The sequence below is a fragment of the Dendropsophus ebraccatus genome, chromosome 8 (genome assembly GCF_027789765.1).
Source record: "Dendropsophus ebraccatus isolate aDenEbr1 chromosome 8, aDenEbr1.pat, whole genome shotgun sequence".
Taxonomy (NCBI): domain Eukaryota; kingdom Metazoa; phylum Chordata; class Amphibia; order Anura; family Hylidae; genus Dendropsophus; species Dendropsophus ebraccatus.
This window is the reverse complement of record NC_091461.1, coordinates 142214-286392: the sequence shown is the minus strand read 5'-3', so window position 1 is coordinate 286392 and position 144179 is coordinate 142214. Positions and strand designations below refer to the sequence as shown.

General features: G+C 46.8%; 2 protein-coding genes across 4 annotated transcripts; both read left to right on the top strand.

Moving 5' to 3' along the window:
- The first annotated feature begins 5944 nt into the window (after window positions 1-5944).
- Window positions 5945-14082, top strand: LOC138798924 (oocyte zinc finger protein XlCOF22-like). The gene is made up of 2 exons (XM_069979545.1): window positions 5945-5984; window positions 11099-14082. The coding sequence occupies exon 2, from the start codon at window positions 11185-11187 to the stop codon at window positions 13192-13194; it is 2010 nt and encodes a 669-aa protein (XP_069835646.1). The 5' UTR covers window positions 5945-5984; window positions 11099-11184; the 3' UTR covers window positions 13195-14082.
- A 68355-nt stretch (window positions 14083-82437) lies between these two features.
- LOC138798925 (gastrula zinc finger protein XlCGF57.1-like) lies at window positions 82438-130515 on the top strand. 3 transcript variants are annotated; one of them, XM_069979547.1, is made up of 9 exons: window positions 82438-82519; window positions 91300-91396; window positions 91912-92091; window positions 121502-121553; window positions 125885-125982; window positions 126067-126181; window positions 127029-127117; window positions 127450-127567; window positions 129113-130515. In XM_069979547.1, exons 2-9 carry the CDS (start codon window positions 91319-91321, stop codon window positions 130261-130263), a joined length of 1881 nt encoding a protein of 626 aa, XP_069835648.1. In that variant the 5' UTR covers window positions 82438-82519; window positions 91300-91318; the 3' UTR covers window positions 130264-130515. The 3 variants fall into 3 exon arrangements, with proteins under 3 accessions (XP_069835648.1, XP_069835647.1, XP_069835649.1); XM_069979546.1 differs by having other exon boundaries at window positions 82449-82519; window positions 91259-91396; XM_069979548.1 differs by lacking the exons at window positions 82438-82519; window positions 91300-91396 and adding an exon at window positions 114365-114468 and having other exon boundaries at window positions 92015-92091.
- The last annotated feature ends 13664 nt before the right edge of the window (window positions 130516-144179 follow it).

Genomic DNA, 144179 nt, shown 5'->3' with positions numbered 1-144179 from the left:
CATCTATACTATATATATACTGTACATTATATCATTATTACACTACACTCATCTATACTATATACACTGTACATTATACCATTATTACACTACACCCATCTATACTATATATACTGTACATTATATCATTATTATACTACACTGATCTATACTATATATATACTGTACATTATATCATTATTACACTACACTCATCTATACTATATATATATACTGTACATTATACCATTATTACACTACACCCATCTATACTATATATATACTGTACATTATACCATTATTACACTACACCCATCTATACTATATATATACTGTACATTATATCATTATTACACTACACTCATCTATACTATATATATATACTGTACATTATATCCTTATTACACTACACTCATCTATACTATATATATATACTGTACATTATATCATTATTACACTACACCCATCTATACTATATATATACTGTACATTATATCATTATTACACTACACTCATCTTTACTATATATATACTGTACATTATACCATTATTACACTACACTGATCTATAGTCTAAATGTTATAGGGGGAAGAAGGGAAAGGGGGGACATGATGGAAACCTTTATATATGTTACAGGAGGAAGAAGGGAAAGGGAGGACATGATGGAAACCTTTATATATGTTACTGGAGGAAGAAGGGAAAGGGGGAGGACATGATGGAAACCTTTATATATGTTACAGGAGGAAGAAGGGAAAGGGAGGACATGATGGAAACCTTTATATATGTTACAGGAGGAAGAAGGGAAAGGCGGAAACATGATGGAAACCTTTATATATGTTACAGGAGGAAGAAGGGAAAGGGGGGACATGATGGAAACCTTTATATATGTTACAGGAGGAAGAAGGGAAAGGGAGGACATGATGGAAACCTTTATATATGTTATAGGAGGGAAGAAGGGAAAGGGGGGACATGATGGAAACCTTTATATATGTTACAGGAGGAAGAAGGGAAAGGGGGGACATGATGGAAACCTTTATATATGTTACAGGAGGAAGAAGGGAAAGGTAGGATATGATGGAAACCTTTATATATGTTACTGGAGGAAGAAGGGAAAGGGGGGGCATGATGGAAACCTTTATATATGTTACTGGAGGAAGAAGGGAAAGGAAGGACATGATGGAAACCTTTATATATGTTACTGGAGGAAGAAGGGAAAGGGGGGGCATGATGGAAACCTTTATATATGTTACAGGAGGAAGAAGGGAAATGGGGGACATGATGGAAACCTTTATATATGTTACTGGAGGAAGAAGGGAAAGGAGAGACATGATGGAAACCTTTATATATGTTACAGGAGGAAGAAGGGAAAGGGGGGGGACATGATGGAAACCTGTATATATTTTACAGGAGGAAGAAGGGAAAGGGAGGACATGATGGAAACCTTTATATATGTTACAGGAGGAAGAAGGGAAAGGGAGGACATGATGGAAACCTGTATATATGTTACAGGAGGAAGAAGGGAAAGGGAGGACATGATGGAAACCTGTATATATGTTACAGGAGGAAGAAGGGAAAGGCGGGAACATGATGGAAACCTTTATATATGTTACATGAGGAAGAAGGGAAAGGGGGGACATGATGGAAACCTTTATATATGTTACAGGAGGAAGAAGGGAAAGGGAAGGACATGATGGAAACCTTTATATATGTTACAGGGGGAAGAAGGGAAAGGGGGGACATGATGGAAACCTTTATATATGTTACAGGAGGAAGAAGGGAAAGGTAGGATATGATGGAAACCTTTATATATGTTACTGGAGGAAGAAGGGAAAGGGGGGGCATGATGGAAACCTTTATATATGTTACTGGAGGAAGAAGGGAAAGGAGGGACATGATGGAAACCTTTATATATGTTACAGGAGGAAGAAGGGAAAGGGTGGACATGATGGAAACCTTTATATATGTTATAGGAGGAAGAAGGGAAAGGGGGGACATGATGGAAACCTTTATATATGTTACAGGAGGAAGAAGGGAAAGGGAGGACATGATGGAAACCTTTATATATGTTACAGGAGGAAGAAGGGAAAGGGGGGACATGATGGAAACCTTTATATATGTTACAGGAGGAAGAAGGGAAAGGGAGGACATTATGGAAACCTTTATATATGTTACAGGAGGAAGAAGGGAAAGGGGGGACATGATGGAAACCTTTATATATGTTACTGGAGGAAGAAGGGAAAGGGGGGGCATGATGGAAACCTTTATATATGTTACAGGAGGAAGAAGGGAAAGGAGGGACATGATGGTAACCTCTATATATGTTACAGGAGGAAGAAGGGAAAGGGGGGACATGATGGAAACCTTTATATATGTTACTGGAGGAAGAAGGGAAAGGAGGGACATGATGGAAACCTGTATATATTTTACAGGAGGAAGAAGGGAAAGGGAGGACATGATGGAAACCTTTATATATGTTACAGGAGGAAGAAGGGAAAGGGAGGACATGATGGAAACCTGTATATATGTTACAGGAGGAAGAAGGGAAAGGGAGGACATGATGGAAACCTGTATATATGTTACAGGAGGAAGAAGGGAAAGGCGGGAACATGATGGAAACCTTTATATATGTTACATGAGGAAGAAGGGAAAGGGAGGACATGATGGAAATTTTTATATATATTTTACAGGAGGAAGAAGGGAAAGGGGAGACATGATGGAAACCTTTATATATGTTACAGGAGGAAGAAGGGAAAGGGAGGACATGATGGAAACCTTTATATATGTTACAGGAGGAAGAAGGGAAAGGGGGGGGGGACATGATGGAAACCTTTATATATGTTACTGGAGGAAGAAGGGAAAGGGGGGAGGGACATGATGGAAACCTTTATATATGTTACAGGAGGAAGAAGGGAAATGAAGGACGTGATGGAAACCTTTATATATGTTACAGGAGGAAGAAGGGAAAGGAGGACATGGTGGAAACCTTTATATATTTTACAGGAGGAAGAAGCGAAAGGGGGGACATGATGGAAACCTTTATATATGTTACAGGAGGAAGAAGGGAAAGGGGGGGGACATGATGGAAACCTTTATATATGTTACTGGAGGAAGAAGGGAAATGAATGACGTGATGGAAACCTTTATATATGTTACAGGAGGAAGAAGGGAAAGGGAAGGACATTGTGGAAACCTTTATATATGTTACAGGAGGAAGAAGCGAAAGGGGGGACATGATGGAAACCTTTATATATGTTACAGGAGGAAGAAGGGAAAGGGGGGGGACATGATGGAAACCTTTATATATGTTACAGGAGGAAGAAGGGAAAGGAAGGACATGATGGAAACCTTTATATATGTTACAGGAGGAAGAAGGGAAAGGGAAGGACATGATGGAAACCTTTACATATGTTACAGGAGGAAGAAGGGAAAGGGAGGACATGATGGAAACCTGTATATATGTTACAGGAGGAAGAAGGGAAAGGGAGGACATGATGGAAACCTTTATATATGTTACAGGAGGAAGAAGGGAAAGGAGGGACATGATGGAAACCTTTATATATGTTACAGGAGGAAGAAGGGAAAGGGGGGGCATGATGGAAACCTTTATATATGTTACAGGAGGAAGAAGGGAAAGGGAGGACATGATGGAAACCTTTATATATATAACAGGGGGAAGAAGGGAAAGGGAGGACATGATGGAAACCTTTATATATGTTACTGGAGGAAGAAGGGAAAGGGAGGACATGATGGAAACCTTTATACATGTTACAGGAGGAAAAAGGGAAAGGGAGGACATGATGGAAACCTTTATATATGTTACAGGAGGAAGAAGGGAAAGGGAGGACATGATGGAAACCTTTATATATGTTACAGGAGGAAGAAGGGAAAGGGGGGACATGATGGAAACCTTTATATATGTTACAGGAGGAAGAAGGGAAAGGTAGGATATGATGGAAACCTTTATATATGTTACAGGAGGAAGAAGGGAAAGGGAGGACATGATGGAAACCTTTATATATGTTACAGGAGGAAGAAGGGAAAGGGGGGACATGATGGAAACCTTTATATATGTTACAGGAGGAAGAAGGGAAAGGGAGGACATGATGGAAACCTTTATATATGTTACAGGAGGGAAGAAGGGAAAGGGAGGACATGATGGAAACCTTTATATATGTTACAGGAGGAAGAAGGGAAAGGGGGACATGATGGAAACCTTTATATATGTTACAGGAGGAAGAAGGGAAAGGGGGGGGGGACATGATGGAAACCTTTATATATGTTACAGGAGGAAGAAGGGAAAGGGGGGGGGGACATGATGGAAACCTTTATATATGTTACAGGAGGAAGAAGGGAAAGGAGGACATGTTGGAAACCTTTATATATGTTACAGGAGGGAAGAAGGGAAAGGGGGGGGGACATGATGGAAACCTTTATATATGTTACAGGAGGAAGAAGGGAAAGGGAGGACATGATGGAAACCTTTATATATGTTACAGGAGGAAGAAGGGAAAGGGAGCACATGGTGGAAACCTTTATATATGTTACAGGAGGGAAGAAGGGAAAGGGGGGGGGGGGGACATGATGGAAACCTTTATATATGTTACAGGAGGAAGAAGGGAAAGGGAGGACATGATGGAAACCTTTATATATGTTACAGGAGGAAGAAGGGAAAGGGAGGACATGATGGAAACCTTTATATATGTTACAGGAGGAAGAAGGGAAATGGTGGACATGATGGAAACCTTTATATACGTTACAGGAGGAAGAAGGGAAAGGGGGGACATGATGGAAACCTTTATATATGTTACAGGAGGAAGAAGGAAAAGGGGGGACATGATGGAAACCTTTATATATGTTATAGGAGGAAGAAGGGAAAGGGGGACATGATGGAAACCTTTATATATGTTACAGGAGGAAGAAGGGAAAGGGAGGACATGATGGAAACCTTTATATATGTTACAGGAGGAAGAAGGGAAATGGTGGACATGATGGAAACCTTTATATATGTTACAGGAGGAAGAAGGGAAAGGGGGACATGATGGAAACCTTTATATATGTTACAGGAGGAAGAAGGGAAAGGGGGACATGATGGAAACCTTTATATATGTTACAGGAGGAAGAAGGGAAAGGGAATACATGATGGAAACCTTTATATATGTTACAGGAGGAAGAAGGGAAAGGGGGACATGATGGAAACCTTTATATATGTTACAGGAGGAAGAAGGGAAAGGGAGGACATGATGGAAACCTTTATATATGTTACAGGAGGAAGAAGGGAAAGGGAGGACATGATGGAAACCTTTATATATGTTACAGGAGGAAGAAGGGAAAGGGGGGACATGATGGAAACCTGTATATATGTTACAGGAGGAAGAAGGGAAAGGGAGGACATGATGGAAATTTTTATATATATTTTACAGGAGGAAGAAGGGAAAGGGGAGACATGATGGAAACCTTTATATATGTTACAGGAGGAAGAAGGGAAAGGGAGGACATGATGGAAACCTTTATATATGTTACAGGAGGAAGAAGGGAAAGGGAGGACATGATGGAAACCTTTATATATGTTATAGGAGGAAGAAGGGAAAGGGGGACATGATGGAAACCTCTATATATGTTACAGGAGGAAGAAGGGAAAGGAGTTACATGATGGAAACCTTTATATTTGTTTCCAGGGGGGAAGAAGGGAAAAGAGGAGGCTGGGGTGATGTGCTACCACCCTGATGTATGGATATAGGAGAGGATGTTCTTCCACCCTAATAAGATGTTATCTCTTCTGTATGTTGCAGGATGAAGATGAGGAGCGGCTACGGGGGTCTGGTAATGTTTTCCGTCATATTGAGGTTTCTCTCTGCGTCCAGAAGGATGCAGACCTGGCTGTAATCATAGCACAGTTACCAGATGTCTCCATCCATCGTGAGTCCTGACCACAGCCGCAGCTGCTGCACATGGCGACCTCGGAGTTGAGGCCATGATGGAGACCAAGCAGCTTGTGACATCATCAGGTGAGGCTCCAGGCTCTTCAGCATAGATGCATCCACAGCCTCATCATCTCCGCAGTCGGCACCTTGCACACGCTCTGCCATTTCAGAAGTTGTGGTGGGATAGTGAAGAAGTAGGGATTAGGGATTTGGGTGGTTGCAGTGTAAGGCCCCCTGCACAGTCAGCAAAGCCATGGCTTGTCACCCGGGGGCCGCCCACAATCACACATATAATAGAACTGCCTGTCAGATTGGTTTTTGTAGTCTCTGGTCTCATGCATGGACTGTGGAATCCTGACTCAAGAGCTCTGGCCTATAGAATAGAACGGGCCCAGCACTGCACACTGGATGCTGCCCATATTCCGAAGGGTTTCTTCTATCATGTCATGCAATAGAGGTAAAGATGATGCGGCACACGTCCAGTACTTGCTAGTGGTTGTTTATTGTTCACATGCTCGTGGATACAAACAAGAAATAGGCTACGATCGCTCGCGCTCTCACCGCGCTTCCTCCTGGCCCATACGTCATCCACTACACCCACCCCCTCTATATATGTGAGTGCAGTTAAAGGGACAGTATAGTTATTTACAACAACTATATACAAACACCATAAATAGTGATGATATAAAAACAATGATAATGCAAACATTAGGATATAGTAGAAAAAGCAATTACACTAAACATTACATCATAAAGTGCCGTCATAGAGTCCATTCATAATATTGCTTGTAAATCTGTACGGTCATTAAGACCCAGCGGCCCAAGGCTCCTGTGCGTAGGATGAATAAAGCATGTTTATCTCCACCTGTTTTAGGATTATTAACCCACAATAAACCCATAAATTTCATATGTGATACATCACCCTGATGTTTTTCTCGGAAGTGTTGAATCAATTTGGAACATCCCTTCCCCGTTCTGATTGAACGCAGATGTTCTGAAAAACGTTTAAATAAAGGTCTAATCGTTTTACCTATGTAAAAAATTTACAGTTACAGGTGATAGTATACACAACATAGAGTGTTCTGCATGTTATAAAAATATCATGACCACCCAAACGGACCCATTGGGTATTATTCATGTAGCTACAATAACGGCAGCTACCACATTTGTGGTTACCTTTCGGGAGGTCACGATTAAGCCAAGTACTGGGATTACTGTCTACTGTTACACGTCCGTGAACTAATTCATCCCTAAGGTTAGTACATCTTATAAAAGCCACTATAGGACGTTCACCTGTAACACCTTCCAAGAGTTCATCATCACATAAAACATGCCAACATCATTAAGACAGCGATTAATAAGAACTGGCATGTTTTATGTGATGATGAACTCTTGGAAGGTGTTACAGGTGAACGTCCTATAGTGGCTTTTATAAGATGTACTAACCTTAGGGATGAATTAGTTCACGGACGTGTAACAGTAGACAGTAATCCCAGTACTTGGCTTAATCGTGACCTCCCAAAAGGTAACCACAAATGTGGTAGCTGCAGTTATTGTAGCTACATGAATAATACCCAATGGGTCCGTTTGGGTGGTCATGATATTTTTATAACATGCAGAACACTATGTTGTGTATACTATCACCTGTAACTGTAAATTTTTTTACATAGGTAAAACGATTAGACCTTTATTTAAACGTTTTTCAGAACATCTGCGTTCAATCAGAACGGGGAAGGGATGTTCCAAATTGATTCAACACTTCCGAGAAAAACATCAGGGTGATGTATCACATATGAAATTTATGGGTTTATTGCGGGTTAATAATCCTAAAACAGGTGGAGATAAACAGGCTTTATTCATCCTACGCACAGGAGCCTTGGGGCCGCTGGGTCTTAATGACCGTACAGATTTACAAGCAATATTATGAATGGACTCTATGACGGCACTTTATGATGTAATGTTTAGTGTAATAGCTTTTTCTACTATATCCTAATGTTTGCATTATCATTGTTTTTATATCATCACTATTTATGGTGTTTGTATATAGTTGTTGTAAATAACTATACTGTCCCTTTAACTGCACTCACATATATAGAGGGGGTGGGTGTAGTGGATGACGTATGGGCCAGGAGGAAGCGCGGTGAGAGCGCGAGCGATCGTAGCCTATTTCTTGTTTGTATCCACGAGCATGTGAACAATAAACAACCACTAGCAAGTACTGGACGTGTGCCGCATCATCTTTACCTCTATTGCATGACATTCAGAGACTTTTTCTGAGCTTGCTGAGCACCGTCTATATGTGTCCGGTGGCAGGATTTAGCCAACCAGCTAACCCCCGAGTTGATTAAGCCGTGTTCGGGCAGGTGCGGAGGTACGTCTCATTGGAGTTTTCTTCTATCATGTTTGACAATGTCCAGATCCTGACTAAAAGGTATGCTGACATATACTGCAGCGTACTCACCGTGGCCACATTGACTTTACCATTGCACTTAGTGGACAAAATGTAAGTGAATTTGATCAGTCTTTCTCCAATGTTATCCTTTTTTAGCGGTACTTTAGAAACATAGGGGGACATTTGTTAAGTCCGTTTTTTTTTTGTCTCAGTCCCTGCAGTACCGATGCTCCTGGATTTATGTAGAGGCGCAGTGCCAGTGTGCACACGTCCTGAAGCTCAGAGCTGACTTAGGTTTGTTTAGCTTTTTTTCAAAGGAAAAATGTTAAATTTAGCAGGAGCTTTGGCCGTGCCACCTGTTCTGCCCCCTCTCCACCCCCACCCCCACCCCGCCCCTCTGGCTTATCGGCCATAGAGGAAATTTATTCACAAAAGAGGCATGTGCCAATAGATTTATTTGCATCTGGCTCCTCTGACGTGCACAATACATAACTTCAGGTACTTCTAAGTCTATGTTCTCACGCAGGCGCAATACCATCAACTAACGCCGCTACGGCAACGTTTTCCTGCATGCGCAGGATTTTCAAAAAAGCTTGGGAACCTGACCTTAGAACGAGGCCTGGATAGAATTATTCCAAGGCTCGCACCGCAGGTCCCCCGTTTACCAACAGACTGTGACGTGGAGATGTCTGTTCTCTTCTCTTCACCTATCACGCATTGACACATCCCGGATAGGTCACTTTCACATACCCAGCCCCGGGAGTATCATATAAAACCTAGTTGGTTAATCCTCCCCCCAGACTATCACTTTGAAAAAGTCAGCAGCCGCTAACGAAACATGTCAGAGAGAGCATGGGATTTTTAGATCATTTGTGGTAGACTCAGCGAGAGGGGGCTGTGTGCGGGGAGCAACTCGGAACATATACTTTAGCTTGCCCTAATTCTTGCTACCCCATCAGGCTATTTTACTGGCACTGCAGCCTTGAGTGCTAGCCTACACCACGAGCATCAATGCATCGGCAACAGCCGTATGCTCTGGCAACCAAACCCTCCCCCTCTCCTTCTGATGTCTTTTTAAGTACAGCAGCAGACTCGGATATCCTTTCCAAAGCTCTATTAGACTTCTCACCGTACCGTCCCTGGGGGTATGCGGTTCGCACCCCCCTGGAGGCACGAGTGTTGATTCTACTGGGGCCACATTACAGGAGCTTATCCGGTTGGACTCCCTTGTATGACCAGTATACTAGGTAAGTGATAACACCACTGCCCTCTGACGGAGTCGTGACCTCTAACTCTCACCTGAGAGTACCCCTGCTGTCTTACTACAAGTGTTTTAACAATTACACATACACATTGGGTGAAAACAAAGATTTTAACTTAATACTCAAATAAAAGTTACGTTTTAATTACCACTGGGGAACCAGGTATTTTCTAGCTTGCTAGATAATTGATCCAAAAATGCAACTTTCAGCACTTCATAAATGTCCCCCATGGTCTACTATGCAAAAGTAGAACAAAAGTATAAGTATATGGACTGAGCGTAGTCACGAGTAGACCAATGTGTTTGAGCCATTAAACTCAATTGTTCCAGTGCAAGTACATGGCAGTATCTGTCAACCAATGTCTCATTGTAAAGCTTGGAAAGACAGACGGCGCTCCGGGTGGAATGGTGGTGCTGGTGAAAGGAACAAGTCCCAATAGCAGAACAGAGGGTAGGTCCCGGCACTCACCGATAGATGCTTGAATGGTTTATTGTAAAATTCACTTATCCAGTGGAACAGACACAGGACGTGTTTTTAAACCATTCAAGCATCTATTGATGAGGGCCGGGATCTATCATTGTAAAGCTTGAACATGTAAAGCCTTAAGGCCCTATTCCACCAACAGATCTGACGACAGATTATCTGCCAAAGTTTTGAAGCTAAACCCAGGAATGCATTTGAAAAGAGAAATCCAGTCTTTCCTTTGTGACCTGTTCTCTGTTTATAGTCTGTTCCTGGGTTTGGCTTCAATCCTTTGGCAGATAATCTGTCGTCAGATCTGTTGGTGGAATAGGGCCTTTAAGGTGTTTGAAATGAAGGTCAAGGTCATAGTTGTTTGCTTAAAGGGACGTCTTTTCTGGGACAGGGAAGAAATCAAGTCATAGGAGTAGCGGAAGCGAGAATGCAAAATGGATGTTGAGATTGGGCTGGCGTGTGAATATTGAGGAGAAATTGTACAAACATGTTGGAAAGGCGTCCGCCCATCAGAGTGCTACAATGAAAGCCAAAGATCTCTGCATTACAACCCATTCTGTATAAGAAGGGAACACGGCTGATCGCTATGAGCAGGAATCCAATACATTGGTCAGAGGTCCACCGAATCGGGAAACAGCGTGCTGCTCCGAAATTGTGGATTTCATTTGCACTTGGCTGACACTGAAGGAAAAGCATCAGAACATAAGGAAGGAAATTCCTATCTGCTCCATTGAGTCCACAGAGAAGCTCATAGACTACAGAGTAAGTCTGTGTGTTCAGAGTACTCTCAGCGATAGAGAAGAAGCACCAATATGCTCAATAAGCAATGAGAGCAGAATCTCCTCAGGACGCTAGCAACAAACTAACGGAACTTTCTAACCCTCTGATAAATCACGGAAATAATAATGTTTTGTCTCTGGAGGTCAGTCACAGACTGTTAATAAAGTTGTGTCACACAATGAAGCTTCTTCTGTAGTATAAGCCAACAAGATGTACACATTGGAATTTAGATGTAGGTGAATGAAGAGAGTAACCTTGCCAAGTACTTACCTTCTATTTCTTTCTGACAGGTCTATGAAAGGTTATCACTCATCTGGAAGACGCCATAAAAATCCTAGGAGGCCCGTTAGACTGAAGTTTGGTTGAGAAAACAAAAATGAGCAAGTATTTGATGGAAGAGTCAGCATCAAAAGAACAAGAAAAAGGCCTGAATATTATTGTATATAGTAATCAGATAGAACATAAGAGACTGGAGTCAGTAGAAGAAAAAAGACCATCAGAAATTGACTGTCATGGAAACCCAGATCGGGAGCAGAAGAGCTCATGTAAGGACGTTGCTAGAGGATCAGTCTTACAAGATGGAGGAAGCCATGCAGCCAAGGATCATACCCAGCAGTATCCATCAGGTGTTAAGGAAGAACTAGTCTCCTATGATACCGAACCCAGAATGTATACGTCCCCAGATTGTATACAATATCTGTCTCCACGTATTAAAGAAGAACCTGCTTTACAGGATGGAGAAAACCTTTGTACTCTCTCACATCATACAAAACTAGATCTGTCCTCTAACATTAAGGAAGAATCCGCTTTTTATGAAGGAAAAAACCTTGCAGACCAAAACAGTCAGAAGACAACAGATACTAGACAGCATTCCGTCCCTTATATAAAGAAAGAATCCTTCTCATATGATGGAGGACACCTGGCGGACCCCAATGCCTGGACAAGCACAGATCATACACACCCAGTTACTGGGGTTAAGGAGGAACCATCCTCGTGTAGAGGAAATGTCATAGACCCCAACATGTGGATACTGATAGATCCCACACACTATCGCTCTACAGGGAGAAAGGAGGGATTAGGTAGTAAGACATCTGCAGATCATACATTACAGTACCCTCCTAGTGGACTCAAGGAGGAACCAGCATCCTCCGAGGATAAAGACCTTGCAGATGTGCTTATCCATAGACACGTAGATCATATTAAAGAGCCAATGAACTTCTGTGATGAAGGGAAATTTACAGACAACAGTATTAATTCTTTTACAATTACCGGGGAGTATATTGAAGGACTTGATGTAATCGATGAGAAGAATAAGCCCCCAGAAGTGACCTCTGCGTCTCCGTCCCACGAGACATTAAGGACCACATATACCTGCCCTGTATGTAAGAGGGCTTTTAATAACCACGGTAACCTCGTGAGACATCGGGAGACACACAAAGGAAAGAAAATGACCTGTACAGAGTGTGGGGCCGACTTTTGTAATAAAACTGATCTATCGGCCCACATACGAACACACAAAATTAGCAGAAGTTTATACTGCTTGGAGTGTGACAAGATGTTTACCAGCAATTCTCATCTTATCATCCACGAGAGAATTCACACAGGGGAGAAGCCATTCCCTTGTCCAGAATGTGGGAAATGTTTTTCCAATAAGTCCAATCTGGCAGAACACATGAGAGTCCACACAGGATCGAAACAGTTCTGTTGCACCTTTTGCGGAAAATCATATGCCCGGAAAGACAACCTTGTCAGCCACCAGCGAATTCACCAAGGAGAAGGGACGTTCACCTGCTCTAAATGTGGTCGCTGCTTTGTGGACGAGCACAAATTTATCCGACATCAGAAATTCCACACACTAGACAGACCCTTCTCTTGCAGCCTTTGCGGGAAGCGTTTCACCCATAAGGCTCTGCTCCTACGGCATGAACGGACGCACATAGATATGAAACCATCTGTGTGTTCAGACTGTGGGAAGTGTTTCCTGAAACAAGGTGAACTGGTGAAGCATCAGAGATTGCACACAGGAGAGAAGCCCTTTGCTTGTGTGGAATGTGGAAAGTGTTTCAGCACAGGGTCAGGTCTTATAAACCACAGGAAGATACACACCAGCGAAAAACCTTTTGCTTGTTCTGAATGTGGTAATAGATTTAAGCAGAAGAACAACCTTGTCAGGCACCGGAGAGTCCACACTGTGCAGAAACCTTATACCTGTGAAGAGTGTGGGAAAGGATTCACGACCAAGTCAAACTTTAACGTACATCAGAGGATCCACACAGTGAGGCGGCAGCTCTCCTGCCCCAAATGTGGTAAACATTTCCCGTATAAAAGCAAACTAAAGGAACACCTAGAAAGTCACGAGAGAAGCAATGAGCCCCAGACAACATGAGACTGGAAGGATTCTCTCTTGGCGTGTGGCCAGTGTCGCTCTGCCTGATCCTTCTACAAGAATTCATCAGACCTTAGGTGTCATTCTTTGGCTTTGTTCACACAACGTCCAAATAAGGAAACAGGCATCCTCTTTTTGTTTTAACCCCTTAATGGGATACTCCGTTGAAAATCTTTTTCCCAGTAATTGAAACACATTACAAAGTTATATAACTATAATATGCTTCAATCACCTATCTGCCCCCCTTAATCCCCAACCAGGAAGTGAAGTAAACTCCTTCTTACCTAATGACTGTTGACCCCAGGCTTTTCTGTGGCAGCCATTTTGTGACAATGACATCATCAAGAGGGAGGCGGGTCTAAACCCTGTTAGGCCAGCCTCTCAGATGGCTTAAGTTGCTCAGCTCTGATTGGCTGAGCAAGCTGTAAGCCATCTAACAGTTTTACAGAGTCAGTTAGACATCACAGGAGACAAAGTGCATCATGGGAAACCCCAAACCAGGAAGCGAAGAAAAAAAATGAAGACACCAACTGGAGCTTCAGGGACCTGAAAACAGCGGGAAATTCTAACAGAGACAGACTCCGGAGGGATAGTAAGTGGGAAAATTATGTTTAGAACTGATTTTTTTTTAATTTTTTTATCAGCACTGGAGTTGTCCTTCAAGGACCAGGCCTATTTCCATTTTTGTACTTTTTTTCCTCTTTGTGCTTAAAAGGCCATAGCAGTTGCATTTTTTCACCTAGAGACCCACATGAGCCCCTATTTTTTGCGCCACTAATTATACTTTGCAATGACATGCTAAATTTTTGCATAAAGTACAGTATGCTGCCAAACCAGAAAAAAATTATGTGTGTGGTGAAATTGAAAATAAAATGCAATTTAAAATTTTTTTTTTTTTTTTTTTTTTTTTGGGGGGGGGTTTACTCTGTTCGCCGTGGGGTAAAACCGACTTGTTAGACATGTTCCTCAAGACGGTACGATTACAATGATATGTAACTTGTGTAACTTTTATTTGGATGCCTTTAAAAAATTAAAACTTTTTTTTTTTTTAAAAATTGTTCCTTAAAATTGCTCTATGACCATGCTTATAACCAGGGCTGTGGAGTCGGTAAGCCGCAGCTCCGACTCCGACTCCTGGATTTTTTCAGGACCGACTACGTTTCCTGCTCCTTCATAAATGGCCAGTCCTATACCAGGGCAGTTATTATTGCACTGGGGTACAGGAGATTGGGCTCAGCAGCTTCTCCCTAATGTCCTACATGATCCTGGGGCGACTTCTGAGGGAATAAAGGAATACTGTATATACAGCAGCTTCTCCTGTGTATGCAGTGGGTGCAGCCAGTCTCCAGCCTCCATGTCCTGAACTACTCACAACTAGACTAGATGGAGCTCACAATCTTCTATGTTTCTAACTAAATACACACACACACACACAGCTGCATCCATAGCACACACACACACACACACAGCTGCATCCATAGCACACACACACACACACACAGCTGCATCCATAGCACACACACACACACACACAGCTGCAGCCATAGCACACTGAAGAAAAACCCCACACTGAGGACAGAGGTTACAGCTGCACTACTTATGTCTCCTCCTCCTCCTCTATATTACACAGGATATCTCCATATTACACTGCTGCTCATATACAGTCATCCAGCATCCAGGGAGAGACCAGCACAGATCTCCCCCCACACAATGGACTCTTCCAGCACAGATCTCCCCCCACACAATGGACTCTTCCAGCACAGATCTCCCCCCACACAATGGACTCTTCCAGCACAGATCTCCCCCCACACAATGGACTCTTCCAGCACAGATCTCCCCCCACACAATGGACTCTTCCAGCACAGATCTCCCCCCACACAATGGACTCTTCCAGCACAGATCTCCCCCCACACAATGGACTCTTCCAGCTCAGAAACCAACTGCCAAATAGTGACCGACCACATCTCCCCGACCACCCTTATGTAATAGGGCCAGTGTCCTATTACCGATGTATTCCCCGACCACCCTTATGTAATAGGGCCAGTTTCCTATTACCGATGTATTCCCCGACCACCCTTATGTAATTGGGCCAGTGTCCTATTACCGATGTATTCCCCGACCACCCTTATGTAATTGGGCCAGTGTCCTATTACCGATATATCCCCCGACCACCCTTATGTAATAGGGCCAGTGTCCTATTACCGATATATTCCCCGACCACCTTTATGTAATAGGGCCAGTGTCCTATTACTGATATATTCCCCGACCACCCTTATGTAATAGGGCCAGTGTCCTATTACTGATATATTCCCCGACCACCCTTATGTAATAGGGCCAGTGTCCTATTACCGATGTATCCCCCGACCACCCTTATGTAATAGGGCCATTGTCCTATTACCGATATATTCCCCGACCACCCTTTTGTAATAGGGCCAGTGTCCTATTACCGATGTATTCCCCGACCACCCTTATGTAATTGGGCCAGTGTCCTATTACCGATATATCCCCCGACCACCCTTATGTAATAGGGCCAGTGTCCTATTACTGATATATTCCCCGACCACCTTTATGTAATAGGGCCAGTGTCCTATTACTGATATATTCCCCGACCACCCTTATGTAATAGGGCCAGTGTCCTATTACTGATATATTCCCCGACCACCCTTATGTAATAGGGCCAGTGTCCTATTACTGATATATCCCCCGACCACCCTTATGTAATAGGGCCAGTGTCCTATTACTGATATATTCCCCGACCACCCTTATGTAATAGGGCCAGTGTCCTATTACTGATATATTCCCGACCACCCTTATGTAATAGGGCCATTGTCCTATTACTGATATATTCCCTAACCACCCTTTTGTAATAGGGCCAGTGTGCTATTACTGATGTATTCCCCGACCACCCTTATGTAATAGGGCCAGTGTGATATTACTGATGTATTCACCGACCACCCTTATGTAATTGGGCCAGTGTCCTATTACTGATATATTCCCCGACCACCCTCCATGTAATAGGGCCAGTGTCCTATTACTGATATATTCCCCGACCACCTCTATGTAATAGGGCCAGTGTCCTATTACTGATATATTCCCCGACCACCCTTATGTAATAGGGCCAGTGTCCTATTACTGATATATCACCCGACCACCCTTATGTAATTGGGCCAGTGTCCTATTACTGATATATTCCCCGACCACCCTCCATGTAATAGGGCCAGTGTCCTATTACTGATATATTCCCCGACCACCTCTATGTAATAGGGCCAGTGTCCTATTACTGATATATTCCCCGACCACCCTTATGTAATAGGGCCAGTGTCCTATTACTGATATATTCCCCGACCACCCTTATGTAATAGGGCCAGTGTCCTATTACTGATATATCCCCCGACCACCCTTATGTAATAGGGCCAGTGTCCTATTACTGATATATTCCCCGACCACCCTTATGTAATAGGGCCAGTGTCCTATTACTGATATATTCCCCGACCACCCTTATGTAATAGGGCCAGTGTCCTATTACCGATGTATCCCCCGACCACCCTTATGTAATAGGGCCATTGTCCTATTACCGATATATTCCCCGACCACCCTTTTGTAATAGGGCCAGTGTCCTATTACCGATGTATTCCCCGACCACCCTTATGTAATAGGGCCAGTGTCCTATTACTGATATATTCCCCGACCACCCTTATGTAATAGGGCCAGTGTCCTATTACCGATGTATTCCCCGACCACCCTTATGTAATAGGGCCAGTGTCCTATTACTGATATATCCCCCGACCACCCTTATGTAATTGGGCCAGTGTCCTATTACCGATATATCCCCCGACCACCCTTATGTAATAGGGCCAGTGTCCTATTACCGATATATTCCCCGACCACCCTTATGTAATAGGGCCAGTGTCCTATTACTGATATATTCCCCGACCACCTTTATGTAATAGGGCCAGTGTCCTATTACTGATATATTCCCCGACCACCCTTATGTAATAGGGCCAGTGTCCTATTACTGATATATTCCCCGACCACCCTTATGTAATAGGGCCAGTGTCCTATTACTGATATATCCCCCGACCACCCTTATGTAATAGGGCCAGTGTCCTATTACTGATATATTCCCTGACCACCCTTTTGTAATAGGGCCAGTGTGCTATTACTGATGTATTCCCCGACCACCCTTATGTAATAGGGCCAGTGTGATATTACTGATGTATTCACCGACCACCCTTATGTAATTGGGCCAGTGTCCTATTACTGATATATTCCCCGACCACCCTCCATGTAATAGGGCCAGTGTCCTATTACTGATATATTCCCCGACCACCTCTATGTAATAGGGCCAGTGTCCTATTACTGATATATTCCCCGACCACCCTTATGTAATAGGGCCAGTGTCCTATTACTGATATATTCCCCGACCACCCTTATGTAATAGGGCCAGTGTCCTATTACTGATATATTCCCCGACCACCCTTATGTAATAGGGCCAGTGTCCTATTACTGATATATTCCCTGACCACCCTTTTGTAATAGGGCCAGTGTGCTATTACTGATGTATTCCCCGACCACCCTTATGTAATAGGGCCAGTGTGATATTACTGATGTATTCACCGACCACCCTTATGTAATTGGGCCAGTGTCCTATTACTGATATATTCCCCGACCACCCTCCATGTAATAGGGCCAGTGTCCTATTACTGATATATTCCCCGACCACCTCTATGTAATAGGGCCAGTGTCCTATTACTGATATATTCCCCGACCACCTTTATGTAATAGGGCCAGTGTCCTATTACCAGGGCCGCCATCAGGAATTTCGGGGCCCCATACAACCAAAGTGTCTGGGCCCCCCACATTAATAAAAAAAAAAAATAGTGTGTTGGCCCCACGCCTTGCTGGGAGGTATAATTTGGTTCAGATCAATTCTAGAGAACTGGCTCATATTCCCCATTTTCCCCAGTGGCTTAAAATGTAACCTCTGTTATACCGTTATAAAATTGTAGAAACTAAATGTGAACAAGGTGCAATTCAAATAGACACTTACTTGTATAGCTGCCTCTTGTGCTCTGTATGCAGTGCATTATACTCACCCCTGCAACATACAATTTATAGCGTGTCTACAAGCCCAGCGGGGCTCATTATGATGGAGACTAAAACTTATACAAGAGTGGGGTAGGGGTTCCCCTGTATTCAGAATGCTGTTGAGTACTAGGCAATGCCCCGTTTGGGGTTATTGAATTTCGAGGGTCTGGGGGGCTGTTTGATTTGTATATGTTCACCAATATCCCCCCCCCCCCCCGGTATGCTCACTAACATAGAATATGTTGATAAGGCTAATATAATGAGGCTGTTCCATGTTAGTGAGCATATACAAATCACCCCCCCCCCTAGGCAGACTAGTTTAGCTCACCCAAGCCAGTGATAGCGAATACATGGCGGTGAGAACGCTTTCTAGGAGATCCTGTTTGTGCAGCAGAGGTGTCTTTATCCTGCTCTGCATAGACCCTCGAAATTCAATAATCCCAGACGGGGCATTGCCTAGTACTCACCAGCATTCTGAATACAGGGGAACCCCTACCCCACTCTTGTATAAGTTTTAGTCTCCATCATAATGAGCCCCGCTGGGCTTGTAGACGCGCTATAAATTGTACGTTGCAGGGGTGAATATAATGCACTGCATACAGAGCACAAGAGACAGCTATACAAGTAAGTGTCTATTTGAATTGCACCTTGTTCACATTTAATTTCTACAATTCTATAACTGTATAACAGAGGTTACATTTTAAGCCACTGGGGAAAATGGGATATATGAGCCAGTTCTCTAGAATTGATCTCACACACAGACACCAGCACACATGTATACAGACACCAGCACACATGTATACAGACACCAGCACACATGTATACACACATACAGACACCAGCACACATGTATACAGACACCAGCACACATGTATACAGACACCAGCACACATGTATACACACATACAGACACCAGCACACATGTATACAGACACCAGCACATGTATACACACATACAGACACCAGCACACATGTATACAGACATACAGACACCAGCACACATGTATACAGACATACAGACACCAGCACACCAGGGCACGATGAAGTTTGAACTTCTGCAACCTGGAGAAATCACCTGATATCACCTGCAGTCCTATGTAACACCACATAACACAGTGGTATCTCTGAGTACAGATAATGTAGTAGATTTCACCTGCAGTCCTATGTAACAGCACAGATAACACAGTGATATCTCAGAGTATAGATCATGTAGTAGATGTCACCTGCAGTCCTATGTAACACCACAGATAACACAGTGATATCCCTCTGAGTACAGATAATGTAGATGTCACCTGCAGTCCTATGTAACACCACAGATAACACAGTGATATCCCTCTGAGTACAGATAATGTAGTAGCTGTCACCTCGGGGCGCCCCTACTAAATGATGTTCTACAAAATAAGAAAAGTGTCATACAGTGACTCACAGGTGATGTCTTCTTTGATCTGAGGCCTCACTTTCCCTTTTCCTCTCCATCTGGCCCAGACCTCCATGATGAGTCCTTCCAGATACGTTTCATCCCCTTAGAACCTGCGAGACAAACAATTTAGGCTCCGCACATTTCTAGCAACTTCCTTTCCTTTCTCCCCCCTGTAGGCTCCCATAGTAACTGCACTGTGTGGGATGCCCCCTGTATGTAGGATCCCCCGCTGTGCCCCCTGTATGTAGGATCCCCTGCTGTGCCCCCTGTATGTAGGATCCCCTGCTGTGCCCCCATGAGCTAATAATGCCCCTAGAGGTACCCCCATGAGCTAATAATGCCCCCAGAGGTGCCCCCATGAGCTAATAATGCCCCTAGAGGTGCCCCCATGAGCTAATAATGCCCCTAGAAGTGGCCCCCATGAACTAATAATGCCCCCAGAGGTACCCCCATGCACTAATAATGCCCCAGAGACGCCCCCATGAACTAATAATGCCCCCAGAGGTGCCCCCATATACTAATAATGCCCCCAGAGGTGCTCCCATATACTAATAATGCCCCCAGAGATGCCCCCATGAGTTAATAATGCCCCCCAGAGGTGCCCCCCATATACTAATAATGCCCCCAGAGGTACCCCCATATACTAATAATGCCCCCAGAGGTTCCCCCCATGAGCTAATGGTGCCCCCATACACTACTAATGCCCCCATACACTAATAATGCCCCCAGAGGTGCCCCCCATACACTAATAATGCCCCCAGAGGTGCCCCCATATACTAATAATGCCCCCAGAGGTGCCCCCATATACTAATAATGCCCCCAGAGGTGCCCCCCATATACTAATAATGCCCCCAGAGGTGCCCCCCATATACTAATAATGCCCCCAGAGGGGCCCCCATATACTAATGCCCCCAGAGGTGCCCCCATACATTAATAATGCCCCCAGAGGTGCCCCCATATACTAATAATGTCCCCAGAGGTGCCCCCATATACTAATACTGCCCCCAGAGGTGCCCCCATATACTAATAATGCCCCCAGAGGTGCCCCCATACACTAATAATGCCCCCAGAGGTGCCCCCATACACTAATAATGCCCCAGAGGTGCCCCCATATGCTAATAATGCCCCCAGAGGTGCCCCCATACACTAATAATGCCCCCAGAGGTGCCCCCATACACTAATAATGCCCCCAGAGGTGCCCCCATACACTAATAATGCCCCCAGAGGTGCCCCCCATATACTAATAATGCCCCCAGAGGTGCCCCCATATACTAATAATGCCCCCAGAGGTGCCCCCCATATACTAATAATGCCCCCAGAGGTGCCCCCATATACTAATAATGCCCCCAGAGGTGCCCCCCATATACTAATAATGCCCCCAGAGGTGCCCCCCATATACTAATAATGCCCCCAGAGGTGCCCCCATATACTAATGCCCCCAGAGGTGCCCCCATACATTAATAATGCCCCCAGAGGTGCCCCCATATACTAATAATGTCCCCAGAGGTGCCCCCATATACTAATAATGCCCCCAGAGGTGCCCCCATATACTAATGCCCCCCAGAGGTGCCCCCATATACTAATACTGCCCCCAGAGGTGCCCCCATATACTAATAATGCCCCCAGAGGTGCCCCCATACACTAATAATGCCCCCAGAGGTGCCCCCCATATACTAATAATGCCCCCAGAGTTGCCCCCATACACTAATAATGCCCCCAGAGGTGCCCCCATACACTAATAATGCCCCCAGAGGTGCCCCCATACACTAATAATGCCCCCAGAGGTGCCCCCATGAACTAATAATGCCCCCAGAGGTGCCCCTAAAAAAAACAAAACATCCTACTCACCTAATCCGCGCTGTGCAGGCAGCAGCTCTTCCTCCTCCTCCTCTTCTGGCTCCATCTTGCGAGCCGCAGGGACGGGACTTCCGGCAGACGTGATGACGTCACATCATCACGCCTGCCGGAGGGGCACATGACCACGGCCCGGCCTCCCATAGGCTGCTGGTATGAAGTGCCGGCAGCCTATGGGAGAGAATACAGGAGGAGGACGCTGACAGGTCCTTCTCCTGTATTCTGATCGCTTCAATGTTCCGCCCGCTCAATGTGCGGGCGGAACATCAAAGCGATCAATGCATCCGGAGAAGCTGCGCGGCCGCAGCTTCTCAGGATGCTCAGAGACAAGGGGCAAGGGGGGCCGTGCGGACCACTTGTACTGCCCTATCGGCGGCCCTGCCTATTACTGATGTATTCCCCGACCACCCTTATGTAATTGGGCCAGTGTCCTATTACTGATATATTCCCCGACCACCTCTATGTAATAGGGCCAGTGTCCTATTACTGATATATTCCCTGACCACCCTTATGTAATAGGGCCAGTGTCCTATTACTGATATATTCCCCGACCACCCTTATGTAATTGGGCCAGTGTCCTATTACTGATATATTCCCCGACCACCTCTATGTAATAGGGCCAGTGTCCTATTACTGATATATTCCCTGACCACCCTTATGTAATAGGGCCAGTGTCCTATTACTGATATATTCCCCGACCACCCTTATGTAATTGGGCCAGTGTCCTATTACTGATATATTCCCCGACCACCTCTATGTAATAGGGCCAGTGTCCTATTACTGATATATTCCCTGACCACCCTTATGTAATAGGGCCAGTGTCCTATTACTGATATATATCCCCGACCACCCTTATGTAATAGGGCCAGTGTCCTATTACTGATATATCCCCCGACCACCCTTATAGGGCCAGTGTCCTATTACTGATATATCCCCCGACCACCCTTATGTAATAGGGCCAGTGTCCTATTACTGATATATTCCCCGACCACCTTTATGTAATAGGGCCAGTGTCCTATTACTGATATATTCCCGACCACCCATATGTAATAGGGCCAGTGTCCTATTACTGATATATTCCCCGACCACCCTTATGTAATTGGGCCAGTGTCCTTTTACTGATATATTCCCCGACCACCCTTATGTAATTGGGCCAGTGTCCTATTACTGATATATTCCCCGACCACCTTTATGTAATAGGGCCAGTGTCCTATTACTGATGTATTCCCCGACCACCCTTATGTAATAGGGCCAGTGTCCTATTACTGATATATTCCCCGACCACCCTTATGTAATAGGGCCAGTGTCCTATTACTGATATATTCCCGACCACCCTTATGTAATAGGGCCATTGTCCTATTACTGATATATTCCCCGACCACCCTTTTGTAATAGGGCCAGTGTGCTATTACTGATGTATTCCCCGACCACCCTTATGTAATAGGGCCAGTGCTGTATTACTGATATATTCCCCGACCACCCTTATGTAATAGGGCCAGTGTCCTATTACTGATATATTCCCGACCACCCTTATGTAATAGGGCCATTGTCCTATTACTGATGTATTCCCCGACCACCCTTATGTAATTGGGCCAGTGTCCTATTACTGATATATTCCCCGACCACCTCTATGTAATAGGGCTAGTGTCCTATTACTGATATATTCCCCGACCACCCTTATGTAATAGGGCTAGTGTCCTATTACTGATATATATCCCCCGACCACCCTTATGTAGTAGGGCCAGTGTCCTATTACTGATATATTCCCGACCACCCTTATGTAATAGGGCCATTGTCCTATTACTGATATATATCCCCCGACCACCCTTATGTAATAGGGCCATTGTCCTATTACTGATATATCCCCCGACCACCCTTATGTAATAGGGCCAGTGTCCTATTACTGATATATTCCCCGACCACCCTTATGTAATAGGGCCAGTGTCCTATTACTGATATATTCCCCGACCACCCTTATGTAATTGGGCCAGTGTCCTATTACTGATATATTCCCCGACCACCCTTATGTAATAGGGCCAGTGTCCTATTACTGATATATCCCCCGACCACCCTTATGTAATAGGACCAGTGTCCTATTACTGATATATTCCCCGACCACCTCTATGTAATAGGGCCAGTGTCCTATTACTGATATATTCCCCGACCACCTCTATGTAATAGGGCCAGTGTCCTATTACTGATATATCCCCCGACCACCCTTATGTAATAGGGCCAGTGTCCTATTACTGATATATTCCCCGACCACCCTTATGTAATAGGGCCAGTGTCCTATTACTGATATATTCCCCGACCACCCTTATGTAATTGGGCCAGTGTCCTATTACTGATATATTCCCCGACCACCTCTATGTAATAGGGCCAGTGTCCTATTACTGATATATTCCCCGACCACCCTTATGTAATAGGGCCAGTGTCCTATTACTGATATATTCCCCGACCACCCTTATGTAATTGGGCCAGTGTCCTATTACTGATATATTCCCCGACCACCTCTATGTAATAGGGCCAGTGTCCTATTACTGATATATTCCCCGACCACCCTTATGTAATAGGGCCAGTGTCCTATTACTGATATATCCCCCGACCACCCTTATGTAATAGGGCCAGTGTCCTATTACTGATATATTCCCCGACCACCCTTATGTAATAGGGCCAGTGTCCTATTACTGATATATTCCCCGACCACCTCTATGTAATAGGGCCAGTGTCCTATTACTGATATATTCCCCGACCACCTCTATGTAATAGGGCCAGTGTCCTATTAGAATGTTGCTCATGATATATATAGATGAGCAAAACTCATAAAATTCTTTTCAAAACTGAATTCTAAATTGTTCTAAGATTTTTTTTAAAGCTGGAGTCGGTACATTTTTTCGGACTCAGACTCCAGCCAAAACTAGCTCTGACTCCACGAATCCGCATCCGTGCTTATAACACTTTTTTTTTTGTCTATGGGGCTGGTTGAGGTGTAATTTTTTGCGCAATGATCTGTTCTTTCTATCGGTACCTTGTTTGCTATATGCGACTTTTTGATCACTTTTAATTTTTCTGGATTTTAGTTCAAACATTTTTATTTGTCATCATAGTCAAATACGGAGTAAGGAAATCTTAGCTGACGGAAAGTTGTTACACACCATTAGTAGCCGACATTGCATCAAGTACAAGATGACAACAGATTTTTTCATTTTACATTCGTTATACAATGAACTTAACGGCCTAACAACAAACTAATAGGCCAACGTGGCCTGTAACACCTAAAATATGCCTCACTTAGATGGGCCATGATCCATGCCTGTTTTTGCAGCTTGCCAAGTACTGAGCTGGTCCATTTATGCCATGCTTTTGTGTGTTTATCGACGGAATGATTGTAAGCTGCTAAAGATTGTTCCATACGATGAACAGAAGCAAAAGCGCGTATAAGTTCCGTTTTCCCTGGGTATTGAGTGGTCTTCCAGTATCTCCCAATAGCAACTCTGGCTGCAGCGTACACATTGTAGATAATGGTCCTTTCAGTTATCGGCTTATCATCCAACCTGACATTTAATAATGCCATAGTGGGGGCAGAAATAAAGGGGTATAGCAGGACATCGGTGAGAATGGTATCTACCAATGCCCATAAGGGGCGGATCAATAGACATTCCCAAAATATATGTAATAAAGTTCCTGCGTGCAAATTGCAACGTCAGAAGATACTAGAGGTAGTAAGAAACAGTTTGGCTAATTTAGAGGGGGTATAATACCACCTGTAAACTAGCTTTCTGGCTGACTCCAAATGATTGACACTTCTAGAGAGATTAACCGGCATAGAAAAGGAGGCCCTCCATTGTTCCAACGAGATTTGGATATGTAAATCTTGTTCCCATTGGGTCAGGCAGGGCAGGTCGGACTCTAATAAATGGTCACATATTTGTGCATAGGCTTTGGAGATTCCTTTGGCTCTTTTACTGGAATTAAAGTACAGTTCATATACCGACCTAGGTGACATATGGGTTTCATGAATGCCCAACAAAAAGTGTCAGAGTTGTAAGTATTTAAAAAAGTCAGAATTAGGAACCTTTTAGACATATCCCCAAAGGACATTAAGATTCCTTTCTTCCAAATGTCACCAATTGTTCCTATACCTTTCTCCTTCCAAGAAGTCAGTTCTAGAGTGGGTACAATCTGCATAATTACTGGTAGTGGGAGCGCAGAGGGTTGCATTGGTAGAATGGTTGTAAGTATTACTACCTTATTTCAGACTTGTGTACTAGCTTTTACCGTAAGACTATAGGGGGGTGTAATTGGCCGTTTTAAAGACAAGGATTAGAGTTGGGCCACCGGGGACATAGAAGACAATGCCCGTTCAATCTGTGACCAGTGAGAAGTGTCATTTGGGTCAAACCATTGTCTCGTCTGATCCAGTATTGTGGCGTAGTAGTAGTAGCTCACATTGGGGGCCCCAAGACCACCTTTTGCCACTGGTAGATACAAGGTTCTATTACCCACTCATGTTCTACGGTGACTCCACATAAATTTAGTCAGCTGCGATTGCAATTTGCACAAGTAAGAAACCGGGACAGGGATGGGTAGGTTCCTAAACAAGTACAAAATCTTAGGCATAACCATCATCTTTATAGAAGAAATACGACCAACCCATGACACATCTGCTCTCCGGTAGTCAGCAAGTTCTTTTGATACGTTATCTAACAGTGGTGGGTAGTTCAGGGCGTACAAATTTAAGGACGGGAAGCCCAACTTAATTCCTAAATAGGGTAGGCCTCTCTCGGCCCATGGGTAGGGAAAGGTAGTGGATAAGAAGGACACTTCTTTAGCCAGTAGCCCCAAATTTAATATTTGTGATTTAGTAATGTTTACCTTATAATAAGATACTTGGCTGAATCTATCTATTATTGTTATAATCGCAGGTAGGGAAACTTTAGGTTGCGTTAAGGCTATTAATACATCGTCAGCAAACAGACCGATAAAATGCTTCTTGTTCCCCACCTGTATTCCTTTTACTTCCCCGGAGGATCTAACTAGCTGTGCAAAGGGTTCCATGACCAACACAAAGATAAGGGGCGACAGGGGGCGTCCCTGCCGTGTCCAATTTAATATATCAAAGGTTTTAGATGTGAATCCAGAGGTAAAGACTGCAGCAGAGGGGTGGGAATATAACGCCATAATGGCTCGTAGAGCTGGGCCCACTATGCTAAAATTTACAAGGACCGCCTCCAGATATCCCCAATGTACACGGTCGAATGCCTTCTCCGCGTCCAACGAGAGGAGCAGAGAAAGCATTCGACGGCGCTCCACCCAGTCCATCAGCCCTATGAATCGTCTAGTGCCATCCACGGAGCCCCTGCCCCTGACGAATCCCACCTGGTCATGTTCAACAAGAAGGGGGAGAACAAGAGATAGGCAAGAAGCAAGAATAGAAGATTAATTCTCGAGATCTGTGTTTAGTAGTCAAATAGGGCGGAAATTGCCTGTTCTGTCCGGTGGTTTGCCCGGTTTGGGAACAACAACCACTGTAGCTTTAAGCATCTCTGGAGGAATGACACCAATGTGTTGTATAGTCAGGAAAGAACGAAGAAGAAAAGGAGACAGTAAAGAGGAGAAGACCTTATAGTAGTCATTGGACAAACCATCAGGGCCTGGTGTTTTGTGAGTCTTAAGCACTTCCGATTGCGGTCGAGACCTCCAAAAGCGTAAACGGGGCAGATAGCTGGTCCAATTGAGAAGGCGATACTGCTGGTAGGTGAATAGATTCTAGAAAGGAAGTAATAGAGTTAGTAGAGGGCTGGGCAGTCTGTGTATCATCTCTTTAAGTTATATAGTTCAGAATAAAATTTTGCTATTTCGTCTGCTATGGGTTGTGGATTAACTAGCTTCTCACCAGATTTGCTGATCTAGATTTTAGCTGAGAGGCTAAAAGGGCTCCCGCCTTGTTTGCCTGTGAATAATATTTAACCTTTAGGCGATGTAAGGTTAATTCATATTTATAAGCACCCAAAGAGTGCAGTTGCTGCTGTAAATCTCTTAGCATACAGTCTTTATGTGGACAGTAGGATTGTTTAAGTTGACCACTGAGCAAAGCAATGGTAGCCAGTAAGTGCAATCTCCGGGAGCCTCATTCCTTATTGGCCTTAGCAGCAGCGCTTATGAATAGCCCCCTTGAGTATGCTTTATGAGCACATCATATTGTGGTAGCGGAAACATCACCTTTATCGTTAATATGGAAGTATTCAGAGAGGGAGGAGCGGATAGTTTCTTGTTGTGTTGGAGAGTAAAGAACAGACTGACTCAACCTCCACGGAACTGCTGGGGGAGAAGGAAAAGATTTAGGAACAGAAAGGTATATAGGAGTGTGATCCGACCAGGTAAGAATCCCTATGGAAGAGGAGGCAATCCGAGGAAAAAGGGGCCTATCAATTAGAAACATGTCTATTCTAGTGAACACTTTGTGGGAATACGAGAAAAATGTAAAATCTCTTTCTGTTGTATGTTGTAGCCTCCATACATCTAGCAGGTCCTCTTTTTGAAGCCAATGATACAGATCCGATGGGCCAGTAGCAGGTGTAGCAGTAGTGGAGGCTTGGATGGGCCACAATGTTTTGTTAAAATCTCCTCCTATAATCAATGAGCTGACTCTATATGATGGCAGGACAGATAACATTTTGGACAGGAACTTAGCCTGTCCCGTATTTGGGGTGTATACGGATACTAGGGTGTATGCAATATTATTGAGCAAACAATCGGGGTCTGCGTAAGAGGAGATCAGTGTGAAAGCTACTGTATCCCGAATAATTATGGCTACCCCTCTCTTTTTTTGACAGGGCCGGTGCTACAAAAATATGGGGGTATCGTTTATGTCTAAGGCGAACAGAGTCCACGTCATTTAAGTGAGTTTCCTGAATGTAAAGAATATCCGCCTTAGAACGTGTAGCTTCATTCCATAATTGGGATCACTTAAATGGGCTGTTTAAACCCTTGACATTAAGTGAGACAAACTGGAGAACCATGGTAAGGGTAACCTGAGGACCAATGTGACACGCATGGCAGTAACAAAGTGTATAGCTTAGGCAATGCAGTATAGTTCACAGTGATCAAAATATGTGAGGGCAAGCAAAAACAAAGTAAACAAAACAACAAAAAACCATAATGGCCTAAAACAAAGTCCCTTGGAGGGGTGGAACAGACACATCGCTTTTGGGGAAGAAAGGGTTACTACAGTAACCGCAGTAGCCTGCTCTTAGGCTGGTAACAGGAACAATCCAACACTGTCACAAGACAGTCCTTCAATATTACCTGGTCAGGGTCCCAGACTAATTATGGCTCAAGATAACCAGACCTTTTACTATATAACTCGTATCTGAGAACTGAAAATACTTTTTTTTTTTTCCCCTTAACATGTAACAATTTAAACTTCAAGGAGTCGAATCCAGCACATACAACCCAGATCCGTTACACAAGGATTGCCTGTAGAGCTTTCTGCTTCTTAGGGGACACCATCGCCCACTGTTTCTTCATCACGCGGGGGGAGCCCGGGGGAACAGAGGCTTTAACCGCAGCAATATCTTCCGGTGAAATCTGCCATTCTTGTAGCCACTGGAGGGTCTGGTAGCAATGTATTTTCGGCCATTCCACGAAATGATCAACTTAACAGGGAATCTCTTTTCTCTGAGGATTCTTGTGAGAACTGCAAATTTCCTCCGTTTAGCCAGTGTCACCGCCGATAGATCAGGGTATAGCTGGACATCTTTAAAGCGCCCCGGCAAATCATTGGCTCCCCGTGCAGCATACATAAGTTTATCTTTGAAATGATAAAAATGGAGGTGAGCTATTACATCCCTTGGAGCACTTGAGGGGAGGGATTTGGGCTTGGGTATGCGGTGCGCCCGATCAATGGTTAAATCGAGCTGCGAGACATCTGGCAGCAGGGCCACAAATAGATCAGTTAAAAAGTCATTTAGCTGGTCTGGTTTAACGGTTTCGGGGATTCCTCAGAACCGCACATTGTTAGGCCTCGACCTGTCCTCGAGGTTCTTTTTGCATGCTGAGAAGGGCAACCTGAATGTCATGTTGTATTGAGGCTCTTAAATCAAACAGCAGCAATCTAAGAGCTGAGAGTCACGGGTTGCTCACCTTCCTCCTTTGATGCTGCAGGTTGCGCACTAGGAAATTTCCACATCAGGGGCTTAGGGACCCTGCCGCCATCCGCCATTTTGCCTCCATTACTTCCCTGCGCAGCGGTCTTTTCCCGCCTTGTCGTGCCGTCTTCGGGTTCAGGGGAGCTGGAATAAGCCGCACCGCGGGAGCTGTCATCTTCCGAGGTGGGCTCCGGTTCCTGGTCATCTCTGCCATGTTGGTGCCGCGTTGTGGTAAAGAACTCGGTGAGTTTCCCAGATTCCGACTTCTTTTTTTCGTTTTCCCCATGGTCCGGGTGCCTCCAGGAATGGCATGGACCCGATTAGGGTAAATCAGAGTTCAGTTGGTAGCCGATTTGAGCAGTTAACCAGGCTAAGTGCACGGAGCTGTGCTGTTACAAGTCTGCCTCCATGTGCTGCAGGCCGCGCCCCCCCCCCCCAATTATTCTGGATTTAATGCGATCAAAAATGTGCAATTTTGCATATTCGATTTCTTTGCGCTTGCGCTGTTTACCATGTGAGATCAGGAATATGATAATTTAATAGTTCGGGCGATTATGCATGCGGCGATACCAAATATGTAGATTTGTTTATTTAAAAAAAAAAATGGCAAAAGGGGGGTGATTTAAACTTATTAGGGGAGGGGATTTTTTTTTATTAATAATTTTTTTTTTTTATTACACACTTACTAGAAGTCCCCCTGGGGTTAGGGTCATTCCCCCTGGGGGACTTCTAGTATTACTACACTGATCTCTTATTGAGATCTACGCAGTATAGATATACTGCATAGATCCATGAGATCTGTGATCTAATAGATTGCAGAGCCAGGATCAGCGCCATTACCGTGCAGACCCCCGTCCGGCTCACATGCAGGAACCGCTCCTCCCCGATCACAATGCACGGTGGGAGGGGAGGGTTCTCCCTCTTCTTGGTATAAAGTGTTAGTGGCCGCCACATAGCGCTGGGTGACACAGGACTGTCTTCTCTGATGACAATAAAAAAACTTTGTTTAGGCAAATGCTTTATATTTCTTTAACTTTATGAGAAGATGCAATATAACAACTGGAACGCTCTGTCTGATCCCGCCAGCACAAACCATTCCGACTATCGATTTTCACTTTAACAACCTTAATGACTTCAATAAAAAAATCTTCTGAAGAAAGAAATGAATGTTCCGGATCTTGTCTGGCGGTCTGCCTTTTGTCATGAATTGTCCTATCATTGTGCCATGAAGTTCCCCATTTATTCCAGATGTTTCATGTGGTTTCCTAATGATTGCTCTACGAACAATGCAGGGACATTATTATACGTATATGGGACATTATTATATGTATATGGGACAATGCAGGGACATTATTATACGTATATAGGACAATGCAGGGACATTATACGTATATGGGACAATGCAGGGACATTATTATACGTATATGGGACATTATTATACGTATATGGGACAATGCAGGGGACATTATTATACGTATATGGGACATTATTATATGTATATGGGACAATGCAGGGACATTATACGTATATGGGACAATGCAGGGGACATTATTATACGTATATAGGACATTATTATACGTATATGGGACAATGCAGGGACATTATTATACGTATATGGGACAATGCAGGGGACATTATTATACGTATATGGGACAATGCAGGGGACATTATTATACGTATATGGGACAATGCAGGGACATTATATGTATATGGGACAATGCAGGGGACATTATTATACGTATATGGGACATTATTATATGTATATGGGACAATGCAGGGACATTATTATACGTGTATAGGACATTATTATATGTATATGGGACAATGCAGGGACATTATTATACGTATATAGGACATTATTATATGTATATGGGACAATGCAGGGACATTATACATATATGGGACATTATTATATGTATATGGGACAATGCAGGGACATTATTATACGTATATGGGACAATGCAGGGACATTATATGTATATGGGACAATGCAGGGGACATTATTATACGTATATGGGACAATGCAGGGACATTATTATACGTGTATAGGACATTATTATATGTATATGGGACAATGCAGGGACATTATTATACGTATATGGGACAATGCAGGGGACATTATTATACGTATATGGGACAATGCAGGGGACATTATTATATGTATATGGGACAATGCAGGGGACATTATTATACGTATATGGGACAATGCAGGGGACATTATTATACGTATATGGGACAATGCAGGGACATTATATGTATATGGGACAATGCAGGGGACATTATTATACGTATATGGGACAATGCAGGGGACATTATTATACGTATATGGGACAATGCAGGGACATTATGATACGTATATGGGACAATGCAGGGACATTATTATACGTATATGGGACAATGCAGGGGACATTATTATACGTATATGGGACAATGCAGGGACATTATTATACGTATATGGGACAATGCAAAGGACATTATTATACGTATATGGGACAATGCAGGGACATTATACGTATATAGGACAATGCAGGGACATTATATGTATATGGGACAATGCAGAGGACATTATTATACGTATATGGGACAATGCAGGGACATTATACGTATATAGGACAATGCAGGGACATTATACGTATATAGGACAATGCAGGGACATTATTATACGTATATAGGACATTATTATACGTATATGGGACAATGCAGGGACATTATACGTATATAGGACAATGCAGGGACATTATACGTATATAGGACAATGCAGGGACATTATTATACGTATATAGGACATTATTATACGTATATGGGACAATGCAGGGACATTATACGTATATAGGACAATGCAGGGACATTATACGTATATAGGACAATGCAGGGACATTATTATACGTATATAGGACATTATTATATGTATATGGGACAATGCAGGGACATTATACATATATGGGACATTATTATACGTATATAGGACAATGCAGGGACATTATTATACGTATATAGGACATTATTATATGTATATGGGACAATGCAGGGACATTATACATATATGGGACATTATTATACGTATATGGGACAATGCAGGGACATTATATGTATATGGGACAATGCAGGGACATTATTATACGTATATGGGACAATGCAGGGACATTATATGTATATGGGACAATGCAGGGGACATTATTATACGTATATGGGACAATGCAGGGACATTATTATACGTATATGGGACAATGCAGGGACATTATATGTATATGGGACAATGCAGGGGACATTATTATACGTATATGGGACAATGCAGGGGACATTATTATACGTATATGGGACAATGCAGGGACATTATTATACGTATATGGGACAATGCAGGGGACATTATTATACGTATTTGGGACAATGCAGGGACATTATACGTATATAGGACAATGCAGGGACATTATACGTATATAGGACAATGCAGGGACATTATATGTATATGGGACAATGCAGGGACATTATTATACGTATATGGGACAATGCAGGGACATTATATGTATATGGGACAATGCAGGGGACATTATTATACGTATATGGGACAATGCAGGGACATTATACGTATATAGGACAATGCAGGGACATTATATGTATATGGGACAATGCAGGGACATTATACGTATATGGGACAATGTAGGGACATTATTATACGTATATGGGACAATGCAGGGACATTATATGTATATGGGACAATGCAGGGGACATTATTATACGTATATGGGACAATGCAGGGGACATTATTATACGTATATGGGACAATGCAGGGGACATTATTATACGTATATGGGACAATGCAGGGGACATTATTATACGTATATGGGACAATGCAGGGACATTATACGTATATAGGACAATGCAGGGACATTATATGTATATGGGACAATGCAGGGACATTATACGTATATGGGACAATGTAGGGACATTATTATACGTATATGGGACAATGCAGGGACATTATATGTATATGGGACAATGCAGGGGACATTATATGTATATGGGACAATGCAGGGGACATTATTATACGTATATGGGACAATGCAGGGGACATTATTATACGTATATGGGACAATGCAGGGGACATTATTATACGTATATGGGACAATGCAGGGACATTATACGTATATAGGACAATGCAGGGACATTATTATACGTATATGGGGGACAATGCAGGGACATTATTATACGTATATGGGACAATGCAGGGGACATTATTATACGTATATGGGACAATGCAGGGGACATTATTATACGTATATGGGACAATGCAGGGACATTATTATACGTATATGGGAGTGTAACCGGATGGGGTCATTTCAGAAAATTAAAGTGTCTTATTGATGTAATGAGAAGGAATGTATTATTTTAATGTCTTGTGTATATATATATATATATATATATATATATATATATATATTCGTATGGCTATGTGTGTAGAAGTCATTGTAGTTGTGTGTGTGTATGTATACTGTCACACCTATGTCAGCTGTCCGGCCATATACCTGCACAATAGTGTGGACATTGGAGGATACAGTTGTTTGTTGCTATTGTTCTATGGCTGACAGAACCTTGTAGCTGTAATTGTAAAACTGGGTCCCCATTGTGCTTGGTAAATATGTACAAGGCCGGGGAGACATCAGATAACTTCCATCCATGGTGATCAGTGGTCTACACAGACATAGAAGCACATCACCCCCCACCCAAACTTACTATACAGGTCGGGGGGATGTAGCTTCTAGTCAGTCCCAGCTGGGACCATGGATGGAAGGTGCCCAGCACCCTGGAGGTCATCGAGGGAAATGGGCGTATGCTTTTGATAATAGTCGGAGAAGGCTATAACCACACAGATTTATAGAAAAATAAGGGATTTAATACAAAGAACAATACTTAGCTGCAGTTACAGATGGGACAGATGCATAGTTGTTTTATCCACAATGAGATGGGGAGCCCCATTGTACATTATACACTAATATACACCCATCTCGCTCGATGACCTCCAGGGTGCTGGGCACCTTCCATCCATGGTCCCAGCTGGGACTGACTAGAAGCTACATACCCCCGACCTGTATAGTAAGTTTGGGTGGGGGGTGATGGGCTTCTATGTCTGTGTAGACCACTGATCACCATGGATGGAAGTTATCTGATGTCTCCCCGGCCTTGTACATATTTACCAAGCACAATGGGGACCCAGTCTCACAACTACAACTACAAGGTTCTGTCAGCCATAGAACAATAGCAACAAACAACTGTATCCTCCAATGTCCACACTATTGTGCAGGTATATGGCCGGACAGCTGACATAGGTGTGACAGTATACATACACACACACAACTACAATGACTTCTACACACATAGCCATACGAATATATATATATATATATATATATATATATATATATACACACACACACAAGACATTAAAATAATACATTCCTTCTCATTACATCAATAAGACACTTTAATTTTCTGAAATGATACCATCTGGTTACATGGGACAATGCAGGGACATTATTATACGTATATAGGACAATGCAGAGGACATTATTATACGTATATGGGACAATGCAGGGACATTATTATACGTATATAGGACAATGCAGAGGACATTATTATACGTATATGGGACAATGCAGGGACATTATACGTATATAGGACAATGCAGGGACATTATTATACGTATATGGGACAATGCAGGGGACATTATTATATGTATATGGGACAATGCAGGGGACATTATTATACGTATATGGGACAATGCAGGGACATTATTATACGTATATAGGACAATGCAGGGACATTATTATACGTATATGGGACAATGCAGGGGACATTATTATATGTATATGGGACAATGCAGGGGACATTATTATACGTATATAGGACAATGCAGGGGACATTATTATACGTATATGGGACAATGCAGGGGACATTATTATATGTATATGGGACAATGCAGGGGACATTATTATACGTATATGGGACAATGCAGGGACATTATTATACGTATATGGGACAATGCAGGGACATTATTATACGTATATGGGACAATGCAGGGACATTATTATACGTATATGGGACAATACAGGGGACATTATACGTATATGGGACAATGCAGGGGACATTATTATACGTATATGGGAAAATGCAGAGGACATTATTATACGTATATGGGACAATGTCACATTATTATATGTATATGGGACAATGCAGGGACATTATTATACGTTTTTTGGGACAATGCAGAGGACATTATTATACGTATATGGGACAATGCAGGGACATTATTATACGTATATGGGACAATGTCACATTATTATATGTATATGGGACAATGCAGGGACATTATTATACGTTTTTTGGGACAATGCAGAGGACATTATTATACGTATATGGGACAATGCAGGGACATTATTATACGTATATGGGACAATGCAGGGACATTATTATACGTATATGGGACAATGCAGGGACATTATTATACGTATATGGGACAATGCAGGGACATTATTATACGTTTTTTGGGACAATGCAGAGGACATTATTATACGTATATGGGACAATGCAGGGGACATTATTATACGTATATGGGACAATGCAGGGACATTATTATACGTATATGGGACAATGCAGGGACATTATTATACGTATATGGGACAATGCAGGGACATTATTATACGTTTTTTGGGACAATGCAGAGGACATTATTATACGTATATGGGACAATGCAGGGACATTATTATACGTATATGGGACAATGCAGGGACATTATATGTATATGGGACAATGCAGGGACATTATTATACGTATATGGGACAATGCAGGGACATTATTATATGTATATGGGACAATGCAGGGGACATTATTATACATATATGGGACAATGTAGGGACATTATTATACGTTTTTTGGGACAATGCAGGGACATTATTATACGTATATGGGACAATGCAGGGACATTATTATACGTATATGGGACAATGCAGGGACATTATTATACGTTTTTTGGGACAATGCAGAGGACATTATTATACGTATATGGGACAATGCAGGGACATTATTATACGTATATGGGACAATGCAGGGACATTATTATACATATATGGGACAATATATCTTTTTTTTTCAAATTTAGGATTTTTTTTTTTTCAGAGACAAAAGAAAATATACAACGCAAATAGGAACACGGGACTGAAAGTCCCTATAAGGGGAGAGGGGAATACAGGAGAACGTATACATGCACACAGTGCAGTAGCGCAAATGCAAATATAAGATGGTAACATAGATCCAGAGATAAGGATAATACTAATATACGGAAGGCTCCAAGAAAATGGGGCCAAGGTGTTGGTCGAACTCAGCGAAACACAGCACAAGAAGCAATGTACTACCACGTGTGAACTAAATTTCAAAAGGAGTGATAGAGAACAAGAAGAAAAAGGGGGAAAGAAAGCAAAAGACAAGACAAGACAACAAAGGGGAGTCGGATGACGGCTGTCCCTGACGGCTGAGGGGGAGGGACATACGTTCTAGAAATGTAAATATAAGCGATCAATCCTAGGAAGTAGCTGCTCTGTAGGAATCGGAGTCCTGGAATACGAGCCTTTGGCCCCATGTGGCAGTGTATCTTTTCACCGCTGCCGGGGCAACGGCGATGAGATTTTCCATATGATGCGTTTGGGCTATCTCTGCAAACCAGTCATCAATGGTTGGGGGGTCAGTGGATTTCCATTTCCGGGGGATAACAGTTTTAGCGCCATGGAGCAAATGGCGTGCCAATGACTTTGTATGTTCAATCTGTTTTTATTGAAGGGTTCACAGACAGCAGATATGGGACATTCCAAAATACAGTACAGAGAATAAGGAGAAGGACCAACCAGGATGGTCTAATCAGAAAAGTGCAAGTAATATGACAAAAGATACCATCCATCCAGAAGCTATCTCATAGAATATTGAACCCAAAGTTTTTGTAAAGATATAAAACATAAACAAGGCAATATATAAACTCTCGTCTGACAGATAACATGGCATATGCTGGCGCTCCACTGGCGCACCATTACAAGTGTAGGCCAAAGAAACAAGAAGAGTAGAAAAGACAACACACGCTAGGTGGGGAAGGGAGGGCAGGTGGAGAAAGGGGAAAAGAGAAACAAACAAACAAAAAAAAAAAACAAAAAAAAAACCTCCGCTCAGTTTCCAGAACCACCGACGCAATCCAGGAATCTCTCGGAGTCCATGAACGTCCGCCAAGGCAAACAAATCAGGTCAAACTTATCCGACCGATCATGCGCCTCAGCCACTATTTCCTCCATACGACCAATTTCTCTCAACTCTGTCGCCCATTCGGCCAGAGAAGGTATTACTGGAGTTTTCCAGTGTCTAGGTATCACCATACGTGCAGCGGTCAACATGTGCCTTAGAATCCCTTTCTTGATCAAGACTAAGAGAACCCGGGATCAATGATAGAAGGGTGACTTGTGGGGTGTTAGTAATTTTTTTACCTGAGTAGATCTCATACACCCTCAACACTTTCCCCCAGAATTCCTGTATGGCAGGGCATTCCCACCATATATGAAGCATGGACCCTGCAGCGGCTTCACACCGCCAACATATGTCTGACGCCGAGGCGTACATTTGATGAAGTCTTACGGGACAATACCAGCGAGCTAAGATTTTATAGTTTTTCTCTTTACCCTTTGATGCCAAAGATAAACAGTGGGTCAAAGTGCATATTTTTAGTTGCGAGCTTTCATCAAATGTAATCCCCAGATCCTCTTCCCACTTTGTGAAGAACAGCGGTGGATCCCCATTGCATTTTTGAAGCAGGAACTGATATAGCACTGATAAAGAATGTGGGACACCAGTGTTCAACAAGAACAGATCGTCAAACTCAGTGGTTTCTGAAGAATACGCTGACTCGGAGAATAAGGATCTGAAGAATGATTGCACCTGCTCCAACTCCAACCAGGAAAGATTAACCCCAGGGTTCCCGGCCCCCAAAGAGGCTAGGTCAGGTATAGAACCATTGACTACCACATCTCTAAGGCGAGGCAATGCCTCAGAGGACCAGAGTAAAAGTCTAGGCGCCGAGAAGCCAGGGGCGAATGCCGGATTGCGGAGAAGCGGAGTCATAGGGCCTGGTCTGAAGGAGATGCAATGTTTGGAAACCCAGATATCCCAAATATGAAGGGTGTGAGACACTAGCAAAGGCCATTCAGAAAAGGCAGATAATCTATCGGTGGGGGACAACCAGGGGGCCAGTCTAAGATCAATCGGAGCCAACGCCTGCTCCAACTTGACCCATCGTTTGATCATGTCACTCTTAGACCAATCTAACACCCTTACTAAAGTCGCAGCAGCATGATAGATTTTCAGATCAGGTAATCCAGTCCCACCTCTGTTTCTGTGTTTAGTAAGCGTGGAAAATCTGATCCGCGTCCGACATGAATTCCATACAAATTTGGATATGGCTCGTTGCAGAGTTCTAAAAAAACCGGGAGACACACTAATAGGGACCATCTGGAACAGGTAGAGAAGTTTTGGCAATATGTCCATCTTTATGACATGTATGCGCCCAAACCATGAGGTCGGCTTATGCATATAGTGTTGCAGCTCAGACAGGATACGTTGTTGCATGGGTAAATAATTTAGTGAATAAAGACTGTGCAGCTCTGACGGGACCTGAATACCCAAATAGGTAATACTTTCTGACTGCCATCGGAATGAAAAAGCATGTTGCAATGCGGCAGCTTCCGCGGATGGCAATGAGATATTTAAGACTTCCGACTTGGACATGTTCACTTTAAAGTTACTCAGTGAGCCAAATCTATCGAATTCTTTCAAAACCGATGGCAGTGAGACTAGTGGGGAAGAGATATAGAGCAGTAAATCATCTGCGTACAACGCTAATTTGTGATGATCCCTACTCACCCTGAGTCCCATCACATCCGGATTCTTCCTTAATGCTATGGCCAGGTGTTCCATGGTGAGGATATATAATAGGGGAGACAAGGGACACCCCTGACGGGTGCCATTGTGGATGGGAAAGGAGTCAGAAAGAATCCCGTTTACTCTCACCCGTGCGGACGGAAGAGAATAAAGCGCCATGACTATCAATAAAACCAGAGCCCAGGCCAACCTGCGCCAGAGAGGCTCTAAGGAACCTCCAATGTACCCTATCAAAAGCCTTCTCGGCGTCAACCGATACTAGGCACATTGGAAGCCCCCCACGCCCAGCATAGGAAATTAAGCCAATGGTGCGCAGGGTATTGTCCCTCGCCTCCCTGCCTTGCACAAATCCAACTTGATCCCCATGAATGAGCACAGGCATGAGACGGCCTAAACGGACTGCCAAGACCTTTGAATAGATTTTCAGGTCACAATTAATGAGCGATATGGGACGATAATTCCCACAAAGTTTGGGATCCTTATTGGGTTAGGGCAAGACTACAATGTGAGCCTCTAAGGCTTGTTTCGGAAAGGGACAAGTGGGAGACACCGCATTGAAACACCTGGTCATAAAAGGCAAAAGAAGGGGTTTAAATAATTTATAAAATGCTACCGTAAAGCCGTCTGGCCCAGGACTTTTACCCCCTTTCAAAGATTGAATGATTGAGTCGACTTCAGTCTCCGTGAAGTTAGAGTCCATTGCGCCTACGCATTCAGGATCCACCCTGGGCAGAGCAGTATCAGTCATGTACTCCGATAATTTGGCATCCAAGGCAGGCAGAGGTAAATCCTCGTACCGACCTTTAATGGTGTAGAGAGAGGAAAAGTAGGATTTAAATTGATCTGCAATCTGCCCCGGATGGAACACCTCACCACGTACAGGCGACTGGATAGAGGGGATGTAAGTGGAAGCAGATTTAGGATGTAGCAAGCGCGCCAGCGCACGACCACACTTATTAGCATGCTCGTATTGAAAACTACGCAGCCTCTCCTTCTGCCACAACGTCTTATGCAACAGTAAATCACGTAACTTTTCTCTAGTAGTTGTAAGCGCCAGCAAATTCTCATCCGAGCCCACCCGTTTGTGCAAGGCTGACAGCTCCTCAAGTCGCTTTAGCAATTTTTGGATTTGAGACCCATATTCTCGCTTCAGCCTGGCCCCTTGCTTGATGAGTTCCCCCCTGATTACACACTTCAAAGCTTCCGACTGGAACGGCAATGGTGTGGGATCGTGACTATGGGAGTCCAAGAACTGTTTAATTGTTTGTTGTATAGCAGACTTACAGGCCACATCCCTTAACAGCGACTCATTGAGCCGCCACGTCCACTCTTTCGGGACCAGGCCAGGGAGCGCCAGCGTGAGAAAAATGGGGGAATGATCCGACCAAATTGCCGTTCCAATAGTCGCCGAAGGGTGAAACAGTAAGGCCGAATGCGGAATAAAAAACATGTCCACTCGGCCATACGAGCCATGGGCAGCCGAGAAATGGGTGAAATCCTTATCTCTAGGATGCAGTAACCACCACACATCAACCAACCTATAAGAGCGTAAGGCAGACTGGATCATGGCAACAGAGGATCTAGCAACTGAGGACCGACCCGTGGAGGTATCTGTAACCGGTTGCTTTTGATAATAGTCGGAGAAGGCTATAACCACACAGATTTATAGAAAAATAAGGTATTTAATACAAAGAACAATACTTAGCTGCAGTTACAGATGGGACAGATGCATAGTTGTTTTATCCACAATGAGATGGGGAGCCCCATTGTACATTATACACTAATATACACCCATTTCCCTCGATGACCACCAGGGTGCTGGGCACCTTCCATCCATGGTCCCAGCTGGGACTGACTAGAAGCTACATACCCCGACCTGTATAGTAAGTTTGGGTGGGGGGGATGTGCTTCTATGTCTATGTAGACCACTGATGACCATGGATGGAAGTTATCTGATGTATATCCCGGCCTTGTACATATTTACCAAGCACAATGGGGACCCAGTCTTACAATTACAGCTATAAGGTTCTTTCAGCCATACAACAATAGCAACAAACAACTGTATCCTCCAATGTTTACACTATTGTGAAGGTATATGGCTGGACAGTTGACATAGGTGTGACAGTATACATACATACACACACACACACAACTACAATGACTTCTACACACATAGCCATATGAAATATATATATATATATATATATATATATATATATATATATATATATATATATATATACACACACACAAGACATTAAAATAATACATTCCTTCTCATTACATCAATAAGACACTTTAATTTTCTGAAATGACCCCATCCGGTTACACTCCACCCCTTGTCTTATTGATGTGATGTAAGGAAGTTACAAAACATTATTTGTGACGCCATTTACACGTTCTTCTGATATCATCCTCATTTAACCATGTGATTGCTCACTTCCTATTTTCTCTTACATTGGTCGGTTGCTACAAACAGAAACTGGTGCGGTCACAGCTGAGGCTTAAAACCAAAAAAGAAAAATCAAATGTCCAGTAATACAAAATACAATATCCATTCTGGTGGGAATTTTCTTTCTTCTGATCTTCTTAGACCCCAATCTCAGGTGCAGGGAAGCAAGGGGATTATTGTGCGCTCGCCACAGGGGCCTATTGCTCAGGTAACGTCACTACTTCCATGGTTGGCCAAAGGACAGACCCTCAGTAGGCATCTGCCCCCACTCTTTACATGTTGAGAAGTCTGTCTCATTCACCCCTCCCCCTATGTATCTCTGGTGATGGATCAGGGGGTTGCAGGTATGGCTGGAGGTGCAGACTGTAGAGCCCCTTTAGCAGTGTTGTTCCAGGTACATGGTCTTCCTTCACTCGTGCATCATCTTGGCACCTTGAAGACACTGTAGATCTCTGGATGTCAGCTCTTCAGGCTCTCTGCACTTGCTGAGTTTTAAGAGGGGTCAATATCCAAATAGAAATGAATCAACAAATCCACAGCAGATAGGAAACATGGTGGCTTTAGACTCAGTCACATGAGAACAGAAGGTCATTTGCGAAGTCTCTGTAAACTCTGTATAAAGTCCTGTATATTTTCTTGGTGGTCACTCATTCCTTCATCAAATGGAGAACTTAAAAATATAAAAATCCAAATGTCTTTCTTAGGGAAAAAAAAACAACAAATCCAATCTCTGCCCAGGAAAGTGTTTCTTTAGAAGGACAAGGACATGTAACAATGGCGATCTACCTAATCCCATTACCAACATGGTTATCGTCAAACAACATTCTTAAGTTTCAAGCATACAAACTAAACATATAGTATATGACTTCAGTCTATTGGATGAATAAACAAATCAAGAGTATACACACATATCCTTTAATATGCATCCCATGTAAAGCAAACCCATCATCCTGTATTGGAGATATATATATACACACATACATATATAGCTATATCCAATGCAGGCATTTTCTCACTAATGGTTACCCATACATATTTGCATTTTCCCAACACAATTCACCCACCCTTATTGTTTTCTTTGTAAACAATCTTGAACGTTCTGAACTCATTCAGTTTATTACTTCAATATTGATTAATTTTTATCCCAAAACCAATTTCAGTGAAATATATTCAATTCAGCATTCAGATACCCCACTTATATAGCACCAAGTAGGCATCTGAAGACAATTCAGACTTCTCAATCTTATTTCCCTCTCAGGGTTTCGGTCTTTAGGAGGGACAAAGGGCGGCTGGTATTTCCAAACATAAGGGGCTGTCACTCTCCCTTTCTTATCCCACCTTTCTATGTCATTTGTCACCACCCCCTTAGTCCAGGGCTTTGTACTGTCATACTTCAGGTCAGTCGTCTGTAACCCTGGGACCATAAAAGCCTACTAACCTTCTTGGGGTATCACAAGACAGACAAAACATATAACAATACAGACATGTACAAACATAAAACACACATGGGCCCATTCATTCATAACATACAATTCACACAAAAGAAATGTTAAAAATAAAACAAAACAAGGAGCTCCTTTAACCCCTTAACGACATCGGGCGTAAACTTACGCCCTGGCGCCATGGTACTTAGCGCATCAGGGCGTAAATTTACGCCCGATGTTTCCCCGATCGCTGCGTGTTCACACACAGCGGTCAGGGAAGATGGCCTGCTATAAATCATAGCAGGCCATCATAGCTTCTCGGCACGGGGGGTGGTTAACACCCCCCGTGCTTACGATCGCTGCTATAGGCTGATCAATTCAGATCAGCCAATAGCGGCGATCGGAACCTTTCCGGGTCATCGGTGACCCGATGACCCGGAAAAAAATGGCGGTCGGTGCTGTCCGAGGACGGCACCGACCGCCATTACTGTAAAAAGTAATGTTGATCGCCGTGCCACCGGCCCGATCGCCGTGAACGGCCGGCCGGCCGTTCACGGCGATCGGGCAGGTGGCACGGCGATCAGAGTCCCACAAAATAGTAAATACCTGCCCTGGACCCCTCAGCTAGGTAGCCGAGGGGTCCAGAGCAGGTATTTGTACATTACTCACCTGTCCCGGGCTCCTGATCGGCGTCTTCCGGGTTCGCGGCGTCCTCCGTCATTCCGTTCGGTCTTCGGGTCTTTTCCGGCGGTCCTCGTCGTCTTCTTTCGGCTATTTTCGGCTCCAGCCTCGTCATTTTCCGGATTTTGCGCTCTGCTGCCCCCTAGCGGCTGATATGTGTAATACACTTATCAGCAGCTACAGGGATATTCAGAATATAAAAAAAAATTATTTTTTTTTCCCAAATTTTTTTTTTTTCTATTTTCCGCACCCTATCGCCGCTGAGTGTTGATCAGCATCGCACGAAAGTGCGCTGCTAATCAGCAACTCCTCCTTTTTGGCGTAGGGTGTTTTTTTTTCTATATTCTACTGCCACGGTCTGCTTATAAGTGCCGCACATAAGTGCGACATTTATCAGCAACTCCTTTGTTGGCGTAGGTTTTTTTTTTATACTTACTGTAAAAAAACACGTAAAAAACACTACATTACACCACACTACATTGAATAAAGTTTGACACTACACCACTACATACCCCATATACCAATCCCCGTATAAAGATGGCCCCCAGGGTGTTTTCGGTGTCAGAGGGATACGTTATTATTACCTCCGACACCGAAACAGCCAGTGAGGATGAATGGGGGGATCCTTCTTTCCTCCATTCATCCTCATCATCCAGTGACGTGTCTGGGAGTAGCGTAGCGTACGCTGCCCCCCAGACACGTCTTTTCCGCCAGTACCATCCCAATAAGAGATGACGGTATGGTGTGAAATTCTACACACTCTGTGACAGTACCTCTGGGTACACTTACAGATTTCGGGTACGTGCAAACTGCGGAATGGTGAAGGATAACCCTTTGTGCATTCCGCAGCTGGCACCCGCCGGCGGACTGATGCGGGCGCATGTCTCCACCCGTGTCATAGACTCCATGTTATGCACAGGCGGATTCCATCGTCCATCCAAAGAATGAACACGTTGGACGGAGAGCGGAATCCGCCCGTGCATAGAATGGAGTCTATGACACGTGTGGAGACGTGCGCCTGCATCAGTCCGCCGGTGGGTGCCAGCTGTGGAATGCACGAAGGGTTATCTGTCGCGATTCCGCAGTGTGCACGTACCCTTAGAGTGTATGTAGGAAGGGACACCCGAATCCAGCCCCCAGATGCCCCCTTCCCCCCCATCCTCGGAGTTAGTGGGGAGATCGTCCGGGAACTGATCTTCCCACTGCTGGATAAAGGTTACCACCTGTACGGGGATAACTTTTATACCAGCACCCCCCTCTTCCAGTCCCTCGCTGCCCTGTAGCTTGCGGCACGATCCGAAAATATCAGAAGTAGTAATAGCGCCCTAATATTTAGCAGCCATGGAGCGGACCCAGCGCTTCTGGATATGAAGGACCCCGTATCGCACCAGGACAACATTTTCCAGGTGACGTCCCCCACACTGGAAAACAGGAGACCCCAGAAGAAGTGCAGAGTGTGGCGTAACAGGGGGATCAGGAAGGACGCCATTTTCCAGTGTGACACCTGTCCTGATCCCCCCCGTCCTCTGCATACTGGATCGCTCCAAGGCGCACCACACGTCACTGGGGTTCTACATTATCTAAATTCCGTCCCTTATTCCTATTTCAGGGGTCACGTTGGTCCGGGGATTATTCTGATCGCCATTATGGAGTCGGGAAGGAATTTTTCCCCTGTGATGAGGCTACTGTCGTCTGCCTTACGAGGGTTTTTTTTTGCCTTCCTCTGGATCAACACAGGTTGAATTTGATGGACACCTGTCATTTCCAACCGTATAAAATAATAATTGGCCTAATACCCCCAAATAAGTTAGAATTGTCCCTTTTCCCAGCTAACCAGGTATGGCCGCCATTCCCATTAGAGGATGCCATGATGCAATTACAAAGCCTCTGTGCGGCCAGGACAGTAGAAACCCCCCACAAGTGACCTCATTCTGGAAACTACACCCCATAAGGAATCTAAGAAGGGGGGCAGCGGGGATATGGCCCCCTGGTGACGGCCACATTTGGGACGTGAAAATGAAAAAAATTGTATTTTTTATTTTCTCGGCACATGTTCTACGTAAGTGCCCGTCACCAGTGGGGTCCATATGCTCACTGCACCCCTTGTTAGATTCCTTATGGGGTGTAGTTTCCAGAATTGGGTCACTTGTGGGGGTTTCTACTGTCCTGGCAGCACAGGAGCTTTGTAATTGCGACATGGCCTCCATCCTCCATTCCAGCCTCTAAATGGCGCTCTGTCCCTTTGGTGACTTGCCCTGTGCCCATATGGCACATTATGCCCACATGTGGGGTATTTTCGTAATCAGGGGAAACTACCCTACACGTTTTGTGTTCATTTTCTTTTTTAACCCCTTGTGGAAATGGAAAAAAATCAAGGCTAGACCAACATTTAGTGTAATTTTTGTAAAATTTTTACTCTAAATTATTAATCTTGTCATGTTTTTTCATTTTCACAAGGGGTTAAAAGATAAAAAAAAAACATTTAATGTGTAGAGCAATTTCCCCTGAGTACGGAAATACCCCACATGTGGACATAAAGCGCCATGCGGGTGCAGGGTAAGCCTCCGAAGGGAAGAAGCGCCATTTGGTTTTTGAAGGCTGGATTTGGATGGAATGGATTTCGAGGGGCCATGTTGCATTCAAAAGGCCCCTGTGTTGCCAAGACAGTTGAAACCCCCCACAAGTGACCCCATTATGGAAACTGCACCCCTCAAGGAATGTAACAAGGGGTGTAGTGAGCATATGGACCCCACTGGTGACGGACACAAATGTGGAACAATGTGGCGTGAAAATGAAATATTACATTTTTTACACTATAATGTTGGTTTAGCCTTGAATTTATCATTTTAACAAGGGGTTAAAAGAGAAAAAAACACACAATATGTGTAGAGCAATTTCCCCCGAGTCCGTAAATACCCCACATGTGGACATAAAGCGCCATGTGGGCGCAGGGCAAGCCTCCGAAGGGAAGGAGCGCCATTTGGATTTTGGAAGTTGGATTTGGCTAGAATGGATGATGAACGCCATGTCGCATTTACAGAGCCCTCGTGCTGCCAGGACAGTGGAAACCCCCCACAAGTGACCCCATTCTGGAAACTGCACCCCTCAAGGAATCTAACAAGGGGTGCAGTGAGGATATGAACCCCTTGATGACGGGCACATTTGTGCCATGAAAGTGAAAAAATGAAAATATTCCCTTTCACGTCACATTGTTCCACATTTGTGCCCGTCACCAGTGGGGTCCATATCCTCACTGCCCCCCTTGTTAGATTCCTTGAGGGGTGTAGTTTCCAGAATGGGGTCACTTGTGGGGGGTTTCCAGTGTCTTGGCAGCACGAGGGCTCTGTAAATGCGACATGGCCCTTGAAATCCTTTTCAGTGAAATTCAGCTTCCAAAAGCCAATTGGCGCTCCTTCCCTTTGGAGGCTCGTCCTGCGCCCCCTTGGCACTTTATCGCCACATGTGGGGTATTTCTGTACTCGGGAGAAACTGCGCTACACATTTTTTGTCTTTTTTTGCCTCTTATCCCTTTAAGAAAATGAAAAATTGAAGGCTAGAACAACGTTTTAGTGTAAAAAATAAATTTTTCTTTTTTCACGCCATATTGTTCGGAAAATCTGTGAAGCACCTGTGGGGTCCAGATGCTCACCGCACCCCTTGTTACATTCCTTGAGGGGTGTAGTTTTCTAAATGGTGTCCCTTTAGGGGTGTTTTTTAGGTTTTGACACCCCAGAGCCTCTGCCAACCTGAAGTGGTACAGTCAAAAATGACCAAATATAACGGAGGCGTTGAAATTCACTAGGCGCTCCCTTATATCTGAGGCTTGTGGTTGCGTCAAATAGCGCAATAGGGCCACATATGGGGTATTTCTATAAACTGCAGAAACGGGGCAATAATTATTGGGGTGCATTTCTCTGGTAATAGGTTTATAATTATGAAAAATATTGGATTACAATAAAATCTCTGCACAGAAAATTTAAATTTTCAAATTCCTTACACACTTCGCTTTTATTTCTGTGACTCCCCTAAAGGGTTAAAACACTTTCTGGATGTGCTTTTGCAGAGTTTGGGGGGTGCAGTTTCTGAAATGGGGTGCTTTGTGGGGCTTTCTAACATACAGGCCCCTCAAATACACTTTAAACCTGAACAGGTCCCTAAAAATATCTGATTTTGAAATTTTACTGAAAATTTGGAAATTTGCTGCTAATGTTTTAAGCTTCCTATCGTCTAAAAAAAATGAAAGATAGTTTAATAAATGCCGCCAACATAAAGTAGACATGTTGCTAATGCTATTTAATATATAATTTATGTGGTATAACCACTTTCTGTATACGCAAAAAAGTTTCAAAGTTGGAAAAATGCATTTTTTCACATTTTTTCACATTATTTGGTTTTTTTTCATAAAGATTTGTTATGAGTATCGACTCCAATTTACCAGAAATGTAAAGTACAATATGTCACGAGAAAACAATCTCAGAATCAGACGGATAGGTAAAAGCATCCCGAAGGTATTAATGACTAAAGTGACACTGGTCATATTCATAAAATTTGTCTCTGTCATTAAGGCCATTTCAGGCTCTGTCCTTAAGGGGTTAAAATAAAAAAAAAAAAATTAAAAAGCTTCATGAAATGCCTACAAAATTGTGGTTAACCATATCAAAAAATGTCTCTTTCATGTGCAAATCCTAAAATATAAATGGACAATTGATGGCATTTTCACACAGTTGAAGTTCTCGGTGTCCATCCTGCCAAACTGTGAAAAAACAAAACTTTTCATTAGGGCAAAACTTTCCTACAGCTGTGGAAATAAACAAAACTCATGGTTATTTTTCCAATCTTATAAGGTGTAATCAATATCACCACGTGGATTTTTCTCTTTCTATACCCCAATTTACATTTACCAATATTACAAGTTATACACATACTATATACCGTATAGCAATACTCCTTCAAGAACCTGCAAATAAAACACAGACATATTAGTTATATCATAGATTACATAATCCCATGAAGTCATCAGATTATCGTCTATCTGACTGGTCCACAAACAGAAAATACAAACACTAAAACAATGGACCGAGGACAACACTTTGCACAGAGATTACGTTTATAGCTCTCAGACACAAAATCTTCAAATGACAAACAGAGACCTCAACTAATCTTTCCAGAGAAGTCACAAAAAGAAAACCTTCCTGCCGCAGCAGAGCTACATATTGTCATTTATCAATTACTATGAGATGAAACCTCCTGTGAGCTCCGCACCTTCTATTGTTTTCTTCCTGACAAGCTGCTTCTCACTCTGCTCTCCCAGGTACAGAGAGAAACTTTTCTGCAGTGTAAAAACACATACAACGTCATTATAAAAACATATACAAGCCGTCATTTATGGCTGGAAGTTACACTTCTCACTATCACACTGTTACCTTCTACACATTAATCGTTCCAATACCGGTAATACAATAACCTCCATTCTTACCGGCCAATAACACACAACTTCTACTCATCCTCTTAGCAAACACATTACTACAGGTTTCACATCTCTCAAACTCTTAACTCATGAGTTACTTCAAACCTATAAACCAACACACTGCGACCGCTCATTGGCCAAAACCTGGTGAGGAGCTGCTCCCCCCCTACAATCTCCACATCCATGAAGCCCACTTGCTTCACTTCTTTTTCTTGTATGTCTCTCTCAATTCGCGCCAGCAGACAGATCCATCCCACATCTGCTGCGGTCTTCCGCCATTCAAGAGACATAACAAGGCACCACCAGCCGACTGGGGTCTGTCCGCTGTCATGGTGTCACCATCTTCGAGTGCTGGGTGCCCAGGGTCGCGAACTACACACCCACCAGGGGACTGGACTCGCTTTGTCATCTACCCCACAACTACACATCTCAGCTAACACATACATTATATTTCTATTATATAGTTATAGCAATTCCTGGACTATTATCCCACTTCTGACACCATTATGTAACCGGTTGCTTTTGATAATAGTCTGAGAAGGCTATAACCACACAGATTTATAGAAAAATAAGGTATTTAATACAAAGAACAATACTTAGCTGTAGTTACAGATGGTACAGATGCAGAGTTGTTTTATCCACAATGAAATGGGGAGCCCCTTTGTATATTATGGTCTAATATACGCCCATTTCCCTCGATGACCTCCAGGGTGCTGGGCACCTTCCATCCATGGTCCCAGCTGAGGCTGGCTCAAAGCTACATACCCCCGACCTTTATAGTAAGTTTGGGTGGGGGTGATGTGCTTGTATGTCTATGTAGACCACTGATGACCATGAATGGAAGTTATCTGATGTTTCTCCGGCCTTGTACATATTTACCAAGCACAATGGGGACCCAGTCTTACAATTACAGCTATAAGGTTCTTTCAGCCATACAACAATAGCAACAAACAACTGTATCCTCCAATGTTTACACTATTGTGAAGGTATATGGCTGGACAGTTGACATAGGTGTGACAGTATACATACATACACACACACACACACACACAACTACAATGACTTCTACACACATAGCCATACGAATATATATATATATATATATATATATATATATATATATATACACACACACACACAAGACATTAAAATAATACATTCCTTCTCATTACATCAATAAGACACTTTAATTTTCTGAAATGACCCCATCCGGTTACAGTATCCATGGAGGGGTCGAGGACAACATTGAAGTCGCCCCCTAATACGAATGTTCCCTCTATGAAAGAGTCTGCCCTCTTACAGATATCTACAAATGCTTTACCCTGGTTGGAGTTAGGCAGGTAAACATTCCCGATGGTGTAAATCTTTCCCATAATATCTAATTTGAGGAAGATGAACCTACCATTGGGGCAGATCAGAGAATCCAAGAGCACATGTTGAAGCGACCTATGAAGAGCAATAGACACTCCCTTACATTTTGCTTCAGGGGTGGAGCTATGCAACCATATATTATAGTGCCTGGGACGTGACCAGTTTTAAAGTGCGTTTCCTGTAACTACAAGATCTGTACCTTTTGCTTGTGCATTGCATAGGTGATTTGTGACCTCTTTTCCGGGATGTTGAAGCCACGGACGTTCATGGAAGCCAACTTTATGGAAGGAGCAGACATCCTGAGAGACACCTAAAGGGAAGAGCAAGCAGAGCAAAGCAAAAAAAAAAAACAGAAACAGAAAAACAGAAACAGAAAAGGACGGACCAAGAGAAAGAAAATAGAAACGAGGACAAGCAAAAAGGCTATGCAAGCGCAAGCCTTCGACTGCACGTGTCTAATACGTGCAGTAAAAATACCCAAAAGGGGAAAAACAAAGGACGCTCACGCGTCACCCTAAGAAGGGAGTGACTGGCAATAGGGGGAGCAGGAGTCCAGGACGGGACACCCCCCATAAGTGCAAGAACATGAGTAACCATTCTCACCCCATTCTGTAACAGTCAGACAAACCAACAGGGGCTGGAACATATAACATAGGCAAGTTACCCTGAACAGGCACACAACCCACACAAACAACCGTATGGCAAGCCAAAGTGTACATGCAAACTAATGAGTAACATAGGCAAAAACCCAGCCCAACAGGACACAAATCACTACTCATAGCCCCGGATCATCAACCATTTGCGGGTTGCAGTGTAGTAGGGAGCAGAGGCAGGTAACCCCAATCAGGCAGAGAAATTGTAGGCAGGTTCAGTTCGGTCAGGAAGGCCGGCAAGTCCTCTGGCTCACGCAGTTCCAGGCGTCTGCCATTACGTCGTATAATCAAATGGAACGGGAACCCCCATGCATAAGGGATGTCTCTCTCTCTCAATGCTTCCAGTAAAGGGCGCAGGGAGCGACGCTGAGCCAGAGTAGCCCTGGAGAGGTCCTGGAGAAATATGAGACGATGCCCATCACAGTCAAGGTTCCTAGCTGCACGCATTAACTCCTCTTTAAATCTGTAATGGTGGAGGCGGCAAATTATATCCCTTGGTCGAGAGGCATCAGGATTCATGGGGCCTAAGGCCCTGTGGGCACGATCAATTTCAAAATCATCGCCAATGGGCCTGTCCAGCAATGCACTGAAGCACTTATGTAGTGTAGGGATTAGATCAGCTGATTTATAGGATTCAGGCAGCCCCCTGATTCTTACATTGTTCCGCCGGTTCCTATTTTCTAAATCATCCTGGAACCTGTATAACTGTTTAATATGGAGCTCTTGGGTAGCCACAGCAGCTTGTAGATCTTCAACAGTGCTGCATAGCGCCACGTGGTCCGTGGACAGATCTTGTACTTTAGCATCAGTAACAGCAAAGTCTGCTCTCAGCACCCAACCTCCCTTTTATGAGTTTTCCAGCCTCTCCATGGATAGTTCCATTTCAGCTTTTGTGGGTAGGGATTTGACATGATCCTGCCAGCTCCACTGGTCAGGAGCAGGAGCAGCAGTGCCTGTGGTATTCATATCCCCCTGTGAGGCGGTAGCCTGTGTAACAAATGGCGGCGCCAAGGGGGAGAGGGAAGCTGCCAAAGATGGCGGCGGTATGTGAGCGCGCTCTTTCCCCAGTGAGGCGGGCACACGAGGGGCTGCTGCTGGAGAGTGTGCCAAGGGGCTGCCCGACTGACCTGAGGCACAGGAGGAGGTCGGAGAAGTGGACGCCGCCATTCCGGGAGAACGCTGGGTGCCAGAAGAGCCGCGGTCCGCCACCCGGGGAGAACCTGCGGCCATTTGCTGCTCAGCCTGCCTGTGTGTGCGGCGCGCGGTCTCCCCCGTCAGGAACCGGTCCATGGAGCTCGGGGCCACAGAAGAGCGGGTGCGTTGTGTCCTGGAGGCGCCCCCTTCTTTCCTTGCTGCATGAGGGCGCTGTGGGGTGAGCGGTTCTGCTTAAAATCGCCTCGAGGTACGTCCCGGCACTGGAGCTCTCCTGCCACACGTCTTCACCCCGCCATTGCCAGGCCACGCCCCTGCCAATGACTTTTTAAAGCGTGATTGGGCCGTCGGAAACAGAAAGAGTAGTGTCACTTCAGGGGTATTGGGGATAAGGGTGCCTGTGATTTCTCTAATAAGGCGCAGGACTGTTGACCAGAACGTCTGTAGTTTAGGGAATCCCCACCAAACGTGTGTCATGGTGCCACCCACGCCTCCACAACGCCAACATATATCAGGGACTGAAGGGTACCATTTATGAAGGGCAGCTGGGACTCGGTACCAACGGGATAAAATCTTATAACAAGCCTCCTGCATCTTACACACCATGGTAGCTTTGTGGGAGAGGTAAAAGGCTTTAGACCACTGTTGCGGCGTAAAGGTTTTCCCCAACTCAGTCTCCCATGCTGAACAATAAGGAGGCAGGCAGTCTGATCTGGAGGAAAGTAACAGGTGATAAATAAGAGAGATGACGTGTGAAGGGCAAGAAGGCACCACACACAACTTCTCAAAGTCAGACAGCTCTTTGTGGAGCCTGTGGGTACGTGATAAAGTTGCGGAATAATGCTTTAGCTGAATATACTGGAACAGGTGTCTGGGCGAGGAGTGTGCGGTGGTGAGGATGTCGGACAATGGAAGCAACCCGTTTAACCACTTGATAAAAGCGGAGAGGAAGATCCTTAAATGTTCCCAAAAAGGTCTGGGATAGTCCTGGTTGGAAATTTGGGTTATATGTGATAGGGGTCATAGGGCCACGATTATCGAGCAAAGCGTAGAGAGTGCCAGCCCCAGGTAAAGATGCCAAAGTGTGTCGCGTGGTGTAAGACAAGGGTGTACGGTCTTCCAAGGTAGGAGACCATGTCCATGGGAGCGTGGGCAGGGGCCGAGGGCATTGAGCTTGTGCTAATTGCACCCAGAGCTTGGTGGTTGAATGGTGAAACATGTCCAAAATCCGGCGGGACACAGGCTAGATAGTACAGGCGGCAGTCCGGGAGACCAACCCCTCCCGCATCCTTAGAACGGCAAAGAACCTCACGTCTTATTCTGGGGCGGCCAGATGACCAAACAAAAGAGGAAAAGCAGTGCTGTACTTGTTTCCAGAAAAGGGCTGGGATGCGGACGGGGATGGTCTGCAGGAGATACAGCAGTCGGGGCAGGAGGGTCATTTTCAGGATATTGATTCTCCCGAACCAAGAAAAATCTTTCTGGGTCCAACTTTTTAGGTCTGCACGGAAACGGTTCAGCAGGGGAAGAAAATTAAAAGTATGTTATGCCCGTCAAGGGCCATGCAAATGGGAAATGTTCCTGGAGCGAGCGCACTGTGGCGCTGTCCAGAGTGACATTCAATGCTTCAGATTTAGAAAGGTTGATTTTGAAATTGGACCACGCACCAAACTGGTCTAATCGGGACATAAGGGAGGGGAGAGAAATACGCGGATTAGTTATGTAGACAAGCAAATCATCCGCGAAAGCTGAGCACTTGCACTCATGAGATCCTACAGTAACCCCCCTTATGTCTGGATCAGAGCGAATGGTGGACAGTAGGTTTTCCATAACAAGGACATAAAGGAGGGGGGACAAAGAGCACCCTTGTCTAGTTCCGTTAGAAATAGAAAAGGATGCAGACAACGTGCCATTGATTTTTAAACGGGCAGAGGGGGTGTTGTAGAGAGCTAGGATTTTTGAGATGAAAGACGGGCCAGGGAGGGCCACGAAATTCTATCGAAAGCCTTTTCGGCGTCTAGTGAGAGAATCATCAAGGGGACATTGTTAGACTGAGCATAATGAATGATGTCCAATGTTTTGAGAGTATTGTCGCGGGCTTCCCTCCCTGGTATAAAACCCACTTGATCAGGGTGAATGAGAGTGGGCAGGTGCGGATTCAACCTATTGGCAAGTAATTTGGCATAAAGTTTCAATTCTACGTTAAGGAGGGAGATGGGCCTGTAGCTCCCGCAGGACTGAGGATCCTTCCTGGGTTTCGGGATAAGGGCAATGTGGGCCATAGTAGAGTGTTGGGGGAAGGGGGTAGCATCGGAAATGGAGTTAAAGGCCGCTAGCATAACCGGGCCCAGAGATTCTTGTAGCACTTTATAAAATTGGGCCGTCAAGCAGTCTGGTCCCGGGCTCTTCCCTCCCGGAAGTTGTGAGATTGCATAATTAAGTTCATGAATAGCAAATGGCTCATCCAGATCTGCTATGGCTTCACTGAAGATGCAAGCTGCGATAAGTGGGGGAGAGAAAGGCTCGGGAACCGAGACTAGGGGTCTGGGGAGGTTGTAAAGAGAAGTGGAATAGGAGTGGAAGGTGGACGCAATTTCCGGGTTGGCGTGGGTGGTCACATTCGCAGCGGCCTGGATACAGGGGATATGCGATCGCGCCAGTTTTTCCCTCAGAGCCCTTGCCAACATACGTCCACACTTGTTGCCGTGTTCATAAAATTTGCTGCGACAAGTCTGCAGCAAATGGCCCCAAGACGTCTCCAAGAGACGCTTGACCTCTGAGCGTGCAGCTTGCAGGTCCCTCAAAATCGAGAGCGATAGGGCACGCTTGTGGGCAAGTTCGAGGGAGGAAACCTTAGCAAGCGCCTTCTTTAGTGAGGCTGCCTTTTCCCTGTCTGGCCCCGTGTTTGATGAGGACCCCTCGCAGTACACATTTGAGAGCCTCCCACTGAACAATAGGGGAAGTGGTATCCGCCACGTGGTCGGAGCAAAAATGTGTAACTGACTGCTTGAGGTCGGCGACACAGACAGTGTCCAGAAGAAAGGAATCATTTAAGCGCCAGGTCCAATGGGGTTTGGCCAGGAAGGGGAGGGTGAGGGAGCAAAAGACTGGGGCATGGTCTGACCATAGAAGTAGAGGAAAGCCAGGGCAGGGCACTATGTTGTATTAAAATATGATCAATGCGACTAAGTCCCATGTGGGTTTGAGTAGAAGCTGTAGTTCCGGTCGGCGGAGTGAGACAACCGCCAGGCGTCAAAGTTGCAGCAATAAAAAAAGCTCGTTTGACCCTCTTGATGGCTGCATAGGAGATAGATGACCGGCCCGAGGAATTATCCATAGACGGGTCCAAAGTTAAGTTAAGATCACCACATAGGATTACAGTGCCCTTTACCACAGGTAAGGATAGTTCGATCAGATTAGTGAGGAAGGAAACCTGGTCCTGGTTGGGAGCATAGGCATTAATGACAGTGAAAACGTGGCCGTTAACAGATAAAGAGAAGATATCTTGCCGCTGGGTCGGTAATGCAGCTAAGAATCTGACAGGGAAGGTTCTTGTGTATGGCAATGGCCACTCCTTTGGTTCTAGCCTCGGGATTATTGGCGAAGAACCACTGAGTGTAGTGTCTGTGGCGGAAAGTGGGTGTGTGATCGGTCTTGAGATGTGTTTCCTGCAGACAAAGGATATGTACCTGTCTACGGTGGAAGTGGTGTAAGATCTGCGATCGTTTTCTGGGTGCGTTTAACCCCTGCGTGTTGAAAGAGGCTACGTGAAGGTCCGCCATCGGATGCTACTCAAAAGGCACCACAGAGGGGTCTGTAGGGCCACTAGGGAAAAAGCTGTCAGGTACAGCCGACACTGGGGAAGGAAGAGAAACAATAAATAAAGGAACAGTCAGGGAGGGGGAGACAAGACAAACACAAAGAAACCAGCAGTAAGGGATAAAACTGCAGCGTATTCTCAACAAAAATACAATTGAAGAGCTACCAAACCAGAGAAGACTCAGGTAAGGTGTCCCACCTACGGGGGGAAGAGGCAGACAAGCATGTGGGGCGCAGGTGGCTCCTCACAGACCATGTAAGAAATATGGCAAGGTAAATGGGCATAACTATGAAAAATAACTGAACATAAAAATGATACCATGGGGATTGTGTCAGGTAGATAAAATAACCTACTGAAAGGAGGCAAAACAGGGGTTATGTAAGAAAGGTATAAGAAAAATAACGTAAACATGTCACCAAACAGTCAGTGAATCGAGTGAAGGACCACCATAGGACCAGTTCAAGGAGCATTGTCACGAGCCCTCGGCGACCCAGAGGGCCCAGGTGCTGTAGGTGAGGGCCTGCGGTCACTGCAACGACGTGGCGATCTTGGAGGCAGTCCTCGGAAGCCGAAGGCTTTGGGGAGGGAGGTCTCTTGGTGTTCCGAGCTGAAGAAAGTAGTCATCCCGGCTGGGAGGGCGCAAGGCCCTGTGTGCCCTGTCCAGTTCAATGTGTGTGTTAGGTGGTTGTCCCAAGAGGTCATTGAAAATATTGGAGAGAACCGCAAATAAATCAGAAGATGCCACTGATTCCGTAAGGCCACGGATACGCAGATTATTGCGGCGGTTGCGGTTCTCAATGTCAACCAGATGTTGCTGGAGGACAAATAGTTGATCAGTGTGCAAGTCCACTGTGGTTTGCAGGGTAGACAAAGAAGCAGAGGCATGTTCCTGAGCCGCCTCCAGGTTATCAACTTTGGTGGAAACAACTGCTAAGTCTGTGCGAAATTGCGCAAATTCTTGCTTACACTCTTCCACTAATTGTTTAGCCAAAGTGGATATGTCGGTTCTCGTAGGCAGGGATTGAGTAAGCAATTTAAGATCCACCAGGGAAGCTGGTCTGCTGTCATCTAGTCCAAAGGAGAAAAAGGCAGGCAGATGCAAGGGCAATTCCTGGGTGGAGTGGGCAAATAGGGGGGTGGACTGTCTGAAGATTGGCGGGGTGCCCGCAAAGGACGGAGGGACATCCAGTAGGCCCACAGGGGCTAGAGAGAGGCCTTTGGGAGGGGGGGGGGGGTGCCAGCAGTGGCGTGGATAATGGCCATGGTCTGGCCTACTGAGGCCTGAGTGCGGGCAGGGGAGCCCCCCCATGAGGAGCCGGAGGACCACGCAGGGGACAGGCCGCCCTGCGCTCCTGCAGTGATCATGGTTAGTGCGGCTGCTGGTGTCTCCCTCCGGGGTGGAGAGGGGGCAGGAGGAGAGAACCACGAGTCCTGAGGGCCCTGCACCCATGTAGCTGCATGGGGGTTCAGTCTGGCATGGGCAGGCTGGAAGGTGTCAGTGCCCTGAACATGTGGAAGGGCGCCATCTTGGGTCTGGGTCCGGGCCTGCCGGGCGGCGGTATGAGGGGCGGAGTGGGGAGAAGGGGGTTGCTCTGTGTGCGCCTGGGATGGTACTTCCGGTGCAATGACCTCTGTGCCGAAAGTAACATCCCCGGTACGCACAATGCTCCATGGTTTGTGTGCGGCCGGGGACGGGACAGAGCCAGGGAGCAGGGAGCCACGCGGCTGCCAACAGCCAGACCAAGGAGGAGAGAGAGACACGGCGGGGGAGCGAGTTGTCTGGTGAGTTGTGTGTTTGTTTTTGTTTTGCACAGATTACAATGGGGGCCATCTATAAAGGGGATTACAATGGGGGCACCTATAAAGGGATTACAATGGGGGCCATCTATAAAGGGATTATAAAGGGGATTACAATGGGGGCCATCTATAAAGGGGATTACAATGGGGGCCATCTATAAAGGGGATTACAATGGGGGCCATCTATAAAGGGGATTACAATGGGGGCCATCTATAAAGGGGATTACAATGGGGGCCATCTATAAAGGGGATTACAATGGGGGCCATCTATAAAGGGGATTACAATGGGAGCCATATATAAAGGGAGTTACAATGGGGGCCATCTATAAAGGGGATTATAAAGGGTATTACAATGGGGGCCATTATAAGGGGGATAACACGGGGGGCAATCTATAAGGGAGACTACATGGGGAGTGTATGCAGTAGGGCATGTACTATAGTGGACCACACAGAGGGGGGGGCATATACTATAAGGGGGTCACATAGAGTCAGCCTACCCACTAAATAAGGGTGTACAGGGGCAAATACAGATGTGCAGTGTGTAGAGAGATGAGGATGGTGACAAAGTGAGGAGCCTAATATGTCTGTCTGGCAGATTCTGTGGATTTGTGGCTCGGAGAAGTTCTTATAACGGCCCAGAACAGAAGATTAAAAAGGAAGAACTCGGATCAGAGATGTCCCCTGTGAGTCACCTGATATAACTGCACTGTAATGTATATATGACTGTATGAGTTGATAGTGATCTGTGTACAGTGGATGTTAGTCAGTAGCAGTGGTGGTGTTAGTCATTATGTGTTGGTATTAGTCAGTAGCAGCGGTGATATTAGTCAGTAGCAGCGGTGTTAGTATATGGCGTTGTTTTTTTGTTACTTGTTATCTGGTACTGTGTTTTATTGGATTTAGTATACAGGAGCTGGTCAGTAACAATATGGTGGTTGTGGTGTGGCGTTAATATTTCCTTCCTCTATACTGGTATTATTGGTAATATTGGTCTCAGTATACAGGATTTGGTTAATAACAGTGTGGCGGTAATATGTATAATCAGGGCCGGCCTTTGGGGTGTGCGACCTGTGCGGTTGCCAGCTGGGGGGGGCGCTCTGGCAGACAGCTGCACATCTAACTGTTCTGGCAGACAGACGTTCTGTCTGCCAGAGCGCCCCCCCTTGCTGTCCGCTCACCCTCCGAGCACAGTGGTTGTTTTGGGGCGCTCCTAAAGACAGTTTCGGGTAAGTCCCCGTAAGCCCCGCCTCCCGCAGATAAGCCCCGCCCCTGGCGCGTACCGCGAATACGGCCTCTCTCCTTGCAGAGTGCACTCTCTTCGAAGTGTGGCCATGACATTATGTGGGTCCCCCTCACCATGTCCTCCTCTGTGCCTCCTCCTGTCTCCTTCCAGACCCCCATCAGTATCTCCACCTTACCGACCTCCATAGTGTTATGTGGACACTGATGTGGTTGGGGATCTCAGACATTAGGAGGATTGTACAGCATTAGAGAAACATGGCTGCTTTCCTCCAGCACACAGCGCCACCCCTGTACACAGGTGACACCAGATATTGCAGCTCCCTCCAGTCTCTTCTCTGGGGCTGAGCTGCAAAACCACAAACAACCTGGAGCGGTGCTGTTATATTTTTAAGCAAATTAAATGAAATCCTTTGATGTTTCTCACAGCTGAGGATTTGCTACGAGTATGTGTACTCTATTCTCTGACAGACAGCAGAGATACTGGAAAGAACTGCAACTATTAGAGAGTTCCAGAACTTTTCATACAATAATCCCTTTAATTCCCCTCTGACCTAGGGAGTCTTTGCCGCAGTCACTCGTGACCCCTCAGTGACTCTCCATTTAGAGTCATCTACCTGTACGGCAGTGGCGGCTCCCAGGAGCTGAGGTCCCGAGTAGCCAGGACGGTTCCCCGAGGAGCCAGGAGGGGGCGATACTGAGAGCTCGCTGATTGGTCACCAAGAGCGGCGGTCTCAAAGGCCTGATGATAGACATGGAGGTCACACAGCGCCGTTTCTAGTTTACAGGCTCTCTGTGTTATGGCGGGAGTCTGTGCGTCATTTTATCCTGTATGTGCTGAAGCCACAACGTGTCTGCTGTGGTGCTGATACAGTATCTTACACTCAGTATGATGGAGGTCACCCAGCTTTCCCAGCATCTTATACTCAGTATGATGGAGGTCACCCAGCTTTCCCAGCATCTTATACTCAGTATGATGGAGGTCACCCAGCTTTCCTAGTATCTTACACTCAGTATGATGGAGCTTTCCAGCATCTTGTAGTCAGTATGATAGAGGTCACCCAGCTTTCCTAGCATCTTGTATAGTAGGCAGTATTAATGGCGGTCACCCAGCTTTCCCAGCATCTTATACTCAGTATGATAGAGGTCACCCAGCTAGATAGATACTGTAGATTGATAGGTAGATACCTAGATAGATATAGAGATACAAAGAGAGATAGATAGATAGTCTATGTTACTATTGGGGATATCAACAGGGGAGGCGCCAAAAGAAAGTTTTGCACAGGGCGCCATCTACCCTAAGGCCGGCCCTGTGTATAATGATAATATTTTCTATATACTGGTATTATTGGTAATATTGGTCTCAGTATACAGGATTTGGTTAATAACAGTGTGGCGGTAATATGTATGATAATATTTCCCATATACTGGTATTATTGGTTATATCAGTCTTGAGATTTATTATATATATATATATATATATATATATATATATATATATATATATATATATATATTACACACATACATACATACATACATACACACACATACACACCCCAATAGCATCGCTTGGTCGAGGAAGGGGGGGGGGCAAGTTGACCTCTTGCACCAGGGCCCAAAAGACATTAGCTACGCCCCTGGCTCCACCTATAAACATAGTTGATACTTCAGCTTGTTCATCCGACCTTGTTCTTATGTGTATAGGAACCTCTAGACATCTATCTTCTGATATTGGGATATAGTCACTAATGCATGTACTTGTATATTAGTCTATATATTCTATTATATTAGTCTCACATGCAGTACAGACTGGGTTTTGAGGATTATATAGGTAACAGACAGTTTTTATGAACCAGTGCATTCTGTCCTGTTGATGCAATCTGTATTCATTGCTGTGTTTTATTTAACAGATAAGACCAACAGTGTCTTCATGTCATCAGATACGTATTCTAGCCCATATAAAAAATACACAACAAAATGTCAATCAAACGTTACAAATACAGAGAAGAACATGGCTGAACATACCAGCTTTCCTGAAGAACAGCCGAGAGGGATCCAGACCGGCCCATCGGATCCAATTACGGAAGAATCGCCTCACCATTTCAGTCACGTTCCAGCTACTATTGTGTATAGATTGAAAAGCCGTATACAGCCACATCCACCTGGTTCTATTAAGGAGGAACCAGATCTATGGGAGGATGCTATAAACACTAATATTTATGTACAATATTCCTCTGCTCCTGGTAATGATGAACTTGTCTCATGTTCTCCAGACCTCAACATATCTACAGCTGAAGTGAATAGACAGGATGGATCTCATATAAAGAAGGACACCGCCTCATGTAATAGAGGAACCCCTGCAGACCCTGACATTTCTATGGCCACAGATCACCAGGAACAATATCTGTCTGCTGATATCAAGGAGGAAATGACCTCTTGGAAAGATGGTAACGTTTCAGACAAGGGTGATACAGAACCGTATCCAGCAGCCTTAGGTGGAGGAGAAAACCTCTCAGACCCCATCGCTTCTTCTCCTGACCTTACAGAACAGAATCCATCTACTTGTATGAAGGAGGGACCAGTATTATGGGAAGGAGGCCATTTGTTGGAAAATGAGATTTATGCTTTTACTTATACCGGAGAGTATATAGAAAGTAATGAAGATGTTATAGGTTTCAAGAAAGAACCACAACTAGTGCAAGGCAGCAAGTCAATCAAACTCACAACTCCATCCTCCCAACCTGCAAAGACAACGTACACGTGCCCAGTGTGCCAAAGAAGCTTTAACAATCATGGCAATCTTGTCAAGCATCGGGAAGCCCACAAAGGAAAGAAGCCAACCTGTTCTATCTGTTGGGAACAGTTTTTGGCTCAGTCAGATCTCTTGGTGCACCAGATCCAATCTCACAACATTGACAAATCGACAAGAGACCTCCCGAAAGCGAGAAAATCTACTTGCTCAAAGTGTGGAGCCAAATTTTCCTTTAAGTCAGACCTGTTGGCTCATAGGAAGATCCATAAAACCAACAAATGTCTTTATTGCTCCCAGTGCAATAAGCAGTTTTCTTGTAACTCTCAACTTGTCATACACCAACGAAGTCACACTGGAGAGAAACCCTTCACGTGTTCAGAGTGTGGAAAACAGTTCTCTAACAAGTCAAATCTTGCAGAGCACAAAAGGATCCACACAGGAAAAAAAACAAACATTCTCATGTTCAGACTGTGAAAAGTGCTTCTCCCGGAAGGATAACCTCATCAGTCACCAGCAGAAACATGAAGGCAATAAGACCCTGACATGTTCTGAGTGCGGGAGGTGTTTTGTCAATGAGCACAAATTTATGAAGCATCAGAGATTTCACGCCCTAGAAAAACCGTTTTCCTGCTCTCTTTGTGGGAAAAGCTTCACTCACAATGGCGTTCTTCTCAGACACCAGCGTAGTCATGCTAATGAAAAGCCATATATCTGCTGTGACTGCGGCAAGTGTTTTATCCGGCATGGAGAACTTGTGAAGCATCAGAGAATTCACACAGGAGAGAAACCATTTCTGTGCTCAGATTGCAGCAAATCCTTCAGCAGCGGATCTGGGCTTATAAACCACAAGAAGATCCACACCACCAAAAAGCCATTCAGCTGCCCTGAGTGCGGCAACAGCTTCAAGCAAAGAAACCATCTGATCGTCCACCAAAGAGTCCACAGTGGGGAGAAGCCATACACTTGTCCTGACTGTGCAAAAGAATTTACCACCAAGTCAAACTATAATATACACCGGACAATCCACACAGCTAGGCGGCAGCTCTCCTGCACACAGTGCGGCAAACATTTTCCGTATAAGAGTCAATTGAAGGAACATTTAAAGAGTCATGACCCCCAAGAGTGACCAATATATGCCTAACATCATAGATAGGGTTAATGGAGATGGGACATAGGCAATGAATGAAGAGCAGCTAGGAACCCGAGAAGAGGCAGAAGACGCCACATTGTAGTATTGAGGACTCTGCACATTCTGTATATGACAGCAGCCATCGAGCTCTTCTAACGGCTCTGGGTCTCCAGTGCTCGCTTCTCTTCAGGAAAGTTCTCTCTCAGGCTGGAGATAGTCGGGGACTATTCTCTTCATACATGTTGGCCCTAAAGCTTTGTTGCCGTTTAAAGGATTTATCCAGGACTAGAAAAAAACCCACAGCTACTTTCTTAAAAAACAGCCCCACCCCTGTCCTCAGGTTGTATGTGGTATTACAATTCTGCACCAATCATGTCAATGGAACTGAGCTACCAAACCCCCCACACCCAACCTGAGGACAGGAGAGGTGCTGTTCCTGGAGAACCCCTTTAACAGAACCTTTGATGTATCATAAATATGTGTCAAATATTTTGATTGGTTGGGGTCTAAGTTTTCAGAAGATTTTCTCTCCCCAACTTAGGCTCTATAGCATTAAAGGGGTACTCCAGAGATTTTTTTTCCCCTTCAGATCAGCTGGTGTGGGAGCATTATACAGATCTGTGATTTACTTCTATTTAAAAATCTCGTCTTCCAGTACTTAGCTGCTGTATGTCCTGCGGGAAGTGATGTATTCTCCCCAGTCTTCCAGTACTTATCAGCTGCTGTATGTCCTGCAGTGGTGTATTCTCTCCAGTCGGACACAGTGCTGCCTGCTGCCACCTCTGTCCATGTCAGCATTTGTCCAGAGCAGGAGAGGTTTTCTATGGGGATTTGCTGCTGCTCTGGACAGTTCCTGACATGGACAGAGGTGGCAGCAGAGAGCACTATGTCAGACTGTAGGTAATACACCACTTCCTGCAGGACATACAGCAGCTGATAAGTACTGGAAGACTGGAGACGTAAATTAACCTTTCTGGCACTTTGACACCAGTTTATTTACAAAAACGTTATTTTTCCTCCAGAGTACCCTTTTAAAATCCGTCTTCTCATGGAGGCACGGACAGATAAATGTGTCTTGTTCTAACAGCATCTAATTGTGTCAGAAGTCTTAACCCTTAATCTTAGCTGACAGATTCACTTTACGGGTACGTTCACACGTAGATTTGATACTGCAGATTTGCTGCGGACACTGTACATGTGAACGCACCCTAAGCTCAGAAAAGGGATTCATGACAAAATAGCAAAAAGGACAAAAAGACAGGAAAAAAAAGGATAAACAGGATGCAACTCTCGTCTGTCAGGGAGAGGGGAGTAGCCACTGCTAGAGCCCTCTGTCCTCTCACCGACCACTGCCCCCTAGAGACTCCCCTGTTCTACACCTCTGTCCTCTCACCGACCACTGCCCCCTAGAGACTCCCCTGTTCTACACCTCTGTCCTCTCACCGACCACTGCCCCCTAGAGACTCCCCTGTTCTACACCTCTGTCCTCTCACCGACCACTGCCCCCTAGAGACTCCCCTGTTCTACACCTCTGTCCTCTCACCGACCACTGCCCCCTAGAGACTCCCTTGTTCTACACCCCTGTCCTCTCCATGCTCCTCTGTGCCCTTCCTTGAGACAATTCAGTTCCCTCCTCCAGACTTTTATGTATTACCATATCTGTGCGGTTCTGCCACACTGGTAGCTGATAGACATCCAGGAAGTGAAGAAAAATGTCCTCTGTACCAATTCACATTGGCTCCTGCTCCTTCTGCTCTCCCACCTTTGGAGAAAGAGATTCCATGCCTCTGTCTTACATTGTGTGTGTTTGCTGAGCACAGGCTGATGATGCAGACAGGGGGGTCCCAGGAGGGGCTGGATCCCCCATCTCTGACCGGCCAGAAGCAGGTGCTGAAACTTCACTGATTGTGCAAAGTCTGCAGTGAAATTAGGGCTGTGTTCACACATGGAGTTTCATAGCAGTACTGCAGCGTATTCACAAAAATGATGCAGTAACACAAATGATGCTAAACAGCAGAGAGGTGTTGTGTGGTGTTACAGGTAGAGAATACAGCGCTGTGTGGTGTTACAGGTAGAGAATACAGCGCACTGTGTGGTGTTACAGGTAGAGAATACAGTGCTGTGTGGTGTTACAGATAGAGAATACAGTGCTATGTGGTGTTACAGGTAGAGAATACAGTGTAGTGTTACAGGTAGAGAATACAGCGTGCTGTGTGGTGTTACAGGTAGAGAATACAGCGTGCTGTGTGGTGATACAGGTAGAGAATACAGCGTGCTGTGTGGTGTTACAGGTAGAGAGTACAGTGCTGTGTGGTGTTACAGGGAGAGAATACAGTGTACTGTGTGGTGTTACAGGTAGAGAATACAGTGTGCTGTGTGGTGTTACAGGTAGAGAGTACAGTGCTGTGTGGTGTTACAGGTAAAGAATACAGTGCTGTGTGGTGTTACAGGTAGAGAATACAGCGTGCTGTGTGGTGTTACAGGTAGAGAATACAGTGTGCTGTGTGGTGTTACAGGTAGAGAATACAGCGTGCTGTGTGGTGTTACAGGTAGAGAATACAGCGTGCTATGTGGTGTTACAGGTAGAGAATACAGTGCTGTGTGGTGTTACAGGGAGAGAATACAGTGTACTGTGTGGTGTTACAGGTAGAGAATACAGCGTGCTGTGTGGTGTTACAGGTAGAGAATACAGCGTGCTGTGTGGTGTTACAGGTAGAGAATACAGCGCACTGTGTGGTGTTACAGGTAGAGAATACAGTGCTGTGTGGTGTTACAGATAGAGAATACAGTGCTGTGTGGTGTTACAGGTAGAGAGTACAGTGCTGTGTGGTGTTACAGGGAGAGAATACAGTGTACTGTGTGGTGTTACAGGTAGAGAATACAGAGGGATTCCTCACATGGCCCAGGCTCTTTCTCCTTACTTGTTCCAGTTGGCCCTTGGTGTAATAGCTGGTAATCTTGCGAACTGAAATGTAAAATTACAAAAAAAAAAATTACCAACCTTGGATCACTTAGGTTAGAAAATAGGGCCTCACTAACATCACGCCAGTTTGGTTGTTTTATATGGCGGTCTGAATATCCCTGCACTGACTTGTCCCCCCCATTGAGGATGCACCTGCACTGTTTAAAAAAAAAAAAAAAAACGAAGAAAAAAAACCATAAGTTCACGTTGAAAAAGACATTTTAAAAAAAGTATCGGAGTTAAAGTGACTGTACTATCAGGCCCAGGCTGAAGCACTGGAGGCGGCCGACCCACCCTTAGTGGGAGGAAACCCCAGCCCCTCTATGATAGGGTTCTATTGATTCTAATGGAGTCACGTCATGGAGGGGCTGGAGTTTCTTCCCACTGGGGTTGGGTTGGCCGCCTCCAGTGCTTCAGCCTGGGCCTGGTGGTACAGTCACTTTAATGTCCATCATTCGATTCAGGCCCACAACTTTATACCACAGTTTCCAATCTACTGTATACAGCGCATGCAATGCCAACGTCTCAAAACACGCACACAAACATATACACTTGCATGCACTATGTAGCAGTACACAGCTATCGCGGCCGGCTCCAGGGTTTTGTGGGCCCTTGGGCGACAGAGCCTCAGCGGGCCCCTGTGTAGACCACTCATATGGCAACAGTAAAACAGTTGGGCGATCTGTGTAGCCCCCTTATAGATGCCCCCCTCTGCCAGACAAACATCTAAGGCACTTCAGCACCTTCCTCTATACAAGCTTCCAACAGTAACGAGACACTTTGTGCCTTTAAAGGGGTAGTGCGGCGCTAAGAAATTATTCACAGAATAACACACATTACAAAGTTATACAACTTTGTAATGTATGTTATGTCTGCGAATCGCCCCCTTCCCCGTGTCCCACCACCCCGCCCATGTACCCGGAAATGTGTGATGCATTATACATTACCTGAACAGTGTCGCGCATGTCCGCCATCTTGTGCCAAACGTCATCTTTGGCCGGCCGAATCGCTGCCGCCCTGATGCCAGCCCCCCTCTGCCGCCTCATAACTGTGCTCAGCCAGACACTGCAGCGATTCGGCCGGCCGTTCGAAGATGACGATTGGCACAAGATGACGACATGCGCGACACAGATCAGGTAATGTATAATGCACCAACATTTCCGGGTACACGGGCGGGGGTGGTGGGACACGGGGAGGGGGGCGATTCGCAGACATAACATACATTACAAAGTTGTATAACTTTGTAATGTGTGTTATTCTGTGAATAATTTCTTAGCGCCGCACTACCCCTTTAAAGTTATTTCCATTCTTTATACCTTATCCTGTGGTTAGGATCTGTAGTTGTGCCCCCTCTTACTGCACATATCAGTAGTTAGGCCTCCTTTGTACCCCCTCATCTGTAGGTGAGCCCCTTTTAGGCTTCAACCTGTAGTAAGGGCCTCTCTATGTGCAAAAAATATAAAATTACTAACCGGTAATTTCTTTTCTTTGAGCCTATGACGGCACCCCTGGAGAGGACCACCTCCTCCCATTGGACAGGAAACAGGACCACTGGACCTTTAAAAGAAGCTCATCGCCCCACACACGCCAGTCTGTCAGCAAGAACCTAGGAGCGAAGGCTTAAAGTGTCACTGTCGTGAATTTTTTTTTTGCAGAAATCAATAGTCCAGGCGATTTTAAGAAACTTTGTAATTGGGTTTATTATCCGAAAAATGCATTTTTATCATGAAAAAGCAGTTTGAAGCTCTCCCCCCTGTCTTCATTGTTCTCCTATGGAGAGAGCTAAAGAAAAGACCAAAACAGGACAACAAAGAGTTAATCTACAAATCCCTCACCCGTTATCTGTTCTGACCATCACCAGTGACCTGTCTGAGCTCTGATTACAGCTGTCACCCAGCTCCGTGCCTGTAATCCTCTGTTCTCTGCTCTCTGCTGCCGGCTAACTCCCTCCTTCCTCCTCCCCCCTCCCCTCTCCATAGAACAGACAGGGGACGTCTCCTGCAACAAGTCACAATTTTCAGATTTTTCAGAGTGGATGAAAAAGAGGAAGGAGGGGGGGGGGACCTGGGAAAAGGCTTTTTACATGCAGATAATGGCAGATTTGGCTAATAAACCCAATTACAAAGTTTCTTAAAATCGCCTGGACTATTGATTTCTGCAAAAAAAACAAAAACAAAATACGACAGTGACTCTTTAACAAACACACATGTAGAAAAGACACAGGTCAACAAGTGTAACATGTGCTATGAAACTAAGTGTTGAATTATAGAAGAAATATCTTCTTTCCTCTATATATATATATATGATCAATAAACTTAACTATGTTATCTCATCTATGGGTGGGTTTAGGCGGGGTGCCGTCATAGGCTCAAAGAAAAGAAATTACCGGTTAGTAATTTTATATTTTCTCCTCTCGCCCTATGACGGCACCCCTGGAGACTAGACTAGGAATACTCGCCTAGGGGGGGGACCACTGCCTGTAGGACCCTACGACCAAATCTAAGGTCCTCAGAAGGAGAGAGTTGTAACCTGTAGTGTCTAAAGAATGTATGCGGGGAACTCCAGGTAGCTGCTCTACATATGTCCTCTATTGAAACTGCAGCCCTCTCTGCCCACAAGGTAGATACAGATCTAGTAGAGTGTGCGGTTATGGAGTTAGGAAGTTCTCTACCACTGACTCTATAGCATTCCTTAATGGCTTGTTTAATCCACCTTGATATTGTCTGTGAGGTGGCAGCCTTGCCCTTATTCTTCCCTTGGAAAGCTATTAAGATGTTGTTATCTATCCTCCAGTCCTTGGTGACCTCGAGATAGTGTATTATAGCTCGTCTAACATCTAAACCATGAAATGATGCCTCTCTGTCATTAGATGGGTTTACTTAAAAAGATGGTAGTATAACCTCCTGGGATCTATGAAAATCCGATACAACTTTAGGAAGGAAGGCCGGATCAGGGGAGAGAGTGATTCTATCGTCTCGGATAATCATGTAAGGCTGGGTAATGGAGAAGGCTCTGATCTCTCCAACCCTTCTAGCAGAAGTAATTGCTAAGAGAAAAGCCACCTTCCAAGAAAGGAACTTGATGTGGATTTCTGATATTGGCTCAAATGGGGTTGATGTTAATCCTGAGAGAACCAGATTTAGATCCCATGGTGGAAGTTTGGTTTTTATGGAAGGGTGAAGTCTCATTGCTGCCTTAATAAAACGCTTGATCCAAGGATGTTCTGCCAGCCTAACTTCATATAGGGCACTGAGGGCAGAGACTTGTACTTTAATAGTACTGGGTCTAAGATGTTTATTGAGACCTTCTTGGAGAAAGTTCAAAATCAGAGGCATATTGGGTGGTTCTAGGACATTGACAGGGTGACCCACAAAACGGAGAAAGGTTTTCCACGTTCTGAAGTAAATCTCCGAAGTGACCCTCTTTCTGCTGGCAAGCAAAGTCGATATTACTTCATCTGAGAGTCCCCGGTCTCTTAGTAATTGCCTCTCAAAAGCCATGCCGTCAGATGGAGATTCTTTACTCCTGGATGGTATACTGGGCCCTGGTTCAGGAGATCTATTCGCTCTGGTAGAATCCAGGGATCCGCTAGTGACATCTTGCGTAGCCAGGTGAACCACACCCTCCTGGGCCAAAATGGTGCAATCAGTATAACCTGCGCCCTGTCCTGTCTGATCTTCCTGATGACTCGGGGCAGCAGCCGTATGGGAGGGAAGGCGTACAGAAGGCCTGTCTGCCATGATTGTGCTAGAGTGTCTAGCGCCAACGGCCTGTCCGACTGGCATAGGGAATAGAAGGCTCTGATCTTTCTGTTCTGTCGGGAGGCAAACAGGTCTATTTGTGGGGGCCCCATAGCTGGCATATTTGATGGAATACCTCCTGATTTAATTCCCACTCCCCTTGATGAAGTTGGTGTCGGCTTAGGAAGTCTGCTGTGTAATTGTCCACCCCCCTGAGATGCAGGGCTGACAGGGAGAGAAGGTGAAGCTCCGCTAGCTTGAAAATGAAATGAGAAATTCTCATCAGTTCTACTGACCTAGTGCCCCCCTGGTGGTTTAAGTATGCCACTGCGGTGGCATTGTCCGTGAGGATTCTTACATTTCTTCCTTGAATTACAGGAAGGGACTATGTTAATGCCAGAAATATTGCCCTTAGCTCTCTGATGTTCTGAGAGTCCCGGGAATGCTCTGGGATCCATGCCCCCTGGAGCACCAGGGAGTCTGAGTGGGCCCCCCATCCGTACGGACTTGCATCTGTTGTTATCGTTAGGGGGTCTTGAATGTTCCATGGCAGCCCCTTGTTTAAGTTGTCTTTCTTTATTCACCAGGATAGGGACCTGATAGTCTATGGAGATAAAACAAATAAATCTTCTAGATTGTCCCTTTGTCTGCTCCAGATCTCTAATATTTGTGATTGTAATGTTCTCGAATGGTATTGAGCCCACTGAACTGCAGGTATGCAGGAGGTGAGAAGGCCTAATACAGACATAGCTCCTCTGATCGAAACCTCTGGGTGATCTATAAGTTCTTGGACCTTCTGGATGACTAAAGCTACTTTATTCTCGAGCAAAAAGGATCATTGGGATACTGAATCTAGGCAGATCCCCAAAAATTTGCAACGTTGAGATGGAGTTTTATTAGACTTCTCCTCGTTTATCTCCCAACCGAGCTTAGAGAACACCTCCTCTATTACTACAATATCTGATATTACAGATGGAATAGAATCACCAACTATCAGAAAGTCATCAAGGTATGGGATTATGAAAATGTCCCTTTCTCTGATGTGGGCCATAACGTCCGCCATGACCTTGGTAAAAACCCTAGGGGCTTGTGAGATGCCAAAGGGCATGGCCGTATACTGGTAGTGAAGCACCGATCCCGCCACATTCACAGCTACTCTGAGGAATCTCTGGTGGTCTGGATGAATGGGTATATGGTAATATGCGTCTCTCAGATCTATTGTGGCCATGAAACAATTATGAGACAAGTTTAGAATGGCTGAAGAAATGGACTCCATTCTAAACTTCTCATAAGAGAGAACCTGATTTAGGGGCTTGAGGTTAATTATGGTTTGAAAGGAACCATTGGGTTTTTTAACCAAAAAAAGGGTAGAATAAAACCCCCTGCCCTTCTGTTCCTCTGGATCTACCAGTGATCTGACCTCAGACCTGGATCTACCAGTGATCTGACCTCAGATACCATGGCTGCCTGTTTCTCAGGGTTAGAGGAAAGGTTAGTAATAATGAAACTTTCTCCTGGGGAGGACAAAAAGGAAATCTTAAGCCCCTGTTTTATTATGTTGCAAACAAAATTCTGTTCGAAATTTTACACCATTCTGAACAAAAAGAACTTAATCGTCCTCCCACAGGAATATGGCGTCATTGTTACGGCTTCTTAGAAGTGTCACCACCTGAGAACATGAGACCTCTACCTTTTTTAGGGGGTCTCCAATCCTTTCTTCCGACCTGGGCACCTCCTCTAACTCTTCTGCCTCTACCTCTAGCAGGCCTGGATGTCTGAGTAGAGACCAGAGGAAAGCCCTTTTTCTTGTCAGAGGCTTTCTCCAACACCTTCTCTAAAGCTGACCCAAACAGAAGATCCCCCTCGCAGGGAACAGCACAGAGCTTGGCTCTGGAAGTTACATCTCCCTTCCAATCTCTAAGCCACAGTGTCCTTCGTGCGGAGTTAGAAAGGGCTGCCGATCTGGCGAATAGCTTCAATGCGTCTGCAGACGCCTCCGCCATGAAGGACACTGATCCCTCAATAATTGGAAATCTGGCCAGTAACTCCTCCTTACTAGCTCCAGATATGATCTGCTCCTTTAACTGTGTTACCCAGATCTCCGTAGCTCTAGCCACTGAAGTTGTTGCGATGAGAGGCTTAAACGTGGCTGTGGTGGCCTCCCAATTCTTTCTTAAATAGACCTCTGCCCTCTTATCCATAGGGTCCTTCATAGATGCTGAGTCCTCAAATGGTAGGGCGTCTTTACGGGTTAACTTTGCTACTGGAGGATCAATTTTAGGTGCTGTCTCCCAAGTTACTGACTCCTCAGTGCTAAAGGGATATTTCCTTTTGTACTGAAAAGAAAAAAATTAAATAAATACAAACAGATATTGTCACAAAATAACTCTGTAAAGTCTGAGGACTTGTGAACTTACAGCCCGAGGAACAAAGAACTTTCTATCCGGACGGGCCCATTCGTTGGAAATCAGAGTCTTTATACTCTGATGAATGGGAAAAACCGGACGTTGCTTAGGAGCTAAGCCTTCAAACATGATGTCTTGAATGGTTCTAGGCTGTGGGTTATTCTCTATGGCCATAGTTTGTCTAACAGCTTTAACAATGCTGTCAACCATTTCAATTGGCATGAGCTTCTTTGTCGCCTCCTCCACTTGGGCTTCGGTATTAAGAAGCTCTCCGGGCTCCTCAAGACCCAAAATCTGTTCATCTCCCTCTACCTCTTCTTCCTCCTCATCCTCCTCCTCATACTGAGAGGGCGGAGCTTCACCACTCGGACCCGGCACCTCAACTGGGGCTTCATCCACAGGAATAATAACCTCAGGTGGGGCCAGAGCGGATGTGGAAGGGAGAGAGGCCCGAATCTGTCTCTTAATGAGCCCCTTCATGCTTCTCAAAAATGCTGGTCCCTGATCATCCAGGACCCTGTTCATACATCCGCCACATAATGCCTTAGTATAAGCGCTACTTAGCCGTTTCTTACAGATAGGGCACTCTCTAGGTTTATTTTTAGATCTCCTAGCTTCCTCCTATTACAAACGAAACAATATAAATCAATTCCAACATAAAGCGAAGCACTATATGGGGGGAACCCCTCTTACCCAAACCATACCACAGCAGCCGCAGGTTGAGGGTTTTCATGTGACTCAGCTCCTTGGGACTCCATAGTAATCGCTAACAATAGCCACCAGGATCCAACAGCAGAATACCGTCCACGGGAAAGGTACTCCAGTACACCAGATTTTCTGGAAATACACTGAGCACAAGCTCAGCCTCCATTTTATATCTGGCGCCAAAAGAAGAAAGCTGGCTGGCCCCGCCCCCCCCCCCCCCCCCCGGCGCTGATGCGGCTCACCCTCCCGTGCAAGGGGATTCTTCCCCCCCCTAACAGGCCGCAGCCCGGATGCCGCAGTCAAGGCTTACGGGTAATCCCAACTCACAGGGATCCCGGGCTGACGTCATCTGGCCGCGACCTCGGACAGCGTGTGACGTCAGCGCGTCCGCGCACACACCAGCCGGTCACGTGGGCCGCCCGGACGCGCGCGTGCCGCGCACACGCCATCCACACTGCGGGAAAACAGCCGGAGAACACAACCCGGTCCTGGAGGCGCAAGGGGAGCACGGGGATCCTCTTCCGGAGGTGCGGGGGCTTAAGGCACAGACTCGGGTGTGGCTCCAGTAGCGGAGTCTTGTACAGCCAGGGATGTCGGCATACAGGTAACAGCCGGGTGCCCCAGTCTTTCTGAAGGAAAAAAAAAAAAAAAAAAAAAAAAAAAAAAGTCCAACATGCAGGTGGAGAACCCACCTGCCCGTCCTGCTCCCATGGGACAGGAAACAGATACTGGCGTGTGTGGGGCGATGAGCTTCTTTTAAAGGTCCAGTGGTCCTGTTTCCTGTCCAATGGGAGGAGGTAGTCCTCTCTAGGGGTGCCGTCATAGGGCGAGAGGAGAAAAAACTTTGACCTTATAATCTGTGCCACTGCTCCCCCCAATAAACTGTGCCACTGCCCCCCAATAATCTGTGCCACTGCCCCCCTAGATAAATTGTGCCATCGTCCCCATAAATCAGTGTTTCCCAACCAGTGGCTTGACAGTTGTTGCAGGACATGATAGGAGTTGTAGCTTGGCAAGTAGTGGATGATGGAAGTTGTAGTTTTGCAGCAACTGGAAAATCACGTTAGAGAAGACTGCACCAATAAACTGTCCCACAAGTCACTGTTTCCCAACAAGTGACTCTTCAGTTGTCAAACTACAACTCCCATCATGTCCTGCTAGCAGTGCACGATTGGAGTTGGAATTTTGCAGCAATTGGAGTCACATGGTCTCTAAACACCCCACAAAACACTGACCCCCTTCCTCCCACCTTTCCCTTTGTACACTCACTATTTACTGGCCGGGGAGCTGAGCTGCTCTGGCCTCCTCTCATCAGGTCGGGGCCTCCTCTCATCAGGTCGGGGCCTCCTCTCATCAGGTCGGGGCCTCCTCTCATCAGGTCGGGGCCAGGGCAGAAAGGTGCAGGACGAGGAGGAGATGCTGGCCGGCTGGACAGTGAGGCAAGTGCTCCCTACCTCCAGCCAGTCTCAGTGAGGAAAGAAAGCAGACCTGGCGGGGCTGGGCCCCTAAGGATGCTGTGGGCCCCAGCACTTGCCCAGGTAAGCTGGGTGCTGACGACAGCCCTGATGGCTATATACACAGCACAACAAAATTGCTCAAAGTGTCACATGTTGCACCAATGCAGTCTCACTTACCTCCGCAGTGAGTGCATCACCGTCATCCGCCAAATGCGTTGATTTTCCAGACATTCTGCCACGCAGAAGTTGTTCCACGCTGCCTGCATCTCTTTGGGAAACTGCTCAAAAAGCATCTGGAAGCATCCTCTTGTCCCTTCTCACACTTTCACACGACATTAAAGTGGAATCTCCAGAGATTAAAAAAATGAAACTTCTGCAGAAGCATAAAACATTACTTACCTGTCTCTCCCAGTTTTGAAACTACCAAAAATCCATTTGTTGTGGGGGGTTTTGTTCTGTATTGTGTTTCTGTACTTTCTGGTTGAGCAGCTCCCAGAATGCAATGCTTTCCCTCAGCTGTTCATCACAGTCCCCCACCCTGCCTATTCCCCGCCCAAACCTGTTACACAACATCTAGACTGTGTTGACGCTGTTTTCTCTACCTGTAACACCACACAGCACGCTGTATTCTCTACCTGTAACACCACACAGCACGCTGTATTCTCTACCTGTAACACCACACAGCACTGTATTCTCTACCTGTAACACCACACAGCACACTGTATTCTCTACCTGTAACACCACACAGCACTGTATTCTCTACCTGTAACACCACACAGCACGCTGTATTCTCTACCTGTAACACCACACAGCACGCTGTATTCTCTACATGTAACACCACACAGCATGCTGTATTCTCTACCTGTAACACCACACAGCACTGTATTCTCTACCTGTAACACCACACAGCACGCTGTATTCTCTACCTGTAACACCACACAGCACTGTATTCTCTACCTGTAACACCACACAGCACTGTATTCTCTACGTGTAACACCACACAGCATGCTGTATTCTCTACCTGTAACACCACACAGCACGCTGTATTCTCTACCTGTAACACCACACAGCACACTGTATTCTCTACCTGTAACACCACACAGCACACTGTATTCTCTACCTGTAACACCACACAGCACGCTGTATTCTCTACTTGTAACACCACACAGCGCTGTATTCTCTACCTGTAACACCACACAGCACACTGTATTCTGTACCTGTAACACCACACAGCACTGTATTCTCTACCTGTAACACCACACAGCACTGTATTCTCTACCTGTAACACCACACAGCACACTGTATTCTCTACCTGTAACACCACACAGCACACTGTATTCTCTACCTGTAACACCACACAGCACACTGTATTCTCTACCTGTAACACCACACAGCACACTGTATTCTCTACCTGTAACACCACACAGCACTGTATTCTCTACCTGTAACACCACACAGCACCCTGTATTCTCTACCTGTAACACCACACAGCACACTGTATTCTCTACCTGTAACACCACACAGCACTGTATTCTCTACCTGTAACACCACACAGCACTGTATTCTCTACCTGTAACACCACACAGCACTGTATTCTCTACCTGTAACACCACACAGCACACTGTATTCTCTACCTGTAACACCACACAGCACTGTATTCTCTACCTGTAACACCACACAGCACTGTATTCTCTACCTGTAACACCACACAGCACTGTATTCTCTACCTGTAACACCACACAGCACACTGTATTCTCTACCTGTAACACCACACAGCACTGTATTCTCTACCTGTAACACCACACAGCACTGTATTCCCTACCTGTAACACCACACAGCACGCTGTATTCTCTACCTGTAACACCACACAGCACGCTGTATTCTCTACCTGTAACACCACACAGCACGCTGTATTCTCTACCTGTAACACCACACAGCGCGCTGTATTCTCTACCTGTAACACCACACAGCACTGTATTCTCTACCTGTAACACCACACAGCACGCTGTATTCTCTACCTGTAACACCACACAGCACACTGTATTCTCTACCTGTAACACCACACAGCACGCTGTATTCTCTACCTGTAACACCCCACAGCTCTGTATTCTCTACCTGTAACACCACACAGCACTGTATTCTCTACCTGTAACACCACACAGCACTGTATTCTCTACCTGTAACACCACACAGCACTGTATTCTCTACCTGTAACACCACACAGCACTGTATTCTCTACCTGTAACACCAAACAGCATGCTGTATTCTCTACCTGTAACACCACACAGCATGCTGTATTCTCTACCTGTAACACCACACAGCATGCTGTATTCTCTAACTGTAACACCACACAGCACTGTATTCTCTATCTGTAACACCACACAGCACACTGTATTCTCTAACTGTAACACCACACAGCACTGTATTCTCTACCTGTAACACCACACAGCACTGTATTCTCTATCTGTAACACCACACAGCACACTGTATTCTCTACCTGTAACACCACACAGCACACTGTATTCTCTACCTGTAACACCACACAGCGCTGTATTCTCTATCTGTAACACCACACAGCACACTGTATTCTCTACCTGTAACACCACACAGCACACTGTATTCTCTACCTGTAACACCACACAGCACGCTGTATTCTCTACCTGTAACACCACACAGCACGCTGTATTCTCTACCTGTAACACCACACAGCGCTGTATTCTCTATCTGTAACACCACACAGCACTGTATTCTCTACCTGTAACACCACACAGCACTGTATTCTCTACCTGTAACACCACACAGCACTGTATTCTCTACCTGTAACACCACACAGCACTGTATTCTCTACCTGTAACACCACACAGCACGCTGTATTCTCTACCTGTAACACCACACAGCACACTGTATTCTCTACCTGTAACACCACACAGCACTGTATTCTCTACCTGTAACACCACATAGCACGCTGTATTCTCTACCTGTAACACCACACAGCACTGTATTCTCTACCTGTAACACCACACAGCACTGTATTCTCTACCTGTAACACCACACAGCACTGTATTCTCTACCTGTAACACCACACAGCACTGTATTCTCTACCTGTAACACCACACAGCACGCTGTATTCTCTACCTGTAACACCACACAGTACGCTGTATTCTCTACCTGTAACACCACACAGCACTGTATTCTCTACCTGTAACACCACACAGCACTGTATTCTCTACCTGTAACACCACACAGCACGCTGTATTCTCTACCTATAACACCACACAGCACGCTGTATTCTCTACCTATAACACCACACAGTACGCTGTATTCTCTACCTGTAACACCACACAGCACTGTATTCTCTACCTGTAACACCACAGAGCGCTGTATTCTCTACCTGTAACACCACACAGCACTCTGTATTCTCCACCTGTAATACCACACAGCACGCTGTATTCTCTACCTGTAACACCACACAGCGCTGTATTCTCTACCTGTAACACCACACAGCACGCTGTATTCTCTACCTGTAACACCACACAGCGCGCTGTTTTCTCTACCTGTAACATCACAGCACTGTATTCTCTACCTGTAACATCACACAGCACGCTGTATTCTCTACCTGTAACACCACATAGCACTGTATTCTCTACCTGTAACACCACACAGCACGCTGTATTCTCTACCTGTAACACCACACAGCACTGTATTCTCTACCTGTAACACCACACAGTGCTGTATTCTCTACCTGTAACACCACACAGCACGCTGTATTCTCTACCTGTAACACCACACAGCACTGTATTCTCTACCTGTAACACCACACAGCGCTGTATTCTCTACCTGTAACACCACACAGCACTGTATTCTCTACCTGTAACACCACACAGTGCTGTATTCTCTACCTGTAACACCACACAGCGCGCTGTTTTCTCTACCTGTAACATCACAGCACTGTATTCTCTACCTGTAACATCACACAGCACGCTGTATTCTCTACCTGTAACACCACACAGCACGCTGTATTCTCTACCTGTAACACCACACAGCACACTGTATTCTCACCACCCCTGAAAGTGTAAGGAGGTAAGTATTCCTGGGAATTTTATTGGTTTTATAAAAAAAAAAAAAAAAGATGTTTAAAACTGAACTTACTAAAAATATCCATCTTCTCTATTTAGCGCTGATGGCAAGTATAGCAGGAAAGAGACCCAGCAAGCACATGCAGAGGAGGAAGAAGCTGGGAGCCCACTGCGTCGCCCACTGCTCTACCCACCGCCACAATGACAGCTGCTTCCACCGCTACCCCTAACCCCCGCTACCCCTAACCCCCGCCGCAGCCACCGCTACCCCTAACCCGCGCCGCAGCCACCGCTACCCCTAACCCCCGCCACCCCTGCTGCAGCCACCGCTACCCCTAACCCCCGCCACCCCTGCTGCAGCCACCGCTACCCCTAACCCCCGCCACCCCTGCTGCAGCCACCGCTACCCCTAACTCCCGCTGCAGCCACCGCTACCCCTAAATCCCGCTGCAGCCACCGCTACCCCTAACCCCCGCCACCCCTGCTGCAACCACCGCTACCCGTAAACCCCGCAGCAGCCACCGCTACAACCACTGCTACCCCCAACCCCCGCCACTCATGCTACAGCCACCCCCACCCCTGCTGCAGCCACCCCCACTAGTCATCCATCACACCATGTCCCTCTCTTCCTTCAATAGAGTCCTGACGGCATCCTACTATGTCCTGGGATTTTATGGCGCTTTGCCATGCCGACTGTCTACGAGTTACTGAAACATTGCCCCTCCATGGAGGATGTCCTTAAAGAGGACTTGTCACCCCCGTGCCAGGGTGACAGGCTCCCGACCCCCAGCTAGATCCCCTTATACAGACCTCATCTGGTTCAGTCCCGGTCCCGAGATATCCTGGTCAGAAGCCGGCGCGCGCTGTGGGGAGAGGTCAGGCGTCCATAGAGAATGAATGGAGACGGCTTCTGACCGGGAAATCTCCATCCCCGGACCGACTCCGGGAGCGAGACTCGGCCAGATGAGGTCTGTATAAGGGGATCTAGCTGGGGGTCGGAAGCCTGTCAACCCCGGAATGGGGGGTGACAGGTCACCTTTAAAGAGTCTGGGTGGAGGTGGGGGATTTCTTTTTTTCTTCTATGAAGTTTTTTTTTGCATTTATTTATATGTACAAAAATATATCACTAAAAGAGTCTCGTCATTTTTTTCTTCATATCACTTCACTATTTTAGCATAAATACATTACCTGTCCACGCTCCAACCACAGAATAAGCGGGAGATCAGGGAGCAAGAGGGAGAGGCTGGAGCACAGACAGGTATATATCAGTGCCCCCCCCCTGTATACAGACCCCCCCCCCAGTCCTCTCCCCTATCTACAGACCACACACACCAGTCCTCTCCCCTATCTACAGACCACACACACCAGTCCTCTCCCCTGTATACAGACCCCGCACCAGTCCTCTCCCCTGTATACAGACCCCACACACCAGTCCTCTCCCCTGTATACAGACCCCACACACACCAGTCCTCTCCCCCTGTATACAGACCCCACACACACCAGTCCTCTCCCCCTGTATACAGACCCCACACACCAGTCCTCTCCCCCTGTATACAGACCCCACACACCAGTCCTCTCCCCCTGTATACAGACCACACACACCAGTCCTCTCCCCCTGTATACAGACACCACACACCAGTCCTCTCCCCCTGTATACAGACTCCACACACCAGTCCTCTCCCCTGTATACAGACCCCACACACCAGTCATCTCCCCCTGTATACAGACCCCACACACCAGTCCTCTCCCCCTGTATACAGACCCCACACCAGTCCTCTCCCCTGTATACAGACCCCACACACTAGTTCTCTCCCCTGTATACAGACCCCACACACCAGTTCTCTCCCCTGTATACAGACCCCACACACACCAGTCATCTCCCCCTGTATACAGACCCCACACCAGTTCTCTCCCCTGTATACAGACCACACACCAGTTCTCTCCCCTGTATACAGACCCCACACACACCAGTCCTCTCCCCTGTATACAGACCCCACACACCAGTCCTCTCCCCCTGTATACAGACCCCACACACCAGTCCTCTCCCCTGTATACAGACCCCACACACCAGTCCTCTCCCCTGTATACAGACCCCACACACCAGTCCTCTCCCCTGTATACAGACCCCACACACCAGTCCTCTCCCTCTGTATACAGACCCCACACCAGTCCTCTCCCCCTGTATACAGACCCCACACACCAGTCCTCTCCCCCTGTATACAGACCCCCCCACACACCAGTTCTCTCCCCTGTATACAGACACCACACACCAGTTCTCTCCCCTGTATACAGACACCACACACCAGTCCTCTCCCCTGTATACAGACCCCACACACCAGTCCTCTCCCCTGTATACAGACCCCACACCAGTCCTCTCCCCCTGTATACAGACCCCACACACCAGTCCTCTCCCCCTGTATACAGACCACACACACCAGTCCTCTCCCCCTGTATACAGACCCCGCACACCAGTCCTCTCCCCCTGTATACAGACCCCACACACCAGTCCTCTCCCCCTGTATACAGACCCCACACACCAGTCCTCTCCCCTGTATACAGACCCCACACCAGTCCTCTCCCCCTGTATACAGACCCCACACCAGTCCTCTCCCCTGTATACAGACCCCACACACACCAGTCCTCTCCCCTGTATACAGACCCCACACACACCAGTCCTCTCCCCTGTATACAGACCTCACACCAGTCCTCTCCCCCTGTATACAGACCCCACACCAGTCCTCTCCCCTGTATACAGACCCCACACACACCAGTCCTCTCCCCCTGTATACAGACCCCCCCCCCCAGTCCTCTCCCCTGTATACAGACCCCACACACACCAGTCCTCTCCCCCTGTATACAGACCCCACACACCAGTCCTCTCCCCTGTATACAGACCCCACACACACCAGTCCTCTCCCCCTGTATACAGACCCCACACATAAGTCCTCTCCCCTGTATACAGACCCCCCCACACATAAGTCCTCTCCCCTGTATACAGACCCCACACACCAGTCCTCTCCCCCTGTATACAGACCCCCCACACACCAGTCCTCTCCCCCTGTATACAGACCCCACACACCAGTCCTCTCCCCCTGTATACAGACCCCACACCAGTCCTCTCCTCCTGTATACAGACCCCACACACCAGTCCTCTCCCCTGTATACAGACCTCACACCAGTCCTCTCCCCCTGTATACAGACCCCACACCAGTCCTCTCCTCCTGTATACAGACCCCACACACCAGTCCTCTCCCCCTGTATACAGACCCCACACACCAGTCCTCTCCCCTGTATACAGACCCCACACACACCAGTCCTCTCCCCTGTATACAGACCCCACACACACCAGTCCTCTCCCCCTGTATACAGACCCCACACACACCAGTCCTCTCCCCTGTATACAGACCCCCAAATACATTGCTGCTTTTAACTACTACAAGACTCCACCCCTTCCGGTAGAGGCCCCACCTGTATTTGATGACATCACACTCTCCAGCATCCACCATTCCCCACAGTGAGCTGCGGCAAGTGAGGAGGAGTCATCACTGATCCGGACTGAGGGAAGGTAATGTCACCTGTACAGGAGGAGAGGGCTGTAGTGTCACCTGTACAGGAGGAGAGGGCTGTAGTGTCACCTGTACAGGAGGAGAGGGCTGTAGTGTCCTGTGTGTGTACAGGAGGAGAGGGCTGTAGTGTCACCTGTACAGGAGGAGAGGGCTGTAGTGTCACCTGTACAGGAGGAGAGGGCTGTAGTGTCCTGTGTGTGCGCACAGGAGGAGAGGGCTGTAGTGTCCTGTGTGTGTACAGGAGGAGAGGGCTGTAGTGTCACCTGTACAGGAGGAGAGGGCTGTAGTGTCCTGTGTGTGTACAGGAGGAGAGGGCTGTAGTGTCACCTGTACAGGAGGAGAGGGCTGTAGTGTCACCTGTACAGGAGGAGAGGGCTGTAGTGTCACCTGTACAGGAGGAGAGGGCTGTAGTGTCACCTGTACAGGAGGAGAGGGCTGTAGTGTCCTGTGTGTGTACAGGAGGAGAGGGCTGTAGTGTCACCTGTACAGGAGGAGAGGGCTGTAGTGTCCTGTGTGTGCACAGGAGGAGAGGGCTGTAGTGTCCTGTGTGTGTACAGGAGGAGAGGGCTGTAGTGTCACCTGTACAGGAGGAGAGGGCTGTAGTGTCACCTGTACAGGAGGAGAGGGCTGTAGTGTCCTGTGTGTGTACAGGAGGAGAGGGCTCTAGTGTCACCTGTACAGGAGGAGAGGGCTGTAGTGTCCTGTGTGTGCACAGGAGGAGAGGGCTGTAGTGTCCTGTGTGTGTACAGGAGGAGAGGGCTGTAGTGTCACCTGTACAGGAGGAGAGGGCTGTAGTGTCCTGTGTGTGTGCACAGGAGGAGAGGGCTGTAGTGTCCTGTGTGTGTGCACAGGAGGAGAGGGCTGTAGTGTCCTGTGTGTGTACAGGAGGAGAGGGCTGTAGTGTCCTGTGTGTGTACAGGAGGAGAGGGCTGTAGTGTCCTGTGTGTGTACAGGAGGAGAGGGCTGTAGTGTCCTGTGTGTGTACAGGAGGAGAGGGCTGTAGTGTCCTGTGTGTGCACAGGAGGAGAGGGCTGTAGTGTCCTGTGTGTGTACAGGAGGAGAGGGCTGTAGTGTCCTGTGTGTGTACAGGAGGAGAGGGCTGTAGTGTCCTGTGTGTGTGCACTGGAGGAGAGGGCTGTAGTGTCCTGTGTGTGTGCACTGGAGGAGAGGGCTGTAGTGTCTTGTGTGTGTGTACAGGAGGAGAGGGCTGTAGTGTCACCTGTACAGGAGGAGAGGGCTGTAGTGTCACCTGTACAGGAGGAGAGGGCTGTAGTGTCACCTGTACAGGAGGAGAGGGCTGTAGTGTCACCTGTACAGGAGGAGAGGGCTGTAGTGTCCTGTGTGTGTACAGGAGGAGAGGGCTGTAGTGTCCTGTGTGTGTACAGGAGGAGAGGGCTGTAGTGTCACCTGTACAGGAGGAGAGGGCTGTAGTGTCACCTGTACAGGAGGAGAGGGCTGTAGTGTCACCTGTACAGGAGGAGAGGGCTGTAGTGTCCTGTGTGTACAGGAGGAGAGGGCTGTAGTGTCCTGTGTGTACAGGAGGAGAGGGCTGTAGTGTCCTGTGTGTGCGCACAGGAGGAGAGGGCTGTAGTGTCCTGTGTGTGCGCACAGGAGGAGAGGGCTGTAGTGTCCTGTGTGTGCGCACAGGAGGAGAGGGCTGTAGTGTCCTGTGTACAGGAGGAGAGGGCTGTAGTGTCCTGTGTGTGTGCACAGGAGGAGAGGGCTGTAGTGTCCTGTGTGTGTGCACAGGAGGAGAGGGCTGTAGTGTCCTGTGTGTGCGCACAGGAGGAGAGGGCTGTAGTGTCCTGTGTGTGTGCACAGGAGGAGAGGGCTGTAGTGTCCTGTGTGTGCGCACAGGAGGAGAGGGCTGTAGTGTCCTGTGTGTGTGCACAGGAGGAGAGGGCTGTAGTGTCGTCCGCCGCCATCTGCACAAATGAAATATAAATGATTTGGGGCACTCACCCAGTGTGAACCTCATACATTGTGTATTACAAATATCTGGGGCAGGGGCGATGGCCATCCCACTACACACAGCTCCCTCCCGGGCCCTACTACACTCCATCCCACTACACACAGCTCCCTCCCGGGCCCTACTACACTACCTCCCACTACACACAGCTCCCTCCCGGGCCCTACTACACTACCTCCCACTACACACAGCTCCCTCCCGGGCCCTACTACACTCCATCCCACTACACACAGCTCCCTCCCGGGCCCTACTACACTCCATCCCACTACACACAGCTCCCTCCCGGGCCCTACTACACTACCTCCCACTACACACAGCTCCCTCCCGGGCCCTACTACACTACCTCCCACTACACACAGCTCCCTCACGGGCCCTACTACACTCCATCCCACTACACACAGCTCCCTCCCGGGCCCTACTACACTCCATCCCACTACACACAGCTCCCTCCCGGGCCCTACTACACTACCTCCCACTACACACAGCTCCCTCCCGGGCCCTACTACACTCCATCCCACTACACACAGCTCCCTCCCGGGCCCTACTACACTCCATCCCACTACACACAGTCCCCTCCCGGGCCCTGCTACACTCCATCCCGCTACACACAGCTCCCTCCCGGGCCCTTCTACACTCCATCCCACTACACACAGCTCCCTCCCTGGCCCTACTACACTCCATCCCACTACACACAGCTCCCTCCCGGGCCCTACTACACTCCCTCCCACTACACACAGCTCCCTCCCGGGCCCTACTACACTCCATCCCGCTACACACAGATCCCTCCCGGGCCCTTCTACACTCCATCCCGCTACACACAGCTTCCTCCCGGGCCCTACTACACTCCATCCCGCTACACACAGCTTCCTCCCGGGCCCTTCTACACTCCATCCCACTACACACAGCTCCCTCCCGGGCCCTACTACACTCCATCCCACTACACACAGCTTCTTTCCGGGCCCTACTACACTCCATCCCACTACTCACAGCTTCCTCCCGGGCCCTACTACACTCCATCCCACTACACACAGCTTCTTTCCGGGCCCTACTACACTCCATCCCGCTACTACAGACTGTGTTTGTGGTAGTATGTATGGTATAGTATGTATGGTATGTATGGTATATTATGTGGTAGTATGTATGGTATATTATGTGGTAGTATGTATGGTATATTATGGTGTAGTATGTATGGTATAGTATGTGGTAGTATGTATGGTCTAGTATGGTGTAGTATGTATGGTGTAGTATGTGGTAGTATGTATGGTGTAGTATGTGGTAGTATTTATGGTGTAGTATGTATGGTATAGTATGTGGTAGTATGTATGGTCTAGTATGGTGTAGTATGTATGATATGTGGTAGTATGTATAGTATGTATGATATGTGGTAGTATGTATGGTGTAGTATGTGGTATGTATGGTATAGTATGTGGTGGTAGTATGTATGGTGTAGTATGTATGATATGTGGTAGTATGTATGGTGTAGTATGTATGATATGTGGTAGTATGTATGGTATAGTATGTATGATATGTGGTAGTATGTATGGTGTAGTATGTATGATATGTGGTAGTATGTATGGTGTAGTATGTATGGTGTAGAATGTGGTAGTATGTATGGTCTAGTATGTGGTAGTATGTATGTATGGTCTAGTATGTGGTAGTATGTATGGTATAGTATGTGGTAGTATGTGTGGTATATTATGTGGTAGTATGTATGGTATATTATGTGGTAGTATGTATGGTATAGTATGTGGTAGTATGTATGGTATATTATGTGGTAGTATGTATTGTATAGTATGTATGGTATAGTATGTGGTGGTAGTATGTATGGTGTAGTATGTATGATATGTGGTAGTATGTATGGTATAGTATGTATGATATGTGGTAGTATGTATGGTGTAGTATGTATGATATGTGGTAGTATGTATGGTGTAGTATGTATGGTGTAGAATGTGGTAGTATGTATGGTCTAGTATGTGGTAGTATGTATGTATGGTCTAGTATGTGGTAGTATGTATGGTATAGTATGTGGTAGTATGTGTGGTATATTATGTGGTAGTATGTATGGTATATTATGTGGTAGTATGTATGGTATAGTATGTGGTAGTATGTATGGTATATTATGTGGTAGTATGTATGGTATATTATGTGGTAGTATGTATGGTATATTATGTGGTAGTATGTATGGTATAGTATGTGGTAGTATGTATGGTATATTATGTGGTAGTATGTATTGTATAGTATGTATGGTATAGTATGTGGTAGTATGTATGGTATAGTATGTGGTAGTATGTATGGTATAGTATGTGGTAGTATGTATGGTATAGTATGTGGTAGTATGTATGTATGGTATAGTATGTGGTAGTATGTATGTATGGTATAGTATGTGGTAGTATGTATGGTATAGTATGTATGTATGTATGGTATAGTATGTGGTAGTATGTATGGTATAGTATGTGGTAGTATGTATGGTATAGTATGTGGTAGTATGTATGGTATAGTATGTGGTAGTATGTATGGTATAGTATGTGGTAGTATGTATGTATGTATGGTATAGTATGTGGTAGTATGTATGTATGTATGGTATAGTATGTGGTAGTATGTATGTATGTATGGTATAGTATGTGGTAGTATGTATGTATGTATGGTATAGTATGTGGTAGTATGTATGTATGTATGGTATAGTATGTGGTAGTATGTATGTATGGTATAGTATGTGGTAGTATGTATGGTATAGTATGTATGTATGTATGGTATAGTATGTGGTAGTATGTATGGTATAGTATGTGGTAGTATGTATGGTATAGTATGTGGTAGTATGTATGGTATAGTATGTGGTAGTATGTATGGTATAGTATGTGGTAGTATGTATGGTATAGTATGTGGTAGTATGTATGGTATAGTATGTGGTAGTATGTATGGTATATTATGTGGTAGTATGTATGGTATATTATGTGGTAGTATGTATGGTATAGTATGTGGTAGTATGTATGGTATAGTATGTATGGTCTAGTATCTGGTAGTATGTATGGTATAGTATGTGGTAGTATGTATGGTATATTATGTGGTAGTATGTATTGTATAGTATGTATGGTATAGTATGTGGTAGTATGTATGGTATAGTATGTGGTAGTATGTATGGTATAGTATGTGGTAGTATGTATGGTATATTATGTGGTAGTATGTATTGTATAGTATGTATGGTATAGTATGTGGTAGTATGTATGTATGGTATAGTATGTGGTAGTATGTATGGTATAGTATGTGGTAGTATGTATGGTATATTATGTGGTAGTATGTATTGTATAGTATGTATGGTATAGTATGTGGTAGTATGTATGTATGGTATAGTATGTGGTAGTATGTATTGTATAGTATGTATGGTATAGTATGTGGTAGTATGTATGGTATAGTATGTGGTAGTATGTATGGTATAGTATGTGGTAGTATGTATGGTATAGTGGGCGGCAGCGTTCCTGGTACTGTCAGAGTGGGCTGCAGCGTTCCTGGCACTGTCAGAGTGGGCTGCAGCGTTCCTGGCACTGTCAGAGTGGGCTGCAGCGTTCCTGGCACTGTCAGAGTGGGCTGCAGCGTTCCTGGCACTGTCAGAGTGGGCTGCAGCGTTCCTGGCACTGTCAGAGTGGGCTGCAGCGTTCCTGGCACTGTCAGAGTGGGCTGCAGCGTTCCTGGCACTGTCAGAGTGGGCTGCAGCGTTCCTGGCACTGTCAGAGTGGGCTGCAGCGTTCCTGGCACTGTCAGAGTGGGCTGCAGCGTTCCTGGCACTGTCATAGTGCATCACCAAGCACTTTGCGCTACGATAGGCTCCCATACAGTAATAATTCCGCTGTTTGGTGTCATGCGCTGTAAAGTGAGTAGGTGTGTGGGTTGTCCCTGTATTTAGGATCCCTCATTTAAAAATAATATCCCCTTTTATGACCCCCCATATAGTAATGCCCCCTGCGCTGCCCACATAGTAATACCCACCATTCTACTCCCTCCCCCTCCTGCCCTAACACACACACACACACACACATTATACTCATCTAATCCGGGTATGGAGCGGGTCTTCCTCTCTTCTCCAGCCTCTGAGCCACGAGGAGATCAAGGGGAGAGTAAGGAAAGAGAGTGAGAGGAAAGAGGGGGAGAGAGGAGGTGAAAGGGGGAGAGGAGGTGAAAGGGGAGAGAGGAGGTGAAAGGGGAGAGAGGAGGTGAAAGGGGGAGAGGAGGTGAATGGGGAGAGGGGGTGAAAGGGGGAGGAGGTGAAAGGGGGAGGAGGTGAAAGGGGGAGAGGAGGTGAAGGGGGAGAGGAGGTGAAAGGGGGAGAGGAGGTGAAAGGGGGAGAGGAGGTGAAAGGAGGAGAGGAGGTGAAAGGGGGAGAGGAGGTGAATGGGGAGAGGGGGTGAAAGGGGGAGGAGGTGAAAGGGGGGGAGGAGGTGAAAGGGGGGGAGGAGGTGAAAGGGGGAGAGGAGGTGAAAGGGGGAGAGGAGGTGAAAGGGGGAGAGGAGGTGAAAGGGGGAGAGGAGGTGAAGAGGGGGAGAGGAGGTGAAGAGGGGGAGAGGAGGTGAAGAGGGGGAGAGGAGGTGAAGAGGGGGAGAGGAGGTGAAGAGGGGGAGAGGAGGTGAAGAGGGGGAGAGGAGGTGAAGAGGGGGAGAGGAGGTGAAGAGGGGGAGAGGAGGTGAAGAGGGGGAGAGGAGGTGAAGAGGGGGAGAGGAGGTGAAGGGTAATGGGGTGAGAGAAGGTGGAGGGGCAGAGAGGAGATGATGGGGTGAGAGGAGATGGAGGGGGCAGAGAGGAGGAGATGATGGGGGTGAGAGGAGATGGAGGGGGTGAGAGGAGATGGAGGGGGCAGAGAGGAGGAGATGATGGGGGCGAGTTGAGGAGATGGAGGGGGTGAGGAGATGATGGGAGTGAGAGGAGGAGGAGAGAAAGGGGATTGAATTTGATGTTGGAGGCGCAAGCTGGGGAGGGAGAGAAGTCACGGCCGCTCCTACCAGCCGGCGACCACAGGAGGCGCTGGTACTGACATGCTCCAGACCCCGCTCAGCTGGCGATAATACCCCGACCCCCCCCTCCCTCCTGGACCCCGCTCAGCTGGCGATAATACCCCGACTCCCCTTCCCTCCCGGACCGCACTCTGCAGATAGCAACAGCTGAGCGGGGTCCAGGAGGGAGGGGGGGGTCGGGGTATGATCGCCAGCTGAGCGGGGTCCAGGAGGGAGGGGGGGGGGGGGGTCGGGGTATGATCGCCAGCTGAGCGGGGTCCAGGAGGGAGGGGGGGGGGGGTCAGGGTATTATCGCCAGCTGAGCGGGGTCCAGGAGGGAAGGGAAGTCGGGGTATTATTGCCAGCTGAGCGGGGTCCAGGAGGGAGGGGGGGTCGGGGTATTATCGCCAGCTGAGCGGAGTCCAGGAGGGAGGGGGGGGTCGGGGTATAATCGCCAGCTGAGCGGGGTCCAGGAGGGAGGGGGGGGGGGGTCGGGGTATGATCGCCAGCTGAGCGGGGTCCAGGAAGGAGGGGGGGTCAGGGTATTATTGCCAGCTGAGCGGGGTCCAGGAGGGAAGGGGGGGTCGGGGTATTATCGCCAGCTGAGCGGGGTCCAGGAGGGAAGGGGGGGTCGGGGTATTATCGCCAGCTGAGCGGGGTCCAGGAGGGAAGGGGGGGTCGGGGTATTATCGCCAGCTGAGCGGGGTCCAGGAGGGAAGGGGGGGTCGGGGTATTATCGCCAGCTGAGCGGGGTCCAGGAGGGAGGGAGGGGGGGGTCGGGGTATTATCGCCAGCTGAGCGGGGTCCAGGAGGGAGGGGGGGTCGGGGTATTATCGCCAGCTGAGCGGGGTCCAGGAGGGAAGGGAAGTCGGGGTATTATCGCCAGCTGAGCGGGGTCCAGGAGGGAGGGGGGGGTCAGGGTATTATTGCCAGCTGAGCGGGGTCCAGGAGGGAGGGGGGGTCGGGGTATTATCGCCAGCTGAGCGGGGTCCAGGAGGGAAGGAAAGTCGGGGTATTATCGCCAGCTGAGCGGGGTCCAGGAGGGAGGGGGGGGTCGGGGTATTATCGCCAGCTGAGCGGGGTCCAGGAGGGAGGGGGGGGTCGGGGTATGATCGCCAGCTGAGCGGGGTCCAGGAGGGAGGGGGGTCAGGGTATTATCGCCAGCTGAGCGGGGTCCAGGAGGGAGGGGGGGGTCAGGGTATTATTGCCAGCTGAGCGGGGTCCAGGAGGGAGGGGGGTCAGGTTATTATCGCCAGCTGAGCGGGGTCCAGGAGGGAGGGGGGGTCAGGTTATTATTGCCAGCTGAGCGGGGTCCAGGAGGGAGGGGGGGTCGGGGTATTATCGCCAGCTGAGCGGGGTCCAGGAGGGAGGGGGGGGTCAGGGTATTATCGCCAGCTGAGCGGGGTCCGGGAGGGAGGGGGGGGGGTCAGGGTATTATCGCCAGCTGAGCGGGGTTCGGGGGATGTCAGTAACGGCGCCTCCCGTGGTCGCTGGCTGATAGGAACGGCCGTGACTCCTCTCCCTCCCCCCAGCAGCATCACCCACACAGAAAGCTGGTGCGGCGGGTGAGCTGCTGCTGGAAGGGGGGGGAGAGACATCAGAGCCTCCGCAGGGATGAGTGATAGCAGTGTCCCGGCACTAAAATCAAAAGTTTATTTCCCCCCCCCCTTTCCCACGTACCCAGAAGACCGCCCATATTATAATCTCTTGCAGTGTCCTATGGCACCGCGTAATCCATGTCTGTCTGGATTGATATTCTATAACAAAGAGTGCGTCTCATTTATTACCAGATGGAAATGTGACGGGCGCCTCCTTTACAATGTCTGTATAGATCACATGACGCTGCGACCATGGACAAGGACAGAAGTCACATGACAGAGGGTATCTGGAACCTCACTCTAGAGATCATCTACCTGCTGACCGGAGAGGTGAGGGGGATTCTGGGTAATGTGTGACATGACCTCCCTCTAATCTCTATTACTAATACAGGAGGGGGGGAGGTGAGGGATTCTGGGTAATATTTGTATAACAACCGCACTTGACTCACAGACCAGTATTTATAATGCCATCTTTTTATTTTTATTTTTCATATATTATTTTCAAAAACCTCTCATCATACATGGATTCTTATTAGTATACCAAATCGGGACCAGGTGATATGACAGGTAAGAGATGTGCCCAAAGGAGCGAGGTGCCTGTGGCATGTCGTTGCGGGGTATAGATGGCGGCCGGGGCTCCTGGCATCATACATACTGGTCTGTGAGTCAAGTGCGGTTGTTCTACAAATATTGACTCTTCTTGATCAACCTGCACCAATACAGAACGGAGTGTACGGACATACTATATTACGGATTCTGGGGGATGTGTCACATGACCTCCCCCATCTCCATTGGCTTATATTTGTTATTCACCATCGATCAATGTTTTTTTTCTTGATACACAGGAATATATAATAATGAAGACATCAAGTGACTGTAAAATGTCTGGCAGTGTAGTGGCACGGTGGAAGGAAGCCCAGGGCCCCATTATAGAGCTCCATCCCCTCTCACTGATGCCTGAGAAAACCAATGAGCAGAAGATCCTAGAACTCACCCACAAGATGATGGAGCTGCTGACTGGAGAGGTGACCCTGCTGGGAATGCTGGGACATTATACCGTAATACAGGAGGGGGGATGACTGGAGAGGTGACCCTGCTGGGAATGCTGGGACATTATACAGTAATACAGGAGGGGGTGACTGGAGAGGTGACACTGCTGGGACATTATACAGTAATACAGGAGGGGGGATGACTGGAGAGGTGACCCTGCTGGGAATGCTGGGACATTATACAGTAATACAGGAGGGGGGATGACTGGAGAGGTGACACTGCTGGGACATTATACAGTAATACAGGAGGGGTGGGGGATGACTGGAGAGGTGACCCTGCTGGGAATGCTGGGACGTTATACAGTAATACAGGAGGGGGGGATGACTGGAGAGGTGACACTGCTGGGAATGCTGGGACATTATACAGTAATACAGGAGGGGGGGTGACTGGAGAGGTGACACTGCTGGGAATGCTGGGACATTATACAGTAATACAGGAGGGGGGGTGACTGGAGAGGTGACACTGCTGGGACATTATACAGTAATACAGGAGGGGGGTGATGACTGGAGAGGTGACACTGCTGGGACATTATACAGTAATACAGGAGGAGGGATGACTGGAGAGGTGACACTGCTGGGACATTATACAGTAATACAGGAGGAGGGGGGATGACTGGAGAGGTGACACTGCTGGGACATTATACAGTAATACAGGAGGAGGGATGACTGGAGAGGTGACACTGCTGGGACATTATACAGTAATACAGGAGGGGTGGGGGGATGACTGGAGAGGTGACCCTGCTGGGAATGCTGGGACATTATACAGTAATACAGGAGGGGAGGGGGGATGACTGGAGAGGTGACACTGCTGGGAATGCTGGGACATTATACAGTAATACAGGAGGGGGGGGATGACTGGAGAGGTGACACTGCTGGGAATGCTGGGACATTATACAGTAATACAGGAGGGGAGATGACTGGAGAGGTGACACTGCTGGGAATGCTGGGACATTATACAGTAATACAGGAGGGGGGGTGACTGGAGAGGTGACACTGCTGGGAATGCTGGGACATTATACAGTAATACAGGAGGGGGGGATGACTGAAGAGGTGACACTGCTGGGAATGCTGGGACATTATACAGTAATACAGGAGGGGGGGATGACTGGAGAGGTGACACTGCTGGGAATGCTGGGACATTATACAGTAATACAGGAGGGGGGGATGACTGAAGAGGTGACACTGCTGGGAATGCTGGGATATTATACAGTAATACAGGAGGGGGGGTGACTGGAAAGGTGACCCTGCTGGGACATTATACAGTAATACAGAAGGGGTGGGGGGTGACTGGAGAGGTGACCCTGCTGGGAATGCTGGGACATTATACAGTAATACAGAAGGGGTGGGGGGTGACTGGAGAGGTGACCCTGCTGGGAATGCTGGGACATTATACAGTAATACAGGAGGGGGGATGACTGGAGAGGTGACACTGCTGGGACATTATACAGTAATACAGGAGAGGTGGGGGGGATGACTGGAGAGGTGACACTGCTGGGACATTATACAGTAATACAGGAGGGGGGATGACTGGAGAGGTGACACTGCTGGGAATGCTGGGACATTATACAGTAATACAGGAGGGGGGGATGACTGGAGAGGTGACACTGCTGGGACATTATACAGTAATACAGGAGGGGGGGTGACTGGAGAGGTGACACTGCTGGGACATTATACAGTAATACAGGAGGGGGGGGATGACTGGAGAGGTGACACTGCTGGGAATGCTGGGACATTATACAGTAATACTGGAGGGGGGGTGATTGGAGAGGTGACCTTGCTGGGAATGCTGGGACATTATACAGTAATACAGGAGGGGTGGGGGTGACTGGAGAGGTGACACTGCTGGGACATTATACAGTAATATAGGAGGGGTGATGACTGGAGAGGTGACACTGCTGGGACATTATACAGTAATACAGGAGGGGGGGTGACTGGAGAGGTGACACTGCTGGGAATGCTGGGACATTATACAGTAATACAGGAGGGGGGGGGTGACTGGAGAGGTGACCCTGCTGGGACATTATACAGTAATACAGGAGGTGGGTGACTGGAGAGGTGACCCTGCTGGGAATGCTGGGACATTATACAGTAATACAGGAGGGGGGGGGGTGACTGGAGAGGTGACACTGCTGGGACATTATACAGTAATACAGGAGGGGGGGGGGGGTGACTGGAGAGGTGACACTGCTGGGAATGCTGGGACATTATACAGTAATATAGGAGGGGTGATGACTGGAGAGGTGACACTGCTGGGACATTATACAGTAATATAGGAGGGGTGATGACTGGAGAGGTGACACTTCTGGGACATTATACAGTAATACAGGAGGGGTGGGATGACTGGATCTGTGTCAAGATGATATCCATACAAATCAGGGTCTGTACTGTGAGGCGTATTGGGCTTATTCTCTAATGTTTGTACGTTACATCCGTGTATAGATGCATGATATGGGATATTACAGTGAAGGCATGACATGTATGTTTCTGGTTTTACCTCTCTGTCATAGTGTATACACAATTTGTAATGAGTGTCATGTCTCCCGTACACTAGAGGCAGTGGCAGGGGGCTGACTCCCCCTATAGTGACGGCCGATTCCCTCTGTATTTTTGGCCGTAACGGCGGCTGCTCTTGGTGCTATAGTTACAGTGTGAAGAAGAATAAATCAGGTCTCCGAGGGTCTTTGTCCTCTTGATGAATAACATCAAAGGAGAAGTGAAGTAAAGTCAATAATAAAGTAAACGTGGAGACAAATATCATTTTTCTTCAAGGATTTCTCCAGAGGGTTATGTGTTATGTTATGTCATCTTATTAGGGGGATTCCATTAGCCAAACCTTTACTAGATGATGGTAAATGCATTAGAAAAATAGCTTTCTTTAACCCCTTAGCGACCCATGACGTATCTGATACGTCATGGTGCCGCAGGGGGTGTTCAGAGCGGGGTCCCGCCGGGACCCCGCTCTGAACGGCACCGATCCCGGCTGCAATCTGCAGCCGGGCAGTGCCTCTGTTAGCCGGCGCGGGTCCCGTTGCCGCGCCGGCTAATTAAGCCCTTCAATGCAGCTGTCAAACCTGACAGCTGCATTGAAGTGCTTTCCTCCGTGCATCCCTGGTGTCTAGTGGCACGGATCTCCCCCCCGCGATGCGATCCCGGCTCGGCAATATATTGCTATGGCCTGCAGCAGGCCATAGCAATCTATGACCGATCTAATGGATCTTTGCTGTGTATATACAAGTCCCCCAGGGTGATCAGTGCTGTCTATATACAAGTCCCCCAGGGGGATCAGTGCTGTGTATATACAAGTCCCCCAGGGGGATCAGTGCTGTCTATATACAAGTCCCCCCAGGGGGATCAGTGCTGTCTATATACAAGTCCCCCAGGGGGATCAGTGCTGTCTATATACAAGTCCCCCAGGGGGATCAGTGCTGTCTATATACAAGTCCCCCAGGGGGATCAGTGCTGTGTATATACAAGTCCCCCAGGGGGATCAGTGCTGTGTATATACAAGTCCCCCAGGGGGATCAGTGCTGTGTATATACAAGTCCCCCAGGGGGATCAGTGCTGTCTATATACAAGTCCCCCAGGGGGATCAGTGCTGTGTATATACAAGTCCCCCAGGGGGATCAGTGCTGTCTATATACAAGTCCCCCAGGGGGATCAGTGCTGTCTATATACAAGTCCCCCAGGGGGATCAGTGCTGTCTATATACAAGTCCCCCAGGGGGATCAGTGCTGTCTATATACAAGTCCCCCAGGGGGATCAGTGCTGTGTATATACAAGTCCCCCAGGGGGATCAGTGCTGTGTATATACAAGTCCCCCAGGGGGATCAGTGCTGTGTATATACAAGTCCCCCAGGGGGATCAGTGCTGTCTATATACAAGTCCCCCAGGGGGGCTTCTAGTGTATGTAAAAAAAAAAGTAAAAAAGTGTTTTTATTAATAAAAAATCCCCTCCCCTAATAAAAGTCCAAATCACCCCCCTTTTCCCATTTTATAAATATAAATTAATAAATAAATTAATTAATAAACATATTTAGTATCACCGCACACGTAATCGCCCGAACTATTAATTAATCACAATCCTGATCTCGCACGGTAAACGGCGTAAGCGCCAAAAAAATCCCAAAGTGCAAAATTGCGCATTTTTGGTCGCATCAAATCCAGAAAAAATGTAATAAAAAGCGATCAAAAAGTCGTATATGCGCAATCAAGGTACCGGTAGAAAGAACGCATCATGGCGCAAAAACTGACACCTCACACAGCCCCATAGACCAAAGGATAAAAGCGCTATAAGCCGGGGAATGGAGAGATTTTAAGTGACATATATTTGTTAACAATGGTTTGAATTTTTTACAGGCCATCAGATACAATATAAGTTATACATGTTATATATCATAGTAATCGTAACGACTTGAGGAACATGCATAACAAGTCAGTTTTACCATAGGGCGAACGGAGTAAATGCAAAACTCCCCGAAATCAAAACAAATTCGTTTTTTTTTCAATTTGACAGCGCAAATGATTTTTTTCCGGTTTCACAACATATTTTATGGAAAAAATTATGCCTGTAATTGCAAAGTACAATTGGTTTCGCAAAAAATAAGCACTCATATAAGTCTCTAGGTGAAAAAATGCAAGCGCTATGGACTTTTAAACATAAAATGGAAAAAGCAAAAGCGCAAAAACGAAAATTGGCTTTGACCTTAAGGGGTTAAAGAGTCACTGTCATTTTTTTTTTTTTTTTGCAGAAATCAATAGTCCAGGCGATTTTAAGAAACTTTTGTAATTGGGTTTATTAGCCAAATCTGCCATTATCTGCATGTAAAAAGCCTTTTCCCAGGTCCCCCCCCCCCTCCCTCCTCTTTTCCATTCACTGCAAAAAATCAGGAAATTGTGACTTGTTGCATCAGACGTCCCCAGTCTGTTCTATAGAGAGGGGAGAGGGGAGGGGGGAGGGGAGAGGGGGGAGGAGGGAGTTAGCCGGCAGCAGAGAGCTGATAACAGAGGATTACAGGCACTGAGCTGGGTGACAGCTGTAATCAGAGCTCAGAGAGGTCAGTGCTGACTGTCAGAGGAAATAGAGGGTGAGGTATTTGTAGATTAACTCTTTGTTGTCCTGTTTTGGTCTTTTCTTTAGCTCTCTCCATAGGAGAACAATGAAGACACGGGGGAGAGAGCTTCAAACTGCTTTTTCATGATAAAAATGCATTTTTCGGCTAATAAACCCAATTACAAAGTTTCTTAAAATCGCCTGGACTATTGATGTCTGCAAAAATAAATTTCACAACAGTGACACTTTAACTTCTTAAGGACCCATGACTTACCGGTACACGGCTCCTTTAACGGGGTGCCGCAGCCGGCCGGGTCCCGATTGGGGAAGATAGCCTGCTATAATACATAGCAGGCCATCTCTCCCTGTCGGCACAGGGGGGTGCGCCACTGATCAGCAACTCCTCCTTTTTGGCGTAGGGGCTTTTTTTCCCCCTATATCCTACCGCCACTTTCTGCTGATAAGTGCAGCATTTATCAGCAACTCCTTTGTTGGCGTAGGTTTTTTTCTTACTGTTAAATAAAAAACGTAAAAAACACTACATTACACTACACGAAATAAAGTTTGACACTACACTACACCACTACATACCCCATATACCAATCCCCATATAAAGATGGCTCCCAGGGTGTTTTCGGCTTCGGATGCATACGCTATTATTGCCTCTGACACCGAAACAGCCAGTGAGGATGAATGGGAGGGAACCTTCTTTCCTCCATTCATCCTCATCATCCTTATCATCCAGTGACGTGTCTGGGGGTAGCGTAGCGTACGCTGCCCCCCAGACACGTCTTTCCCGCCAAAACCGTCCGAATAAGAGATCACGGTATGGCGCAAAATTCTACAAACTCTGTGAGAGTACTTCAGGGTACACTTACAGATTTAGGGTACGTGCACACTGCGGAATGGCGGCGGATAACCCTCTGTGCATTCCGCAGCTGGCACCTGCCGGCGAACTGATGCGGGCGTGCGTCTCCACCCGTGTTATAGACTCCATTCTATGCACGGGGGGATTCCGTCGTCCCTCCAAAGAATTAACACGTTCATTCTTTGGACAGAAGGCAGAATCCGCATTGAATGGAGTGTGACACGAGTGGACACTCATGTGCGCACATCACTCCGTTAGGGGGTTCCAGCTGCGAAATGCGCGACGGGTTATCTGTCATCATTCCGCAGTGTGCACGTACCCTTAGAGTGTATGATGGAAGGGACACCCGAATCCCGCCCCCAGATGCCCCCTCCCCCCCCCATCCTCGGAACAAGTGGGGAGGTCGTCCGGGAACTGATCTTCCCACTGCTGGATAAAGGTTACCACCCATACGGGGATGACTTTTATATCAGCACCCCCTCTTCCGGTCCCTCGCTGCCTGAGCTACTGTAGCTTGCGGCACGATCCGTAAATATCAGAAGTAGTAATAGAGCCCTAATATTTAGTAGCCATGGAGCGGACCCAGCGCTTCTGGATATGAAGGACCCCGTATCGCACCAGGACAACATTTTCCAGGTGACGTCCCCCACACTGGAGAAAGGGAGACCCCAGAAGAAGTGCAGAGTGTGGGGTAACAGGGGGATCAGGAAGGACGCCATTTACCAGTGTGACACCTGTCCTGATCACCCCGGCCTCTGCATACTGGATCGCTCCAAGGCGCACTACACGTCATTGGGGTTCTACATTATCTAAATTCTGTCCCTTATTCCTATTTCAGGGGTCACGTTGATCCAGGGATTATTCTGATCGCCATTATGGAGTCAGGAAGGAATTTTTCCCCTGTGATGAGGCTACTGTCGTCTGCCTCACAAGGGGTTTTTGCCTTCCTCTGGATCAACACAGGTTGAGTTTGATGGACACCTGTCATTTCCAACCTTATAAACTAATAATTGGCCTAATACCCCCAAATAAATTAGAATTGTCCCTTTTCCCCAGCTAAGTAGGTATGGCCGCCATTCCCATTAGAGGATGCCATGATGCAATTACAAAGCCTCTGTGCGGCCAGGACAGTAGAAACCCCCCACAAGTGACCCCATTCTGGAAACTACACCCCATAAGGAATCTAACAAGGGGGGCAGCGGGGATATGGCCCCCTGGTGACGGCCACATTTTGGACGTGAAAATGAAAAAAATTGTATTTTTCATTTTCACAGCACATGTTCTACATATGTGCCAGTCACCAGTGGGGTCCATATGCTCACTGCACCCCTTGTTAGATTCCTTGAGGGGTGTAGTTTCCATAATGGGGTCACTTGTGGGGGTTTCTCTCTGTCCTCACAGCACAGGAGCTTTGTAAATGCGACATGGCCTCCATCCTCCATTCCAGCCTCTAAATAGCGCTCTGTCCCTTTGGTGGCTTGCCCTGTGCCCATATGGCACATTATGTCCACATGTGGGGTATTTTAGTACTCAGGGGTAATAACCCTACACGTTTTACATTTGTTTTATCTTTTAACCCCTTGTGGAAATGAAATAAAAATGAAGGCTAGACCAACATTTAGTGTAAACATTTTTTAATTTTTACACTAAATCATTGATCTAGTCTTAATTTCATTTTCACAAGGGGTTAAAAGATAAATAAAAACAAAAAATGTGTAGAGCAATTTCCCCTGAGTACGGAAATACCCCACATGTGGACATAAAGTGCCATGCGGGCGCAGGGTAAGCCTCCGAAGGGAAGGAGCGCCATTTGGCTTTTGGAGGCTGGATTTGGCTGGAATGGATTTCGAGGGGCCATGTTGCATTTAAAAGGCCCCTGTGTTGCCAAGACAGTTGAAGCCCCTCACAAGTGACCCCATTATGGAAACTGCACCCCTCAAGGAATGTAACAAGGGGTGTAGTGAGCATATGGACCCCACTGGTGACGGGCACAAATGTGGAACAATATGCCATGAAAATGAAATCTAAATTTTTTTACACTATAATGTTGGTCTAGCCTTGAATTTTTCATTTTCACAAGGGGTCCGTAAATATCCCACATGTGGACATAAAGCGCCATGTGGGCGCAGGGCAAGCCTCCGAAGGGAAGGAGCGCCATTTGGATTTTAGAGGTTGGATTTGGCCAGAATGGATGATGAACGCCATGTCGCATTTACAGAGCCCTCGTGCTGCCAAAACACTGGAAACCCCCCACAAGTGACCCCATTCTGGAAACTGCACCCCTCAGGGAATATAACAAGGGGTGCAGTGAGGATATGGACCCCTTGATGACGGGCACATTTGTACTGTGAATGTGAAAAAATTTAACTTTTCACTTTCACGTCACATTGTTCCACATTTGTGCCCGTCACCAGTGGGGTCCATATCCTCACTGCACCCCTTGTTAGATTCCTTGAGGGGTGTAGTTTCCAGAATGGGGTCACTTGTGGGGGGTTTCCAGTGTTTTGGCAGCACAATCGCTTTGTAAATGCGACATGGTCCTTGAAATCCATTCCAGTGACATCCAGCTTCCAAAAGCCAATTGGCGCTCCTTCCCTTTGGAGGCTCGTCCTGCGCCCGCTTGGCACTTTATGTCCACATGTGGGGTATTTCCGTACTCGTGAGAAACTGCGCTACACTTTTGGTGTCTGTTTCTTTTATCCCCTAGTTAAAATGAAAAATTGAAGGCTAGAACAACGTCTTAGTGAAAAAAATTTAATTTTTCATTTTTCACGCCATATTGCTCTGAAAATCTGTGAAGCACCTGTGGGGTCCAGATCCTCACCGCACCCCTTGTTACATTCCTTGAGGGGTGTAGTTTTCTAAATGGTGTCCCTTTAGGGGTGTTTAGGTTTTGGCACCCCAGAGCCTCTGCCAACCTGAAGTGGTACAGTCAGAAATGACCAAATATAATGGAGGCGTTGAAATTCACTAGGCGCTCCTTTATATCTGAGGCTTGTGGTTGCGTCAAATAGCGCGTTAGGGCCACATATGGGGTATTTCTATAAACTGCAGAAACGGGGCAATCAATATTGGGGTGCATTTCTCTGGTAATAGGTTTATCAATATGAAAAATATTGGATTACAATAAAATCTCTGCACAGAAAATTAAAATGTTCAATTTTCCTACACAATTAGCTTTTATTTCTGTGACTCCCCTAAAGGGTTAAAAAACTTTCTGGATGTGCTTTTGCAGAGTTTGGGGGGTGCAGTTTCTGAAATGGGGTGCTTCGTGGGGCTTTCTAACATACAGTCCCCTCAAATACACTTCAAACGTGAATTGGTCCCTTGAAAAATCAGATTTTGAAATTCTTGTGAAAATTTGGAAAAGTGCTGCTAAACTTTGAAGCTTTCTATTGTCTTAAAAAATTGAAGGCAAGTTTAATAAATGCCACTACATAAAGTAGACATATTGCTAATGCTATTTCATATCTAATTTATGTGACCATTTTTCTTACTAGCACGGAATTTCAGTTAGAAAAATGCAATTTTTCTCAATTTTTCATGTTATTTTGGGGGTTTTCATAAAGATAGGCTGTAAGTATCGACCAGAAATATAAAGTATAACAGGTCACGAGAAAACAATCTCAGAATCAGCCGGATAGGTAAAAGCATTACAAAGTTATTAATGTATAAAGTGACACAGGTCATAATCCTTGAAATTTGGTCCGGTCCTTAAGGCCATTTTGGGCTCCATCCTTAAGGGGTTAAAAAAATGTTCCCCTCTGTCTCTGTCATGTTGTCAGCAGTTGCCTAGGATCCTGGTACGCTGGTAAGTACACTTATTGTAGGTCTCCCTCTGACATCCCACACAACTCCTGGGCTTGCATTGTCACACACAGCAGTCCTGAGCACATTCAGTTTGACACCACTGCGCCCGTCCTTGCCCCAATCCCGAGATCCACTAGGATGTGATAATGTGATGTTGCGCACCCCTTTTTCCCGACCACACGTATACATCTTGCTAAATCTGGCGTTGGTCAAGGCCAGGCCACTGATTAGGAGAAGGATCGGGAGAGGATGCTGCGTCCTCTCCCACTTCGGGATCATTGGATCTGGGCCATGGGGTCAAGATTGTTTGGCTGTATGGAGGTGTCAGGATCATGGAGTGAGGCAATCAGACTGGATCATCAGGTCAGGATTTTAGGGTGTGGATCATGAGGTTGAAATCATCAGGTTACATTGTCTGGTTTGGTCATGGGGTCTGAACTATCGGGTTGAATCATGGTGTTGGGACCATCAGACTAGATCATGGGTTTGAAGGGCGTGGCCTGGACAGCGAGGAGAGCAGACGCATGTAAGCTCTGCTCCATGAGAGTCCCGCTTCTCTTATTATGCTGACCCGATCCTGAGCACACTAGTCGGCCGAAACCTGAGTGGAAGACTGGCTGCACCACTCCCCCACAAAATGAGCCTCACCAGAGCCCAGATTGCAGCGGCGGAGGGGCTGGTGGAGTTCGCCCGAGGTCCAAGATGGCGCCCGCACCACTTAGAGACTATGCAGCGGGGAGCCCAGCACAGCGGCAGCTCTTTTTGCACATGAAAGCGACGAGCAGTGCCTGAACCCACACTGAAAGAGGTATCTGAACAGCTGACCTCCGTGCTAGAAGCCGTTGCCGCCAGCATCACTTCCCAGATGGGTAAAATAGAAGAAGTTAAAATAGATGTGGGGCTTATTCGACAGGATATGCAGGTGCTGAGGGAGCGGGTCCGTCATGTGGAGGACCGGGTGTCAGGCTTAGAAGACAAAAGTTGAGCCGATACCAGCCGCAGTAGTAGCCCTAGAACACCAGGAAGAAGGATGGCGCCAAAAAGCAGACGACCTGGAGAATCGCCTGAGGCGCAATTATTTGTGAATCTTGGGCCTGCCGGAGAGAGCAGAGGGGCAGGACCTGTGTCCATAGGGTGCCGGCTAGGCCTCCGCAGCCAGGGGCTTCACCGCGACCCTTCCTGGCCTGCCTTCTAAATAGCACAGACCCGGCCTTGGTCTTACGCCAAGCCAGGAGGCTCCCTGAGATCAAGTATAACGGGGCGCCTGTCTCCATCTTCCCTGATTTTGTTCGGTGGAGCTACAAAAGAAATGCGCCACCTACATAGCAGTGAAGCGTAACCTAAAGGAGACAAATATTCCTTACTCTATGGAATATCCAGCACGTTTAAGGGTGGTGGATGGTGATAAGGCTGTCTTTTTTGGGACTCCACAAGAGGCAGAGGAATGGCTATATTGCCAGAATAGACGCTCCCCTAATCAGCCTTAATCATTTGGAGGAGGATGGATGGACACCTCTCTTTGTGAGACTCTATCTTAGTCACTTCAGGCGGGGATGTTAACCCTTGGTGTGCAAACTGTTTTGTTTTCACTTAGGGCTGTTACCAAAGGGAAACCTGGTTGCTGTACGTTCCCTTCATGATGCTGTGACTCCCCACAGATAGAGTACAGATGACTGTGCTCTTTGCATATTGGTCAGGATATGCTGTTAAAATATGCGGTTACCTTTTTAGACCGCGACCAATACCTAGCCCACTATGGAGTTATTATGGGTCCACACGGATTCTATCGGAGAGGCCCTTTTATGCTCTGGTCTCTTTGTTTGTCATTCCTATCCACCTCCCTTACTGTCTGTGTCCCATGTTTTCCTTATTGGCTGTTTGTAATGTTTTTTGGGAACCAGTAGAGGGCAGCAGTGCACTGTCTGCAATTCTTCCTGCCTCACAGTTCTTGTTATTAACCCTTAGGGGACACAGCCAGTTTTGGGGTTTATGACACGGCCAAATTTGTCAAATATAACGTGTTACTTTAAGAATCAATAATTTTGGAACGCTTTTACCGATGACATGTTCTACTTTATGTTAGTGGTAAATTTGGGTTTAGTAGAGTTTTTTTGTGAAAAACTCCAAAATGTTGTGGAAAAATTAAAAAAAAAATAGCATTTCTCTACATTTGAAAGTCTCTGCCAATGAGGAAAATAGTAATACTACATAAATTATTTATTAATTCATATCTAGAGCAAGTCTTCTTTATATTAACAGCATTTGGTGCACATGCTTTTACTTTTTAAGGATGTTAGAGGCCGTAAATGTTTAGTAGCAATTTTCAAATTCTTCATGAAAATTTTAAACTGAGAAATTCTTTAGACACCAGTTTTGGATTATATTTTAGAAGCCTGTATACTAGAAACCCCCATAAGTTACTCCATTTTGAAATCTTCATCCTTTCAAGTCTTCAAATTTACATTCATACAGTTATTTAACCCTTTGGTCATTTCACAGGAATAATTGCAAAGTAAGTTAAAAGTTAAAGAGTTAAAAGTTCAAATTAGCATTTTCTTTGCAGGGATTTCAATTGTAATCCTATGCATTTTTTACCATACTGATTACTGTTACCGATCCACTAATGCCGGCAATTGCCGATGCTGGGCCCCCTTTGGGGGTCCAGTGGCAGTTACACTAAACTCTCAGCTATCAGATCATATCTCCCCTATTATGCTAAATATGTTTAAAGCGACTCTGTACCCACTGATTTCCCCCCCCCCCCCCCCAACTACTTATACCTGCTTGTAGCTTATCTGAAGTGCTGTCTCCTGGTATGTTTGTCCCCTCTGTTTGTACTTTCTTTCTGCTGAAAAACAAAGTTTACTGGAGTATATGCCGTGTCTAAGAGGCGGGCCGAGAACTTTCGTGCCCAGGGGAAGCGCCACCTGTGTGATCTTGGGCTCGCATCCCCCTGCCTTTCGTTCCGCCCTCAGCCCACCCTCTGCGCCATGGTTGCCGGTTCAGCGACGTTCCCGGATCAGCGCCGCCTCTGTGGTGTGTCCCTGCACCGCCTCCAGTGTCTGTGTGCGGCCAACCCGCCCCCCAACATCCCCACCCCTCTTATGCTGTTTACGTCCGCTTCCGAGTCCTCTTCTCTGCTTCCGTTGTGCGCAGGTGCGAACGTATCCTGCCCAGGCGCAATGACCAACTAGACTGGCTGGAGAAGACCGCTTGCATCAATGCGCCTGCGCGGGATACGTTCGCACCTGTGCACAACGGAAGCCGAGAAGAGGACTCGAAAGTGGATGTAAACAGCGTAAGAGGGGTGGGGGTGTTGGGGGGCGGGTTGGCCGCACACAGGCATGGGAGGCGGTGCAGGGACACACAACAGAGGCGGCGCTGATCCTGGAATGTCGCTGACCCGGCAACCATGGCGCTGAGGGCGGAACGAAAGGCAGGGGGAAGCGAGCCCAAGACCACACAGGCGACGCTTCCCCTGGGCACGAACGCTCTCGGCCCGCCTCTTAGACACGGCATATACTCCAGTAAACTTTGTTTTTCAGCCGAAAGAAAGTACAAACAGAGGGGACAAACATACCAGGAGACAGCACTTCAGATAAGCTACAAGCAGGTATAAGTAGTTGGAGGGGGGGGGGAATCAGTGGGTACAGAGTCGCTTTAAATATGCTTTTGCGACCAACAAGTTGCCGTATTCCATGAATGAGACGACTATCATAGTACTATTGAAGCTGGATAAAGATCCCATGGATTGCGGCTCGTACAGGCCTATTTCATTACTTGATCTAGATTATAGTCCTGACTAAAATGTTAGCTAATAGACTTAACAAATATATCACTGAAATCATCAATTCTGACCAGTCGGGATTCATTCCGGGCCTCTCTACCTCCGATAACATACGGAGAGTACAGTCCATTGTTCAGGTGGGGGGAGTGAGAGGTGAGGATTGGATATCTATTGGAAGTTCTCCGACGCTTTGGCTTTGGCCCTAATTTCATCAAATGGTTGTCCTTAATGTATCAGGCCCCGAAAGCCCGCATTATGGTAAATGGCATATATTCCCGGTATTATTATTCTTTCTCATGTGGGAACAGACAAGGGTGCCCATTACTCCCCTACTATTACCCTACCCTTAGCTGTTTCTCTCATTAATACTTTCTGTAGATTTTCTGGTTTACACATAAATTGTCAGGATGGTATCTTTGCGGAGCATCATGCGTCCCTCGGCTCATGCTGTGCGGCCGAGAAGGTGCTGATTTTCTTGCATTCTGTTTCTGTGTTTTGTTTTGTAGTGTGTGAACTCTGGTTATTTGCTCACCTTGAGAGACACACCCGACTTTACCTGCTGAGTTCTGTCTGGCCATGTCAGGGTTAATCTGTGTTTGGGTTCTGCTGTGACTGACAGGTCTTCCTGCCAGTGGATCTGTGTTGTTTTCAGCTGTCTGTGCTTGGAGATCAGGGGGATGGTCCAATTATGTTCTGGATCAGATCCCCGGCCTCCTATATAACTACCCAGTCTGGGATATCTTTGCTGGATATTGAGCGCGTCTCTGCCTGGTTCTGTGTTTGCTATTCTTGCTCTGTTTATTCTGACTCTGCTTTGTATTTCTGACCTTTCCTGCTTGCTGCCTGCCCCTGACCATACTGCCTGTTTTTTGACCTTGCCTTTGGATTGTGATTTTGTACTTTTGCTGCCCGATTGTTGTGACCCGGACTGTCGACCATTCTTTATTGTGTTTTGTCTGTCTGTCTTGTCCTTGTGTCCCACCTAGCCAGTGCAGGGACTGACGCCCAGTTGCTCGCCGCCATCTTAGGGCGGATTGAGGCAAATAGGTAGAGGACAGTGGGCGGGGCTGAGCTTAGGGCTCACTGTGTTGTCTTGTCCTGTTGTCCGGTTCCTGACATAAATTGGTCGAAATCTGTATTTTTACCCCTGCGCCCGGAGGGCTGGGCGGCTAATGCTCAGGGCCTACTGGTAGTGGTCCAGTTTAAATACCTGGGTATTATAATTTGTAGACAATACTCCCTAGATGCTAAAATGAATATTTATGCCCTGCTAGACTATATTAAGTGGAAGTTTAAAGTTTGGGCCACCCTTCCATTGGCTGTGCCAGGGAGTATTAATCTTATAAAAATAGTCATCCTACCTAAATGTTTGTATAGGCTTGAACACACCTCTACCCCGATCCCTATATCTTTCTTTAGAAGCCTCCATTCGTTGTTTCCCTCATTTATTTGGGGAGCCTCTAGATCAAAGCTTAGTCTCCAGACCCTTTAGAGGCCCAAGGTGTATGGTAGGATGTCGCTTCCAGATATTTATTTATACTACCTGGCGGGCCAATTGAGATCTCTTATGAAATGGGTGGAAGCGGGTATACTCCCCAATAGGGAACATCACTTGGCACACTTTTTAGATCTACATCACCTGTGGCCAGTTTTGGAGGGAGGTTGTTTGAGGTCATCTCAGCTACTGCCTTTACATAAACTTGCTTCTAAGGTTTGGGGAGTGGTTAAAAAAATTATTGAATTACCAGGATGTGATTATGGTACCAACTTAACGCCTAGTTGTGTAAATTAGGGGACGTCTGTAGGGGCCAATCGTTCTGTTCTTTTCAGCAATTACAGGATAAATACGACTTACCACAGGGTTCTATGTATCGATACCTGCAACTCCGTCATGCCTTTAATGCCCAATTCCCAAGACCCAATGTGCCATTCTCTAATTACCCTCTCATTGGAGTTTTTAGGTCCCAGGGACCACGAGGCTTGGTTTCTGCACTGTACTCCTTCCTCTTTCAGACCCAACTAAAGAATAACTCCTTACCAGTAGAGGACAGGTGGCGGCAATCATTAGGTGGATTGACCGAAGATGAGTGGTCTGACGTTCTATCCTCCCATCTCTGTTTCACCGGCCATTAACAACAGATTAACTCAGTTATTTATTAATCATCAGAGCTACAGCCACAGGTGTCATTGCCCAAGGTCGGACTTTTGGCATATGGAGAGAATCCCCATTTATGGCATGGAAAACGGTGGCGATGCGGTGGATGGATGTCAGACCCCCAGCAGTGGGTAAATGGAAAAAAACTCACCAACTCTAATCATACGAGTTTATTGTGTACAAACATCGGGAGTGGAGAGCGCATGCTGCTGAGCTCCGCGAACCCGCCGGCCTTTTGCAGCTAATTATAGCACATACCAGCTTCGGAGCGGCTCCTCTCCCCCCTGCAAGCCCGTACGCCAGATCGGGGACTTCATTGGCCACAAAATTGGCCAGGAAGGGTAAAGCCCAGACCCTCACAGCGGCTTCTCCCACAGCTGCGCAGCGGAAGCCTCCTCATCAGCGCGGCCCGTCCAGCGCCATCTTTACAAGGAGCGCGGCTCCACGCACCTCCCCAAGGGCAGAGGTAACATCAGCTCTCTCCCCCATGGCAGCCTCACAGCCCCAGTCCCGCAGCCCTGCCTCAGATCTGTGTGAGGGAAGGGGATCACAAGCCTCAACGCTTGATCGCTCTCAGCCAATCTAGCAGTGACCTGGCACTAAGCCAGCCCAGCCCAGAACAACAGGAGGATGAGGCTCTTAGTGCAGACGAGGAACACCCTGCCTCCACAGTTCAATACTCTCCAGATAAAGTGCTTCTCTCTAGGTTCTCTTTACTTTTACAACAAGAACTGGGAAAAACTTGTGCTAAAATTACTGCTGATCTCAAATCTGACTTTCAGGAGTTAGGTGTCAGGCTGGACGCAATGGAATCTAAAATTGATGAAACTGTGGCTACAGTTAACCAACATTCTTCTTGTATCGGGACACTTCAAGACCAATTAGACGAGGCGCCTGCAAAGATAGAAGATCTTGAAAATAGGTCACGCAGAGATAACTTTCGGATTCGTGGCTTGCCTGAGAGTGTATTGGACCTTGATGAAGCGGTTAAAGAGTTATTTCACCTCCTTATTCTGGATCTTCCTGACCGCTATTACGACATTGACAGAGTCCATCGGGCTCTTACGGCTGATGGGTTACCAAGAGATGTCGTAGTTAAACCTCACTATTTTATGACCAAAGAGAAACTCTTGCGTGCTGCCTGGGACAATCCTGACTTGCCGCTTCGGTAGGCCCCTATACAGATTTACGCAGACCTGGCACCTAGCACGATTCAGAAAAGGCGTACATTGAAGCCTCTCCTACAGATCCTGCAGAAGAAAGAGATCTGGTACAGATGGGCGTTCCCCTTTCGCCTGGTCTTTACCTATAAAAACCGTTCCCACAGCTTTACGTCCCTTCAAGAGGGGGAATCCATCTTTGTATCATTGGGATTTTTGGGATTTGATTTTGTTCCCCTCAGTCTGCATCTTTGGATTGGAGGCGTCAACCTCATTTATCCCAGCTGTGGAAAGGATCTTCGCGATCTCCATCTAAATGATGACCCCGGGAGATGATGTCCGCCAGCTGATGTCTGCTCCCTGATGAGGACGCTATGCCGGTTTACCTTTGATATCTTAATGTTTTAGGTGGTGTTGCTTTATATGCTTTTTTTTTTTTTTGTGTGTGTGTGTTATTGGTGGCTGGCCTCTTTAGGCCTGCATTGGGCCGGCGGGGTATGCCCCTGCGCTCTCCTTGGCCTTAAAGGGTTGCTTCTCCGGTTATGGAGTGGCGGTTTTTTGAGGCCCTTTCTTTGGGACTTTGGTCCTTGAGTGGTTCTCTTTCTCTCCTTGTTCTGTTTTTCCTTCTCCTTTCACTTTACTTTCCTTTTTCTTTCCTGTTTTCTCCTCCCTTGTTCCTTCTTGGGGGTTCCCTAGCCATTCATCTGTTGGTACATGATGGCATCACATAGGTCAACTCTCAAAGTGGTTACACATAATGTGCAGGGTCTAAATAGCCCAACTAAACGTAAAAAGGCTTTTCAGTTGTATCATTCTATGAAATCTGATGTTCTTTCCTTGCAAGAATTACATTTTTCTGTGCAGTCTGCTCCCAACTTTATGCATAAACCTTTTCCTGTGTTTTCCCTAACCTTGGCAGAGGAGAAGAAGAGAGGAGTGGGCATTTTTTTCTCCAAATCGGTCGACTTCACGGTGTCTAGTAAGCACAGCGATCCGGAAGGAAGATATCTGTTACTGACGGGCACATTACAAGGTTCCCCAGTATCCTTTCTATCTTATTATGCTCCCAACATGGGCCAGGTACAGTTTTTTCAAACAATGTTTAAATCTCTAGCCCCCCACTTTGTAGGCCGATTGATCTTTGCTGGGGATTCCAACTTGGCTTTGGACGCTTCACTGGACAAGACAGCTAGTGGACTTTCCAAATCCAGAGCCCCATCTAAACTTGGTCTTCTGTTAGCTAAATTATTTCATGTTAATGACTTTATCGATGCTTGGCGAGCAGCAAATCAGACGGTCAAAGTTTATACTTATTTTTCAGTAGCACATTCTTGTTATTCTCGTATTGACCACATCCTACTTTCCCCACAGCTCTCTTTTAATCTCTTAGGCTTCTATTACCCCTGTACCCTGGTCAGATCATGTCTCAGTGGTGTTGGATCCCTTCTGGATTGCCCCGACATTCCTTCCTTGGAGATTAAATGAGATGTTGCTGACGAACCCCTCTTCTTATGCCGAAATTCTATCGGGGCTTCAAGATTACTTTTCTATCAATTTTCCACAAGATATGTCCCCCGCAACCAATTGGGAGGCCCATAAGGCCACAATCCGGGGTACTCTCATAAAATTGGCATCTCGACTTAAAAAAGACAGGGAGGCCACCTTAAAGCTAAAGTCTGAAGAATACACAAAGTTAGTTGCTCAACACAAACGTGCTCCTAATTCTGGGCTGTTAGCCAAGGTTGAATTGGCACGGACTGAACTGAATCTCTGTTTGACTTCAATAGCTGAGAGGAGTCTACGTTGGACACAGTACCGATTTTTTAGCCAAGGTGATAAACCAAGTTCTCTTTAAGCTAGAAGACTCTGCCCAAAATTTTGTCACGCGGTAATCCAGACTTTAAGGCTTTCTGATGGCTCTACTTCGCAAAATCCCCTTTCTGTATTAGACTCCTTTTTTAAGTTTTATTCTAAACTTTATAAAGGGGACCACATTTTTAATCAACAGGCAGCAGATTCTCTGTTTGCTGATATGGACGTACCAACACTTGCAGCAGAACATAGAGATATAATGGAAGATCCGGTTTCCCTGGAGGAAGTGAAGAGAGCCATTAAAAGTCTTAAACGTACCTCTGCTCCGGGGCCCGACGGGTTCTCTAATTTTTACTATAAAAAATTCATGGACACTTTAGCACCACACTTAATGTTATTATTTAACTCCCTGAGGGAGGGTGGAAGACTGTGCCCTGAAGCGCTACACTCCCATATTTCAGTTATACCTAAGCTTGATAAAGACCAACACATATTCTACCCAGTTCCAAGATCCTTCTTTCGAGAGCTGGATTCAGCCATGACTTCCTTTATTTGGGGATCGTCTACATCCAAGCTCCAGTTCGCCAAATTACAGCGCCCCAAACAAGAGGCAGGCATGTCTCTACCGAATATGTACCTCTACTATCTAGCTGGGCAACTTAAGTACCTACACCCCTGGACATCCCCAACTCCAATTGGACAGCCTGAGATACACGCGGCAGATTATATCTCCCCTATAACACTATGGTCAGTGCTAGAGGCCCAGGTGTGTCCACGCATTCCCCTGTTATCAGCACACAGAGTAGCCCGGAAGATATGGGAAATCACAAGACGTATAACGGACTTTCAAAAAGTCCCCATTGAATCCCCGTTATGGTCAACCTGGCCTTGCCCCAGCTAGCCACTTTTGAAGGCGCCCATTACTGGTCCCATTTCACGGCTGCGGCGGCGTCCCGTGCTCCGGGCAACCACCGCAACCTCTCTCTGCCCCATGCAGCCGCCGGGGTCCATGTGCAGGGACCTGGTGCTGCTACCAGTTCGGCCCCGGGGGGTGCCTTACCTCGCCCGGCTCCTGTCTCCGTCTGTACCGGCGCGCGCGTCCCCACCTCCTAGGGCGCACACGCGTTGGCTGTCTCAGATTTAAAGGGCCAGCCCGCCCATAATTGGAGGTTTGCACCAATCACTCCCTATAAATCCCAGCATGCCCTGTCTACATGCTTCCCATAGCGTTTGGCCCAGCTCCCTGTTGTTCCTGACCTCAGTCCTTGTTCCTGTCCGCTGACCCGGTCCCTAGCCCCTGTCCGCTGCCTTCCTATTGTTCCTGAGTACTGCCTGCCACCTGCGATTACGCCTACAGACCTCTGCCTGCATCTCCTGCCTACTGCTCCTGCCACGCCTCGCCTGCCGTCACTAGCAACCAAGCCAGGGGTAGCGACCTGGAGGTCGCCTGCCGCAGCAAGCCCGTCCCGCCTTGCGGCGGGCTCTGGTGAAAAACAGCGGCCCCTTAACCTCCCTGGTGAGGTTAGTGCCATTGCTAGTGACTGTTTAGTGGATCCACGACTCCAGGCGTTACATCACAGAAGGCGGTGCTTTACCTAACGGACGTGTATGTAGATGACTCAATGATACCCTTTGATGTAGTAAGAGACAAATTTTGTGTCCCCCGTACCCACTTTTACCGCTATCTGCAACTGCGCCATGCACTTTCGGCCCAATTTCCCTCCCCCTCTGAGGCTATATCCTCCTATCCACTAATAGGTATCATTCGCTCGCAAGGCCCAGGCTGCATAATCTCCTCCTTGTATGCATACCTAATCCAGGCGGTGGTCGCGTCCACTCCCCTCCCGACACTTGAGAAGTGGAAAACGCTAATACCCAACTTAGATGATGAAGATTGTGAAGCCATTTGTATCGCCTGCAGCCAACAATAAACTCATTCAACTATACTTTATCCACCAGGCATACCTCACTTTACTGAGACTACATCGAATGGGCCGTATGGCGGACCCAGCATGTCCCAAATGCCACCTTGAACCGGCTGATTTTTGGCATATGGTGTGGGCCTGTCCCTCCATAGCCTTATGCTGGTCTGAAGTAACACAACTTCTAACGTCCCTGATACACATCCCTATCCCCCTCACCCCATCAGTGTGTTTATTCGGACTTTTAGATGAGGAGGAGTGGGCGCACGATACGCGCATAATGCTTAGAGACAGTGGCGTAGCTATAGGGGTCGCAGCGGTCGCCATGGCGACCGAGCCCCTACGCTAGGGGGGCCCGCACGGCCCCCCTTGCCACTTGTCTCTGAGCATCCCGAGAAGCTGTGGCCGTGCAGCTTCTCGGGATGCACAGATCGCTTTGATGTTCCGCCTGCACAGTGAGCGGGCGGAACATTAAAGCGATCAGAATACAGGAGCAGGACCTGTCAGCGTCCTGCTCCTGCATTCCCTCCCATAGGCTGCCAGCACTTCATACCAGCAGCCTATGGGAGCCTCTGGGGGCATTATTAGTATATGGGGGCACCTCTGGGGGCATTATTAGTGTATGGGGGCACCTCTGGGGGCATTATTAGTATATGGGGGCACCTCTGGGGGGCATTGTTAGTTCATGGGGGCACCTCTGGGGGCATTATTAGTATATGGGGGCACCTCTGGGGGGCATTATTAGTTCATGGGGGCACCTCTGGGGGCATTGCTAGTTCATGGGGGCACCTCTGGGGACATTATTAGTATAGGGGGGCACCATTAGTTCATAGAGGGCACCTCTGGGGGCAATATTAGTATATGGGGGCACCTCTGGGGGCATTGCTAGTTCATGGGGGCACCTCTGGGGACATTATTAGTATAGGGGGGCACCTCTGGGGGCAATATTAGTATATGGGGGCACCTCTGGGGGCATTATTAGTATATGGGGGCACCTCTGGGGGCATTATTAGTATATGGGGGCACCTCTGGGGGCATTATTAGCTCATGGGGGCACCTCTGGGGGCATTATTAGCTCATGGGGGCACCTCTGGGGGGCATTATTAGTTCATGGGGGCACCTCTGGGGGCATTATTAGTTCATGGGGGCATTATTAGTTCATGGGGGCACCTCTGGGGGCATTATTAGTATATGGGGGCACCTCTGGGGGCATTATTAGCTCATGGGGGCACCTCTGGGGGGCATTATTAGTTCATGGGGGCACCTCTGGGGGCATTATTAGTTCATGGGGGCACCTCTGGGGGATTATTAGCTCACGGGGGCATCTCTGGGGGCATTATTAGCTCATGGGGGCACCTCTGGGGGGCATTATTAGTTCATGGGGGCACCTCTGGGGGCATTATTAGTTCATGGGGGCACCTCTGGGGGATTATTAGCTCACGGGGGCATCTCTGGGGGCATTATTAGCTCATGGAGGCACAGCAGGGAATCTTACATACAGGAGGCACAGCAGGGGATCCTACATACAGGGGGCACAGCAGGGGATCCTACATACAGGGGGCACAGCAGGGGATCCTACATACAGGAGGCATCCCACATAGCGCAGTTACTTTGGGAGCCGACAGGGGGGAGAAAGGAAAGGAAGCTGCTAGAAATGTGCGGAGCCTAAATTGTTTGTCTCGCAGGTTCTGAAAAGATGAAAAGTATCTGGAAGGAATCATCCTGGAGGTCTGGGCCAGATGGAGAGGAAAAGGGAAAGTGAGGCCTCAGATCAAAGAAGACGTCACCTGTGAGTCCCTGTATGACACTTTTCTTATTTTGTAGAACATCATTTAGTAGGGGCGCCCCGAGGTGACAGCTACTACATTATCTGTACTCAGAGATATCACTGTGTTATCTGTGCTGTTACATAGGACTGCAGGTGACAGCTACTACATTATCTGTACTCAGAGATATCACTGTGTTATCTGTGCTGTTACATAGGACTGCAGGTGACATCTACTACATTATCTGTACTCAGAGATATCACTGTGTTATCTGTGCTGTTACATAGGACTGCAGGTGACATCTACATTATCTGTACTCAGAGATATCACTGTTATCTGTGGTGTTACATAGGACTGCAGGTGACATCTACTACATTATCTGTACTCAGATATCACTGTGTTATCTGTGCTGTTACATAGGACTGCAGGTGACATCTACATTATCTGTACTCAGAGATATCACTGTGTTATCTGTGGTGTTACATAGGACTGCAGGTGACATCTACTACATTATCTGTACTCAGATATCACTGTGTTATCTGTGCTGTTACATAGGACTGCAGGTGACTACTACATTATCTGTACTCAGATATCACTGTGTTATCTGTGGTGTTACATAGGACTGCAGGTGACATCTACATTATCTGTACTCTAGATATCACTGTGTTATCTGTGCTGTTACATAGGACTGCAGGTGACTACTACATTATCTGTACTCAGAGGGATAGAACTGTGTTATCTGTGGTGTTACATAGGACTGCAGGTGACATCTACTACATGATCTGTACTCAGAGATACCACTGTGTTATGTGGTGTTACATAGGACTGCAGGTGACTACTACATTATCTGTACTCAGATATCACTGTGTTATCTGTGGTGTTACATAGGACTGCAGGTGACATCTACATTATCTGTACTCTAGATATCACTGTGTTATCTGTGCTGTTACATAGGACTGCAGGTGACTACTACATTATCTGTACTCAGAGGGATAGAACTGTGTTATCTGTGGTGTTACATAGGACTGCAGGTGACATCTACTACATGATCTGTACTCAGAGATACCACTGTGTTATGTGGTGTTACATAGGACTGCAGGTGACTACTACATTATCTGTACTCAGAGGGATATCACTGTTATCTGTGGTGTTACATAGGACTGCAGGGGACATCTACTATATGATCTGTACTCAGAGATATCACTGTTATCTGTGGTGTTACATAGGACTGCAGGTGATATCAGGTGACTTCTCCAGGTTGCAGAAGTTCAAACTTCATCGTGCCCTGCTGACAGTTTATTATGGGAGTTGTAGTTTTGCAGCATGTGGCTCTTCAGGTTGCAGCACTACAACCCCCATTGTTTCCAACTGGCAGTTTATAATGAGAGTTGTAGTTTTTCAGCTGGAGAGTCAAAGATTGGAATCCAATGATTAGACAATGACACAGTACAGTCCATTATCTATAGGGGGCAGTAGTGCAGTACATGAGGTGGAGGCAGTGACAGGGCATTAGAACATGGTGGCACATTAGAGTAATTGGATATAACGTTAGATAGGACTTTGCCTGATCGGGGGGAGATGGGGGGGCCCCAAGCTAACATTGTGCACCAGGGCCCATCAGCCTTTAGCTACGCCCCTGCTTAGAGAATCTCTATTCATAGCAAGGAAGTCCTTTGCCATTCGCTGGATGGACCCTCGCCCCCCTACCGCTCAGATGTGGAAAATACAGATTAACAAAATTACAGCATACGAGAAGGTAATATACAAGCACAGGAGATGTAAGAAATATTACAAGATATGGGACCCATGGTGCCAATCCCCACAGTAGCTTCAGAGGGAACTGACCCTCCCTATTTTATGCGCGCAGTAAATGTACGGTCCTCTATTGATAGCTAACGTCCCAGACACTAGCTTGCTCCGATGCATGGATATTTGTTTTGTTCCGCGAGACCATGGTTGCATCTCTTGTAACTGAATGTTGCTCCTGACGGAATTACATGTTAAGTCCTTGATGCTTGCTATTACGTACTGTATGTAACAATGTTATTATTGATATATACTGTATCCTTAATAAAACTCAGTTTAAAAAAAAAAATTACTTTATTGCCTAAGGTTTTATATTTCTTTCAAACTGTCTCTATAGATGTTCCCTCTTCTTTCCTGTGTGGGCTTCAGAAAGATATTTTGGCTTTTGTTTGGGGTCCTCGCCGTTGTCGTGTGGCTCAACGTACGCTCTATACTAGTCTGGTAAATGGAGGCCTCGGCCTTCCTAACCTAGCTGAATATTATTATGCTGCCCGCCTTGCACCGATTGTGTTAGCAATTTACCTGACTTTGCATCAGCACCGGTCTCCTGTGCTCAGGGCGCGCGGACAAGACGCCGCGGTTGGTAAATTTTGTTATGCACTGGGTAGTCTGTACACTGGCCTATTTCTCTGCTCAGGTTGCCTCTGTTGTGTTCTCTGGCAATTGCAGGGTTAACCTTGGTTTGGCTTGCATTCTGTGACAGGCAGGTTGCTCCCAGTGTGTGTATGTGTTTCAGGTGTCTCTGGTTGGAGATTAGGGGCTGGGCCAATCCTGTCCTGAACCAGATTCCTGGTTCCTCATATAAGGGCCCTTGTACACAGAAAGATTATCTGCCAAAGATTTGAAGCCAAAGCCAGGACTGGAATTGATCTCTGTTTATTGTCTGTTCCTGGTTTTGGCTTCAAATCGTTGGCAGATAATCTGTCAGATAATCTTTCTGTGTAAAAGGGCCCTAACACAGTCTGTGTCTGCAGGAGTTGCTGGGTATTTTGGTGTGTATCACACAGTGTCTCAGCTCCCTGGTTTGTGATTGTCTCCTGTTTCTGACCTTTTGGCTTGTACCTGGACCTTCCTTGTTTGCTGCTTGCCCTGATCTTCTGCCTGTGTTCTGACCTTGCTTTCGCCTTGTGACTCAGTACCTCTGCTACCTGACAGTGTATGACCCGGATTGCTGACATTTCTTTATTGTGTTTTGTTTGTCCTGTTTTGTCTTGTGTTTCACCTACTCAGTGTAGGGAACGTCTCCAAGTTACCCGCTGTCATCTAGGGCAGATTGCGGTAAGTAGGCTGGGGCACTGGATTGGGTCAGTTTAGGGCTCACTTGTCTGTGTCTCTGCTCTCGTACCTGACTAGTCATTACAGATTGTGTCTTTGCATAGAAACTCTGCTCGCCCGGGTTGGCTGGCTATTGAACAGTATGCTTGTCCGTTCACTCCAATTGACCTACTGCCTTGGATTTCTGTGCGTAAGAGACCGACCATCCTATGCCCGCTCCTCTCTTCTAATTTGGCCTTATGGGATCGTATTAAACGTGCCTTTGAATTGGGTTCTGACCACACACTGGCTGCTCCTTAGTTCTCTAATCCTGATTTTGCGCCAGGCATGCGCTCCGCAGCATTCAAATGGTGGTCCGATAAAGGTCTTTATCAAATTGGTAACTTCTTCTACAGACAAGGTATTCGCCCGAGGGATTTCTTTACCACCATACATAAATTGCCTGATACTAAAATTTTTGATATACACTCACCGGCCACTTTATTAGGTACACCATGCTAGTAACGGGTTGGACCCCCTTTTGCCTTCAGAACTGCCTCCATTCTTGGTGGCATAGATACAACAAGGTGCTGGAAGCTTCCTCAGATATTTTGGTCCATAGTGACATGATGACATCACACAGTTGCCGCAGATTTGTCGGCTGCACATCCATGATGCCAATCTCCCGTTCCACCACATCCCAAAGATGCTCTATTGGATTGAGATCTGGTGACTGTGGAGGCCATTGGAGTACAGTGACCTCATTGTCATGTTCAAGAAACCAGTCTGAGATGATTCTAGCTTTATGACATGGCGCATTATCCTGCTGAAAGTAGCCATCAGATGTTGGGTCCATTGTGGTTATAAAGGGATGGACATGGTCAGCAACAATACTCAGGTAGGCTGTGGCGTTGCAACCATGCTCAATTGGTACCAAGGGGCCCAAAGAGTGCCAAGAAAATATTCCCCACACCATGACACCACCACCACCAGCCTGAACCGTTGATACAAGGCAGGATGGATCCATGCTTTCATGTTGTTGACGCCAAATTCTGACCCTACCATCCGAATGTCGCAGCAGAAATCGAGACTCATCAGACCAGGCAACGTTTTTCCAATCTTCTACTGTCCAATTTCGATGAGCTTGTGCAAATTGTAGCCTCAGTTTCCTGTTCTTAGCTGAGCGGAGTGGCCCCCGGTGTGGTCTTCTGCTGCTGTAGCCCATCTGCCTCAGAGTTGGCCGTACTGTGCGGTCAGAGATGCTCTTCTGCCTACCTTGGGTGTAACGGTTGGCTATTTGAGTCACTGTTGCCTTTCTATCAGCTGGAACCAGTCTGCCCATTCTCCTCTGACCTCTGGCATCAACAAGGCATTTCCGCCCACAGAACGGCCGCTCACTGGATGGTTTTTCTTTTTCGGACCATTCTCTGTAAACCCTAGAGATGGTTGTGCGGGAAAATCCCAGTAGATCAGCAGTTTCTGAAATACTCAGACCAGCCCTTCTGGCACCAACAACCATGCCACGTTCAAAGGCCTCAAATCCCCTTTCTTCCCCATACTGATGCTCGGTTTGAACTGCAGGAGATTGTCTTGACCATGTCTACATGCCTAAATGCACTGAGTTGCCGCCATGTGATTGGCTGATTAGAAATTAAGTGGTAACGTGCAGTTGGACAGGTGTAATAAAGTGGCCGGTGAGTGTAATCAAATAATGCATTTTCTTTCCTCTTTGAAAAGGCGTGCGACAGATGTTACGGTAACTACCTTTTTTGAACAATTGTGTATTCTCCTTTAGGAAAGCACGCACTCTCTTTACTGTACGCTCATCTTATTGAACCCCCTGGTAAATTAAGCTACATGTCACAATGGGAACCAGATATCTCTGTTTTGTTCTAAACAAGAGAATGGCAAGACATTGTGGTTACTACTGCTAAAGTCTCTATTAACACAGCTTTGGTGGAGGCGAATTATAAGGTACTACTCCGCTAGTATTTAGTTCCTGCTCAGATCGCTCGGATGTTTCCTGACTACTCGCCATTATGTTTTCAGCATTGTGGGGAGGAAGGAACTATGTTTCATGTATGGTGGGTTTGCCCTAAGGTGAAAAGGTTTTGGAGACGAATATTTAATATGCTGTTTTCTCTGATGCAATGTAATGTACGTATATCTCCTACCCACGCCCTCTTAAATGTGAGGATTCCAGGGGTGCCAAAACACACGCAACAATTTGCCTCCTTTTTGTTTCTTGCAGCTAAAATTGCGATTGCTACTTCTTGGAAGAAGAGTACAATTCCCTTGGATTTACTGAAAACCAAACTTAACAGGATAATGGTCAATGGCCGCCTTTTCATTCTATCTTAAATAACAGAGAGGAGAAATTTCAAAAAGTGTGGCAACCCTGGATTTCTTACTTGTCCTCTTCCACTTAGGTCAGAAGACTGTCTTGGTTCATGATGCTGATCGATCCCCTGAGGAGGATAAGACTCCCCCCCCCCCCCCCCCATTAATTTATTTTTTCCCTTCCTTTCTTCTATTTTTTCTTCTTCTCTTCTATTCTTTTTTTCTTTCTCTTTTCCCTCTCTATTTCAGTTCCATGTTGGAGTTGGAACTGGAAATGGTTGTAGCTTACAATGGGCTGTGGTTTGACGGGCAGTTGCCCTTCCTTTGTTAATGTAGAGCTAACATTAATAACACCACCACTGGCACTAATTGGTTATTGTTATTGCTTGTGTGTTGTTTTATTGTCTGTATCTTATTTGATAACTACATTCTTGTTGACATGGGCGAATGTTATTGGCCCAGAGTTCTATAATATTTTTGTCAGCAGTTTATTGTAAAATCTAATAAAACTTTTTGGAAAACATCGGGAGTGTGCTGGGAAATTCCGAAAGGTATGGGGTTGGTGGTGTGACTCGCCTCTGACATTGGGAGAAATGACCTACCTTCAACATGAGGAGATGACTAATTTACTTTACTGTTATCTCTTTTCATGGAAGTGCCCTTCATGGATAAGGAACATTATATGCTATATTCCTATCTCATTGCTGCATGGTTCGGATCTTGCTGCCGTTGTTTGCTTTTCTGCAAGTTAACTGTTTACACAAGCATGTCATACTTGCTATATTGTGTTGTCCTGTACATGATGCAAATGTTACTCTAGATATTGCTTGTGTGTTTTTTTTATCCTTCAATAAAAACAGTTTTAAAAAAAACATCATGGGTTTGGGATCTCCAGGTTACATTATGGTGTGGGGACCATCAGACTAGATTATGGGTTTAGGATCTTCAGGTTACGTCAGGTTGGATCATGGTGTTGGGACCCTCAGACTAGATTATGGGTTTGGGATCTTCAGGTTACGTTGGGTTGGATCATGTTGTGGGGACCTGCAGACTAAATCATGGGGTTGGGATCTTCAGGTTACCTCAGGTTGGATCATGTTGTGGGGACCATCAGACTAGATTATGGGTTTGGGATCTTCAGGTTACGTTGGGTTGGATCATGGTGTTGGGACCATCAGACTAGATCATAGGTTTGGGATCTTCAGGTTACCTCAGGTTGGATCATGTTGTGGGGACCTGCAGACTAAATCATGGGGTTGGGATCTTCAGGTTACCTCAGGTTGGATCATGTTGTGGGGACCATCAGACTAGATTATGGGTTTGGGATCTTCAGGTTACGTTGGGTTGGATCATGGTGTTGGGACCATCAGACTAGATCATAGGTTTGGGATCTTCAGGTTACCTCAGGTTGGATCATGTTGTGGGGACCTGCAGACTAAATCATGGGGTTGGGATCTTCAGGTTACCTCGGGTTGGATCATTGGGTTTAGACCATGAGACTAGAATATGGTGTTGGGATGGATCCCCGGTGTCATTGGTTTTCATCTTGTTTTACCTAGACTAGGCCGGCTAGACTAAAATGTATTTGGTTTTGCAGTGTTTGAGGTTGTGACCAGGTTTTTTTTTATACAATGTCATTGTCTGTGTTTTCTGCAGGATTGTGATTGTGCAGAAGACAATGACATGGAAGAGCCAGTCCCATCACCAGGTGAGAGGCGGCTTTTATCCACAGGGAACCATCTCAGTCAGGCATTGTTCACAATGTGGTTATACATTCAGCGTATGCCAGAAAAGCTTTTAATATGTACAGAGCGTGTCTCTATAGGCCCCATTGACTCATCATGTCCTGTTTACATGCATTGGAGATATGTTTCAGTAAAGCTTATCCTAACCCCTTCCCGACTCCTGAAATACGTGTGCGGCCTGGGTCAGATGGGGATAGCATGACACAACCTCGGAAGATCACATCACTCTAATACCTCTCAATACACTGAAACATTAGTGGATCCACTAATCCACAGTCTGTGGATGGATATTGATCAGACACGTAATTGAGTTGGATATTGACTGAAGGGGCCACTTAATATGGGGGTGTTGGTGATCTCCGTACAGGAGCCATGCCTTTTCTAGGTCCTCCCCTGGAGGGACATCTGGCTAGTCCTGTGTTTTGAGACTTGTAATGGAGGCTTTGTGCACCTTTTTACATATTGATCAGTGTAGGCATGTGATTGTTTCCTGTTCATACCATTATACAGTGGGCACGGAAAGTATTCAGACCCCTCAAACTTTTCACCCTTTGTTTCATTGCAGCCATTTGGTAAGTTCATAAAACTTTTTTATTTTTTTACCGGATACTCTTCCCCCCCCCCCTCCTCCCGTTACAGGACACTTTTACCGCCCCCCCCCCCCTTCTATTACCGGACACTCTTACCCCCCCCCCCCCCCCCCCCCCCCATTAATGGACAATCTGCACCTGACCATCCTGACCAAAAAAAACTGAATTGAAGATAATTTGGCAAGTTTATTAAACAAGAAAAACTGAAATCTTCCCTGGTGATAAGTAGACGAGCGAGCCGTGCCGAGGTACAGTGTGGTCGTAAGAACACAAACCATCAGCATTTGACTCCCGCTGCCTTCCTGTTCCGTGGGGAAGGTGGAGACAGCCCGAGTCCCGCCTGGAAAACAGGAACACAGCCTAGGTCAACGGAACCTGAACCTCGGCACGGCTCGCTCATCTCTAGTCATAAGTATTCACATCCTGTGCTCAGTAGTGAGTAGAAGCCCCCTCCTCCCCTCTGCTCAGTAGTGAGTAGAAGCCCCCTCCTCCCCTCTGCTCAGTAGTGAGTAGAAGCCCCCTCCCCCCTGTGCTCAGTAGTGAGTAGAAGCCCCCTCCTCCCTGTGCTCAGTAGTGAGTAGAAGCCCCCTCCTCCCTGTGCTCAGTAGTGAGTAGAAGCCCCCTCCTCCCTGTGGTCGGTAGTGAGTAGAAGCCCCCTCCTCCCTGTGGTCGGTAGTGAGTAGAAGCCCCCTCTTCCCTGTGCTCGGTAGTGATTAGAAGCCCCCTCCTCCCTGTGGTCGGTAGTGATTAGAAGCCCCCTCCTCCCTGTGCTCAGTAGTGATTAGAAGCCCCCTCCTCCCTGTGGTCAGTAGTGATTAGAAGCCCCCTCCTCCCTGTGCTCAGTAGTGATTAGAAGCCCCCTCCTCCCTGTGGTCAGTAGTGAGTAGAAGCCCCCTCCTCCCTGTGGTCAGTAGTGAGTAGAAGCCCCCTCCTCCCTGTGCTCCGTAGTGAGTAGAAGCCCCCTCCTCCCTGTGGTCGGTAGTGATTAGAAGCCCCCTCCTCCCTGTGGTCAGTAGTGATTAGAAGCCCCCTCCTCCCTGTGCTCAGTAGTGAGTAGAAGCCCCCTCCTCCCTGTGGTCAGTAGTGAGTAGAAGCCCCCTCCTCCCTGTGCTCAGTAGTGAGTAGAAACCCCCTCCTCCCTGTGCTCGGTAGTGAGTAGAAGCCCCCTCCTCCCTGTGGTCAGTAGTGAGTAGAAGCCCCCTCCTCCCTGTGGTCGGTAGTGAGTAGAAGCCCCCTCCTCCCTGTGGTCAGTAGTGAGTAGAAGCCCCCTCCTCCCTGTGCTCAGTAGTGATTAGAAGCCCCCTCCTCCCTGTGCTCAGTAGTGAGTAGAAGCCCCCTCCTTCCTGTGCTCGGTAGTGATTAGAAGCCCCCTCCTCCCTGTGGTCGGTAGTGATTAGAAGCCCCCTCCTCCCCGTGGAGCTAGTACAGCCAGGAGTCTTCGTGGAAATGATGCAATAAGTGTTTCCCCCCTGAATTCGGGGGTCCTCCACCATTCTTCCTGCCAGATTCTCTCCGCTTCCCTCAGGTTGGATGGTGGACGTTGGTGGCCGCCATTTTCAGGTCTCTCCAGAGATGCTGCATTGATGAGCAGTGTCTGGTTTCCCTGCACATCAGAGCAGAGAATCTTCTTCCTCAGAGTCTGGGCGTCCTCCATGTGTGGCTGCGGCTTCCTATGTCTTGCACTGAGGAGCGGCGTCCGTCACTCTGCCATAAAGCCCCGACTGCTGGAGGTTGCAGTGATAGTTGTGATACTTTCTCCCATCCCCAAATGTTTGTTTCACATGTTATTTAGAATTTTAAAAAAATTATTATTTTGGGGTGTGGAACAAATTGTCTGCATATGGCTATGTTCACACAACGTCAAAAATATTGAAAAGCCGGCCGATTTTCATATGTAAAAAAACGTCCGTTTTGGCCGCTATTTAACTGACTGCAATGGCAATGCATTGAAGTAAATGAGAAGACGGACACCCAATGCACACACTGTATTGAATAACGGACGTTTTTGCCGCGGACGTCAAAATAATGAATATGATCATTATTGTCGGTCGTCTTTTGCAAACAGCGGACGTTTTTTACTAGTAGTTCACAGTTTTTCTTTTCTTGACTTTCTGTCTCCGTTTTTACTATTGAAGTCAATGGACTTTTCAATTAAGACACACCCAATTAGTAACCAAACTAGTATAATGTACAAACACCAGTCACTGCACTAAGAGAAGGCCAGACAGCTAAATGACGTCCGTTATTTTAGACTCAGACTAACGGACAACATTTTAAACGGAGCTGAAAAAACATTGTGTGAACATAGCCTATCAGTGATTTCTTATGGGAAAATTTGCTTTGGTTTAAGAGTAGATTTGGATTACGGTCCCGGAACCAATTATACTCATAATCCAAGGCACCACTGTGTATATAATGGTATGCTCGGCTGCATATACAATCCAGAAATTGAAGCGGCATGTCCGAGATAAAGTGATCAAAAGTTTATTTGCTCAAAACAGGATGATAGCTGTACCTGATCCAAGGTGCAGTAATATACAATCCAGAAATTAAAGCAGCACGTCCGTGGCTGGCACCCAACTCCTTTATTGCTGTAGTGCTGCAGACTTTTTTGTAATATATATATGTATTGGTATGTTGGGCTGTATATATACAATAGTATGCTGGGCTGTATAAATATGTATATATAAACACACACACACACACACATATATATATATATATATATATATATATATATATATATATATATATATATATATATATATATATATATACAGTGGTGTCTTGGATTACAAGCATAATTAGTTTCAGGAACATGCTTGTAATCCAAATCACTCTTATACCAAAACAGATTTTCACATATGAATTCAATATAATGCAGATAATTTGTTCCACCTTCCAAATATAATATAGATTTTTTTTTTTATTCTGAATAACATGTAAAACAGATGAAACAAACATTTAGAAAGCTGGATATGTGATATATAAGTTACTGTACAGTATAGCCATCAGCATGTGGTGTATAATGTATAGTAACTGTATAACCCTGATAACACAGCAGCTGGATATGTGATATATAAGTTACTGTACAGTATAGCAGCATGTGGTATATAATGTATAGTAACTGTATAACCCTGATAACACAGCAGCTGGATATGTGATATATAAGTTATTATACAGTATAGCAGCATGTGGTATATAATGTATAGTAACTGTATAACCCTGATAACACTGCAGCTGGATATGTGATATATAAGTTACTGTACAGTATAGCAGCATGTAGTATATAATGTACAGTAACTGTATAACCCTGATAACACAGCAGCAGCTGGATATGTGATATATAAGTTACTGTACAGTATAGCAGCATGTGGTATATAATGTATAGTAACTGTATAACCCTGATAACACAGCAGCTGGATATGTGATATATAAGTTACTGTACAGTATAGCAGCATGTGGTATATAATGTAGAGTAACTGTATAACCCTGATAACACAGCAGCTGGATATGTGATATATAAGTTACTGTACAGTATAGCAGCATGTGGTGTATAATGTATAGTAACTGTATAACCCTGATAACACAGCAGCTGGATATGTAATTATTGTCTGTGTAATAGGGCCCTGAGCCTTCTCCTGTGTGGCTTACAGACTATCCTTACCCCTCTGATATCTATCCTCCCTGTGTGTTTCTTATAGATAGATCCAGCTCTGGATGTACACCTGAGAGGAGTCACAGTCCTCTGTCCCCCCAGAATCGGTCAGAAGAAAACCATGATGTCCCCGCAGACAGTCAGGTAGTCAGAGGTCACCCCACTTCCCCCTTTATGGACTCCTCTGTAATATATAGAAAAATCTTAAGGAGATATTTGTCTTTTCAGAGTGATGATACGATTGACATTAAGATAGAAGTTGTAGAGGAAGAAGACGAGGAAATGTATTTCTCTAATGATAGACCCATAAAGGAGGAGGAAACGGCTGCAGATATCGTCACAGGTCAGTGATAACGACGCCACACACACATACAGATAACGACGCCACACACACATACAGATAACGACGCCACACACACATACAGATAACGACGCCACACACACATACAGATAACGACGCCACACACACATACAGATAACGACGCCACACACACACACAGATAACGACGCCACACACACAGATAACGGCGCCACACACACACACAGATAACAGCGCTACACACACACACAGAGAAAACTGTGCTACACACACACACAGATAACTGTGCTACACACACAGAGATAACTGTGCCACACAAACATACAGATAACGGCGCCACACACATACAGATAACGGCGCCACACACACATACAGATGACTGCCACACACACAGATAACTGCGCTACACACACACACACACACACAGATAACTGTGCTACACACACACACACACACAGATAACTGTGCTACACACACACACACACACAGATAACTGTGCTACACACGAACATACACACACACAGATAAAGGCGCCACACTCACACAGATAACTGCCACACACACATACAGAAAACTGCCACACAGACATATAACTGCGGCAGACTCACACAGATAAATGCCACACACAGATAACTGCGCCACACACACATACAGATAACTGTGCTACACACACAGAAAACCGCCAAACAAAGACATTTATCATGGCACAACATCTTATCTTATCACCTACATAGGATACAATATTGTATGAAATAACAATTTACTGTCCTCACAGGGTGTGTTAGTTTTTTAAGGCTCAGTGGGTGAGCACAATTTGGAAGCTTGTCAGTGACCTCTATACATGACCTCCATCCCTGTGTGTGTCTTCTAGATGGATCCAGTACACCTGAGAGGAGTCACAGTCCTCTTTCTTCTAGCCGATCCTGGAAGGACAATCATGATGCTTCTCCAGACAGTCAGGTAGTTGGGGGGTCAGCACATGCCTTACCCCACTTGCCGTACTTACCTGTCCCCGTGCCCCCATACCTGTGCGGGGGGGGTACAGCACATTCAGGTACCCAACTCTTCCAGCTGCAATGTCACGATTGCCTGCTCAGCTAGCGGCTGTCAGCTGGACCTGGGGGTACATGGGCACAAGGACGGGTTAGTATACTTTATTATTTTCCTGTGCCTCCTCCCCCCCCCCCCCTTTCTGCTTTTTTTCCTCATTTCATGGGACTTCTCCTTTAAAGAAAATTTTGCAAAATGTTTTCTATGGAATTTCTCTGTCTGAGTTATTTGTGTCTTTGCAGAGTGATGAAACAATTGGTATCAAGATAGAAGTTGTAGAGGAGGAGGAGGAAGAGAACGTATATGTTACAGATAGTAGTGAGATGAAGGGGGAGGAAACGGCTGCAGATATCAGCATAGGTAAGTGATAACCGTTATATACAGAGATAACCGCCACACGCAGAGATAACCGCCACACGCAGAGATAACCGCCACACGCAGAGATAACCGCCACACGCAGAGATAACCGCCACACGCAGAGATAACCGCCACACGCAGAGATAACCGCCACACGCAGAGATAACCGCCACACGCAGAGATAACCGCCACACGCAGAGATAACCGCCACACGCAGAGATAACCGCCACACGCAGAGATAACCGCCACACGCAGAGATAACCGCCACACGCAGAGATATTAGCACAGGTCAGTGATAACCGCTATATACAGAGATAACCGCCACACGCAGATAACAGCACAGGTGAGTGATAACCATTATATACAGAGATAAACGCCACACGCAGATAACAGCACAGGTCAGTGATAACCATTATATACAGAGATAACCGCCACACGCAGATAACAGCACAGGTGAGTGATAACCGTTATATACAGAGATAACCGCCACACGCAGAGATATTAGCACAGGTCAGTGATAACCGCTATATACAGAGATAACCGCCACACGCAGATAACAGCACAGGTGAGTGATAACCATTATATACAGAGATAAACGCCACACGCAGAGATATTAGCACAGGTCAGTGATAACCATTATATACAGAGATAACCGCCACACGCAGATAACAGCACAGGTGAGTGATAACCATTATATACAGAGATAACCGCCACACGCAGAAATACCAGCACAGGTCAGTGATAGCGGCCACACGCAGAGATATTAGCACAGGTCAGTGATAACCGTTATATACAGAGATAACCGCCACACGCAGATAACAGCACAGGTCAGTGATAGCGGCCACACGCAGAGATATTAGCACAGGTCAGTGATAACCGTTATATACAGAGATAACCGCCACACGCAGATAACAGCACAGGTCAGTGATAACCATTATATACAGAGATAACCGCCACACGCAGATAACAGCACAGGTCAGTGATAACCGTTATATACAGAGATAACCGCCACACGCAGATAACAGCACAGGTCAGTGATAGCGGCCACACGCAGAGATAACCGCCACACGCAGATAACAGCACAGGTGAGTGATAACCGTTATATACAGAGATAACCGCCACACGCAGAAATACCAGCACAGGTCACTGATAACCGTTATATACAGAGATAACCGCCACACGCAGATAACAGCACAGGTCAGTGATAACCGTTATATACAGAGATAACCGCCACACGCAGATAACAGCACAGGTCAGTGATAGCGGCCACACGCAGAGATAACCGCCACACGCAGATAACAGCACAGGTCAGTGATAACCGTTATATACAGAGATAACCGCCACACGCAGATAACAGCACAGGTCAGTGATAGCGGCCACACGCAGAGATAACCGCCACACGCAGAGATATTAGCACAGGTCAGTGATAGCGGCCACACGCAGAGATAACCGCCACACGCAGATAACAGCACAGGTCACTGAGAACCACAAAGAGATTTCTCATGGCAGGAGTGTAATAATGTCACAGTGATTTCCTCTTGTCACCAGGTCTACACAACTCTGATGAAAATCTCCTCTTATCGGACTGTAAAAGTGAAGATGACGGCATTTTACAAGATCCTTCCAGAAAAAACGCTCAGACAGACAGACAGCCCCAGACAGCCATCAGGACCGACCCGTCTCCTGATTTACCGCTCAGAGATCCTTCTCCCAACGCAGATCTCCAAAGGGAGAATGTCTATCCCTGTCCTGAATGTACTAAGTGTTTTACATCAAAGTCTTTCTTTCTTCGCCATCAGAAGATGCACTCAAAAAAGTCTCTCTTCTCATGCACAGAGTGCGGAAAATGCTTCACCCATAAATCGGAACGTGTGCGACATGAAAGAATTCACACTGGAGAGAAGCCTTTTCCCTGTTTTCACTGTGGGAAACGTTTTCCCCACAAATCAGAACTTGTCCGACATGAGAGAATCCACACAGGGGAGAAGCCATTTTCATGTTCTGTGTGTGGAAAGAGTTTCAGGCAGAAATCTGACTATCTCAAACATCAGAGGATTCACACTGGGGAGAAGCCATTTTCATGTTCTGAGTGTGGGAAATACTTTACTCAGAAGTCTAATCTTGTTGAACACCAGAAAATTCACACAGGGGAGAAGCCATTTTCCTGTTTGATTTGTGGGAAAAATTTTGCTAGGAAAGCAGAACTTGGTAAACACCATCGGATTCACACTGGGGAGAAGCCATTTTTATGTTCGCAGTGTGGGAAGCGGTTCACACACAAATCAGAACACATTCGACATGAGCGGATTCACAAGGGGGAGAAGCCATTCTCATGCTTTGAGTGTGGATACAGCTTTGCAATGAAATCAGAACTGGTTAAACATCAGAGAATCCACACAGGGGAGAAGCCCTTCTCATGTCCAGATTGTGGCAAATGTTTTACGCAAAAGTCAACTCTCATCACCCATCAGAGAACTCACACAGGAGAGCGGCCCTTTATGTGTTTGGAATGCGGGAAAGGTTTTACCCAGAAGTCAGACCTCGGGAAACATGTGAGAATTCACACTGGGGAGAAGCCATTTTCTTGCTCTGAATGCGGAAAATGTTTTGCAAGGAAATCTGAACTAGCCATACATCAAAGATGTCATCAATATGAAAGTAGCAGCACACCCTGTGAGACAACTAGAAATCCTGTGTGAGGGATCCATCCGGTGGTCATATGTGATCAGCAATGCTGCCGTTTCTAGTATTTCTCTTCCTGTGAAATCTTTGGTTTATAAACGCTGGAAGTTTTTAGTATAAGAAGTTTTCCTGAATATAGAAACCCATCAGCTCATCACTAGGAAAACTTCATGGTTATTAAATCCTCCCAGAGCAGCTGGAGGACAGCACAGTTTATGGATGTATTGGAGCAAACCTCCACAATGCAGGGAATAAAGTGACAAGACTAAGGTGGAGGACTGATCCTCATGGCCAGATTATAGATCAGCTGTAATATGGTGCGGATACAATGGTATTGGACCTTACTGTAGTGCTGTGAGCCTTGGTAGATTGTTGTAGGAGAGGATACATCCGTGTCAGTAACAGTAGATGGGGGGAGGATACGTATGGTTGGTGACACTGGGTGGGGGGAGAGGATACATATGTGACAGTGGTAGGAAGAGAGGATACATATGTGTCGGTGACAGTGGGTGGGGGGAGAGGATACATATGTGTCGGTGACAGTGGGTGGGGGGAGAGGATACATATGTGTCGGTGACCGTGGGTGGGGGGAGAGGATACATATGTGTCGGTGACCGTGGGTGGGGGGAGAGGATACATATGTGTCGGTGACAGTGGGTGGGGGGAGAGGATACATATGTGTCGGTGACCGTGGGTGGGGGGAGAGGATACATATGTGACAGTGGTAGGGGGAGAGGATACATATGTGTCGGTGACAGTGGGTGGGGGGAGAGGATACATATGTGTCGGTGACCGTGGGTGGGGGGAGAGGATACATATGTGTCGGTGACAGTGGGTGGGGGGAGAGGATACATATGTGTCGGTGACCGTGGGTGGGGGGAGAGGATACATATGTGTCGGTGACCGTGAAAGGGGGGAGAGGATACATATGTGACAGTGGTAGGGGGAGAGGATACGTATGTGTCGGTGACACTAAATGGAGCATAGTATGAGCCCTGCTGCGGGCACAGTGATGAAAACCTCTTTGGCTTCTATTCCCACACAGTATTTTCTGCCATTTTTTTAAGTTGTAAATAGCTGAACAAATGGCTCAAAAGCATAAAAAAGACCAAAACACCAGTGTAATTCTCTATCCTGTGGACGGGGATAACTTAATGAGGTGGGGGTGCTGCTTTATTACAGAAATTTCTTATAAAACATAAAGAGACAAAATGGGAGACAACAAGAGAAAGGTAAAACGCTTCCGACCCTTAGAAGCCCCATCTGGTTCCATGTGTGCAGAGCTGAGATGGGGCAGGTAGGGTGGCACACATGTTGCTGGGAATATTTAACTTTTGCTCTTTATCATATTGTCACAAATTTTTGGGCAATAACTTCAAGGCACATAAATGTGTGACTTCTGTAAAAGCTTGCAGTATAAATGTATATAAGTGCCCATTACTAGAGATGAGCAAATAAAGCCAAGCGCATCAGCCTGCTGCCAGTCAGTTAGGAGGCAAGCAGAGAGGAGTGGCACAGAGCGGCAGTCAGTTATAAGGCACCTGGGGAGGAGCGGCAGTAAGTTTAACAGCAGTTGGGGAGAAGTGGTCAGTAATAATGCAGCCATGGAGGAGAATCACGGAGCAGCAGTCATTAAGAAGGCAGGCGGGGAGGAGCATCATGGAGCAGCAGTCAGTAAGAAGGCAGCCGGGGAGGAGTGGCAGTCAGTAAGAAGGCAGACGGGGAGGAGCAGCAGAGAGCGGCAGTCAGTAATTAGGCAGACGGGGAGGAGCAGCACGGAGCGGCAGTCAGAAAGAAGGCAGACGGGGAGGGGCCGCAGTCAGTAAGAAGGCAGACGGGGAGGAGCAGCACAGAGCGGCAGTCAGTAATTAGGCAGACAGGGAGGAGCAGCACAGAGCAGCAGTCAGTAAGAAGGCAGCCGGGGAGGAGCAGCATGGAGCGGCAGTCAATAAGAAGGAAGCCAGGGAGGTGCAGCACGGAGTGTCAGTCAGTAAGAAGGCAGCCGGGGAGGAGCAGCACGGAGCGGCAGTCAGTTATAAGGCACCTGGGGAGGAGCGGCAGTAAGTTTAACAGCAGTTGGGGAGAAGTGGTGGTCAGTAATAATGCAGCCATGGAGGAGAATCACGGAGCAGCAGTCAGTAAGAAGGCAGGCGGGGAGGAGCATCATGGAGCAGCAGTCAGTAAGAAGGCAGCCGGGGAGGAGTGGCAGTCAGTAAGAAGGCAGACAGGGAGGAGCAGCACAGAGCAGCAGTCAGTAAGAAGGCAGACGGGGAGGCAGTCAGTAATAAGGCAGCCGGGGAGGAGCAGCACGGAGCGGCAGTCAGTAAGAAGGCAGCCGGGGAGGAGCAGCACGGAGCGGCAGTCAGTAAGAATGCAGCCAGGGAGGGGCGGCAGTCAGTAAGAAGGCAGACGGGGAGGAGCAGCACAGAGTGGCAGTCAGTAATTAGGCAGCCGGGGAGGAGCAGCACAGAGCGGCAGTCAGTAAGAAGGCAGCCGGGGAGGAGCAGCACAGAGTGGCAGTCAGTAATTAGGCAGACAGAGAGGAGCAGCAGTCAGTAAGAAGGCAGCCGGGGAGGAGCAGCATGGAGCGGCAGTCAATAAGAAGGAAGCCGGGGAGGTGCAGCACGGAGCGGCAGTCAGTAAGAAGGCAGCCGGGGAGGAGCAGCACGGAGCGGCAGTCAATAAGAAGGCAGTCGGGGAGGAGTGTCAGTCAGTAAGAATGCAGCCAGGGAGGGGCGGCAGTCAGTAAGAAGGCAGCCGGGGAGGAGCAGCACAGAGTGGCAGTCAGTAATTAGGCAGACGGGGAGGAGCAGCAAAGAGTGGCAGTCAGTAAGAAGGCAGACGGCGAGTAGCAGCACAGAGCGGCAGTCAGTAATTAGGCAGACGGGGAGGAGCAGCACAGAGCGGCAGTCAGTAAGAAGGCAGCCGGGGAGGCAGTCAGTAAGAAGGCAGACAAGGAGGAGCAGCAGCTGATAAGTGGATTGCAGAAACACTTGGCTTTGTTATTACTGTAAATTTGCTAATCTCTACCCGTTACTAAAGAGGCAGATACTAAATCTCCCCAATGTTAATTTTCTTATAAAAAAGAGAACAAAGTGCCATATCACGGCGGCCATCTGAAATCTCCAAGTCAAAGCTCCAGCCCCAGTTATATAATTGACTTTAAAACCAAACTACACAATATAAATCGACTCCCCAAAGATGGATTATAACTGAATTCCTTCAGCAACACTGTATCTGTAACACGTCCTGTGCATTTCCTTTGCCACTAGCCCCCCCCCCCTTTGTCTAAGGGTCTTATTACATCAAAAGATGTCTGGCTGAAAAAAATCTGTCAGATAATCTGTCAAAGTCAGGAATGGAATATAAACAGAGATCAGGTCGTAAAGATAAGACTGAGATTCCTCCTCTTTTCAAATCCATTCCTGGCTTTGGCTGAAAAAATCTTGAAGATAATCTGTCAGATATCTTTTGGTGTAATAGGGCCTTAAGAGATATAGAGATATAGAAGCTGGAATGTTTCCAAAGTCACAGAGCAAATGTAACATATTAATTAAAAGTAACATTTCAAAGCAATGGTGGATGGCCGTGGATAACAGTAATAAAGATCTGTTAGTGCTCCGGGTCCGTATACGAGCAGAACGCCTATAGCAGCATTGTAGGTAATGAAATGTGTCTGCCGTATAACTTATCCACTAAATACTGCGCCTGTAGGAAGCTGCTGGATATTATTACACAGTCATAGCAAAGTAAATAGTCCAATCTGATAAGACTACCTTTTGTTTTGCCTGAATTTATGAAGCCAGACACTCCCCAGGATAGGATGGTCTCAGATTAGATAGCAGCTGCAGTTCTGCTTACATATAATATACAATATGGTGTAGTAAGAACAAATGCAGGAAGCGGCAACTCACCAAACAAGTGCGGTTTATTCAAAACAGACACCGGTCATCGGTACACAGGCATGGCAATGGCGTAGTGTGTCCCGCTGAGGCTACGGCCGTTTCACGCTTCCGCGCTTCAACTGGCTTCGTAATACGTAATGACGTGGATCTACGTAGGCTAAATACCCACCCCTTGTCCACGGAGAACCGTTAAACAAGTTACAAAAGTTATTAAAGTGACAGTACACCGAATCATATTACACATAATGAACATAACACATGATATCTACAAATATTATACAAATACAGATAGATCGTTGCGATCATTCAATCCAAGGGGACCCAAGGCTCCAGTCCTTGCGATCCACACTGCTTCCCTCTGCAGCAAAGTCGCTGGCTTTTTGGAGTGTGAACCACTTCTAAGCCTGCGAATCGCAAAACACTGGGATCACCATCATGTCTCTCTAATACATGCTCAATTACTCTAGGTGAGCCTATGCCTGACCTCACAGACTTGAAGTGCTTTCTAAACCTGACATATAGATACCTGATGGTTTTAACAAGTGGTACCTCTAGACTACTGGTACCACGATGGGCACCCCTGTATCGTGCAGGTATGCAAATTTGTTTCTTATTGCATTTGAAAAAGAGTATATATACACCCCTAAAAATATGTATGCCAAGTTCATCAGGACCTACCACAGATACGTGGACGATGTCTTCATGGTGTGGGCGGGAACCCCAGAAGACTTGTCCAACTTCATACACTACCTCAACACCACTAATAGCTCAAACATGCTATTTACAGCTAAATTCGGGGGAAATAGATTAGAGTTCCTAGACACAGTAGTGATAGCTGAAGAAGGGACTTTAATTACAGAAGGTTTCAGAAAAGAGACGACCACTAATTCCTTTCTGCACCACAAAAGCTACCACCCGAACATGTCAAACGTGCTGTCCCAGTTGGGCAGTTTACTAGGCTCAAAAGAATCAATACCCACCGTGAGAAATATATAGCCTAAGCAGTCGATTTGAAGAAGAGACTAATAGACCGAGGCTACCCAGGAAAAGCAGTGGATGAGGCTTATCAGAAAGTAGAAAGGAGCGAGTCCAAGAACCGAATTAGTGGGGAGGAGGATAAGTTTTGTTTTTCATTCAAACATACCAGTATGGACAGCCGGATCAGCGCAGCAATTTTAAAGTGTCACTGTCGTTAAATTTTTTTTGCAGAAATCAATAGTCCAGATGATTTTAAGAAACTTTGTAATTGGGTTTATTAGCCAAATCTGCCATTATCTGCATGTAAAAAGCCTTTTTCCAGGTCCCCCCTCCTCTCCTTTCTGTCATCCACTCCTCAGAATCAGGAAATCTCGACTGTTTTTTCATCTCTTTCATCAGTCGGATCCTGTCTGGTCTATGAAGAGGGGAGGGGGGAGGGGGAAGGAGTGAGATTAGCAAAGGATTGCTCAGCTGGGGAGCTATTCAGAGCCCTAATTAGTGGTCACATAGCTCCATGGTGCCTGTCAGAAGAGAGAGCCCGCAATGTGAATGTAAATTAACTCTTTTTTGTCCTGTTTTTGCTGTCTACTTTCTCTCTTCATAGGAAAACCATGAAGACAGGGGGGAGAGCTTCAAACTGCTTTTTCATGATAAAATTTCATTTTTCGGCTAATAAACCCAATTACAAAGTTTCTTAAAATCGCCTGGACTATTGATTTCTGCAAAAAAAATTTTAACGACAGTGACACTTTAACCTCTTAAGGACATAGGACGTACCGGTACGTCCTATGTCCTCATTAGCACTTCAAAGCGGGGCCGCGCGGCGGCCCCGCTTTGAAGTGCCGCGATCCCGGGTGCCGCGTGTAGCCCGGGACCGCCGCTATTAGCGGGCACGGTCCGATCGCCGTGCCCGCTAATTAGCTAATCGGAGGCAGCTGTCAAAGTTGACAGCTGCCTCCGATTACCGGAGGCAACGTTTCCCTGGTGTCTAGTGGGGGAGATCGCTCCTCCGGGACCTTGTCCCGGAGGAGCGATCTCCGTTACTGATGCCGGCCGGGGACGCGTCCAAGATGGCGCCGTCCTCGGCTCGGCACACGTTTGTTTCCGGCTGCAGCAGCCGAAAGCAAACGAGTGCCGATCTCATGGATCTCTGCAGCATATCTATGCTGCAGAGATCTCTATGAGAGATCAAAGTGTATATACTAGAAGTCCCCCAGGGGGGAATAACCCTAACCCCAGGGGGGAATAACCCTGACCCCAGGGGGGGAATAACCCTAACCCCAGGGGGAATAACCCTAACCCCAGGAGGGAATAACCCTAACCCCAGGGGGAATAACCCTAACCCCAGGGGGGGAATAACCCTAACCCCAGGGGGAATAACCCTAACCCCAGGGGGGGGAATAACCCTAACCCCAGGGGGGCTTCTAGTATATGTGTAAAAAAAAAAAAAAACGTGTTGTTAATAGTAAAAATCCCCCTCCCCTAATAAAAGTCTGAATCACCCCCCTTTCCCCAGGTTTTAAATAAAAGTAAACAAATAAATAAATAAATAAACATGTTTGGTATCGCCGCGTGCGTAATCGCCCGAACTATTAATTAATCACATTCCTGATCTCGTACGGTAAACGGCGTCAGCGCAAAAAAATCCCAAAGTGCAAAATTGCGCATTTTTGGTCGCATCAAATCCAGAAAAAATGTAATAAAAAGCGATCAAAAAGTCGTATATGCGCAATCAAGGTACCGATAGAAAGATCACATCATGGCGCAAAAAATGACACCTCGCACAGCCCCATAGACCAAAGGATAAAAGCGCTATAAGCCTGGGAATGGAGCGATTTTAAGGAACGTATTTTGGTTAACAACGGTTTGAATTTTTTACAGGCCATCAGATACAATATAAGTTATACATGTTACATATCGTTTTAATCGTAACGACTTGAGGAACATGCATAACAAGTCAGTTTTACCCCAGGGCGAATGGCGTAAAAACACATTTCCCCCAAATAAAAGAAATGCGTTTTTTTTTTCAATTTCACCACACTTTGAATTTTTTTCTGGTTTCGCAGTGTACTTTATGCAAAAATTCAGCCTGTAATTGCAAAGTACAATTAGTGACGCAAGAAATAAGGGGTCATGTGGGTTTCTAGGTGGAAAAATGCAAGTGCTATGACCTTTTAAACACAAGGAGGAAAAACCGAAAACGTAAAAACGAAAATGGGCCATGTCCTTAAAGGGTTAAGGCATTGGCATATATTGGAGGCGGATGACAACCTAAGAACTATCACTAGAAACAAACCCGTAGTAGCCTACCGTAAAGGAAAAACTCTAGGGGACACTCTGACCAGCAGTACACTTCCAGAAGTTAGATCTAACTGGCTAAGAGGGTCAGTACCTAAAGGTAATTTTAAATGCAGACAGTGTCGTTTTTGCAACTACAATATGAGTTCAAGAAACATACAGTTTGGCGGGTATGAACATTGTGTCATTTAATTGATAACATGTAAAAGCAAACTCGTTGTCTACATGGTCATATGCCTGTGCGGGTATTTCTACATTGGAAAATCCATCAGGTATCTATATGTCAGGTTTAGAGAGCACTTCAAGTCTATGAGGTCAGGCATAGGCTCACCTAGAGTAATTGAGCATGTATTAGAGAGACATGATGGTGATCCCAGTGTTTTGCGATTCGCAGGCTTAGAAGTGGTTCACACTCCAAAAAGCCAGCGACTTTGCTGCAGAGGGAAGCAGTGTGGATCGCAAGGACTGGAGCCTTGGGTCCCCTTGGATTGAATGATCGTAACGATCTATCTGTATTTGTATAATATTTGTAGATATCATGTGTTATGTTCATTATGTGTAATATGATTCGGTGTACTGTCACTTTAATTACACATGTAACTTGCCGTCACGGTTCTCCGTGGACAAGGGGTGGGTATTTAGCCTACGTAGATCCATGTCATTACGTATTACGAAGCCAGTTGAAGCGCGGAAGCGTGAAACGGCCGTAGCCTCAGTGGGACACACTACGCCATTGCCATGCCTGTGTACCGATGATCGATGTCTGTTTTGAATAAACCGCACTTGTTTGGTGAGTTGCCGCTTCTTGCATTTGTTCTTACTACACCATATGGGATTGTCTGAATGCTGAGCACCACCTGAAGAGTGCACGCCAGCAACCGCTAACACAGTGTGAACAGAGACAGTGCCAAGCGCTTTCTGCTCTTATTGATCTGCTTACAACTTAAAATCACAGACAGCTGATATACGTATCAGTAACGTAAGTTTGGGAAGCGCCCCCTTTACTGTTTTGTGTTAATTTTTATAGACAGAATATGGGGCGGCACTACTCATGTGCACTGTATTCACATGAAATATATAGGAAGAAAGGATATGCAAAGTAGCTCTCACACCTCTTAAGCAAAGAGATATCCCTTCAAGTCAAGTCTCGCTGAGTCAAGAAGCCTTAGAACATTGACTGGAGATTTTATGCCAAGCCAAACTATCTCTCCAAAAGGAAAGATTTCCCATCTGCAGACAGCTATTTCGGGTTTTTGACCCTCATCAGTGCAGAGCAGGGTGTTGGCTGGCTAGTGAGAGGTCTATTGACGTGGGTCAAAGGGGTAATGACTCTCTCTAAGTCACAAGACACGTACATATCAGACTCTGATAGGCCAGTCCATAGATGATCAGCAGTTTCCTGTCCTGCCCAGCCAGGCTGGTGCAATATGTTGTTTACCATAAATTGGTTATATATCAGTGTCTCTTTCTTGCATCTGTATTGTGGCTGAGATGTAAGTTGAAGTTTCTGTGCTCATTAGCTGCCAGCATTCCTCTCCTTCTTCCAGACCATCTTTTTGGCACGCTCTCATCACATTCTCATTAAGAGGGCTGTATATTTAAAAAGGTGTAGTCCCACAGGTACGGCGTAAGCAGGTAGAATCACATCACCTAGCCTTATCAAATCACAATGACATCATGTAGTCTCACTGTCTCCCCCATAGCAGGATGCTACCACCATGTCTCACTGTCTGTCTGTGCCCCATAGTATGATGCTGCCACCACCATGTGTCACTGTCTGTCTCCCCCATAGCAGGATGCTGCTACCACCATGTCTCACTGTCTGTCTCCCCCATAGCAGGATGCTGCCACCACCACGTTTCACTGTCTGTCTCCCCCATAGCAGGATGCTACCACCATGTGTCACTGTCTGTCTCCCACATAGCAGGAAGCCGCCACCACCATGTGTCACTGTCTGTCTCCCACATAGCAGGAAGCCGCCACCACCATGTGTCACTGTCTGTCTCCCCCATAGCAGGATGCTACCACCATGTGTCACTGTCTGTCTCCCCCATAGCAGGATGCTACCACCATGTGTCACTGTCTGTCTCCCCCATAGCAGGATGCTACCACCATGTGTCACTGTCTGTCTCCCCCATAGCAGGATGCTGCCACCACCATGTGTCACTGTCTGTCTCCCACATAGCAGGAAGCCGCCACCACCACCATGTGTCACTGTCTGTCTCCCCCATAGCAGGATGCTACCACCATGTGTCACTGTCTGTCCCCCCCATAGCAGGATGCTGCCACCACCATGTCTCACTGTCTGTCTCCCCCATAGCAGGATGCTACCACCACCATGTGTCACTGTCTGTCTCCCCCATAGCAGGATGCTGCCACCACCATGTCTCACTGTCTGTCTCCCCCATAGCAGGATGCTGCCACCATGTCTCACTGTCTGTCTCCCCCATAGTAGGATGCTGCCACCACCATGTCTCACTGTCTGTCTCCCCCATAGAAGGATGCTGCCACCACCATGTCTCACTGTCTGTCTCCCCCATAGCAGGATGCTGCCACCCCCATGTCTCACTGTTTGTCTCCCCCATAGTAGGATGCTGCCACCACCATGTGTCACTGTCTGTCTCCCCCATAGAAGGATGCTGCCACCACCATGTCTCACTGTCTGTCTCCCCCATAGCAGGATGCTGCCAGCACCACCATGTCTCACTGTCTGTCTCCCCCATAGCAGGATGCTGCCACCACCATGTCTGTCTGTGCCCCATAGTATGATGCTGCCACCACCATGTGTCACTGTCTGTCTCCCCCATAGCAGGATGCTGCCACCACCATGTGTCACTGTCTGTCTCCCCCATAGCAGGATGCCGCCACCACCATGTCTCACTGTCTCCCCCATAGTAGGATGCTGCCACCACCATGTGTCACTGTCTGTCTCCCCCATAGCAGGATGCTGCCACCACCATGTGTCACTGTCTGTCTCCCCCATAGCAGGATGCTGCCACCACCATGTCTCACTGTCTGTCCTCCCCATAGCAGGATGCTGCCACCACCACGTTTCACTGTCTGTCTCCCCCATAGCAGGATGCTGCCACCACCATGTGTCACTGTCTGTCTCCCCCATAGCAGGATGCTGCCACCACCATGTGTCACTGTCTGTCTCCCCCATAGTAGGATGCTGCCACCACCATGTGTCACTCTCTGTCTCCCCCATAGCAGGATGCTGCCACCACCATGTGTAACTGTCTGTCTCCCCCATAGCAGGATGCTGCCACCACCACCATGTGTCACTGTCTGTCTCCCCCATAGCAGGATGCTGCCACCACCATGTCTCACTGTCTGTCTCCCCCATAGCAGGATGCTGCCACCACCATGTCTCACTGTCTGTCTCCCCCATAGTAGGATGCTGCCACCATCATGTCTCGCTGTCTGTCTCCCCCATAGTAGGATGCTGCCACCACCATGTCTCACTGTCTGTCTCCCCCATAGTATGATGCTGCCACCACCATGTCTCACTGTCTGTCTCCCCCATAGAAGGATGCTGCCACCACCATGTCTCACTGTCTGTCCTCCCCATAGCAGGATGCTGCCACCACCATGTCTCACTGTCTGTCTCCCCCATAGCAGGATGCTGCCACCACCATGTCTCACTGTCTGTCTCCCCCATAGCAGGATGCTGCCACCACCATGTCTGTCTGTGCCCCATAGTATGATGCTACCACCACCATGTGTCACTGTCTGTCTCCCCCATAGCAGGATGCTACCACCATGTGTCACTGTCTGTCCCCCCCCATAGCAGGATGCTGCCACCACCATGTCTCACTGTTTGTCTCCCCCATAGCAGGATGCTGCCACCACCATGTATCACTGTCTGTCTCCCCCATAGCAGGATGCTGCCACCACCATGTGTCACTGTCTGTCTCCCCCATAGCAGGATGCTGCCACCACCATGTGTCCCTGTCTGTCTCCCCCATAGCAGGATGCTGCCACCACCATGTCTCACTGTTTGTCTCCCCCATAGTAGGATGCTGCCACCACCATGTGTCACTGTCTGTCTCCCCCATAGCAGGATGCTGCCACCACCATGTCTCACTGTCTGTCTCCCCCATAGCAGGATGCTGCCACCACCATGTCTTACTGTCTGTCTCCCCCATAGCAGGATGCTGCCAGCACCACCATGTCTCACTGTCTGTCTCCCCCATAGCAGGATGCTGCCACCACCATGTCTGTCTGTGCCCCATAGTATGATGCTGCCACCACCATGTCTCACTGTCTGTCTCCCCCATAGCAGGATGCTGCCACCACCATGTCTGTCTGTGCCCCATAGTATGATGCTGCCACCACCATGTGTCACTGTCTGTCTCCCCCATAGCAGGATGCTGCCACCAACATGTCTGTCTGTGCCCCATAGTATGATGCTGCCACCACCATGTGTCACTGTCTGTCTCCCCCATAGCAGGATGCTGCCACCACCATGTCTCACTGTCTGTCTCCCCCATAGCAGAATGCAGCCACCACCACCATGTGTCACTGTCTGTCTCCCCCATAGTATGATGCTGCCACCACCATGTGTCACTCTCTGTCCCCGCAATAGCAGGATGCTGCCACCACCATGTGTCACTGTCTGTCTCCACCATAGCAGGATGCTGCCACCACCATGTGTCACTGTCTGTCTCCCCCATAGCAGGATGCTGCCACCACCACCATGTGTCACTGTCTGTCTCCCCCATAGCAGGATGCTGCCACCACCACCACCTTGTGTCACTGTCTGTCTCCCCCATAGCAGGATGCTGCCACCACCACCACCATGTGTTACTGTCTGTCTCCCCCATAGCAGGATGCTGCCACCACCACCATGTGTCACTGTTTGTCTCCCCTATAGCAGGATGCTGCCACCACCACCATGTGTCACTGTCTGTCTCCCCCATAGCAGGATGCTGCCACCACCATGTCTCACTGTCTGTCTCCCCCATAGTAGGATGCTGCCACCACCATGTCTCACTGTCTGTCTCCCCCATAGTAGGATGTTGCCACCACCATGTCTCACTGTCTGTTCTCCCCATAGCAGGATGCTGCCACCACCATGTGTCACTCTCTGTCTCCCCCATAGCAGGATGCCGCCACCACCATGTGTCACTGTCTGTCTCCCCCATAGCAGGATGCTGCCACCACCATGTCTCACTGTCTGTCTCCCCCATAGTAGGATGCTGCCACCACCATGTCTCACTTTCTGTCTCCCCCATAGTAGGATGTTGCCACCACCATGTCTCACTATCTGTCTCCCCCATAGTAGGATGCCGCCACCACCATGTGTCACTGTCTGTCTCCCCCATAGCAGGATGCCGCCATCACCATGTGTCACTGTCTGTCTCCCCCATAGCAGGATGCTGCCACCAGCATGTGTCACTGTCTCCCCCATAGTAGGATGCTGCCACCACCATGTGTCACTGTCTGTCTCCCCCATAGTAGGATGCTGCCACCACCATGTGTCACTGTCTGTCTCCCCCATAGCAGGATGCTGCCACCACCATGTCTCACTGTCTGTCTCCCCCATAGCAGGATGCTGCCACCAGCATGTGTCACTGTCTCCCCCATAGCAGGATGCTGCCACCACCATGTCTCACTGTCTGTCTCCCCCATAGTAGGATGCTGCCACCACCATGTCTCACTGTCTGTCTGTGCCCCATAGCAGGATGCTGCCGCCACCATGTCTCACTGTCTGTCTCCCCCATAGCAGGATGCTGCCACCACCATGTGTCACTGTCTGTCTCCCCCATAGCAGGATGCTGCCACCACCATGTGTCACTGTCTGTCTCCCCCATAGCAGGATGCTGCCACCACCACCATGTGTCACTGTCTGTCTCCCCCATAGCAGGATGCTGCCACCACCACCACCTTGTGTCACTGTCTGTCTCCCCCATAGCAGGATGCTGCCACCACCACCACCATGTGTTACTGTCTGTCTCCCCCATAGCAGGATGCTGCCACCACCACCATGTGTCACTGTCTGTCTCCCCCATAGCAGGATGCTGCCACCACCACCACCTTGTGTCACTGTCTGTCTCCCCCATAGCAGGATGCTGCCACCACCACCACCTTGTGTCACTGTCTGTCTGTGCCCCATAGCAGGATGCTGCCACCACCATGTCTCACTGTCTGTCTCCCCCATAGCAGGATGCTGCTACCACCATGTGTCACTGTCTGTCTCCCCCATAGCAGGATGCTGCCACCACCACCATGTGTCACTGTCTGTCTCCCCCATAGCAGGATGCTGCCACCACCACCATGTGTTACTGTCTGTCTCCCCCATAGCAGGATGCTGCCACCACCACCACCATGTGTCACTGTCTGTCTCCCCCATAGCAGGATGCTGCCACCACCACCACCTTGTGTCACTGTCTGTCTCCCCCGTAGCAGGATGCTGCCACCACCACCACCTTGTGTCACTGTCTGTCTCCCCCATAGCAGGATGCTGCCACCACCACCATGTGTCACTGTCTGTCTCCCCCATAGCAGGATGCTGCCACCACCATGTGTCACTGTCTGTCTCCCCCATAGCAGGATGCTGCCACCACCACCACCTTGTGTCACTGTCTGTCTCCCCCATAGCAGGATGCTGCCACCACCACCACCTTGTGTCACTGTCTGTCTCCCCCATAGCAGGATGCTGCCACCACCACCACCTTGTGTCACTGTCTGTCTCCCCCATAGCAGGATGCTGCCACCACCATGTGTCACTGTCTGTCTCCCCCATAGCA

Excerpts from the sequence above, each read along its gene's own strand:
- LOC138798925 (XM_069979547.1), top strand. The coding sequence starts at position 91,319 with ATGGACAAGGACAGAAGTCACATGACAGAGGGTATCTGGAACCTCACT. Across the intron at positions 91,397-91,911 it reads TCTACCTGCTGACCGGAGAG|GAATATATAATAATGAAGAC; the intron begins GTGAGGGGGATT and ends CTTGATACACAG. Across the intron at positions 127,118-127,449 it reads ATGCTTCTCCAGACAGTCAG|AGTGATGAAACAATTGGTAT; the intron begins GTAGTTGGGGGG and ends GTGTCTTTGCAG.
- LOC138798924 (XM_069979545.1), top strand. The coding sequence starts at position 11,185 with ATGAGCAAGTATTTGATGGAAGAGTCAGCATCAAAAGAACAAGAAAAA.